The sequence below is a fragment of the Ranitomeya variabilis genome, chromosome 1, assembly GCF_051348905.1.
Source record: "Ranitomeya variabilis isolate aRanVar5 chromosome 1, aRanVar5.hap1, whole genome shotgun sequence".
In the NCBI taxonomy this organism is placed as follows: Eukaryota; Metazoa; Chordata; class Amphibia; order Anura; family Dendrobatidae; genus Ranitomeya; species Ranitomeya variabilis.
The window spans coordinates 42,468,521-42,598,985 of NC_135232.1; the positions used below are offsets into that span (position 1 = coordinate 42,468,521).

At 43.8% G+C, this 130,465-nt stretch overlaps 1 protein-coding gene across 2 annotated transcripts; it reads right to left on the reverse strand.

Annotated features, from left to right (window-relative positions):
* Positions 1–2,185: 2,185 nt before the first annotated feature.
* On the reverse strand, positions 2,186–66,871 carry LOC143804481 (phospholipid-transporting ATPase IC-like). Of its 2 annotated transcripts, none has more exons than XM_077282621.1 (28): positions 66,292–66,871; positions 40,677–40,856; positions 34,986–35,083; positions 33,510–33,623; positions 32,920–33,018; positions 31,377–31,438; positions 30,843–30,915; positions 30,677–30,747; positions 30,336–30,418; positions 23,900–24,058; positions 23,660–23,748; positions 22,893–23,089; positions 18,660–18,868; positions 17,601–17,644; positions 16,538–16,694; positions 16,254–16,445; positions 14,054–14,166; positions 13,629–13,793; positions 13,438–13,549; positions 12,365–12,440; positions 11,880–12,012; positions 8,002–8,290; positions 7,432–7,655; positions 5,258–5,341; positions 4,889–5,134; positions 4,067–4,205; positions 3,742–3,872; positions 2,186–2,865 (listed from the first exon to the last, which is right to left on the reverse strand). In XM_077282621.1, exons 2-28 carry the CDS (start codon positions 40,849–40,851, stop codon positions 2,653–2,655), a joined length of 3,747 nt encoding a protein of 1,248 aa, XP_077138736.1. In that variant the 5' UTR covers positions 40,852–40,856; positions 66,292–66,871; the 3' UTR covers positions 2,186–2,652. The 2 variants fall into 2 exon arrangements, with proteins under 2 accessions (XP_077138736.1, XP_077138728.1); XM_077282613.1 differs by having other exon boundaries at positions 66,503–66,631.
* Between the last annotated feature and the right edge of the window lie 63,594 nt (positions 66,872–130,465).

The following is a 130,465-nucleotide window of genomic DNA, read 5'->3' on the forward strand; positions in this document are numbered from 1 at the left end:
GTAGTATACAGCACAGAGCACAGCCCACAGAGAGCTATATACAGCCCACAGTAGTATACAGCACAGAGCACAGCCCACAGAGAACTATATACAGCCCACAGTAGTATACAGCACAGAGCACAGCCCACAGAGAACTATATACAGCCCACAGCAGTATACAGCACAGAGCACAGCCCACAGAGAACTATATACAGCCCACAGCAGTATACAGCACAGAGCACAGCCCACAGAGAACTATATACAGCCCACAGCAGTATACAGCACAGAGCACAGCCCACAGAGTACTATATACAGCCCACAGTAGTATACAGCACAGAGCACAGCCCACAGAGAACTATATACAGCCCACAGCAGTATACAGCACAGAGCACAGCCCACAGAGAACTATATACAGCCCACAGCAGTATACAGCACAGAGCACAGCCCACAGAGAACTATATACAGCCCACAGCAGTATACAGCACAGAGCACAGCCCACAGAGTACTATATACAGCCCACAGTAGTATACAGCACAGAGCACAGCCCACAGAGAACTATATACAGCCCACAGCAGTATACAGCACAGAGCACAGCCCACAGAGTACTATATACAGCCCACAGTAGTATACAGCACAGAGCACAGCCCACAGAGAACTATATACAGCCCACAGCAGTATACAGCACAGAGCACAGCCCACAGAGAACTATATACAGCCCACAGCAGTATACAGCACAGAGCACAGCCCACAGAGAACTATATACAGCCCACAGCAGTATACAGCACAGAGCACAGCCCACAGAGAACTATATACAGCCCACAGTAGTATACAGCACAGAGCACAGCCCAGAGAACTATATACAGCCCACAGCAGTATACAGCACAGAGCACAGCCCACAGAGAACTATATACAGCCCACAGCAGTATACAGCACAGAGCACAGCCCACAGAGAACTATATACAGCCCACAGTAGTATACAGCACAGAGCACAGCCCAGAGAACTATATACAGCCCACAGCAGTATACAGCACAGAGCACAGCCCACAGAGAACTATATACAGCCCACAGCAGTATACAGCACAGAGCACAGCCCACAGAGAACTATATACAGCCCACAGCAGTATACAGCACAGAGCACAGCCCACAGAGAACTATATACAGCCCACAGCAGTATACAGCACAGAGCACAGCCCACAGAGAACTATATACAGCCCACAGCAGTATACAGCACAGAGCACAGCCCACAGAGAACTATATACAGCCCACATCTCTTCTCTTCCTCCCCTCACCTCCTCCGAGAATGGCCCCACAGTCCAGAAAAAAAAAAAAACTCTCCTCACCTCTCCTCGTGCCCAGCGTTGCTTCCTGGTTCCTGCTCCTGTCTCAGCAGCTGCAGTCTGCCCGGGACACAGCAGGTGCGCGATGATATGACATCATCGCGCACCCGCAGTGTCAGAGGCAGAGCGGGGAATGATGGGAGAGGAGCGTCTGTAGACGCTCTCCTCCATCATTGCATTCAACTGTACCGGCGTCTATACGCCGGTATAGTTGAATGCGACGGCGGGGGCGGCGGATTGAGCGGCCCACCACTGGCACCGGCCCTTCTGGCATTTGCCAGAAGTGCCCTATGGCCAGTCCGGCCCTGGAGGCAGAGCGGGGAATGATGGGAGAGGAGCGTCTGTAGACGCTCTCCTCCATCATTGCATTCAACTGTACCGGCGTCTATACGCCGGTATAGTTGAATGCGACGGCGGGGGCGGCGGATTGAGCGGCCCACCACTGGCACCGGCCCTTCTGGCATTTGCCAGAAGTGCCCTATGGCCAGTCCGGCCCTGTTGTCAGTAACCATAGACAGACTATAAAAAGCAGCTTTTCATGACTAGGAGAAAGTGTCAGCCTTTAGAAAAAACAGCGCCCCCCTGTGGATTCATATTAGCACTGCAGTAAAAAAACAAAATTGTTTTTTTTGGGTTCCAAACAGAAGCATCAAATGTTTAGTTCAGCTATAGCGCCTCCGCAGGGAGAACGAAGCATTACATGTTTCCAAAATGAGAAGATACGAGCCATCTGTATAATGCACTTCTATCTACACCCAGAAATGTATCTTTTACTGCAAAAAATCATATATTTTTCTTGCTTAGGGAGATGAAGTTCATCCAAATGCATTTAAGAAAATCACGTATTAAAAAAAGAGAAAATAAAACAGTTTTCCTGCACTTTTATTACAATTTATTAACAATATTAAATAATGCGAAGGCTAAAACGTAAACAGTATTGTCACAGATTTCTGTGCTCGTAATAAAAGTCTCCCCCTCCCCCCGCGCCCCGGATGAGAGATACAAAGCTAGTCCTTTTCTTATTTACGTGCATTTAAAGGAATTGTCCGAATCTTCGTCGCCCTCTATAGGAGAAAGATTGCATTACTGTAAATCAGCGTTTGGCGCCTCCTAAAGGTGGACGAACTAATTGTAGAAAAATGGATACTGAAAAAAAAAATTGGTATCCAAAAGTTCACAAAGAGAATAATCTCCAGGTTACATGTACAGTCTGTATTTAAAAAAAAAAAAAAAAAAAAAGTCCTGAGCGTGAGGAATGTTTTTTTTTTTTTTATAAAAATATATACAAAAATCCTATGTGCAAGAATCTGCATAAAAAAGCAACGTGAAGTATTCATCACATAGTTCCTGCTGCATTGGCTGCAAATACGGCATTAATTGGAGTCCGTTTTCTCGGGATACTGCGTCCGGAGGCGATAAGGTCAGCATATCCCCTCTGGTGTGAGAAAGCGTAGGCCGAGCGTCTGCCAGAAGCGCCCCGTCTGATTGTGCTGATCCGCGGTCTCCACTGGGCTTCCTCGGTCTTAAATTTCTTACGATTTTTCTGAATCTATGAATAAAGGGGGGAAAAAAAAGTGTTTGTCAGCACTCTATTCAACATTTTAGACTAAAACAGATTACAGCAATGGAGTAAACAGGTCGCTTTCTCCCGTAAGATCAACACACTCTTCTCCATCTGCTGTCACTCATTAAGAGTTTTCACTTTCTATTCAAGCCATGACACTCGTATCAACTAAAAGAAGTCACTGCATGCTACAAAAGCAACACACTCCTCTCCTGCCATTTTCATCACTCACAATCAGAGTCTTTCCTTACTGCCCTCAGAGTCACTGCCTCCCAAAAGATCAACACAGTAGATTTCTTCTGCTGACAATTTTCTCATCATCCAAATTTCTACATTTTGTGTTTTATCCATATCTGTGCAATTTCTTTGCCCACATCAAATATTTTCACCCACAGTCACAAATTGATAGGTCACTGCCTGCTACAAGATCAGTACACTCCTCACCTACTGCGGTCATCATCTCCATTGGCTCCTGCACAAAGTGTGTTGTGTCCCCTCAGTCTAAACAACCCTATCCTTACTAACATAATAATACTGCATTATTAGACAGTGCCCGCACTGACTAAACAACAACTACCCTATCCCTAATAATATACAGTAAATATACTGTTTAATCGGACTGGTCACTGCCTTCTGCAAGGTCATCAGAATAATATAAATATACTGTTTGATTGGACTGGTCACTGCCTTCTGCAAGGTCATCAGAATAATATAAATATACTGTTTGATCGGACAGGTCACTGCCTTCTGCAAGGTCATAAGACTCCTACCCAGCTGCTGTCATCATCCCCATCTGTGTGTTAGTGTAGCACGTCACATTCCCCCATCCTTTAGGATTCTAGATGAAGGCTCAATACTTACTTTATCGCTTTCTGATGGTTGCAAGATCTTGCCAAAAAACGTTAAGGCAACGACAGGAAGCAAACACACTGCCACCGTAAGGATTATGGTCAGCCAGAGGTATGGCTGCCTGAGTGCATTGGGCGCTGCTCCTGTAATGGGAGAACAAGGGTCAATTAACGCATATCGAAATCTCACTATGTCCCTTGGAGAGTCTTTGAGATCTATTTGCAGATACCTCCTTCCACTCCCAAATCCCCGGCTGTTGGACCACTATATGGTTGTGTGCGACCATACGTCCTACATGAAATGGATACTCCGGTCTTACATGTAATGATGGACTCACCGGTGAATATGAACTTGGATGGGAACAGAACATGGATTCCGGCACTGTGCAGATCAAACATGATCCCAAAGTAGATGGCAATGCTCCCAAACACAGAGAAGGCGTTCACAAAGGTCCAGTACGAGGTGTCCAGACCGATCTGCAAAATAGAACGCATAACACTCACATTTTACTAAGGATTGCAGATTTTATCATATTATAGCAAATGAGTAACACCCTCCCCCCCACAAGGCCACAAAAAGTAGGTGCTACCCCACCTAAGGGGCACCAAAAAGAAGGTACTCCACCAACACCACCCCATCTCCTTGATGAAAAACAAAAACAAACAAAAAAAAGGCGTTTCCCCAAACGCTAGGAAAAAGCAGACAACCCTCCGACCACCCCAAGGCTCAAAAAAGCTGGCCCCCCTACTACAGTCCCTCAAAGCAGGTACTACCCCACTCAAAGGACACCAAAAAAAAAAAAAAATGGTACTCCTCCAACACCACCCCGTCCATTCGAGGAAAAAAAAAAAGTAGGCGCCTCCCCATCCCCCAAAGCTTGAAAAAAGCTCCAACCACCCAGAGCCCCAAAAAAGCAGGCCCCTCCCACAGTTTCCAAAAAATCAGTTTCCCCACCCACTAGACCCCAAAAAGCAGGTGATAAACCACTCACGGGGCACCAAAAAGAAGGTGCTCCTTTGCCACCCACTATCCCTCCACACAGATGAAAAAAAAAAAAAAAAGGACTACCACCAATCCAAGGCCAAAAAAAAGCAGGTGTCCTCCCCTGAGGACCAAAAAAAGCTTACAGGTACGTTTCCATTTATGTTCTCCCCTTTACCTGAAAATTGACAGTGATGATCAGAGCCGTGGAAGTCGTCACGGCGAATGACTGGTAATCTGATGGTGCCTCCCCATCCTGCCCCATGGTTAGCAAGAAGGCTCCGTATGGGATGAAGAAGATGATGAGGGAGGTCACCACGCCATGGAACAGGCTCAGGAAGAACTTCTTGTAGTTGAACAACAGATCTTTTTGGCCGGGGATATACAGACGTGGGAAGCGCAGACTGAGCTTATCACTGACGTCCTGGAAGGAGGAACCGATCAGACGGGTGGACACATCTTATAGATGGTTCATGAAGATGGAGATCCAAAGTCTACGGACATCCTATAGCTATAGCAGGCACCGGCGTAGACCAGTGCGACTCACCTGATCCAAGAGGCCAACAAGAAGGACTGGGAGGCTGGTGTACAGGACGTTGTAGAGCGCAATAAACCAATCTTCATACACCGTCTGGAGGAAGAAAGCACGAGGACATAGTAAGGCATACCTAAGCTTGTTTAGCAAGTGATTCCGAATACTTTCGTTTTTTTTTTTTGTTTTTTTTTCCTTAAATGCATGAATTTTGGACTTGCATTAAACCTTTTGCACAGTTTGGCTTTTACAGTTTTTTCTGAAAGTCTGTCAGGGAGCTCATTCTCATATACATTTATCTGTCTTTTCCTGAGCTCCACTTGGGCAGATTATGACCACAGAGAATGTGAAAAGTTGAACTCAATTTTGATGTGGTCATAAATCAGCATGAAGAGTTCAGAAAAAGACAGATAAGAGAGACCAAGAGTTTTATTTTTTAGGCTTTCAAAAATGAGTTTTTTTATTCTTTTAAGTAGAAACTGCTTCAGGAAAGTCTCCTTTTTTGGGGAATATTTTGTCTTTTCTACAGCAGAAGTTTCAAAAGAGTTTTTTTTTATTTTTTATTTTGTCAGAAGAGTTGCAGCCTTTTCATTGGACAATTCCTATTTTGGAGCAGATTACATCAGTAGCTGCTTCAAAGACATTACATGTATGAACTTTATTCCCACCAGATGTTTTTCTTAACCACATCAAGGACAAAAACAAACAAAAAAAAAACACTATGTATATGAAAAACGTCTCATATGGAGGACAGCATGGTGGATTTCCCATTCGAAATTAATAGTAAGAGCTTTCCGAACTCTATTAAACAGTTTTTGAAGGGGATTTTATAGCAAAAACTCCTCAAAAATTGGTGTGTGAATACATCTTAATTACCCAGTCGGAAAAAGCTCACCGACGGATTCTCAGTTAATTCATTCCGCAGCCAGCAAATATATAGAGAAATAAAGCCAAAATGGTGCAAAAGATTTAATGACACCAAATAGTGAAATTGTTTTGAACCCAAAACATAAATTTTAGAAAAAAAAAGTTGAGCAATTTAAAATCTAGAAAGAAAATAAAAATGTATTAATGGCTACATAAAAAAAAATACTGTAGGAAATAATCACAATTTTTTTGTATACATTTTTACCCAAATCTGTAACAGAAAACAAATACTAACATATTTATTCCAAAATGGAGATTCCAGGCTGAGCTTAGCCATATCTATGCAGAAATCAGAATATAGTGTGTGTGCGTATATTATATAATATATATATATATATATATATATATACACACATATATATATATATACACACACATATATACATACACATATATATATATTTTTGTATTTTATGCATATATGAAGATAACCTATATATAAAAAAAAATGTAAAGATAGGATAAGATTTCAGAAGAAGATAGGTGAAACGCGCGTCGGGTGATGGACGCAGCTGCTACCATCATCACATTTACCCAGGTAAACTGTTCATGGCATTATATGAATCTACACTAATGATACGGTAATTATATAGCGTATTGTATGTCTATATAGCGCTTCCAATGGTTTGAAGTCAGTGAGTGTATACATATATTGTATACTCACCAGAATTTGGGCTATGCACTTTTATCTATCGGACTCTAAACTTGGGCACTTTAATGGCACGATCTGTGTCTTAGTGTATTAATACATGCACACAGTCTTGTAGTAATTATTGAGACTAACTCTGTACTTTGTAGATTCAAAATTTTGACATCTGCGTATATATGCCATAATACTTGCATGTTCCTTTAGTGGCTATTTATTGTGCACTAGATGATTTGGACTGATAGGTTTGCAAATTTATGCAGAGGTGTAGAAAAACTATACCTCGGCTGCAGAATTTTTGCTTTCTTGGCCTTTTTACAGAGAATATGAATCATAACGCTTAAACGTTTTCTCCACTCATGGTTAGTGGTTGGGTGAAGCCATTTATTGTCAAACTACTGTGTTTTATTTTTTTTTGGTAATTTCTCTTTCACAAATAGCGCCACACTTGCTCTCAGGTTGCGTGCAGTACTGCAGCTCAGTTCTATGATGTCCATTCTGCTCCTATACAAGTTTCTTGAAGAAAACCATGTTTTGTTTTTCTTCTTCAATCCTGTACAAGCCCTTAAAGAAAATTGAGATTGAGAATGTACGCAGCGGAAATAAGGAACCGTACCTGAGCGGAGAATCCATTGAAGAACGAATACCAGAAATGAACCAATGTAAAGGCGAAGTTCTTGTAGAAGAAAAAGCTCAGGAACTTGCACATGCGGATGTACGACCAGCGGCCGTGGACCAGGATGAGTCTCTGGAGGTATCGGAACTGAGCGAAGGAGTAGTCGCTGGACATGACGGCCTGCATCCCCTCCTGCCCGCTTATACCCACTCCTATATGGGCAGCTGCCAGACAGAAAAACAAGACATGGGTGACGAGAAAGCCTCACACGGTCAGCTGCACATCCCCATCCCATAAGACGCTGCATGGGCCGCCCCCTCTGTTATTCTTCCTGGAAAGTTGTGAATAAATCTAACAACTCTGTCTGACAACTCCCCATGTCCTTACACAGTCTGGCAAGTGTCATTGTTTAAAATATGCAGAATCAAATCCCCAACTGATAACAGTCATACGTTTCCAGGAGGAACAATAGAGGAGCTGTAAGAAAAGACGATATGGAATGAGCTCCCGATAGTGACTGCTTTATCGGAAAAACGGACCTCCGATTACTCCCTCCTGATCACATCTTACTTTTAATCATGTTGACATCGTTTGCGCCGTCTCCGATAGCCAAGGTGACGGCCTTCTTGTACTTCTTCACCAGCTCCACCACCATGGCTTTCTGCTTCGGAGTCACCCTGCAGCAGATGACAGAGCTGCACTCGCACGCCAGGTCCACAAAGTTCTTCTGTCGCTGTTCCTTTAAGACATAGGTCTTCCTTTTCTCTTCCAAATCCTTTTGCTTTTCTTCGGCCGTTCTGGGAAATTTCAGCTTCAGCCGCTTCTTCCTTTTTTTCTTCTTTTCTAGAAGAATTTCATTCTGTTTGTAAAAGGAGACAGTCACGTTATAGACCTCATTGTCAGGACGTGAGATGTTATCAGTCATTGTACAGGAGGAGGAGGTGAGCTGTGACATCACCTATTGTGAATGGTGGATCCTGTGTTATCTACTGTATATAGAGGTGTTATCAGTCATTATACAGGAGGAGGAGGTGAGCTGTGATATCTCCTATTATGAATGGTGGATCCTGTGTTACCTACTGTATATAGAGGTGATATCAGTCATTGTACAGGAGGAGGAGGTGAGCTGTGACATCACCTATTGTGAATGGTGGATCTTGTGTTATCTACTGTATATAGAGGTGTTATTAGTCATTGTACAGGAGGAGGAGGTGAGCTGTGATATCACCTATTGTGAATGGTGGATCCTGTGTTATCTACTGTATATAAAAGGTGTTATCAGTCATTGTACAGGAGGAGGAGGTGAGCTGTGATATCACCTATTGTGAATGGTGGATCTTGTGTTATCTACTGTATATAGAGGTGTTATCAGTCATTGTACCGGAGGAGGAGGTGAGCTGTGACATCACCTATTGTGAATGGTGGATCCTGTGTTATCTACTGTATATAGAGATGTTATCAGTCATTGTACAGGAGGTGGGAGGACTTGAGGGCACTAGAGTTACTACTGCTTCTGCTCAAGATGGCTGGGGTGTGATGGTGTTGTAAGGATATCGACATGCTGCTTACATTTCCACCTTGAAGAGACAAGTTCATTGCTGAAATGTGTTATTGTGATGTAGTATGAAGTATAAATTGCATAAAGTGTAGCAGTGTTATAGGTAATGTTGGTAATATATAATGTAGGATGTGATAATGTCATTCATAGTGTAACATACCGTATACGTAATACAGGGAGGTAGGCAAATGACTGATGGGGACATTAGGGTAAGATAGAGTTAATGTTTGGGACTTGCCCATAAGGGGTGGGGTTGGTGTTAAGGAAAGTTACAGTGTTCATGTTCGTTGTCAGATAGGGTCTGGAATGTAAAGTGAGCAGAGCTTTGCAAGAGTCTCCCTGAGTGAGAGGAGACTAAAGATGAGGGCTATAGTGTGATCCTGAAGAAAAGTGCCAAAAAGGGACAAAGTGGCTTTCAGAAGAAGTCTTTAGAGATGACGCTGAGTCACAAACCTGAGTACATGGGACCAGTGAAGGACCCAAGTGTAAGGGTTCCAAGACACCAGTAGTGGAAGAAAAAGGATGCAGAACCGCTGAGCAAGGAGAGACCTGCTGATCAGGACTGTAGCCTCAAAGCTGGGTTGTGGCCAAGAAGGATGAGACAGTGTGCCTCACTAGCCCTGGATTAAAGTATGGAGGCAGGATACTGTGCGGAATAATGCGTCATATTGTGTAGGAAACGTCCATAAGACTTTGTACCTGCTATCCCTCGTATATAATCCTTACCAAGTTACCATACACCAAACACTATTTTTGATTTGTGGTCTACCTCATTGAGCTGTGAAACATCTGGTCCCCCAGCGTCGATCATGAGATTATTATCCATTGTTTTTATTATAATAATATTTCATATATCTAATATATAATTGCCTAGAATACTACTTCCTGCAATTTGTGCCAACTTCCGTGGCTTTGTCCGGAGCTAATGTCCGGAGATAAGTGACGTCACCAGTGTCCTACACCCAGGCAGAGCACAGGGGCCCCAGGCAGCATATGGGGCCCCAGGCAGAGCACAGTGGCCCCATGCAGAGCACAGGGGCCCCAGGCAGAACACAGGGGCCCCAGGCAGAGCACAGGGGCCCCAGGCAGAGCACAGGGGCCCCAGGCAGCATATGGGGCCCCAGGCAGAGCAGTGGCCCCAGGCAGCATATGGGGCCCCAGGCAGAGCACAGTGGCCCCAGGCAGAGCACAGGGGCCCCAGGCAGCATATGGGGCCCCAGGCAGAGCACAGTGGCCCCAGGCAGAGCACAGGGGCCCCAGGCAGCATATGGGGCCCCAGGCAGAGCACAGTGGTCCCAGGAAGAGCACAGGGGCCCCAGGCAGCTTATGGGGCCCCAGGCAGAGCACAGTGGCCCCAGGCAGAACATGGGGCCCCAGGCAGAGCACAGTGGCCCCAGGCAGAGCACAGGGGCCCCAGGCAGAGCACAGGGGCCCCAGGCAGAGCACAGGGGCCCCAGGCAGCATATGGGGCCCCAGGCAGAGCACAGTGGCCCCAGGCAGAGCACACACCAAATCAGAGGCCGAGGGGCCCCGCCAACCAAATCGGAGGCCGAGGGGCCCCGCCAACCAAATCGGAGGCCGAGGAGGCCCGCCCACCAAATCGAAGGCCGAGCGGCCCCGCCCACCAAAGCGGAGGCCGAGGGGCCCGGCCCCGCCCACCAAAGCGGAGGCCGAGGGGCCCCGCCCACCACATCGGAGGCCGAGGGTCCCCGCCCACCAAATCGGAGGCCGAGGGTCCCCGCCCACCAAATCGGAGGCCGAGGGTCCCCGCCCACCAAATCGGAGGCCGAGGGTCCCCGCCCACCAAATCGGAGGCCGAGGGGCCCCGCCCACCAAATCGAAGGCCGAGGGGCCCCGCCCACCAAAGCGGAGGCCGAGGGTCCCCGCACACCAAATCGGAGGCAGAGGGACCCCGCCCACCAAATCGGAGGCAGAGGGGCCCCGCCCACCAAAGCGGAGGCCGAGGGTCCCCGACCACCAAATCGGAGGCCGAGGGTCCCCGCCCACCAAATCGGAGGCCGAGGGTCCCCGCCCACCAAATCGGAGGCCGAGGGTCCCCGCCCACCAAATCGGAGGCAGAGAGTCCCCGCCCACCAAATCGGAGGCCGAGGGGCCCCGCCAACCAAATCGGAGGCCGAGGGGCCCCGCCAACCAAATCGGAGGCCGAGGAGCCCCGCCCACCACATCGGAGGCCGAGGGGCCCCGCCCACCACATCGGAGGCCGAGGGGCCCCGCCCACCACATCGGAGGCCGAGGGGCCCCGCCCACCAAATCGGAGGCCGAGGGTCCCCACCCACCAAATCGGAGGCCGAGGGTCCCCGCCCACCAAATTGGAGGCCGAGGGTCCCCGCCCACCAAATTGGAGGCCGAGGGTCCCCGCCCACCAAATCGGAGGACGAGGGTCCCCGCCCACCAAATCGGAGGACGAGGGGCCCCACCTGTGAAAATTTTACTGTGAAAATACCTGATGGGCACACAAGTATGCGCCAGTATAGGTACTAAGAGCTTTTCCACATAATAATGAAATATTTTAAAATGTCATAGAACATACCAATATACATAGTTATTGATACATATTATTTATTATTTACATTATTGTTCTTAAGCAAAGAACCGTTGTTGTGGCATTTGCCACAACACGCAAAGTTGTTGTCTGATGTCTTTCATCACTCCCCTCATAAGCATGTTCATGGATCCTGTGTAACTGTACCTTAAATAACAAGAATTGTCAAGAGCTGGTGAGTGCAGCCATTTTTTGTTCTTTCTTACTATTATTTATTAATTGTATTATTCTTACATTTGAATAAATAAAGTATATATGGATTCTAGACTCCCGATTCTTTAGAATCGGGCTGCCATCTAGTTTTATATAATATAATTGGTGACATACCAACCAAGAACCGGTCAGGATTAGAGAACGTTTCTCATCGGTTTGGAAGAAGGGATTGGGGTTAGCCGCACTTGCTCCTGGGTTGCCTCCTCGCCGGTTCTTCTGGTTTTCCATCCTCGTGTGCAGGAGTGCGCTGGGGGGAAACATTAGTAGCAGAGATTTGGCTTGTGGGATATTATTATATGGCAGTAAAGAGTATAACTCCCGAGATGTGGGAATAAGGTCTGTTAATGTAATATCAGGAGCTAGATAGTGTTGATCCTTATATAAAGTTACTTTTCGCGGTGTCTCCACTTATTCAAGGGGAAATCTAACTTTGATGCACAGATGCAAGTGAAGTCTGCTGGGATGACCTGATCGCAAGAATAAAAGGGCTTTTTAGAAGGATGAACCCCCTTTGGCACAGCTCAGTGGATACATGGAGAATTTCCAAATAAATCCAGTTCCTATCACATAGAATTCTATATTCTGGCGCTTCCACTTACTTAATGTCCTCTCCGTAGCAAATCTTTGTCTCATCCGTTAAAAGCTCACAGGCGAAGCCGATATTTTCTGCAGTTTCTAAAAAACAAAACAAAAGAATACAAATACTTAAAATAATTACTCGAAAATATAAGGCTGTGTGCACACGTTGCAGATTTGGGTGCAGAATTTTCTGCACAAAATCTGCATCTCCTGGCAGAAAACGCAGGTGCGTTTTTTGCGCGGTTTTGATACGTTTTTACCACTGCGGATTTCTATTAATGGAGGGGTGCAGAAACGCTGCAGAAACGCACAAAAGAAGTGACATGCACTTCTTTGAAATCTGCAGCCTTTCTGCGTGGATTTTTCTGCACCATGTGCACAGCTTTTTTTTTTCACATTGATTTACATTGTACTGTAAATCACAGTGCAGATCTGCAGCAGAAAAAAAATGCTGCAGATCTGCACTAAATCTGCATCGTGCGCCTCACACTGTAAGCTGTGCAATAACCAATTTCGCCTGTAGTGGCCGCTGTGGAGGAAATGCATCGCTGGCTGCAGCTTCTCTTGGAGGCAAGAGGTGATCGTTGGAGGTTTCTAAAAAAAAAAAACTTCTTCCAAATTCATAAAGGTTGCGTTTTTGCTCAGTTTATGCTCAAAACACTTAGTCTGAAGGGGGCTGATCCCTCAACGGGATACGTAGTAAATGTAGGATCTTTTGGACTCCCCCCTGAATCACAGAAATAGGGCACCCATGTCTGACATTTGGATATGAGCAACACTAGATATTGGTGACCACCATTCAAAGTCTGACCGAGACCCAAGTACAGAGCCAGTCTCTCCAGCAGTGTTATACTGCGTGTGCCCAACTACAAGAGAGGGATTTTGGCCCCCCATTCTCGTGTTTGTTGGGGGCTTCAGTGGTGGCATCCATGGTGATTATACATTCATCACATATTATATTTATAGAGGGGGTTGGCCAGGAATAGGATAATTGTCATTAAATGGGGCCGCCAAAATCAATTTTTAAAGTGACCTCCCAAATAAAATGTACCGTTAATGCATGGACACCTCATAGGAAGTACAAATTACTAACCTTTCTTATCCCCTGTAAGCACCCATATCTTTATATCTGCTTTGGCGAGTTTCGAGATGGTATGTGGTACCCCATCCTGCAGCTTGTCCTCAATAGCGGTGGCGCCCAGTAACTGTGACAATATGACGACGGGTCAGCAAATATACACACACAGATTGATCTGTACGTATATAGGTCCGTGGCGCACATACCACCAAGTTGGTCTCTATTTCTTCGTACACTTTATCCAGAGCCTCGTCCCGATCAGCGATGGACACACTGGCCTCCTGGTATTTTTTATTCCACCTCACGTACTCCTCGGGGCTGATGTCCTTGTAGCATAGACAAAGCGTCCTCAGGGTCTCGTTGGCAAATATCTGAAAAGAGTAGGAGAGCACAATTACAAGGACAGCCTATACATATTATTGAGAAGTCTGTAATTCCTCATTTCTCCTGCGGAGGCACTGCAGGGAAAGTGAATACTTGATATTGGGTCCGAGCCGATCATTTGGGGTCAAATCTCTTATCTAAGCCATTGGGATCTCACCAATAAAAGATCCTGAGGAAATTGAATAGATCCCCCAATTCCCTTTTACACATTCGTATATGGTAATTTCCAGCCACAATCAGAACTTACATCCAGAGCCTCCTGCGTAGAATCCTTAATGGGATTATTTGGATGCAGACGCTCATATATAACCGTATCTGCCCCTTTACAGTACAGTCTGATGTTCCCACTTGGCTCCCGTACTGTAACAAGAAGAAAAAAAAAATTATAAAACTGAATATATTGAAATGTATCACAAAAAAAACAAAACAGTAAATTTTATAATGGGCTTATTCATGTTTGACCAGTGGGCACCTTTGTGTATGGATAATTACCTTTATCCATGGGCCATGTCTGGTATTTACTTGCAGTACCCGACACAGCCAGGGACTAGAGGGGGCGCTTTAATTTTTATTTTTCATCCCCTTTATGTTTTACATGCTGCAGATTTTGCCACAGCCAATCAGCATTAAAACTACCAGATCTTCAGTCTTCACCCGAGCTTCTGGCGCTGACTATTCTCCAGTGACGCACGGTGTGACAGCACAACACGCAACGCCCAAGGTCTTAGGCTACGTTCACATTAGTGTTAAGCTAATGTGCGTCGGGTTTGCGTCGGCGACGCAGCGGCGACGCATGCGTCATGCGCCCCTATACTTAACATGGGGGACGCATGCGTTTTTTTTTGTTGCGTTGTGCGACACATGCGTCTTTTTTGCCGCAAGCGTCGGACCAAGAAAACGCAACAAGTTGCATTTTTCTTGCGTCCGATTTTCGGCAAAAACCGACGCATGCGTCGCAAAACGCAGCGTTTTTGCGTGCGTTTTGACGCGTTTTTGCGTGCGTTGTGCGTTGCGTCGCCGACGCAGCGGCGCACAACGCTAGTGTGAACGTAGACTTACCAGCGACTGTCAAGGCACAGCGTGATGTCCTGACTCCTGACGTCACGCTGTGAATCACAGATGCCCATTTACCGCTGGTGAAGACTGAAGATCTGAACACCAGCCACAGCGGAGGGACAGGTGAAGAGAGTATAAAAATATTAAAATATATATTTATTTTTTTTAATAATGTTTATTATGCTCTTGGTTCATAATAAGACACATTAGATGAAAATTGAATTTCCTGGCCCAATTCAAGTGAATTGCCGAATTTGGATTTCAGCTGATTCCGCTCATCACTAATATCCACACTTTGATCTAAAAGATACCTAAATTTTAAAGGTGATTATTTTCTTAATCATTTTAGTAGTTGGATGATAATTTCTCCAATTCAGAACTCAAAATATCCTCCATAAGCATAGTGATAACATTCTGCATGTCCACAGCCACCACTAAGGGGAGCTAACTGCTTTGTGTTGACAAAGTAAGTATGCAGTAAGCTCCATTGCTCCCTCTTGTGGTGACTGTAGGAAGCCAGAATTGGACCATTTAAAGGGAACCTGTCACCACGTTTTTGGAAGATGGGATAAAAATAGCGTTAAATAGGGGCAGAGGTGGGCGTTACATTAGTGTGTTTGTTATGCGTTTATTACCCACCTAAGTTGCCGAAATACCTTTGCAAAGTCTCCGTTTTCGCCTGTCAATCAGGCTGGTCTGGTCAAAAGGGCGTCTTGTCTTCCCCCAGATTTTGCGTAGTTTTCCGTTGGTGGCGTAGTGGTGTGCGCATGCCCAAAGTCCTGAATCCTCTGCCAGGGGATTTAAAAGAGCGCGCTGTTCGTTTTCATTGGTGATCGGTGGGCGCGGCCATCTTCCTTTGGCCGCGCGTGCGCAGAAGCGGCGCTCTGCTGGCCGCGGCTTCAGGAAAATGGCCGCGGGATGCCGCGCGTGCGCAGATGGATATCGCGGCGGCCATTTTCCTGAAGCCGCGGCCAGCAGAGCGCCGCTTCTGCGCACGCGCGGCCAAAGGAAGATGGCCGCGCCCACCGATCACAAATGAAAACGAACAGCGCGCTCTTTTAAATCCCCTGGCAGAGGATTCGGGACCTTGGGCATGCGCACACCACTACGCCACCAACGGAAAACTACGCAAAATCTGGGGGAAGACAACGCCCTTTTGACAAGACCAGCCTGATTGACAGGCGAAAACGGAGACTTTGCAAAGGTATTTCGGCAACTTAGGTGGGTAATAAACGCATAACAAACACACTAATGTAATGCCCACCTCTGCCCCTATTTAACGCTATTTTTATCCCATCTTCCAAAAACGTGGTGACAGGTTCCCTTTAACTTTATGGCTATGGAGGGAATTTGGAATAAGTCTACATGTGAGCGAAAAGCCAGAAGCTTACCTATAACAGACATGCGCTTTCGGTCACTGTTAAAATCCAGAATACCAAGAACTTCGTAGGTGACTTCTTTCTCAAGTTCACTAATAGTAATAGTACTCTGGGTTCTGGATAGAAACACAAAGCCAAAATTCCTGGCAGCAGTTACCAATGCCCCTTCATCCGGAGATGCCGCCTGGTAGACTAGTTCACCACCTAGAATCAAGATGGAAGAAATCAATGCACAAAATTTTTCTAAGAAAGATGAACAAAAGTCACATTTGCCAAAAACAAAGAGCGGAACCTACCCTCCGTCCTCTCCATCATTACTGTATGGCACAAGCCGAGTAGCTTGAAAAACAGGCGAACGTTGGGATCTTTCCCTGACCGGATTTGGTCAATCAGATAATGGTCTCCAAATGTAAATTTTGGGTCGGCCAAAGGATTCCAGCCAAAGTCTACATCCTGCAGGTCAAAAACCAAGACGATATGCCACATTTAAAAATACATTTTTCTTTTGTCCTTTACCTAAATGAATACATTTATGTCTAAAAAAAATTTTCAATATGGCCTTATAATATTTTTGCACTTTTTGGGCTCCACATCCTCCATCTGTACATAGATTGTGGTCAGGACGAGCTCACTGACAGATTCACTCATTTTATGAAGTCTGTAATCCTTATCTTGAATCTCCTGAACTATGATGAGGTCATGAATCACTTACAAAGTTCAACTGGTCAGAAATCGGCTTGGAAGATGGTTCAGGAGAAGAGAGATAGGAACCCATATCAGGTTCTTGCCATAAACCTCTGACCTGGGGAGGGGGGTGTGGACCTTATGAAGTTGCTGGAACACATAGAACTTTATAGAATTGCTAAAAAGTTTCTTCTAAAAGCAAAATGAGAAAACATATGATTAGTGATGAACGTGCTGGGATAGGGTGGTATCTCAGCATGCTCGGGTGCTATCTGAGCGTCTTCAACGTGCTTGAAAAATATGTCAGAGTCCCTGCGGCTGGATGTCTCGCGGTTGTTCGACAGCTGCAACACGTCGGGATTCCCTATTTTTAGGCTATCCCAGCATGTGTTGTGACTGTTGAACAGCCACGAGACATGCAGCCGCGGGGACTCGATATTTTTTGAGCACGTCGAAGACGCTCAGTTAGCACCTGAGCATGCTCAGATAACACCTTATCCAAGCACATTTGCTCATCATCACTACATATGATCAGTTTTCTACTTTCTACAATGTTTAGCTCCCTGTTATCAGCCATTTTAGGCTTAGGTGGGTTGACCTAAAGGTTCTTCAACAGAATAATTGGCAGGAAATTCACAAATATCTGTTAAAAATTGGAAAAAGGGGATGACGTACCTCGTTATAAGTAGACTTGTTTCCAGCTTCTTGTCTTTGTTCACCTAAAACCAAATTCTATAAAGTTATCATCCAAATTTTACGGATTTTCCTACTCTACTGTAAAGTGACAATAAAAAAGGCCACTGTGGAGGTTTTATATGGAGATTTAGATTTTTTTTTTTTTTAGATTTTTTTTATATTAGTTAAGGGAGAGGGGATCATTCAGATATCAGAGATTTTGCTCATGTGCACAAAAAAAACCTGACCATTGGTTTTGCCAATGCTTTGGGTTAGTTTCATCAGCAAGTCATTAAGCAAAAAAAAGAAAAAACGGAGGGTAAAAAAAATAAAAATAAAATAAAAAGATGGCAGTTTCTCAATCTTCTCCTATCAAAGGGTGGTTTTAACTACTTTTTTTTTTTTTTTTTTAAATTTTAACTTTACATATAATGGAAGAACGGTCAGGACACTTCTACGGCATCTTTTAGTTGTTGGTGTACCAGCATAGTTTTATTAAGCAGAAGACACTTTGGGAAAACGCCATCTGTTCTTTTCTTGGTGTTTTCTTGGTTGTCATTTTAGTGGTTTTAAATACATATATATATATATATATATATATATATATATATATATATATATATTTATTTATTTTACTTTACATATAAAGGAAGATCGGTCAGGTCACTTCTTTTAGCCGCTTTACGGCTTTCGAAGCTAGAAGTTACAAAAAGACGGAACAGATGAACAGCAGATTGTTTTTACATTGCCGTGAATATTTTCCTTCTTTTTAGCCCTTTGTTAGGTGTGTTTCAGGTGGAATCTGTATGAAAAAGACGCATAAACCTATACAGTGAAAAGTGGAAAGCACATGGACGGCATCAGAGTGCTAGCCGATTATTTCACGGACCCATAGATTTTAATTGACGACTTTGATCCGTTAGTGTGCACCACTTGGTCAGGAAAAATACACGGCCATGTGAACAGACTCCTAGACTAGGATAGGTACGAGCTCTATCTGTTAAATACAAAGAACCTGTACATAATCTGACATCCGGTTCAGCGCTCCTAGGAACTCACCGTAGGTTTCGCCGTTAATTGTGCATTTCTTGAAGGTCATGACGTTCTGGGTCAATGTCCCAGTTTTGTCGGAGAAGATATACTGGATTTGTCCCAGCTGCTCGTTCAGGGTTGTGGTCCTGGCTTTGGCCGGCGTGTCCTTCTCCCCGTGGTACATCTGCAGGTCCCAGTTTATGAAGTAGCTCTGGCCCAAACGAATCACTTCCACACTAAAAACATAAAATAGAGTTCGGGAAATATCAGCGCAAAGGTTTCCTAAATGTAATGAACAAAAAAACAAAAAACATCCCACGCATTTTGGAAATATATATATTTATAGAATCTTGATGTAAGCAAGTAAAAAGTTAATATATTTCACTATATGGGGTATGTTCTGGCGTAGTCACACAGGGCCCATCAGTTGCCCCTGAAAAAGGGACACAGATACAGTCATGCATTGTGCAGAATGGAGCTTTTTTGTGGATGGTGGTGGCAGTGCTGTACAGCATTATCATTTTGACAAATGTTAGACAGTGTTCACATCTGTGTTATTATTTCAATTATAATCAGAAGCCATGGACACACAATAGGCTGACACTCTCTGTAGCTCACTTGTCAGCTTTGCTGTACAGACTGGGACAGTTTCAGCAGAGTCATCTCATATTTAGACGGTAGTGAATTTACTACTGGCTCTGTTTTACAGCTGGAGACTGACAAAGAGGAAATTGTTGTGTGTGTCTATAACGTAATTAAGATTAGTATAGGCTTGCACATTTTTGTAACATGAAGTGTTCAGATTTGCAAAATATGTTTTTCCTAACCTATGGTATTAACTTTGTGCTATGAATATGATCCTTCACTTATTTTTCATCAAATTTTATCTGCGGGGCTAAAGCAGCCCTACAAGTAAGCTCTGAGAATCAACGTAATATACGTCTTTATTACATACAGCTCTGGCAAAAATTAAGAGACCACCTCATCAGAGAGATTCTGTGATGTGATTGACTGATGGTACAGGCCTACAGCCTGAGGCTGCACTACTGAGAGATTCTGTGAGGTAATTGACTGATGTTACAGGCCTAAAGCCTGAGGCTGCACCACTGAGAGATTCTGTGATGTGATTGACTGATGTTACAGGCCTAGAGCCAGAGACTGCACCACTGAGAGATTCTGTGATGTGATTGACTGATGCATACCTCCCAACTTTAGGGGAAGGGAAAGAGGGACAAAGTCAGCGGCGCGCGTAGCGTGCCGCGGCAAATTTTAGGCCACACCCATTTCACAACTAGCCACGCCCCAACCACACCCATTTAGCACTTCTGATCACAATGTTTCGTTAACAATAATTATGAACAAAAAAATATGGCCACACACGACGCTCCATACTGTACAATGGCCATTGGCCGCAACCTAATACGGAATTTTGAGCTAATAAATGGTAGTCAGTAATCCACTGGTATCAATAGGCACTGTGTAATGCTTCACTTCCCCTGTGGAGGCGCTGCAGGACAACAGAGCACACAGCAGTACAGCTAGTGGTCAGTTAGGGGCGTGACCACACAGTCCGACGTCCAATCAGAGCTGACTGTGTAGGGACACATCTTTCTGATAACGCCCAGTTGTCGATTTAGTCAGAGGAAGGGTACAGCACAGATATAAGTAAGAGGGTCTTCAGATCCAGAGGTTTTGCTATTTGAGTCCAGAGGTCAGATACCTTGGCCTCCTGGCCTTACTGGGGTCTTGTGGCCAATAGAAATGGTACCTTTCATGTAGAGATCCAGTGTAGGAGCCGTATGTAAATCAGGCTGGATGTGCACTGGGGGTGTGGATGAAGCAGGCCACTGACACACCCCAGTGCACTGCCAGCGTGATTTACATATGGTTCCTACACTGGGTTTCTCAGATCTCTACTAAAAAAAAATGTGGTCCCGATTGGCTGCAGCGCTCACACGTCCCTGGGATGAAACTCACGGCGTGACCACTGCAGCCCCCGATTATGTCGCATGAACACCCCAATACTGGAGCGGCGCCAATGAGGCTACAAGGGGGGTCTGTATCTTACATGGGTCTACAGCTTCTGAGAAGGGGTCTCCATATGGCGGGCAGCCCCTCTAAGTCCTGGAGTGCCAGGAGCTCCCCCATGTCACTGGGCAGGTGACAGCTACCACACAGGTGCCCGGATGGCCGGGGGTCGCCCTGCCCCCTGGGTTATTGGGGAATGGTCCTCTGCCCAGACTTTCCCGGACTTCCCATGTGTGGCCTCCGGCGGCGGACGTGTTAATCCGTTAACCCTTCCCATGCCCCCTCCGCAGACACAGACCCCTTCACCACAGACTGCGCCAATTACAGAGCCGGGTGCGATCCCCGGACACCACACAGAGCCGCGTTCACACGCCTCGTCCTGGCCACGCTCCATCCTCCCGGCAACCAGGCGGGGCCCTGTGCACCACCCGCCGGACATCTCTGCCCAGGACCGCACGGCACCCCAGTAATAAGTGACCCGGATTTAACCCATTCCTACATCCCCAGGCCCTCTCTCACCTCTTCCCGGCTGCGCCGCTCCCTTCAGTCTTGTTGCCGTGGTAACGCCCAGGGGGCGGGCTTTCCCAAGTCGTGTGCTCATTGATGCGATGAATCCGTCACTCAGAAGGTAAAGCTGGAGAGCGCCTGGCAGATGGGGCGTGGTCAGTCATGTTCCCAGAGCCTGATTGGCTGTCTTCGCTGTCACACACGAACGCGCTGTCCCGGACTCTGACTTTTACTAATCGGGCTCTCTCTACGTCCCGGAAGTGGGCGGGGCTTCACCGGCGGCCGCAAATTCGGGATTTTAAATGCCCGAAGCGGGACAGCGGGACCCCGCTGCCAAAGCGGGACTGTCCCGCTGAAATCGGGACGGTTGGGAGGTATGCTGATGTTACAGGCCTAGAGCCAGAGACTGCACCACTGAGAGATTCTGTGAGGTAATTGACTGATGTTACAGGCCTAAAGCCTGAGGCTGCACTACTGAGAGATTCTATGAGGTAATTGACTGATGTTACAGGCCTAGAGCCTGAGGCTGCACCACTGAAAGATTCTGTGATGTGATTGACTGATGTTACAGGCCTTCAGCCTGAGGCTGCAGCACTGATAGATTCTGAAAACATGACCTCTAGTCATTAAGGGAGATTATTGCAGTCCCATATGTAAAAATATTTTATGTCTCCTATATCTAACAGGAGCAGAACATTGTAGCCTAAGTGCTGTAGGGGAGGATATATTAAAGAATATATATTCATGTGATCAACAAAACATTCAGACATTTTGGTCCTCTTTGGGGCTTAATATGGGGGCACTGGACCATTTGGAGCCTATGGATTTGTGCAGGAGCTGCGTTGTCATGGAAACCTTGTATGGATTCAGACCATCATATACAGTAGTTGTCACTATCTGTATTATAGCTGGCAGCTATATACCTATATGTTGGGGGTGGCAATAAGCCAGGGTAGCTCACATGTACAGGTCCTTCAAGAAAGACTGGAGTAGACATAAACATACACTACTCACAGAAAGTTAGGGATATTTGGCTTTCAGACAAAATTTATGGAAAATGGAAAATGTTCCCGCTACAGTGATGTTTTGTCATGACAGTCGGGGCATTAAGTAGAAGCAGTAATGGTGATTTCCTCATCTTAAACAATTTATTGAAACAAAAGCCAACAACAGCGGTAGTATACCCCAGAAAAAATGTCTGTCTCAATCTGTCATGCGGCCTTCAGCATCCATTGCAGCTGACAATGACGTCTCCTGCTCCTCACAAGTGAAGCTACTGTCTACTGAGACATGGCGACCCGCTCTTTTAAAGGGTGCGTGTCCACGGTCCGTAATCACGGCACTTTGAGGACCCCCAGTCTCAAGCCGTCTTTCTCTATGAGGCCACCTCGATGAGATGGAGCATTGTCGTCCATGAAAATGAAATTAGACCTTTAGGCCAATTAAAGAGTCGGGGCCCAAAGTGTGGGTTTGGGGGTGGGGAAATATTAGTTTATGCCAAAAAAAACAGGGGTATGAAAATTACACATTTTTTGCAATTTTTGGAAAAAGTGTGCAATACATCACCGAAGAGAGGGAAGGCTTAGCGTGGACTGACAGATTCCCTATAGTTCATGCCAAAAAGTGGCATAGACTAGAGAGGACGTTCGCCTTTTCTACATTTTCTGACTCTGGCGCACGCCACATTCATGATCAAGGGTATAATGGTAGTAAGAAGGGTCTCACCTCACGTAAAGAGAAATGGGCACCATGGTGTTCAGAACAATGATGTAACCCCAAAAAGCCAGGAAGCCTCGGTATGACGGGGCGTAATCCTTCCCATCGTACAGATACCAAGACATATTAGCTTGACCCAGTTTCGCGTCCCAGAATGTTTGACCAATAGCAAGTCCGGCCGACGCCAGGATGAGGAGAACAAATATCTAATGGAGAGAAATCATTACAGTGTGCCATTTGTATCTTCCTATATACTGTAAGCATTACTATTGTGACTGTTATTAGTGATCACCACCACTAGAGGAAGCTCTCTAAACATGGTATTTAAAAGAATTGTCCATTTTTGGGGACTTATTATTATTTGTATTTTTTTTTCCCCAATAAGTGCATGTAATCAGGGTCCAAATGTTTGCAATTGGGCTTCAGTAAAGATTTGACACAGTTTGCGTTGCATCTATTGTTGACAGCAGAATGAGTAAACTGACTATCCATCAGTGAGCTCGCAGAGACAGTTTATAACAATTTTGTCTGTGCTAATTAATGGCCGCAAACCACATCGTAGTTGAATGTGCAACAAAAAAATTTGTAATAGCCAAAACGGTGCAAAATTTCTAGTTAAATCCAATTGCAAAAGTGATTTTCAGCCCTAATTATATGCATATAAGCAGGAATAAAAAAGAAAAAAAAAAAGTCCATAAAAAGTGGTCCCCACATGGAATAAACAGTAACATCACAAGATATAAAAGTGCTTTAATATTTGTACTTTTAAATCTTACCGTGTAGACCATATAGTTCATCAGATAATCAATTTTTGTTCTTTTCAGTCGGGTTTTCCCACTATTCCGCATTATTTTTGTGTCCGCGCCTTGGGGGGGGGGATACAAAAATAATTAAAACACAAAGATGTTTTATCAAAAACTTCATAAAAAAATATCCCAAGAGATACCAGTGCTAGATAATAAAAAATGAATTACTATGCCTTTATTATTGATCAGCGAGGTCATCAGGCATTTTACCTGCAAAAAGTACGAGGCCGTGGCAATACATTGTGTTGCGGATGGTACAACCTCGCAGGAGGATTTTATCTGCATCCAAGGGGTAACTCGATCCTCTCCAGCAAAGTGTCCCGACAAACTTGTCCAGGCGATTATTAGGCTCCTCGCATGTAACCATGCCTGAAAATAAATAAATATATATGATAAAAGACTTCTAAATCTTCATATATCAGATACGTAAAATTAATCATTGTTATTGTGTCTGTGATGATAACAAGACTGCTGGAACCTAAGACAGGTCTGAAACAGACACTGCAAAAAAGTGAGGAAGCTTGACACCAGCAGGTGAGGTACAGTCTGCTGGGGAGGAGCCAATGGTATTCAGATGCAATAATAGTGTTAGCCTCTAGGTGGCAGCAGCCTACCCCATGGTTCTTTGTCCCCAATGAGAGGAATGAGAAATATAAATGAGTGTTTATACTGGATGTCACTAGAATTATTGTGCGCGGGCCTTATATTAACCCCTTCCCGACCTTTAACGCCACATAGGCGTCATGAAAGTCGGTGCCAATCCGACCTGTGACGCCTATGTGGCGTCATGGAATGATCGCGTCCCTGCAGATCGGGTGAAAAGGATTTCACCTGATTTGCAGGGACAGGGGGAGTGGTACTTCAGCCCAGGGGGGGTTGCTTCACCCCCCCGTGGCTACGATTGCTCTGATTGGCTGTTTCACTTTCAACAGCCAATCAGAGCTATTTGTAATATTTCACCTATGAAAATGGTGAAATATTACAATCCCGCCATGGCCGATGCTGCAATATCATCGGCCATGGCTGGAGAACCTAATCTGCCCCCCACAGCCACGGATTGCCTCCCCAGTCCTCCTTTCTGCCCCGTACTGTGGTCCGCTCCCCTCCGTCTTCCTGTCCGCTCCCCCCGTGCTCCGATCCCCCCCGTGCTCCGATCTCCCCCCCCCTCATACTTACCGAGCCTCGCGGTGTCCGTCCGTCTTCTTCATGGGCGCCGCCATCTTCCAAAATGGCGGGCGCATGCGCAGTGCGCCCGCCGAATCTGCCAGCTGGCAGATTCGTTCCAGGTACATTTTGATCACTGTGATAAAACCTATCACAGTGATCAAAATAAAAAAAATAGTAAATGAACCTCCCCTTTATCACCCCCACAGGTAGGGACAATAATAAAAATAAAGAAAATATATATTTTTTTTTTCTGCCCCCACTAGTGTTAGGGTTAGGGCTAGGGTTAGGGTTAGAATTAGGGTTAGAACTAGAGTTAGGGTTAGATTAGACTATGTGCACACATGGTGCGGATTTGGCTGTGGATCCGCAGCGGATTGGCTGCTGCGGATTCATAGCAGTTTTCCATCAGGTACAGTACCATGTAAACCTACTGAAAACCAAATCCGCTGTGCCCATGGTGCGGAAAATACCGCGCGGAAACGCTGTGTTGTATTTTCCGCAGCATGTCACATCTTTGTGCGGATTCTGTTTTACACCTGCTCCTCAATAGGAATCCGCAGGTGAAATCCGCACAAAAAAACACTGGAAATCCGCGGTAAATGTGCAGGTAAAACGCAGTGCCTTTTACCTGCGGATTTTTCAAAAATGGTGCGGAAAAATCTCACACGAATCCGCAATGTGGGCACATAGCCTTAGGGTTAGGGTTGGAATTAGAGTTAGGGTTGGAATTAGGGCTAGGGTTGGAAATAGGGTTAAGATTAGGCTTGTGGTTAGGGTTAGGGGTGTGTTGGGTTAGGGTTGGGATTAGGGTTGTGTTGGGTTAGGGTTGTGGTTAGGGGTGTGTTGGGTTTAGGGTGATATCTAGAGTTGGGATTAGGGTTAGGGGTGTGTTGGGGTTAGTGTTGGAGTTAGAATTGAGGGGTTTCCACTGTTTAGGCACATCAGGGGTCTCCAAATGCAACATAGCGCCACCATTGATTCCAGCCAATCTTGCGTTCAAAAAGTCAAATGGTGCTCCCTCCCTTCCGAACCCCACCGTGCGCCCAAACAGTGGTTTACCCCCGCATATGGGATACCAGCATACTCAGGACAAACTGGGCAACAATTATTGGGGTCCAATTTCTCCTGTTACCCTTGCGAAAATATAAAATTGCTTGCTAAAACATAATTTTAGAGGAATGAAAAATTATTTTTTATTTTCACGGCTCTGCGTTATAAACTTCTGTGAAGCACTTGGGGGTTCAAAGTGCTCACCACACATCTAGATAAGTTCCTTGGGGGTCTAGTTTCCAAAATGGGGTCACTTGTGAGGAGTTTCTACTGTTTAGGCACATCAGGGGCTCTGCAAACGCAACGTGATGCCCGCAGAGCATTCCATCAAAGTCTGCATTTCAAAACGTCACTACTTCCCTTCCGAGCCCCGGCATGTGCCCAAACAGTGGTTTACCCCCACAAATGGGGTATCAGCGTACTCAGGAGAAACTGGACAACAACTTTTGCGGTCCAATTTCTCCTGTTACCCTTGGGAAAATAAAAAATTGTGGGCTAAAAAATCATTTTTCAGAAAAGAAAAATTATTTTTTATTTTCATGGCTCTGCGTTATAAACTTCTGTGAAGCACTTTGGGGTTCAAAGTGCTCACCACACATATAGATTAGTTCCTTGGGAAGTCTAATTTCCAAAATGGGGTCACTTGTGGGGGAGCTCCAATGTTTAGGCACACAGAGGCTCTCCAAACGCGACATGGTGTCCGCTAATGATTGGAGCTAATTTTCCATTCAAAAAGCCAAATGGCGTGCCTTCCCTTCCAAGCCCTGCCGTGCGCCCAAACAGTGGTTTACCCCCATATATGGGGTATCGTCGTACTCAGGACAAACTGGACAACAACATTTGGGGTCCAATTTCTCCTGTTACCCTTGGGAAAATAAAAAATTCCGGGCTAAAAATCATTTTTGAGGAAAGAAAAATTATTTTTTATTTTCACGGCTCTGCGTTATAAACTTCTGTGAAGCACCTGGGGGTTTAAAGTTCACTTGTAGGGGAGCTCCAATGTTTAGGCACACAGGGGCTCTTCAAACGCGACATGGTGTCCGCTAACGATTGGAGCTAATTTTCCATTCAAAAAGTCAAATGGCGCTCCTTCCCTTCCGAGCCTTACCATGTGCCCAAACAGTGGTTTACCCCCACATGTGAGGTATCAGTGTACTCAGGAGAAATTGACCAACAAATTTTAGGATCCATTTTATCCTGTTGCCCATGTGAAAATGAAAAAATTGAGGCTAAAATAATTTTTGTGAAAAAAAAGTACTTTTTCATTTTTAGGGATCAATTTGTGAAGCACATGGGGGTTTAAAGTGCTCACTATGCTTCTAGATAAGTTCCTTTGGGGGTCTAGTTTCCAAAATGGGGTCACTTGTGGGGGAGCCTGTTGTGAACTCTGTTTTCAGGCTCCCTCTTGTGGTCACTGGTGGTATGGTGTGACTTTTGCTTTGGGCTCCCCCTGGTGGCTTTGTTTGTTATCCTGCTGGTCTCTGGCTATCAGCTGGTTCGTTATCCTCTGGGAGGTTCCTATATAGCTCTGTTTTGCTTTCACTTGTTGCCGGCTGTCGATGTAATCAGTGCTACTCAGATTCCTTCTGACTACCTTGCTCCCAGTCCATCCAGGACAAGCTAAGTTTTGTTTGCTCATTTTTTGATCAGCAGTGTTTATCATGTTTTCTTGTCCAGCTTGCTAAAATGTGATTCCCTCGCTTGCTGGATGCTCTAGTGGACTGAGTTTCTCCCCACACACCATTAGTTGGTGCGTGGGTTCTTGAAATCTCAGGATGGATATTTTGTAAGGGTTTTTTATTGATCGCATAGACCCCTGCTCTATTTTCTGCTTTCTAGTACTAGTGGGCCTCTTTTGCTGAATCTGATTTCATCCCTACGTATGTGCCTTCTTCTTACTTCACCGTTAATATTTGTTGGGGGCTTCTATATCTTTGGGGATTATTTCTCTGGAGGCAAGCGATGACTTTCTTTCTCTTTAGGGGTAGCTAGTTCCTCAGGCTGGCTCGAGACGTCTAGGAATTTTTTAGGCACGTTCACCGGCTACCTCTATTTGTGTTGGATAGGTTCAGATTTGCGATCAGTCCAGTTACCATCTCCCTAGAGCTTGTCCTTAGTTTATTCACTTGCTGGTCTATTCGTGATCCTCAGCCACTAAGGATCATAACAGGAGCCCTGCCGTGCGCCCAAACAGTGGTTTACCCCCACATATGAGGTATCAGCGTACTCAGGACAAATTGGACAACAACGTTTGTGGTCCAGTTTCTCCTTTTACCCTTGTGGAAATAAAAAAATTGTTGCTAAAAGATCATTTTTGTGACTAAAAAGTTAAATGTTCATTTTTACCTTCCATGTTGCTTCTGCTGCAGTGAAGCACCTGAAGGGTTAATAAACTTCTTGAATGTGGTTTTGAGCACCTTGAGGGGTGCAGTTTTTAGAATGGTGTCACTTTTTGGGTATTTTCAGCCATATAGACCCCTCAAACTGACTTCAAATGTGAGGTGGTCCCTAAAACAAATGGTTTTGTAAATTTTGTTGTAAAAATGAGAAATCACTGGTCAAATTTTAACCCTTATAACTTCCTAGCAAAAAAAAAAATGTTGTTTCCAAAATTGTGCTGATGTAAAGTAGACATGTGGGAAATGTTATTTATTAACTATTTTGTGTCACATAACTCTCTGGTTTAACAGAATAAAAATTCAAAATGTGAAAACTGTAAAATTTTCGCCAAATTTCCGTTTTTTTCACAAATAAACGCAGAAATTATCGACCTAAATTTACCACTAACATGAAGCCCAATATGTCACGAAAAAACAATCTCAGAACCGCTAGGATCTGTTGAAGCATTCCTGAGTTATTACCTCATAAAGGGACACTGGTCAGAATTGCAAAAAACGGCCAGGTCATTAAGGTCAAAATAGGCTGGGTCATGAAGGGGTTAAAGGGAAAGGGTCATCAGAAATGTGATCTGTTTAATTCACTATTTAGTAACTGTTATAGATATATATATCTCAACAATAAAAAATTTAACAATTTTCACACTGGTGACTAGACTGAATATTAGACTCATACTTCCTGCTCTTGTATAGAAGCATAATTTGGACATGCTCTAATCAGTGTGAAGACCATTGTGAAGCAAGAAGGAGGAAGTGAGCTGTGACATTATTAATTTTGATCCTGTTTTATCAACTGTATGTAGAGGTATAATCAGTCATAGTACAGGAGGAGGAAGTGAGCTGTGATATCACCTATTGTGAATTGTGGATCCTGTGTTATCTACTGTATATAGAGGTGTTATCAGTCATTGTACAGGAGGAGGAGGTGAGCTGTGATATCACCTATTGTGAATTGTGGATCCTGTGTTATCTACTGTATATAGAGGTGTTATCAGTCATTGTACAGGAGGAGGAGGTGAGCTGTGACATCACCTATTGTGAATGGTGGATCCTGTGTTATCTGCTGTATATAGAGGTGATATCAGTCATTGTACAGGAGGAGGTGTGCTGTGACATCACCTATTGTGAATGGTGGATCCTGTGTATCTACTGTATATAGAGATGTGATCAGTCATTGTACAGGAGGGGGAGGAGGTGAGCTGTGATATCACCTATTGTGAATTGTGGATCCTGTGTTGTCTACTGTATATAGAGGTGTTATCAGTCATTGTACAGGAGGAGGAGGTGAGCTGTGACATCACCTATTGTGAATGGTGGATCCTGTGTTATCTACTGTATATAGAGGTGATATCAGTCATTGTACAGGAGGAGGTGTGCTGTGACATCACCTATTGTGAATGGTGGATCCTGTGTATCTACTGTATATAGAGATGTGATCAGTCATACAGGAGCAGGAGGGGAGCTGTGACATCACCTATTGTGAATGGTGGATCCTGTGTTATCTACTGTATATAGAGGTGTTATCAGTCATTGTACAGGAGGAAGTGAGCTGTGATATCACCAAGGAAGAGGAGGAGGAGAGCCATTTACACTAATCCTGTCTGTGATGATAATGAGCCTGTTCAATAGTCTTCTGTACATTACAGGAATTATGAGTCTAGTATAAGGCCTAGTGAACAAAATTAGAATTGCAAGATTTCAAATATTTTTTTTAAATTAAGATAGTACTATGGAAAATAGACCAAAAAATTATTTATTTAAACAATAGCTCATTTTCTGATGACACGTTCCCTTTAATAAATAGGTTCTGTGCTGGATAGTCCAAGGTACATTACATTTAGTAAGAGAGTATCCCTATAGGCAGACTTTACGCTCTTAGCTTTTTTGCATCACATGTAGTGTAATCATTATTCAGGGCCTACAGACCACGTCCTCCATAACTAGTCTTACATGGTCCTGAGTCTATGAGCAGAAAATGGGACTGAACGCCACAGTGAACAACTATTAGAAGAAAACAAAAGGTGAGAACTCGCCATCAAAGTCAGCCAGGGCCGTCTCCTCCTGCAGCAGCTTGTCCGTCTCCTCCAGGGACATTTTAAACTTCAAGTTCGTTTCCCTAGAATGATTAAAAAAAACAAAAACAACTTTTGTCTATATGGTATAATGAGAACGAGTGTCTAAGGTCTTGCTAAACAGATTCTTTATTTCAAAACCAGCGCCACCTCTGTCAACAGGTTGTGTCAGGTATTGCAGTTTAGCAAAAAATGTATGGAACTGAGAAGCAATACCAGACATAACCTTAATAATCGACGGACTAATTATTATTATTATTATTTTTTTTAAAGTGGGTGTCGTGGCTGTTAGCATATCTCACCCGTCAAGCTCGGCGGTCTCTACATAGCACAGGCTGTTTGGTTCAGAGCTGGATAGCAGTAGCACGTCTGCCTAGAAAAATGGAAAATATATGCGGTACATAATTAAAATAAATTCCCATACACTAACGAGTTATACATTTTATTTTCAACCATAATGACTCTCACCGGAACAAACTCATTCTTGTTAATTCGTATGATGTCCCCGACTTGGATGTTTTTCCATTTTGTTTTCTTAAATCTAAGATGCAAAAGATAAATGTTCAGCATTTTCATGAATGACAATAATTAATAGAGAATATAAAAAAAAAATATTATCATGAATTATGCACAGAAAAAGGTGTATATTAAAGAAATTTTGAACGGTGCCATGTAATACTTCATTTCCCCTGCGGAGGAGCTGCAGTGCATGACGGGAGGCAGTGAGAAAAGAAGGACCTGACCCAGTACTGTATGTCCGTGGCTTCTTCCTGCTAAGTCAGTGTGCACCAACCTCTTGGCCACACCAAGGGCGCACCAACACCCCCTCGTTAGCATAAGTTACATAAAGAGTTTTCAAAGTAATTATAACAGAGAAATGTATACTGCGAATAGGATTCTTAGAGGGGCCAAGTCCTCTACATAATTAATTAGATCACTTTACATTTTGGGGAGACAGACTCCCTTCATTTTCTGGTGATCGCTTCCCTTTAAAGCCCTTACCTTCCATCTTCTATAACTTCACTGGGTCGGTTGTTGATCTCGTTGTCCATTTTATGACGAGCCTGTGGCAGTGAACAGAGACAAATCACTTATTTGTGTATAGTTAGACGGGTAGGATAGACGGAAGCTTGAGAAAGATTCTGCCATTTTGAATTGAATCCGTATAGTGGCATGTGGAGGTACTCGTGTTACGCCCCGGCACGTTACATAATGGTGGGCAGGCCGCATGTAACCGATGTTGCTGGTTGGCCAGGACCAGATGTTTGACAGTTTTATGAGGGAGGCCACCAGTCAAAAATAAACTTTTTACTAAACGATAACTTGGGTGGAGAGGGGGATTATATACAGTAGACAGCGGGTACACCTCTTTATGAACGTTTCCTTCACAACACGGAGCATGTTCCACACACAATTTCACTTCCTTCCTCTTTACTTGCTTGTTCTCCATCTTCACAGTTCCTCTCTACTTCATCACAACCCGTGTACAGTGTAGTTAGCAAGACTCCTGTCCTCAACCCTTGTCTATGATGCCAGTATGGCCGGAACTTATCTTCTCTGTCCCTGATGCTCTGGAACTCTCCCCCTGGGCACTCTATTTGTCTAACGTACTCTGATCCGTTTAGGTCCGTTACCTATGTGAGTTACAAACTCTGGGACGCACTGCTGGGCGTCATTCTTCTGGACCCGTCTCCGATTGTTCACTCGATCTTTCAGACACTCCTATTCTGCTTTACCGCTAGGATCTCTCTCTCCTCGGTTTCCTCTCACTTTACAGACACCCAAATCAGGCGGCACTGAGACTGTGTAGACCTTAGGTCTACTCCAGACACACGCTGGCATTCTGACAGTAAACTGTCTCTATCCCTTCAGCTTAACCTTTCCCACTTTGGGCTAATCCCAAACGTAACCAACTGTCCCTCTACTTTCGGGCAACATACAACATTAACACCATTAACGCATGTTACAATTTACATTACACAACATAGCATAACATTTTCTCTTCAAGGGGGAACATGGTCAATGTGTACATCTCCTTACAAAGCACATCATGGGCTGATTAAAATCTGTTTTCACATTATCAACTTTGGAACGCTGCCCTCATTTTTTGAGGGACTTGTACACAACAGATTTTGGTGATAACCTTGGGTTAATAGAGATGATGGTGGCCAAATGGTGCCGGTGGCCAGACACGGTCTGACGCGTGGCCAAAAACCACTCATGGTTTAACGTTGTGGTTTTCGGTGATGGGGCAAGCACAGGTGTTAAACTTATATGCTTCATGGCTTTTAATGCATCACAGAAAAGCACCAACTTGTAACAGAAAGGCGTCCATTTCTGCCTGTATGCCACGTACAGGTGAAACTAAAGGTTTTTTATGCCTTCGAGCCTTTTTGTGCCACTAAATTGCCATAAAACCATATACAGTTCACCATCGCACAGCAAAAACTTCCGTGCGCTGATCGGGAGCAAGAAAGAACCAGATCCCTATTCGTAAAATAACCTGAATATTATGCTGCTGGGAATCCATAATTTATTTACTTACAATGTCGTCCACCAGATCTTTGATGGCCGTGATGCCGAGAACCAGCAGTAGTGGGATCAGCGTCGTCGACCAAGAGACAGTGGAGATTTCAGGAATGGACTATTAAAATGGGAAAAGAAAAATTATTCTACAAACGTGGGGTTTTGTAATAAGGCTAGGTGACCATGACTATGGCTATCACTCAGGTTTCCGAGAACCCTAGATCTATGGGGTTACTTGGGGGTGTACCAGAATCAGTTACACGTGCGTCCTGGTGCCCCATAAGAAGGCACCATGATAGGTCGGGCACGGTTACAAAATTTTGCATTCACAACAGGAAAAGCAGCAAATATCACATTGTTTCCCAATGTCCCATCACACAGCAGGAATGTACAGCGGCCTCCGCCCCGGTGATATTGGGTTACAGGTGTGATGATTCACCCTCCAGTGCACTGATTGTCTCTTCCCGTATTTTTCAGGTTGTGTTCTCACTATGTAAATTAGAAGTTCATTGTTCATCACCTTCCAGGACATCGGATAATGATGAGGAGGTGTCGTGTGTAGAAACAAACCAGAGAGTGTCAGGAGGGGTGACGTAAAGCCGTCATTACCTGGAGGATGAGGAGCACTAGGAAGTAAGCATTGGCCGCTCGCTTGAATTGCTCAAACAGGTTCAGAGGTAGGAAGGTGATGGGGTTATACTTGTAGGTCTTGATTTCATTTCCCTGTATAGAAAAATAACTTTTTTTGCATCAAGATCATGCGATTCCACAGAATAGAATGCTCACAAAACATCGATACATTGTAGCAATAATATACATACATATATATATATATGAATCTAGGATTCCAGTTTTTGGTCCTAATCAGTGACGGACGGCGGTGATTTCTGCATATACACCAGCCCATCAATCACTAATAAGACCTCCCACTGGACTCCTAAACCAGAATTACGGTTACAGTATTACCATTAACTCCTTACACAGGGGTATCAAGCAACCTAATCTTCGTTATAAAACCTTGATTCCAGCTCACCCAGTAGCTCATCCACCTGGGGCTCAGACTCCGGCCTCGCCCTGGCCTCACATTAAGGAAAATAGAAAAAAATTGGAGTCCTGCTCAACAGGACTGGACTTTCCTTTTCTTTTTCAAAAGAAAATATAGTGCATACAAAAGAAAAATTTACATGGTCGAAATGACCCAGTCGACGTATTTCGACTGCATTAAGCAGTCTTACTCATGACTCATCGACTGTCAAAATCCAGTCCTGTTGAGCCATACTCCAATTTTTTCTATTAACCTAATCTTAGAGCAACTATGCAAATTAACAGGGGCATAATAATCAAAGTTGCAAAGGGTGCGAGTTTGACAGTATCCATGCAGGAGACAACATTGTATCAGGATGTGGGGACATTATTACAGGAAGGAGCCTGGGAAGTGGGGACATAATTACAGCAAGGAGCCCGGGATGTGGGGACATTATTACAGGAAGGAGGCCGGGATGTGGGGACATTATTACAGGAAGGAGGCCGGGATGTGGGGACATTATTACAGGAAGGAGGCCGGGATGTGGGGACATTATTACAACAAGGAGCCCGGGATGTGGGGACATTATTACAGGAAGGAGCCCGGGATGTGGAGACATTATTACAAGAAGGAGCCCAGGATGGGGGGCATTATTACAGGCAGAAGCCCAGGATGAGGGGGCATTATTACAGGCAGAAGCCCAGGATGAGGGGGCACTATTACAGGAAGGAGCTCAGGATGTGGGGACATTATTACAGGAAGGAGCCCGGGATGGGGGGGGGCATTATTACAGGCAGAAGCCCAGGATGAGGGGGCACTACTACAGGAAGGAGCTCAGGATGTGGGGACATTATTAGAGTTAGGAGCCCGGGATGTGGGGACATTATTACAGGAAGGAGCCCGGGATGTGGGGACATTATTACAGGAAGGAGCCCGGGATGTGGGGACATTATTACAGGAAAGAGCTTAGGATGGGGGGGGCACTATTACGGGAAGGAGCCCAGGACGAGGGGGGAACATTATAACAGGAAGGAGCCCAGAACGGGGCATTTGCTACATACCGCATATTTGCTTTTCTTAAAACAAAGATAGGATTTCTTCTTGAATTCAGGTTGGTCGTAAAAATTGCGGTCGTTCGCTTTCACTTTCCAGTTACATTCTGAAATCAGAAAAAAAAGGCAAATAAAATTAGTCTTCAGAACCTCGGATCCATTTCCACCCCCGGCTGCGCTTTTGCTCCTTCATGCTTTACACTGAAGCGCTGATCGTTCAGGATGTCTGCTGTTTATCAACATAATCTCTGCAGAAAGGTGTGCTGTAGAGGCTATTCATCAGTGTAGAAAGTATGTATATGGCTGGGGTGCCATGGTGCCGTTGAACAAGACACAGGTGACGCCAGAAACGCTAATTGCTGCCGTGGCCTCATTATGTAATTGTAAGAGGGTGGTGCGGTTATGGACAGTAACACGCTGCCACTTTAAGAGACAGCACCCCCTTGTCTGGTGTGATGGAATGTCCTGCTTCCCCCTGCTATAGGCTGTGAAGATGAACTGCCCTAGAATGAGGGGAGGAGTTGACCCTGAACTGCCTGTGTGAGCTGAAGCTGCTAGAGAGAACTTTGTGCTGTTTGCTACAAGGAAGGTCCCACAGCCTGGGACATAGTGTACGTGTGAAATTTGCAAGACTTTTCCGGGTACAGCAAAGGTGGCTGTTCTGTGCTAGCTCGTGAAGCCACGAAGATACTGAGAAAGGAACTTACAGTTTCCAGGAGCATCCCTAGGATCCAGAAGCAAGGAGAAGACCACGCTTCACAGAGCTGACAGAAAGCCGTGCACACCACCATATTGGACTTCTGGGGGCCCCCTGGGACTGGACCTGAGTCCCCAACATCACTGAGTCTGTTCCTGTTTGGTGCACCTGTTAGGGCCTAGTGTAGGCTTCAGTAGTCAGTACACGGTAGCCGTGTGGCCTGCTTAGTAAGGGCCAGGGAGGTTATACGCAGAGTAGCATCGTTATTTGTGTATTGTTTAAAGTTGCTTGCGAGACATATTCTGAGTCTGTAATAGTTGGAGCTCCGTGCTATTTTACGGACAAGATAAAGTTTATAACTCTTGTAAAGTGTCTCTTGCCATTGCATACCCCTGTTTGCATCTTCCTCACCCACTTCATTCCTTGCCTCCCAATAAATCTACCCTTTGTTGTTTGCACCTCATCTTGTGTACAGTAGTGGTCCCCCGGCCATCGCTTCATAATGCCGAAAAATGAGGCCATATTGAGAGCCGCACAGTACCACAATCGAGACCAGCAACTTGCAAAAAAAAAAGAAAAAAAAAGGGCCTTGCTTTTTTGCAACTCGCTAACCACGGCCCCAAAGGAGTGGCAATGCGACCCCATTAACTTCATTACCCTGTGTGGTAGCGGCAAAACCCAGCAATCCGTGGCCATGTGACCCGTGTAACAAACTCAGCCTAAAATGGAAACCTCCGCTCGAAAGCAAAAGGCCTGATTCATTATTGCAATTTTTTTTCTAGTTTTAAAGTTGTTTTTCTTTTTTTAAAGCCTATTCCTACATGTACGCCTGTTTTTTTTAGGCCATGTGCACACGCTGCGGATTCCATTGCGGAATTTTCTGCAGCGGATTTGATAGATCCGCAGCGCAAAACCGCTGCGGGTTTACACCTGCAGATTTCTATTGGAGCAGGTGTAAACCCGCAGCGGAATCCGCACAAAGAATTGACATGCCTCGGAATGTAAACATCTGCGTTTCCGGACGGTATTTTCCGCAGCATGTGCACTGCGGATTTCGTTTCCCATAGGTTTACATTGCACTGTAAACGCATGGGAAACTGCTGCGGATCCGCAGCAAAATCTGCAGCGTGTGCACATAGCCTTAATGTTCATGTTGTGACTGAGGTTTGGGATATTCAGAGGCTTTTAGTTAATTCATCAAATGTGACTTTTTAAAATTGCCAAATTTTTGTGCAAACTTATTCCAGTTCATTCCACCCCACCCGAGTGATGTTTATGAATATCTGATTTTTTTTTTGCACAAACTTAACAACATTTTAGCAGAATGTGTTGTTTTTGCACCAGGAGGTTGTAAAAATCAGTTTAAAAGAGCATTTTTGATATTGTGTAAAATTCATGAACCATTTTGATGAATTTGGTGCAAAAAAAAAACAAAACACAAAACACAAATACCAAAATAAAAATAAAAAAAAGCAAACAAACACAAATTGGGTGAATTAGTCACCCTCTCCTCTGGCTGAAATAGGTGACAACAGAGCACAATAGTTGGATATGACCACACAGAATACTTATCCCTTTGTACGTAATGTTTTTAAGTGCGTGTACTAAACAACTGACAATTTTACAACAAAAAAAAATTCCAAAAGTGAGAGCATTCCTGGAATTGTTTTGGGGTATTCTAGAACAGATTGGGGTCTCGATAGGTCCCATGAATACAGACTAAAATGTTGGGATTTATGCAAAAACCAAGGAGAAAATAGATCACGTAAACCACAGGAAGTCTAATCTCCTCAACATCTACCATGAGAGGACAATACAGCACTTGGTGCCAAATGTCACATGAAAAACCCGAGTATTAGATTGTGATTTTCCTTGATTTACAAGGCTAATAAAGCCACATTGTTCTTGTGTAACTCAAGTTTTGTTGTTTACTACATGATGTAATACTAGATTGGCCCATAAATCTGTAGGATATCGCAGGTCAGGAGCTGAGAAGATGACCAACCCGTGAGGCTTCTGCAAAACTTAAAGAACTCCCATGTAGCCTGCATTAGGGGTACACCTTGGTGGAAGACTTGACTGGATGTCCTCTACTGGTCCACCAAAAATACACAGGAACCCAGGTGACCAAGACTGGCCACAACTGTTAGTCAGCGAGCCTTGCTAACCTCTCACGCACACATGTACGCTCGGAATAACAGAGCCTGCAGGTGTTCTATGTACGAAAGGGGAAGAAAGTTGCTGCCTTCTTCAATTACAGAAGATCTGAAGCTCACGAGATCTAACTGTCCAATCCTTATCTCCCCGACATCAACTTTTGGGGAAGATTTGGGAAGCCCCCCCATGTACATTAAATGGTGGTCTAGTTCTATTGAAAACTAGTCATAGTCCTAACAAAACAGAGTAACTGTGCCCAAGGCAGTAGTCGTAGGAGAGAGCCTCATCTTCTATTCCTGTACATGTCACAGAAAAATGGGATAACGCCATTAATGCAAGTTCTTTGCAGTTAAAGTATTTCTGACATTTCAAAATTAGCTGTGCATCTTTTAACTGTTTCAGGTTTCCAAAGAAGCCAGGGGACAGATCAGGGTTTGACAGGAGCACAGTAAGAGAGACTCAGGCCTTTCTACCTTGAAGAGTACCCCCAGGACAGGGACAATTAGGTTCCCAGTTCCAAGGACAAGTTGAAGCCGCATCCGTTCCTTACCGAAGACCGTCACAGCATGATACAAAGCGAGGAGCGGGTGAAGACGACATTTTAATAGTTTGTCACAATTAGGGTCAAAAGAGGATTCTCCACTCAGGATGCCCCCAACTCCTTACCAATAGGCATAGTGTAGATCTGCTATATAGAGGGTCTCCTACACTTGATATGTCAAGGGTCATCTATGGTCACATTTCTCCTGCAGGAACTATATGGTCCTCCAGTCGTAAAAGCAGATCACTAAATGGTTCCTACACCCAATATATGTAGTTATCCATCCCTTTAAATGAGATCCTCCCTACTCCTCCATATGCATGTCTGCACATATCTGGACTTAGTCCAAGAACTAAGTAAACCAACCTAGTCCCAGTCCAACCTCTGAGAAAGGCGCGGAGCAGTCTTATTTAAAGGTACAGAGCAGGACAATCTGATAGAATAAAGCCACTGGCGTGAATAATTCAGCAGCCGGCTGTCAGCACGCAGTTTACAGATAAAGACTGGCACGTGTAAGCCCATGTATCCCATAACTAAGCGTACAATCAAACATGGTCACCTACTAGAGGCAAATAACAGCAGCTCCTCATATGGCGACAGCTTGTAAATGCCAACAGAACGAGCTACATGACAAAAGGTTTTATTACTTAAAGGAGTTGTCCATTTTGGATTAAAAAAAAATGATTGGGTGATATTCCGGAAATCAACATACATGATCGATTGTTGGCTGGCCATGCTCAAATGGGTAGATTTGGCCAGTTCTTATATGAAACAAGGCCTATAAGTCTCCTTACACAGCATGTCACTCTCCACAAGGAGAAATGTTAACCCTTAGACAGTCAAATCAGATCTCATCCTTGGCACAGAGGAGCAGCAAGCACCCCTAAACACAAGTCTGTAAATTAAGATTCTGGTTTGGCTTTTATTCTAAGTCATTTGGCGGGGCTCGTTAAAAGGGTTGATATTGACTTTTGGAATCCTTACTTCCCATAGGTGACAATAGAGTTCTATTCCACGGGCAGCATAGTGGCTCAGTTCTTAGCATTATTGCTTTGCAGCTCTGGAGTCCTGTGTTCAAATCCCATCAAAGACAACATCTGCAAGGACTTTGTATGTTCTCCTCATATTTGCATGGATTTCCTCCGGGTTCTCCGGTTTCCTCCCACACTCCAAAACACAAACTGATTGTGACTCACAAATTACATCCCCTATCGGGACAGTGATGATGTCTGTAAAGCGCTGCAGAATAGGATGGCGCTATACAAGCAATAATAAATTCATTTCCTCTCTGAAAAGGCATTTTGAAGCAAGAAATTGACCTGTTTTTTATTATTAAATTATACAAAAAACCTCATGGAAATGGAAAAAAGTCCTTGAGAAGGGAAGAGAAAAAACAAAACAAAGGACCCTATAGGAAATAAGAAAAAAAACCTCTTTTAGTGGCATGGGAAAGTAAACAGCTATAGGACTTTTAAACATGGAACATATTGTTTAAGAGTTATCCAATATTAGAAAAAAAAATTCCAGAAATAGCGCCACTCCTGTCCATAGGCTTTGTCTGGTATTGCAGCCAATTGTAATGATAGACTTGAGCTGTAAAGCCAGATACAACCTAATGTGACAAGACTACTCACTTTGGAGCAATGTGAGGTATCGAAGGAACCATTTCTATGAAGTCCAGCTGGTTAATTTCAGTAATTATGAATCACATAGCAGAAAAAAAATTAAATAGAGCCTTTGTCCGGCACAAAGTGAAACAAAGTAAGAAGTCCATATAATAGTGCTGGTTAGCCTGCTCGGCTTAGAGTCCAGCTTATTAGTTTTTTTGCAAAGCCACACAATCCAGGAGGTCTGCACACCTCCATACACAGCACCATGTGTCAGATAAACAAGTCCCATTTTACAATGTGTACCACACCCAGGGGTGGAGATATGGTGGACAGCATATTTGCTTTAACTCTTCAGCTGCTCACAATTAGAGCCGGCCCTAACATGGCCGATTAACCACTCTTCATACTATGTGTACTAGAGCATTACTCCAGGTTTATATCACAGAGGACATGCACCTCTGTGATACGCATCTCTCATCCACCGTGTCCGGCAGCCACCAACATGCAGTTTCTAAACATCATGTAATGACAGGAGGTTATCACTTAGAGCAGAGGATGGCATTACACAGGAAAATTACCACAATCATGTGGCATGCTGTATCTGTTACGCAAGTATGCTAATATTCTGTTTAGTCATGCACATAAGCTTTAATGATACCAGTGTGGGGAAATTTAGGGATTTGACGGGCATTCACCTTTCGAGGCTTGCGCTCGGCTGAGCTCTGCTTGCTTGTTGATCCGGTTTTGCTCTGGTTCAGGCGGGTCAGGTGTTTCTAGTTCATCGTCCGTCTCGTCGTCACTGTATGGAACCTCATCATCATTTGGCATCTGCGAATCCTCCTCAAAGGTTGTGTCATAATCTGTATCCATGATATCTAAAAAGGGATAAAAACAAAACCCATCAACTTGACGTGACCTAAATTGTGGATAGCAAAATTCCCCTTTTTTGTCCTCAATTACGTCCCCTTTATAAACTTTGTACTACATCCTGGATTTTAAGATTTGGCAGGTTGTATACACTCCACCAATCAACATAGAAAATCCCAGAAAAAAAGCTTTATTATGAAAAATGGGTTTGTTCGACCAAGTTTTAATGGCTCTTTTGTAAATTTTCTTTTTTTTTTTTTCCCCTTTTGCCAAAGTGGAAAAAAACCCCTCAGGAGGAGCAATAGACGAAAAAAAACAAACTCTTCAACCATTGTTCCAAAAGACTATTCAGAAGATGAATAGAGCGGAGCCTTAGGTAAATAATTCAGCAAATTAAATATTAAACTTTGGAGTCTTATAATCAATTGTGCGGGGTCCTCTAAAGCGGCAATCAAGGAAACACAATCAGTGCAAAATGAAAAAATAATAAGACCTTACAGGCGGCACAATGGTGCGAGCACAAAGGCCGTCATACAGGAGCTTCACGGCCATTATCTATAGCACAAAAATAATTAAAATAAAAAATAAAATACAAAAAATCCTATTCAGAAGGCAAGGGCCCGTCAAACCCCCAATGACATTTCCATCCATAAAGAAAAGTAATTTAAGACCCGCTGCTCACAAAAGAGATTACATCGTATTCTGAGCAACAATCGAGGGCGATCACAAGTCTCCACGGATCAAGTTTCAAACCTGAAATCTGTGTACACCACGTAAAATGGAAAAATAAAAAATAAGGAAACTTATTGGAATACAATGCTGGCAAGACATCAGATGGTCTGGAAACAATGGATGTGTCATACAATCATCTCTTGGGTCCGTATGTTTGAAATATAACAACTCATATAATGACAAATACATGGCTGACCTCGTACTAGGAGGACCATACATACTGGATTTCTGATGCCAAATTCTAGCAATTTTGATTGGTGCTACTAACAATCTAAAGGTGGCTATAGAACTTCAATGGCCGACCCAGGAGGCACTGCGGCCATCTTCCCCATAAATGATCGGTTCAGTAGATCGTACATACGGTATATTCTCAACAGCAGAATAAAGTGATCTGCTGCCGTACAATTACGGCTGCATATCTCACATGAGACCAAATGAATGGGCATGTTTAATTCAATATGCCCCATCCTTTTCTCCCCTGACATCATTTAGGGAACAGTTAGTACACCCTTATACAGATAGGAGACTTTGTTCTTACATTAACTATAGAGTACACGTAGCAAAGACATCCCACCCATAGAAGATATAGACTATGCTCGCCTGCAGCAACCCAACAAGTACTTCATATGCAGAAATCCTAGGCTGTCATGGATTTGTGTGTGTGCGCATCAAATCTGCACAAGGATAATTACTATTGTCACTGAATGAGTGCTGAGTGATAATACATGGAATTAATAAAGAAAGCAGAAAACTGGATACACAGAGAGGTCTCTCATCCGGCCTATATTACTGAGAGCGACACCCAGACCTCACATCCAACCTATATTACTGGGAGAGACACACAGACCTCACATCCAGCCTATATTGCTGGGAGAGACACCCAGACCTCACATCCAGCCTATATTACTGGGAGAGACACACAGACCTCACATCCAGCCTATATTGCTGGGAGAGGCACACAGACCTCACATCCAGCCTATATTACTAGGAGAGACACAACAACCTCACATCCAGCCTATATTACTGGTAGACACACAGACCTCACATCCAACCTATATTACTGGGAGAGACACACAGACCTCACATCCAGCCTATATTGCTGGGAGAGACACCCAGACCTCACATCCAGCCTATATTACTGGGAGAGACACACAGACCTCACATCCAGCCTATATTGCTGGGAGAGACATCCATGGCTCACATCCAGTCTAGATTACTGGGAGAGACACCCAGACCTCACATCCAGCCTACATTACTGGGAGAGACACCCAGAGCTCACATCCAGCCTATATTACTGGGAAGACACCCAGACCTCACATCCAGCCTATATTACTGGGAGAGACACCCAGACCTCACATCCAGCCTATATTACTGGGAGACACACAGACCTCACATCCAGCCTATATTACTGGGAGAGACATCCATGGCTCACATGCAGCCTATATTACTGGGAGAGACACACAGACCTCACATCCAGCCCATATTACTGGGAGAGACATCCATGGATCACATCCAGCCTATATTACTGGGAGAGACACCCAGACCTCACATCCAGCCTATATTATTGGGAGAGACACACAAGCCTCACATCCAGCCTATATTACTGGGAGAGACACAAGGACCTCACATCCAGCCTATATTACTGGGAGAGACACCCAGACCTCACATCTAGCCTATATTACTGGGAGAGACACAGAGCTCACATCCAGCCTATATTACTGGGAGAGACATCCATGGCTCACATCCAGCCTATATTACTGGGAGAGACACCCAGACCTCACATCCAGCCTATATTACTGGGAGAGACACCCAGACCTTACATCCAGCCTATATTACTGGGAGAAACACCCAGACCTCACATCCAGTCTATATTACTGGGAGAGACACCCAGTATAATACAGGATGTAACTCAGGATCAGTTATGTAATGTATGTACACAGTGACTGCACCAGCAGAATAGTGAGTGCAGCTCTGGAGTATAATACAGGATGTATTACAGGTTGTGATCGGTCTGGGTAGCAGGCATTATAACCGTATTATCCATAGATGGTTTTCAGTAGGGAGTGTTACGCTGTATTATGCATAGTTTCTCTATATACACTTACATAGTAAATTATAAAAATGTGACACAAGAAAGCAAACAAAATGACTCACATTTATAACGCTATGACTACATCACCAAGAATACAACAAAAAACAAGGTAAAAAAAACGAACAATTGTCACCATTTTGTATCATAAATATTTCAGATTGTTATTGTTCTGTAAGCTAAACAAACATTAAGAAAAGAGGCGCGCAGCCATTTTCGGGTTTGTGAACATCAGGACTTCCACTACCGAGGACGGAGTTTTGTAATATAATGCAACCAACAATTATTTCTCCTCCTTGAGATAATCTGTCAGTCTGACAATTAGTTACATAAAGGCCACTTAAAGGTTTATTGGAGTATAAGTGACAAAACAAAATTGTTCAAGAAAAAAAAAAGAAATCCCTCTTACTTAGCAAAGACCAATTTGCCACATAGCAGAAAAAAAAAACCAAAAAGTTTATCTCCCCGATCCCTACTAGCCAGCTGACCCCTATAGCAATGTTCTACAATGCAACCAGTAACTTTGTATATTTTTTTATTAAGGAAGATATGTCACCAGCTCACAAATATCCGCTTTTTAGTCTTATGTTATCTCCTCTACTCCCCCATGCATTAGTCGTAGTATAGATCTACTACATAGAGGGTCTCCCACACTTGGTGGTCTCTGTGCTTCCAAGGTCATCTATGTACTCTGCAAACTCTGTGCCACCACTTGCAATTGTTAAGTCTCACCTCTGTGTAAAGCAGAGGATTAAGTTACACCTTGTATCAGTTCCAACAGTAAAGGATGTTTCCTGTTAACGGTTAGTGGAGCAAGATCTTCCTTGTGTTCTGCGCAAACCAAGGAGTTCATAGATCATCATACAGAATGTGACAGGAGTGAGGAATACAAGAGTCAAACCATAACTTACATACCCCCAAAGAACAGCTTCACTGATGCCTGGTGTGGCAGCGCCACACCTTGACTCTTAAACCCAGAGTTTGACATTTGTTTTTTTTTTATTTTTGTTTTAAAAATCCGCTACACAATTCCGGAGATTCCGGCCTTTTTTTATTGTGCTGGATCCTCAGGGGCGTGTCTTTAGCCTCATTTGCATAATTACTGTTAGCCAAGCCTCCTTTGTAAAGAACCATAAACATTTGCACCAGATAAAGAGGCCCATATCTCTGTAACCATATTGAGCATTTACAAAAAAAAGGAATAACGACACACTTGGGGGAGCAATGAGGACAAAATAAAAGAAAAAAAAAAAAAAAAAAAATAGTCCACTTTTTACCACCCTGTAAGTATATACACATTTCCATCACCAAATCCTGTGCAGCAGCTTCTATAACTTTACAGTTCTTCTCCTAAATGGGGTTGTCCCTCAAGTAAAAAGAATGGAATCAAGGATTTCCTTCACCTCGGACATAGATGCTGTCCCTAGCCCTAAATACCCCAGCCAATGCCGGGCAATGTGACCTCCTAGATCTCCTCCTCTCTTTCCAGGGGGCTATGCTCTTTAGTAAGCCCTGACATAGCGATGAACTAGGACATAAATGATTTATAAACTCCAGTAGATTAATTATTGAGTAGAGCAGACGAGCCCAGAGGGTAACACATTGTTACAAGGATCTAATGAAACATTCACACCGGCAGCGAGAGATACAGTAAATATTTTACGATCACTTATACTCCCACGGCAAACCACTGCTGGGCGTCACACCGGGAAAATTGGACCAAGATTTTTCTATTTGTCTCCCTTCTCCAATAACCCAAAAGGAAGTTTGTTCCAATAATCTTAAAATAAACTAACAAGGGTGGTACAGGTCCTGGGAATGGGAAACCACATAACGAGAGACATCATGTTTATACACGTTGTAGAATTATTGGGCGAGTATTTAGTGAGTATTGGTGAGTATTTTGACCAGATTCTTATTTTTCGGCAGATTTTCCCCCTCCGGGGTATATAAATGTGAATGCTGATTGGATGAAGTCAATTAGGTGATGTGTGATGAGGGGGGTGAGACCTAAGGATACAACATCCTTTATCAGGCGGCTTATTTTCCTTGGGCAAAACAGGCCAAAAAGAGATTAAACCGACTGTAAAAAGTCAAAAATTGCTACTAGTCGTACGGAGGAGACAGGATTTCTGAAACTGCTCAGGTATTGGGCCGATCACAGAACCAACAAAAGTTTTGTTACAAATGGTGAACAGGAAGCAAAAAAATGTCTTGAGAATAAAAGGTGCCCATTTACTGCCAAAGATGTGAGAAGAATCAGAAGTGAAGCTGTAACGTGACGTGTAGTGGTAGGCGTGGGCACGTTACAAGAAAATGGGGCTCCTGGCTGGGTGTGTGGACTTTTTCTAAGGGGGTGCTAGTGTGGCGCCCCTTTGGTCCCGTCGCCACAGAGATGCTGCACCTCACCCAGTGGTGTGGTATCCCACTCTCAGGTAAGGAGAGAGCACTACACGGACTCTAACACTCACATCCAACACACACCAGTTCAGTCGGGGCATCTGGGTGTACCCTTAGGGAGGAAGGCCTCATCCCAGGCTGGATAGGAAAGGGTGTTGGGGAGTGGGTGGGGTATGTAGAGTAGGGGGAGGAGCCAATTAGGAGGGAAAGTTTGTCAGGTTGTGAGAGGAGGAGAAGCAGGAAGATGTGCTAAGAAGGAGCTCCCTGTCAGAGGGGGCTAGAGAGAGATTGTGAGAGAAGTGGAGCTGAGCAGACGTGAGGGTCTGCAGCTTCAGACAGATAGAACAGAGAATTGAGAGACAGAAAGAAGCTCCCAGAAGGGGTCTTAGGGGCATGGGTATTGCAGAAGCCACCCGTGGGGCCCGTATCCAGACGTGGAGGGACCAGGTCGCAGTCAAGGGGACCGGCCCCAACTTAGTGGAATACTTCAAGTTCAGCTAAGAAACCAGAGCCTGTGGCTTTTGCAAGAAGCACAGCCACATCCACCCATACTTTGCAGAAAAAGCAGCCGTATAGAATCCAGTGGACTCAGAGAACGTTGCCCGACCAGGTTCGTGGCTGCTGGCTTGGGACACTGTGGTTAAGGCACTGGGCAGAAGAGGAAAGCCAGTGTAGTGAGACGGCCACCACTGACCCGGAGAACACAGCATCAGGCTTGCATTTGTGGACTGGAGAACTGTGAGTTAAGCATTGGAAACTGCACCTGGCTGTGCCTTTCTACGACAACCACCATCATCTCATCACTTACACATACAGTTGCCCTGGGGTGTAGCTCTACCTGTGGAGAGCTGTACCAACTCTGCTGCATCACCACCAGCCCCAGTGGACTCAGAAGCAGCGTCGGCTAACATCTTTGTTGCCGAGTACCACAGGTGGCATCACGAACAATTCCGCATAAACTTTATTTCCCCTTGATTTCCCCTTTAATTGGACGCCCATGCCCACGGACCAGTTCACTGCTGCCGTGACCACATCCCCTTTAAGAACTGTCCGGGACTATACGTTGTAGACCCTAGGTCCCGTCTCGGGAGAAACAATCCTATGACTTCACCTCAACTCTACCCTGGATCATGCTATCCATTGCCTAGGTCTCTGCTCACTTCAGAAACACCCACTTCATGCGGGTCAATGCGCTGGACAGATCATAGGGCCCAGCGTGCAGCAGAAGCAGACCTATCTCTCTCCTGAGAAGAAACACCCTCGGTCCCTTCACTTTAATACCTCCCACTCCGGGCTAGTCCCAAACATTAACCCTGGCTCTCCCTCTGTTGGCCAGAACACAACACTTTCACTAATAACATGTTACTGAACACTTCACGCATTTAAATACATTGCAGCAACACGTGTCTTCAAAGGGGAACGTGGGCAGAACTTCCATTTTATTACAAAGCGACCAGAAAGCCATGATCCTCCAGTGTTATATTCCAGAACTGCAACCTCCCCGAAGGCCCAGAAGTACAAGGTGTTCAGTACTCAGAGACGGCTGGGGTGAGGAGGCTGAGCCTGACCACCACTGAGCAAGACACAGAAGTACAAGGTGTTTAGTGCTCAGACACGGCCGAGATGAGGAGGCTGAGCCTGACCACCACTGAGCAAGACACAGAAGTACCAGGTGTTCAGTGCTCAGAGACACGGCCGAGGTGAGGATGCTGAGCCCGACCACCACTAAGTAAAACATAGAAGGGGAAACATCAAGACTGGACCAAGAAATATTGGAAGACCTTTTTCAAAGGTTTTATGGACTAATAATCGGAGAGCGACTTTTGATGGACCCGATGGATTGCCTGTGGCTGGATCAGTGATGGACACAAGCCTTCACTTCTACTTAGACACCAAGTGGGGTAGAGATGAGTTCTGCTATGGGCTAGGATTATTAAAGATGAGCTTGTTGGACCTTTATTAGGCTGAAGATGGACTGAAATTCAACTCCCAAACCAACTGCCAGTGTAGAAGACACATTCTTCAAGCATTGGTGCAGGAAAACATCTGCATCTTTCAAGAAAGCCAGAATATTTCTGTAGGACAATTCTCGCAGCATTGAAGTCTCCATCACTTGGTGCCAATAAAGGCCTTAAAGATGAAGAATAATGACCCGGCCTCTTCATCACGTGACCTAAAGACCCACTGGGAACTTGTGGGTTCTTCGTACATGGGAGATTTATGGTGAAGGAGAACAGTCGCCTCTCTGATCAGTGTCTGGGGCTTTGGTTGGTGCTGCCCAAAACGCTGATTGTCAACAGATTAAGGAACTGACAGACTCCATGGATGGAGCTTATGACTTATTGAGAAGGGCGGCCATATTATTATATTACTCTCTTGGTGACAGATTTTTTATGGAACTGTCAGATGTATTTTGTGTATTTTAAGCTGATCGGTTCTTATTCTCACTGTAACAGATGGAAACAATTGGGATGGAACATTTACGATTTTCATTTAGTTGTATAAGAATTCTGCTCACACAGATATTTTCTTAAGAAAGACAAAACCGCACTTTTACTTTCTTAAATATTCAGGTTGATTAACCTTTTGACTGACAAACAGCTCTGGAGATGTTCAATAATAATAAAATTAATCATCTAAAATACAAATTGCCTAATAATTGTGCACACATTGTAGTTGCCATTTCTTAGTTTTCTACATTTCTGAGACAGCTGGGAGCGCAGCTCTGGAGCCACTTCATTCTGCGGATCTGTGGGGAAATCACAGAGGGCCGGACCCCAGAGATCTTTAAGATGGCACACGATGGGAACAGAATGGTCTGTGAACGGAACAGCGAAGAATATCACTGCAGGTTAAAATGTAGCAAACCCTCAGCACAGGAGAAGAACTGTTAGAGACACTTAAGGTGGATACAACTAACAAACCCTCAGCTGTGAAAAGTACCAAGTATTTACAGAGATTTTCAGCTTCTGAATATAAACCACAATTTTATATTTCACCAATAGCAATCAAAGCCGAAAAACATATGGTAAAAATGCAGAACCTTTAATTTTACAAATAATAGGTTTCACTTACGTAATAACTACTTTTGGAGTTTTAGAATTAACACGAAAAGCTTACACTTTCTGTAAATACATATATTTTACACTCACTCTCTGAAAAGGTTATCTGGCAAATAAATGAGAGTTCTTTTGTTGTTTAGTTATCTCTGAGCTAGTGGGCTGAGAGTTGTTATGATGTCTCGCATACAAAGCACACACAGACATGAAGGATTCCTTCTCTCCTGTCTCTATGTAGCAGATGTTCAGAAGCAGCAGTGCTGAGAAGTGAAGATGTGAATCCAGCACTAGTGAGATCAGCACTAAATATAAAGCACTAAATATTAGGCAGCTTACATCTGCCTAATAAAGTCTGTGAAGTTGGAAGTGTAGGACCATAGTGCTAAAGACGTAAACATGCTGCGCTGCAGCTTTATATTTACTGCTTATCTCACTAGTGTTGGATTCACATCTACACTGCTCAGTAAGCTTCTAGTCCATCTTTCTTTAAGCAAGACACATTTTAGCAGTTTTTAGAGGATGAGTTAAGAAGACAGTGGGAATGAGAAAAAATGGCTCCAAAGTGCTGGAAAAAAAGCACATCTCTCTAATATGATATTGTATATTAAAAGTTTCTTAGATTTGCTTATAGCATTGAATCATGTAAAGTTTGTTAAAAGAAAAGGGAAAATTAAAAGGTAGAATATTCTCTGAGCCAAGTGGACTGTGGTCTAATAACTGTGATACAATGATAATATTAGCACATGGATCACTTCTTACCCCAATGTTTGGTGCTTGGAGGTGCATTACCTAGCTCCCCTATCCCGGAAGCAGAGGATCGCATGCATACTGAAGCTTCCACTTGTAAAAAGGCGACTTCAAGAAAGAAAGAAAAAAAAAAAAAACTAAGAAACCAGCCATATTGCCAATGCCTAGATGAAGGGGCAGTGCAAGGCTATGTGCACACGGCATCTTTCTGACCATGAGTTGTCCTAGGTGAAGATGGTTCAGGAAAACGCCAGTGGTCCTTATCTTGAAGCAGCTTCACTTGTGGATTCCCCATAGCTCTTGCAGCAGCTTTGCCGCAGGCGTCTTTTATTCTGTGCCTTCATGTACTGAGAGAGAGCTCAACTACACATCGGCAGCCATCCAAAAAATGAACTGTCACTTCTTTCCTCCGCTTCAAGGTTTCCACTTCTATGTGCAAACATAGTAAGAATCTGCAACAGACATTTCTGCATCAGAAAGCTACTTATCTTTTCTTTGCAGATTTGAAGCAGTTTCCAATCTGCAGCAAGTCAATTCTTTCAGTGTTTTTTTCCAGCATTTTTAAATGACTGGGGAAAACACTAAAGCAAAACAAGCATCAAAAACATTATTTTCCTGCTGAGAGTTGTTTTTTTTTTTTTATACAGAAATTGCTGCTGCAAATACTAAGGGTATGTGCACACGTCAATGGAACCTCTGCGGATTTTTCCGCACCTGTTTTTGTAAATCCGCAGGTAAACCGCACTGTGGATTACCGCGGATTTACCACGTTTTCTTTGTGGATTTTGTGCGGGTTTCACATGCGGTTTTACACCTGCGGATTCCTATTATGGAGCAGGTGTAAACAGCTGCGGAATCCGCACAAAGAATGGACATGCTGCGGAATAAATAACGCAACGTTTCCGAGTGTTTTTTTCCACAGCATGGGCACAGCGGATTTTGTTTTCTATAGGATTACATTGTACTGTAAACGCATGGAAAACTGCTGCGAATCTGCAGCGGCCAATCCGCTGCGGATCCGCAGCGTGTGCACATAGCCTACGGGTCTGCGCATATTTTGCAGTTTCGTTGCATTTTCAGATTTAGCCCTCCAAAAAAAAACAAAAAAACCTGAAGGGTTTCCTGATGCCAGTAAAGTTAAAGATTCCTGATGTCCCATGTACACAATTATTTTTTCCTTGCAAATTTAAATTCTTTCAGCATTTTGCTGCAGATTTCATGTTTACTACTGAGTGGAGAAAACGCATCATGTGAATATAAAAAAAACCTACATGTTCGGCTATGCGTTTTCTCCACTCAGTAGTAAACATGAAATCTGCAGCAAAATGCTGAAAGAATTTAAATTTGCAAGGAAAAAATAATTGTGTACATGGGACATCAGGAATCTTTAACTTTACTGGCATCAGGAAACCCTTCAGGTTTTTTTTTTTTTTTTTGGAGGGCTAAATCTGAAAATGCAACGAAACTGCAAAATATGCGCAGACCCGTAGGCTATGTGCACACGCTGCGGATCCGCAGCGGATTGGCCGCTGCAGATTCGCAGCAGTTTTCCATGCGTTTACAGTACAATGTAATCCTATAGAAAACAAAATCCGCAGTGCCCATGCTGTGGAAAAAAACACTCAGAAACGTTGCGTTATTTATTCCGCAGCATGTCAATTTTTTGTGCAGATTCCGCAGCGGTTTACACCTGCTCCATAATAGGAATCCGCAGGTGTAAAACCGCACAATGAGTTTTTGCAGCGCAATTTCAAGCAACATTTCACAGTACCAGCAAATCCTGCTTTTTTTTGGGGGGGGGGTCACTAAACTTTATGAACATGGACAAGAGACAACAAAAAAAATGCAGCAATAAAACTGCAGCAAAAAGACGCAGTAAAACCTGCGTTACTTCTTTCCTACCAAGAGAACCTAGAAAACACAAAAATGCCTGTATTTTATGCTACATTTTTCCTGCTAACGCATCAGTAGTTGGAGAAGATTTGCTGCAAATTTTTCTGCTGCGGATACTGAACATGTGAACATCACCGAAGACTTTAATTACATTTATTCCTGTCAGCCTCATGGTTTGTGGGTTGATTTTGTGGAACAGGTTGCAGTTTTAGGGTATGTGTCCACGATCAGGATGGCCGGCGGTATCGTCGGAGCGGCAAACCCGCTCGGCGCTAAGCCCCACCCCCTTCTGGGACTCGATGATGTCGTTTTCATTGCACACATCCGGCATCATCGCACCCCTCGCATAGGGCCCTGTGTTATTCCTTGCGGCGGCGCAGCGTCGCCGCAAGGAACACGGACATGCTGCAATCTTAACCCCTTCAAGTCGCGGCCCTTTTTCGTTTTTGCATTTTCGCTTTTCACTCCCCTCCTTCCCAGAGCCATAACTTTTCTATTTTTCCATCAATATGGCCATGTGAGGGCTTATTTTTTGCGGGATGAGTTGTACTTTTGAAATACACCATTTGTTTTACCATGTCTTTTACTAGAAAACGGTAAAAAAATTCCAAGTGCGGTGATATTGCAAAAAAAGTGCAATCCCACACTTGTTTTTTGTTTGGCTTTTTTGCTAGGTTCACTAAATGCTAAAACTGACCTGCCATTGTGATTCTCCAGGTCATTACGAGTTCATAGACACCTAATATGTCTAGGTTATTTTTTATCCAAGTGGTGAAAAAAAACTCAAAACTTTGCTTTAAAAAAAAAAAAAAAAAAAAGTGCCATTTTCTGATACCCGTAGCGTCTCCATTTTTCGTGATCTGGGGTCGGGTGAGGGCTTATTTTTTGCGTGCCAAGCTGACGTTTTTAATAATATCACTTTTGTGCAGATACATTCTTTTGATCGCCCGTTATTGCATTTTAATGCAATGTTGTGGCTACCAAAAAAAACGTAATTCTGGCATTTTGAATTTTTTTCTCGCTACGCTGTTTAGCGATCAGGTTAATGCTTTTTTTTTTTATTGATAGATCGGGCGATTCTGAACGCGGCAATACCAAATACGTGTAGGTTTGATTTTTTTTTATTGCTTTATTTAGGATGGGGCGAAAGGGGGGTGATTTAAACTTGTTTTTTACATTTTTTTGATATTTTTAAAAACATTTTTTTTAACCTGTGCCATGCTTCAATAGCCTCCATAGGAGGCTAGAAGCTGGCACAACTCGATCGGCTCAGCTACATAGCAGCGATCATCAGATCGCTGCTATGTAGCTGAAATGCAGGTGTGCTGTGACCACAGGGGGGCGCTCACAGCAGGCCGGCATCAGTAACCATAGAGGTCTCAAGGACCTCTATGGTTACTGTCCTGACACATCGCCGACCCCCGTACATGTACGGCGCATGTCGTGAAAGGGTTAAAAGACGCGCAGCATGTCCGGAGTCGCAGGGCCGACGGATGCGTGTTTCCACGCATAGTGGACACGGGATTTCATAAAATCCCCTCCACTATGCTGGAACATCTGGACGCTGCGTGTTTGACGCTGTGGCCCCACGCAGCGTCAAACACGCAGCGTTTCCTGAACGTGGACACGTACCCTCAGGCCCTGTGCATACTTTCAGTTTTTGGTGATTTTTTTTTACCTCAGTATTTGTAAGAAAACCACGAGTGGGTGATGAATACAGAAGTGGTCATGTGTTTCTATTACACTTTTCCTCTGATTTTTACCTCAGTATTTGTAAGCCAAAACCAGGAGTGGACCAATCAGAGGAAAAGTATAATAGAAACACATGACCACTTCTGTATTCATCACCCACTCGTGGTTTTCTTACAAATACTGAGGTAAAAAAACTCACCAAATACTCAACGTGTGAACATGGCCTTATTGGTATTATTTTGGCACCCAGCTAACTAAGCCTATGTTCACACCTGCATTCAGAGACTCCACTGGGGGAGAAGTCACTATTTATGACCAGTAAAGCACAGAACGCAGCACTATCTGTGCCACCAGTCAGGGACAGTACGGGCTAGTGTACGCTCCGTTGTCATTATTGATAATGGTAGCCCCCCCCTACGTTAAGTAGGGAATATAGGGGGGGGGGGGGTCACATGGCCACACAGACTATTCAGAGCATTGTTCAATAATATATGGTTCATTAAGGGTTAAGTTTAACTGGTGTTTACAGTTGCTGGGCAGAAATTAAATCTGGCTTCAGCCAGATGTGTTGGCGCCCTTTTAACGACTGTCAATTGGTTGTCGCCGGGGATATATATGGACAGGTGCTGGCAGATTTCAGTCAGCTGTGGTACCACCTGAAGAAAAGAAGATCCCACCCTCCCTCTCCTAATTAATTCTTTGTCGTGATGTTTGTATTGTGGGTGGATGGATTTTTGGATTTTGGAGTGTTTGGTCATATTTTGATTAAGTTATTTGGTAATGGACTGTTATTTATTAATGAGTTACCCAAAAATAAACATCACGGCCTTATTTTTCCGCCAAAAGCTTTGTCGTGTTTTCTTATTTAAGTATGAATGAGGCTTGTGTTGCCATGGGCGAAACCTCTTTGGTTCTGGATGTTTCGCACATGTGACATGTATTCCTGACGCAGCGCCTGATCTCCGTTACCCTCATTTTCATGTTCGCGTTTGGTTTTCCTGCAGGAAAGACAATATTGTATTTGACTACACTTTGGGAACGGAATCTAAACCAAATCCAGAAATTTCAGACCACGTCCCCGAGATTCAGTAAAATCCCTTGCTAATTTTACACTTTTTTAATTTTTTTCCTGGCTTTAAAAAAAAAAAAAAAAAAAATTAGAACACCATTCACTTTACCATATAATGTACTAAAAACGGGGAGAAAAAAAATCCAAGTGTGTGAAATGGTAAAAACAAATTAAAAAAAAAATAAAAAAAATGGAGCCATTGCAATTTTTTTTTTAAATTTATTTTATCTTGTTTTTACCGTCTCTGGTAAAATTAACCCGGTGCCACGATTTGCCAAGTCAGTCCGATTATGGCGATATTAGGCTTGTATTAGTTTAAATCTTTGTGTTTTTTTTTTTTTTTTTAATGCAAATATCTCCCAAATCACCACACTATCTGGATGACACCACAGAGAGAGCGACAGTGGCAATTAAGTGGTTAAACTGCAGCAATCAAATCCAGCTCTTATCACTGCTGCTGGAGGCAGGATCCAGCGGTGTAAGGCTACTTTCACACTAGCGTCGTGCACTGCACGTCGCTATGCGTCGTTTTGGAGAAAAAACGCATCCTGCAAAAGTGCTTGCAGGATGCGTTTTTTCTCCATTGACTTGCATTAGCGACGCAGTGCCACACGTGCGACGGCTGCGTCGTGTTGTCGCCACCAAAAAATGTTGCTTGTAACGTTTTTGGTGCGTCGTTCCAGTCTTTTCCGACCGCGCATGCGTGGCCGGAACTCCGCCCCCTCCTCCCCGCACCTCATAATGGGGCAGCGGATGCGTTGAAAAACAGCATCCGCTGCCCCCGTTGTGCGGCGCTTGCACAGTACGCGTCGGTGCTTACACAGCCGGCACCTGACATTAATGGCGCGGGCTCAGCTGCTGTGCCCGCTCCTTACATCTGCACCCAAGTGTCAGGAAGGACTTGTATACGGACTAACAAACATTACAATGTCAAAGCCAAACCTGTCCATGGGATCGCAGCTCTATAGCTGCAGTACCACACACAACCAGGGAACAGGTGTGGTGGTGTTTTTTTTGTTTTAAACAAAACAGCTGTTTTCTACTGTTACACAATCCCTGTACGACTAGTTTCCCAATTAACTCGCTGCATGTTCTCGCTCTGCAGGGAGTAGCTGGTTTGAACAAGAAAGCAAAGTTAAGAAAACAGATGTGTAGAGGTTTTTTTTTTTTTCAGCCAGCGGCAGTCCGGTTCTTATGCCTTACTGTAAACATGAATGTTCTCATTCGCTGACAGCAAGCAGAACTCACGATAAAGTTGAGGAATCTCAGAACAAAAGTAGATTGGACATGTACACAATCTGATCGGGATTCTCGGGGGGGGGGGGGGGGGGGGAAAAAGTTTCCTCTACAGGAAACTCAAAAAGAAGAGGTTATATAATCCCACAGAAGAAAATGTCCAGCTTCACCGAATCCGTGAAATAAAGTTTTCTTTATTCACAAACTTAAACATGGAGGATACAAACTTCAGCAAAAACCATAATTCTTACCCATATGGTTTGTGCTGAAGTTTGTATCCTCCATGTTTAAGTTTGTGAATAAAGAAAACTTTTTTTCACGGATTCGGTGAAGCTGGACATTTTCTTCTCTTGGATCCTACACGCCAGGACACAGCGGGTCCGTGCAGGTATGGACTGGGGATGAAATTCAGCCCTGGCATTTGAAATCACACAGGCCCATGGTGTCCCCGTCCCCAATAACCAGATGGGATATATTACTAACTAGCTGAAGAGCCCGGCGTTGCATGGGCATAGTAAATATCTGTGGTTAGTTATAGCACTTCACTTCTCTTATTTTCCCATCACGCTTCTCATTTTCCCCATCACATCTCTCATTTTCTCCCTCACACCTCTCATTTTCCCCCTCACTCCTTTCATTCCCCCCTAACACTTGTCATTTCGACCTCACATCTGTCATTTTCCGATCACTCCACTATTTTCCCTCACTCCTCATTTTGTACTCACACCTTTTCATTTTCACCTCACACCTCTCATTTTCACCTCAGTATATACATGTTTGTCATCTCCCTTATATATAGTATACACCTGTATGTCATCTCCTGTATATAGTATATACCTGTATGTTATCTCCCCTGTATATAGTATATACCTGCTGTGTGTCATGTCCCCTGTATATAGTATATACCTGTATGTCATCTCCTCCTATATATAGTATATACCTGTATGTAATCTCCTCCTGTCTATAGTATATACCTGTGTGTCATCTCACCTATATATAGTATATATCTGTGTGTCATCTCCTCCTGTATATAGTATATACCTGTATGTCATCTCCTCCTATACATAGCATATACCTGTATGTCATCTCCTCCTGTATATACTATATACCTGTAGGTAATCTGCTCCTGTATATAGTATATACCTGTGTGTCATCTCCTCCTGTATATAGTATATACCTGTATGTCATCTCCTGCTGTATTTAGTATGTACCTGTATGTCATCTCCTCCTCTATATAGTATATACAGTTATATGAAAAAGTTTGGGCACCCCTATTAATCTTAAGCTTAATGTTTTATAAAAATTGTTTTTTTTGCAACAGCTATTTCAGTTTCATATATCTAATAACTGTTGGACACAGTAATGTTTCTGCCTTGAAATGAGGTTTATTGTACTAACAGAAAATGTGCAATCTGCATTCAAACAAAATTTGACAGGTGCATAAGTATGGGCACCCTTATCATTTTCTTGTTTTAAATACTCCTACCTACTTTTTATTGACTAAAGCAGTTTGTTTGGTTTTGTAACCTCATTGAGCTTTGAACTTCATAGCCAGGTGTATGCAATCATGAGAAAAGCTACTTAAAGTGGCCATTTGCAAGTTGTTCTCCTGTTTGAATCTCCTCTGAAGAGTGGCATCATGGGCTCCTCAAAACAACTGTCAAATGATCTGAAAACAAAGATTATTCAACATAGTTGTTCAGGGGAAGGATACAAAAAGCTGTCTCAGAGATTTAACCTGTCAATTTCCACTGTGAGGAACATAGTAAGGAAATGGAAGAACACAGGTACAGTTCTTGTTAAGGCCAGAAGTGGCAGGCCAAGAAAAACATCAGAAAGGCAGAGAAAAAGAATGGTGAGATCAGTAAAGGACAATCCTCAGACCGCCTCCAGAGAGCTGCAGCATCAACTTGCTGCAGATGGTGTCACTGTGCATCGGTCAACTATACAACGCACTTTGTTTTTTTGCCACCATGCATAACGCCTTTTTGTATGACCAAACAACTCAATCTTGGTTTCATCAGTCCACAGGACCTTCTTCCAAAAAGAAATTGGCTTCTCCAAATGTGCTTTTGCATACCTTAGCCGACTGTTTGTGGCGTGCTTGCAGAAACGGCTTCTTTCGCATCACTCCCATACAGCTTCTCCTTGTGCAAAGTGCGTTGTATAGTTGACCTATGCACAGTGACACCATCTGCAGCAAGTTGATGCTGCAGCTCTCTGGAGGTGATCTGAGGATTGTCCTTGACTGATCTCACCATTCTTCTTCTCTGCCTTTCTGATGTTTTTCTTGGCCTGCCACTTCTGGCCTTAACAAGAACTGTACCTGTGTTCTTCCATTTCCTTACTATGTTCCTCACAGTGGAAATTGACAGGTTAAATCTCTGAGACAGCTTTTTGTATCATTCCCCTGAACAACTATGTTGAATAATCTTTGTTTTCAGATCATTTGACAGTTGTTTTGAGGAGCCCAACATCGCCATACACTGCAGAAAGAGATAAAAAAAAAACGCAACATATCAATACTCGATACTTTGCAACGGAAAAGGTGAAATCTGAAACAAAATCAGCAGCCAACACCTGTGGATTCTGTTACAGAAAAACTTCCAAAATCTGCATCAAATGCGCAGCGTGTGAACAATACTGAGCTGGTAAATACTCCCCACTGCTAGAAATGAGTTATAGCTCATCCCTGCAGATCAGCGCGGTCCATAACATATAGAATGACAACCAAGGAGTCGCAAATGGCTGAATTTTGTACAAACTTGCAAAAAAAGAAAACAAATATTCTGGGCCTTTTGTTTTCCTTTTGGTGAGCTCCGCCGCTGACAGTGCTCCCCGCAGGAATGATCTCTGCATCCGCCCTGCTTGCTGGCACATGTTGGGCCACGTCCCTGAGAAATCACCTCTGCACATAGCTATGCAAAAACTTGGGACTGAAAACTCCGGGAGCATTAGAATATAGCAGAGCCGGGTGTGCGGAGCATGGACAGCCGCACACAAGCTCCCCGCATATAGATATGGGCCCCGCAATCCGGAGCCTTACAAATCCCTTCCTATTAACGAACGGATGAAAAAAAAAATAAAAAAAAATCCACTTCTATTACCATCACTAAGCAGGTTCTCTTATTAACATATCCAAAAATATCTGCACAATCTTATGGAAACCATCATCAAGCAGATTCTTTCACCATTGTGTATCCAAATATATTTATATTATTTCTGTGTACAGTGTGTAATTGTTTGTTGGGCAATCCCAATGTGTTACGACTGTCGAACAGCCGCAGTGACTCGAGCTTTTTTTTTTTTTTTGAGCACATTGAAAATATTCAATTAGGACATCTTATCTGAGCACACCTGCTCATCACTAATCATCAGCACCATAGTAAAAAAAATGGAAACCATCATCAAGCAGGTTCTCATTACTGCATCTAATTATATTTCTATTTGTATGTTTCAATAATATTATGGAAACCATCATCAAGCAGGTTCTCTCATCACGGTATCTATTTAGATTTCCATTTGTCTTTTTAAATAATATGGAAACCATCATCAACCAGGTTATTTTATAAAATTGTATCCAACTATATTTCTGTTTGTATTTTTTCTGTGCACAATATAGAAAAGAATAATCATAGATCCTGCCTGCTGATGGTTTCCATGATATTCTTTTTCATATTGTGCACAGAAAAAATACAAATAGAAATATAGTTGGATAAAATTTTATAAAAATAACCTTGTTGATGGTTTTCATCACTACTGTATCCAAATATATATTTTATATTTCTTTGCAGTGTGTGAAAAAATAATCTCGCTGGTTCTTTTACTATAATAAAAATAATTGTATTTATATTTTTTCTTTGCAGTGTGAAAAAGCATACTCATGGAAACAATCAATCAGGTTCTTTTATTATTATATATTTGTATGTTTTTTTTCTTTCCGCAGTGAGAAAAAGAGTCTGAAGAAAACAATCAACAAGCCAATTATTGTAGTTATCAGCTTGCTGATGTTTCCAGGTAACAATTGTATTTTTTTTTTCTGTATGTTGCAAATTTAAAAAACTTTAACTGGAAAGCAATAAACATGTTGCCTATGTGGATACAGGGCTGCATCAGCAGTTTGTTTTGGGTGTGCGTTTTTTTGTTGTTTTTTTACAGGTTTTTATAAAATCTGTATACACATTTGCTTTTAATGTTTCCCGCTTCCTCCTCGCCTGTATCAAAGGTTTTTTGTTTTTTTACTTTAGGAGTTGTACATTTTTATCACTACTATTTTGCGATTCTCACGACTTTCTAATATTTTATTCCTTTTTTTTTTTTAGGGTGCAAGGTGGAGGTTAAAATGACCAAAAAAAACAGCAATTTTTTTTTTACATTCACTTTAAAGGATAAATATTAGGATACTTTATCAGTGCAGACTATTGTTCGCATGGCGATATTAAATGTGATGATCCCCCCACATTTTTTAGATTTAAAAAAAAAAAAAAAAAAATGGAAATAAACAGAAAAGTAAATGTAAACTTTTATAAATGCTTTTGTAACGTTTTTTCTATTAGTCTTTCTAGGTGATTTGAACCTGTGACCACTTGATCCCTTGTACAATTACTGCAACATTGCCTGTGGTACCTAGTCCTAGTCTGTGCTTTACGGGTGTACCACCATGGTAAGGTTAGACAGCTGTGATCGGATCTAGCTCTGATAGCAGTCGATAGCAGCCACTACAGCTGATTGATGAGCCACGCAGGAGCTTCCACAGTGGTCATAGCTGTCGTGACTTATCACCCAGCTTTCCTAGGTTCCTGAATGTTTGTTGCACTGTCTGGAACATCGATTGTCTACTCTTTGGCCACTTGAATGGGATGAGCTGCAGTACAAGGTGCTACAATGGGTGGGCTGCCGTACCTGTGCAAATAATGAAGATGCCGAAAGATGAGGGTGCGGGAGATTGGAGCGCAATTATGCTACCAAAAAAAGAAAAATTCAAAAAATGGATTACAAAAACAAAAAAGGAATGCACAGACATAGTATGTGCACACGCTAAGTATTTGGTGCAGAAATGTATGCACCATATCTGCATCTCTTGGCAGGTTTAGTGAAAAATCTGCCCAGAAAAAACAAAACAAAATAAAATATAAATATATATTAATAATATATAGTAATATCTTTGCAGATTTTCCACCCACACACAATCATGAGAAACCTGAGATGAACATTAGTCAGAACGGTCTTGGAGAAATCCTCCCAGGATTAATGCTGCCGAGCTACTAGGCCCTAATGCCCACATGGTCGGTCCGAGACGTTACAGCACATGTCCGTGGCCATCATTGGCCCCAGTGCAGACAGAGGTGACTGTTCGAGGCCACATTCCCAGTGTATGTTGTGTGTAAATACCATTATTGTGTGTGGAATAAATGTCAACCATGATAAAATCGCCCTGACAAAAAGTAAACAAAAAAAAACAAACAACTAGATTCTTAATCGACCGTCCCCAGGTAACGGGGTGGCCATAGCCTCACTAATCCCCTATTAATGACACAGGTAATGATCTCTCTTCAGGGACAACATCCACCATCACATCCTCAGTTATTAGATCACAGGTTCCAACTTCATGTATCTCATACAGTCATTAAAACCGATCCCAAAATAGCAGAATTCACTTATAAATGTGTAACAGCTCAGGCCAAAATGTCTCTATTCCAATAGATCCAGGATGTGCGGAGAACTAGTAAATTGAATTTTTGGGTTGTTTTCTCCAAAATTAGGATTTTCTTCCTTTTGCACAACCCCTACTTCCCGCACGCCCTGACAATCAGAGGCTACCGTACATACCGGGAGTTGTAGTTTCACAACATCTAGAGATCCCTGGTTTATAGACTTGTGTCTAATCCGCCCCACACACGAGCTCCACGTTTATCAGAGGAGTCTCCGTCATCAGACATCGGTGAACAGGTCAGACCGCTCTGACTCAAAGGCCACATCACCGCTGAATAACCACATTATGAAGTGTCCTAGGTGAACGGTCTATAAATCAGTCTCCTCAGATGGATAAATACATAACAGGAACTGAGACTCCAGACCCAGAAACATCCATCCCAAAGAAAGAAACACATCACCAAGCCATGGAGCCTCCATAGTGAGGAGCGGTCACCTATGTAATATGCGAAAATCATTTCTACAATTTACAGGTTATTTAGATAATGTTACAGATCTACACAATTTAGCAACCCATCTCCCCTCCTCCCCCACACGTCTGTAGTGCATCTTCTTATCCCCCCCTTTCCCCAACCACCCATCTATCATCCGTTTTCACTGTACCCCCCCATTCTTCATCACATTGTCATTTTTCCTCGACCTATCTCTAAGGCATATCGTCCATTCCTCCCGCTTCCCCATCTCTACGGCATATTGTTAATGCCTCCCACTTCCCCATCTCTACGGCATATCGTCCATTCCTCCCACTTCCCCATCTCTATGGCATATCGTCCATTCCTCCCGCTTCCCCATGTCTACGGCATATCGTCCATTCCTCCCACTTCCCCATCTCTACGGCATATCGTCCATTCCTCCCACTTCCCCATGTCTACGGCATATCGTCCATTCCTCCCACTTCCCCATCTCTACGGCATATCGTCCATTCCTCCCTCTTCACCCACTCCACGGCATATCGTCCATTGCTCCCGCTTCCCCATCTCTACGGCATATCGTCCATTCTTCCCGCTTCCCCATCTCTACGGCATATCGTCCATTCTTCCCGCTTCCCCATCTCTACGGCATATCGTCCATTCTTCCCGCTTCCCCATCTCTACGGCATATCGTCCATTCTTCCCGCTTCCCTATCTCTACGGCATATCGTCCATTCCTCCCGCTTCCCCATCTCTACGGCATATCATCCATTCCTCCCTCTTCCCCATCTCTACAGCAAATCGTCCATTCCTCTCGCTTCCCCATCTCTTCGGCATATCGTCCATTCCTCCCGCTTCCCCATCTCTACGGCATATTGTCCATTCCTCCCTCTTCCGATCTCTAAGGCATATCGTCCATTCCTCCCTCTTCCCCATCTCTACAGTGCATCATCCTATTCCCCTGCCCCATTGTTATGAAGAGTGATAGGATGAATTGCAGTCATTCCTTACCATAAAAAATAAGGTTAATCACGAAAGAAAACATTTCCACTGATTTTCAACCCTTGACACAAAATGACCTGCTTACATTATTTGGATATGCACATACAGTGTCTTTTAGATAATGGCATACCCACAATTTTTGAAGCATAAGACGCTTCAGAAAAATCCAGCGGTGTTTTACCTGCAGCAACTTTTCTGATGTCTTTTGAAGCGGCTTAGGCTTTCACACTAGCGACGCTTGCTGTATGTCGCAATGCGTCGTTTTGGAGAAAAAATGCATCCTGCAGAGTTGCCCGCAGCATGCGTTTTTTCTCCATAGGCTTGCATTGCGACGTATGGCCACACGTCACATCCGTCGTTTTTGGCGGACCGTTGGCACAAAAAAAAGTTACATGTAACTTTTTTTGCGTGTCGTGTTCGCCATTTCCAACCGCGCATGCGCTGCCGGAACTCCGCCCCCTCCTCTGCAGACATTACAATGGGGCAGCGGATGCATTGAAAAACTGCATCCGCTGCTCACATTGTGCTACTTTAACACACTGTCCGTCGGGCCTACGGTATGCGACGGCCCGTACCGACGGACTAGTGTGAAAGTAGCCTTAGCCACTTGTAGTTTGTTTGTTTTCTTTTTCTAACTCCATATAAAACCTAGTGGTAGATTCCAAGCAGAGACAGCCAGAAGAATGGACAGGTCACTTTTTTTTCAAAGATAGCGTGTGTACTTAAGGTACCATTACACTTAACGACTTACCAACGATCACGACCAGCGATACGACCTGGCCGTGATCGTTGGTAAGTCGTTGTGTGGTCGCTGGGGAGCTGTCACACAGACAGCTCTCTCCAGCGACCAACGATCAGGGGAACGACTTCGGCATCGTTGAAACTGTCTTCAACGATGCCGAAGTCCCCGGGCAACCAGGGTAAACATCGGGTTACTAAGTGCAGGGCCGCGCTTAGTAACCCGATATTTATCCTGGTTACCATTGTAAAAGTTAAAAACAAAACCCGTACATACTCACCTTCCGATGTCTGTCACGTCCCCCGCCGTCAGCTTCCCGCACTGACTGTGAGCGCCGGCCGTAAAGCAGAGTACAGAGGTGACATCACCGCTGTGCTCTGCTTTACGGCCGGCGCTCACAGTCAGTGCGGGAAGCTGACGGCGGGGGACGTGACAGACATCGGAAGGTGAGTATGTACTGGGGTTTTTTTAACTTTTACAATGGTAACCAGGGTAAATATCGGGTTACTAAGCGCGGCCCTGCGCTTAGTAACCCGATATTTACCCTGGTTACAAGTGAACACATCGCTGGATCGGCGTCACACACGCTGATCCAGCGATGACAGCGGGTGATCAGCGACCAAATAAAGGTCCTGATCATTCCCTACGACCAACGATCTCCCAGCAGGGGCCTGATCGTTGGTCGCTGTCACACATAACGAGATCGTTAGCGGGATCGTTGCTACGTCACAAAAAGCGTGACGTTGCAACGATATCGTTAACGAAATCGTTATGTGTGAAGGTACCTTTAGTTCAGTGATTTTCTTGTTAGCTTAGCAGAAAGTGTTTACAAGGACAAGGCAGCTGATATAGTTCAATCAGCATGATAAAATGCTGAGATCAGATTCTAGAACAAAGATCTAGAAATTGTGATAAACTCCAAACACTAAGTAGACACAAATGGACGATCTCAGAATTTGAGGCACAAACAGATTTCCAGCTGCCAGGGCAAAGAACAATTCAGCAGAGCTATACAATGTATGCACATAATAAAAGTGATCAAATGCCTCCTGATCTATACATTATATATGTCTATCCCCAAAGGGAGGCACACCAGAGCTGCACAATGTATCCATCTACAATCGAGTCACATATCTCACAATGTATATGGGATCTATACAGTATACAGACACTGGCTGTGTTATTGCAGCTTTGTTTTTTGTTTTTTTACGCTGCATAATTTAAAAGAAAACATACCTCGAAAAGTCGACAGAGGACATTGGCCCCGATTCATTAAGACCGGAATTTCATACTCCGTACTTAATGATGGGCGGATAATATGCACAGAAATCACTCGATGAAGTTGGTGGATCTCATCAGCTTTGCCGGAAATGTTACTCCAGTCATCGTGGCATACCTCTTGCCTATCTTTATGGACCTGCTCAGAACTGGCCTGAAAATGGCAAAAGTCGCTGAGCTTGTGCTCCACTTCACCGTGCGCAAAACTTTTACAACTTTTTAGGCTATGTTCACACGCTGTGGATTTTGCTGCAGATCTGCAGCTGCTGGTCCGCAGCAGTTTCCTATGCGCTTACAGTACAATGTAAACCTATGGGAAACGCAATCCGCAGTGCACATGCTGCAGAAAAAGACGCGCGGAAATGCAGCTGTTTACATTCCGCAGCATGTCAATTCTTTGCGCGGAATCCGCAGTGGTTTTACACCTGCTACATAATAGAAAACCGCAGGTGTAAAACCACAGTGGAATCTGCACAAAAACCGCGGTAAATCCGCAGGAAAAACGCAGTGCCTTTTACCTGCGGTTTTCACAAATCCGCTGCGGAAAAATCCGCAGACCTCAAGAATACGTGTGCACATAGCCTTAAAGTGTTTAACAAAACTTTTCTATGCAAACACTGATAGATCACGGCCTGTGTGTCTCAGAATGAGGTGCAAATAAAAAAAAAAAAAGTGTACATTATTTTAAAAGAACAGGAGCAAATGTAACTGAATAGGCCCCAATGGGTCTTTAAGTCACTTTTTTGGTCAATGTTTATGCGCCAAATTTTTCATAATAACACACAATTTATTATTTTTGTGCAAAAGTAAGACTTTATTTTTACACCTTATTAAGTCTGGTAATCTGTGAATAAGCAAAAAAAGACAAAAACAAAGAGGCACAAAAGCAATATTCATTCGGTTCCGAAGTGTGCACATAACTCCTGATCATTGCAATGTATACACAAAAGTCACGATCATTACATTTTTGCCATAATCTTGTCAAAAAAATGCCACAGTTGCAAACAGCAAATCTACACCTGAGCTCCATCCAAGTCATCCACGTATTGCCCCCCGGATCAGCACAACCACATATTGCCCCCGATCAGCACAACAACACATCCAGGTATTCCCCCCCCCCCCGATCAGCACAGCATATCCTCATAGCCCCAGCTATTACAATGTATCCACACATCTCTTGCTCGTTACAATGTATCAGCCTAGCCTGCCAGTGTAAGACCTGAGCTCCACCTAAACCTCCATCCACAATGTATCCTCAGATCTCCCGATCATAACAATGTATCCACATCTTCTCCCACTTCCAGACTTTCTGTGGATAGCAGAGCCCCCCAGGGGTCAGCTAAGCCTCAGCCTCCAGTGGTCTCCTCCACCGGGGACCTACTCACCAGTTCCTGCGCCCTCTCCCTGCTGTCTTCTCCTGCTGTTTAGCAGGGCTCCTCCAGAGCACAATCCCAGGCTGCTGTGTGCACCTGGAGCTCAGTCCATCCTCAGTAATGGCTTCCAGCCTCTTGTGTCACACACCTGACAAACAAGTTTGACAACTCTGTAGCTGCTGCCTGTTCAGTCCATGGAAATGTTCACACAGAGGGTGCTCACCTGCAGCAGAGGGGAGGGGTGGGCAAGTGATGGATGGAGGGTCCTGGGAGTGTCTGACACAGATCATGTGACCTCAGGTAAGGGGCAGCCGGGGGTACCTGGTATGGAGCCCTCCTCCATCTTCAGTGACCTCCTTACCTCCTCCAGTCTCTGCCATTTGAATGTGATCAGGTTACAAAGTTACTCAGTCAAATAAAAGGGAGACAAATAAGAAAAGCAGGCAAATCCTGAGCGCCCGAGAATAGCAGTGACACGCCATAGGTATTATGTACTGATGGATGGCTCAGCCTCGTGGGAGCTCCAGTCTAGGGGGGCACACAGACTCAGAACCCAGATGCGTCACATAGATTCAGAACCGAGATGGGTCACATAGATTCAGAACCGAGATGGGTCACACAGATTCAGAACCGAGATGGGTAAAATAGATTCAGGACTGAGATGGGTCACACAGATTCAGAACCGAGATGGGTCACACAGATTCAGAACCGAGATGGGTAAAATAGATTCAGGACTGAGATGGGTCACACAGATTCAGAACCGAGATGGGTCACACGGATTCAGCACCAAGATGGGCCAATTAGATAGAGCCATGTAATCAGTAATATCTGGATTGTAGGGGGTATAACCAGGGTCGGACATACCACTGATGGTACCCGTGCAGCCACGCAGGGGCCCGGACGCTCCTGTGTTCTTTATCAGAAAGCGGCTGCCGGACATCTCTGGCTCAGACTTATCTTTTAATGAACAAAATCGATCGGCAGTCTGAATGTCCCCCAATATTCAATTACACAAGGGTCCCTATTAGCATCAGTCTAATCTGTAGGGGCAAGTTACCACAATGTCTTTTTTTTAGCGGTGGATTTTGTGCACCAAGTATTTATTTTTTAACATGCATTTTTTTTTTTTTCTAGTGCAATTTTCATCCCTTTTTGGATTGTTGTGATAAAAAAAAAAAAAAAAAAAAAGCTTTATTTTAAAAAACGTCTTAGCTTTGATAAAACTTACACTTATTAGTCATGTGAGGGTTACACGTGGTTTTAGTGCATTTTTAAGCTGTGTTCACACTAGGCATTTTTTCAGTGATTTTTTTTATGCAAAATTTCACCTGCGTATTACAGTACCAGTAAAGTCAATGAGATTTCAGAAATCTCATGCACACAGCTTGTTTTTTTTGTCCTCAGTATTTTTTGCCTTTGCATGGTTTTTGCAGAATAGAGCATGAGGAAAAAAAACAAAATGTGCGTCTGCAGCATTAAAAAATAGCACAAAGGCCATGAGGTGTTCTTTATGAATGAAAATACGCAGCTGAAAAAAACTGCACCAAATACTCATAGTGGAAACTTAGCTTAAAGGGAACCTATCACCCCGTTTTTTAAAAATTAGATAAAAATAGTGTGAAATAGGGGCAGAGCTGGGCTTTACATTACTGCCTTTTTGGTGCCTTTACACCCCCGTTAGGCTGCCGAAATACCTTTGTGAAGTGGCCGTTTTGTCCTGTCACTCAAGTTGGTCAGGTCGGATGGGCGTGGTCACAGCGCTGTTTGTCCCCCAGGATCCTGCTCATCATTACGTTGGTGGCGTAGTGGTGTGCGCATGTCCAAAGAGAAGATCCACTGCCCAGGAGATTCAAAACAGCGCGGTCTTCGCTATTCGCCGTTTACCGGTGGGCGCGGCCATCTTTCCTGTGGCCGCGCGTGCGCAGATGGAGCGCTCTGCTGCCCGGGGCTTCAGGAAAATGGCCGCCGCGATCTCCATCTGCGCACGTGCGGAATCCCGCGGCCATTTTCCTGAAGCCCCGGGCAGCAGAGCGCTCCATCTGCGCACGCGCGGCCACAGGAAAGATGGCCGCGCCCACCGGTAAACGGCGAATAGCGAAGACCGCGTTGTTTTGAATCTCCTGGGCAGTGGATCTTCTCTTTGGACATGCGCACACCACTACGCCACCAACGTAATGATGAGCCTGATCTGGGGGAGAAACAGCGCTGTGACCACGCCCATCCGACCTGACCAACTTGAGTGACAGGACAAAACGGCCACTTCACAAAGGTATTTCGGCAGCCTAACGGGGGTGTAAAGGCACCAAAAAGGCAGTAATGTAAAGCCCAGCTCTGCCCCTATTTCACACTATTTTTATCTAATCTTTAAAAAACGGGGTGATAGGTTCCCTTTAAGGGCTTAGTTACATGTAATATATTTGATATGGTTTTCCTCCAAACATATTGTCATGCATGAAAAACACAACATTTTACAGTAACGGTAAAATTAATCCGATTTCTAAAATGTCATGCACATGTTGCATATTTTTCTTTGTATTTTTTTTTTTTACCTGCTAGGGTCTTATTAAAGGTAATCTGTCAGCAGGTTTTTGCTGTGTAGTCTGAGAGCAGCATAATATAGGGGCATAGATCCTGATTCCAGCAATGTGTCTTAGGCTGTGTGTTTCAATACAATCAGTGTTTTATCAGCAGGAGATTATCAGTGCTGGACTAGGTGTCATGTGCAGATCAGTCAGGCTAATCCATGTAACCCTGCCCACACCACTGATTGGTAGCTTGCTGACAATGTACAGCGGAAGCTGCCAATCAGTGGTGTGGGCAGGGTTATATGTTGGAGCCATAAAGACCATTGTGTGGGATATCTTCTGTTGGACATATAATAATAGCAAGAAAATAAATAGCAAATTTTAAGCATTGGAGGCCCAGTACATCACCATGCAACTACTTTAAGGCATGGGGGTGAAAGAAAGGCACAGCTGATATACCTATCGATAGATCTAGGTCCTTTCTGTTTTGGAAGGTGAGAATTCATATATATTTTTTTTTTTTCATTTTGTTTCGAACAATTCTTCTTTCCCGGCCTCGATTATAGAGCCTTCATTTTGACTCAATTAAAGGACAGGATTAGGCATTAACTCAATTATTAACCAGGAAAAGGCTCATAAATGACCCCGGAGCCCAGAGAGGCTGCTGGTAATACAGAAAACTCCGTCCTGGCTTGTATCAGATGTGGGCAGGCAGGACATGCTGGGACCTGTAGTTTCATAACAGCTGCGGGCCATTGGTAAAGAACAGACTCTGTGGTTTTCTTATCTGCTGCAATCCCCATAACATTAGAAGAGATTAACTTGTCCCTGCCTGTAAGCTACTGTACAGGGACATTTCCACCGTTTAACCCTTTTTATGCACCCTAATGAAGCACCCTGGGGTGGTCTTCGAGGGTATGTCCACATGGGACACAAAATGCTGTGTGGAACTCTACAGCGCCAGATGAGATATGAAAATATCAGAAATTGCAGAAATTTCATACACACGCCTGAACCCTGACCAAAGAAGGGAAGGAGAGAGGGGACGCATGACCAGCCCCTACGTGGCCAGACTGGCAAAGTCAAGAGCCCCCCGGCATATACACCAAGTTGGCACAAAAGTTGGGTAGGGCCGAAGTTCAGGCTCTGTGAACCCACTTGACATCTTTCTCTTGAAACTCATCCCTCCCTGTCTTTATGGAGGCATGTGTACAGGTAGCGCAGTCATGTGAACCGAAACTGTTTCCTCAAAGTTGGAAGCGACAATTGTGTAAAATGTATTTTAATGCCGTAGTAATAATATTACTCTTTAGGGCTCGTTCACACATCAGATTTTTCGACGTACATGAAAAATAAGACTGATTTTTACATAGTTACATAGGTTGAAAAAAGACCTAGGTCCATCAATTCTGATCGGAGATCGATACGAGTGTCATTAGTTTTCTCGTATGTGGAGCAATTAAAAAAAAAAAGTTTCTCCACCTTCTCCATTCTGTCAGCCGGTGAAAATCAGTCTGATTGTTTTTCACAGACCCATTGACTTGCATGGTCAAGTTTGATACAACCCACGGGGAAAAAAAAAATGGACACGTCTCTGATATTTTCCGCAGACTCAGTCCGAGGAAAAAAAAATTGGACGTGCACAGCCCCATAGACTATTATAGGTACGAGTGCTATCCATGAAAACCCCGAATAGTACTCATGTGCAAAAATTGGATGTATGAATAAGCACTTACTGGAAATAAAGCCGGCCATACACGAGATAGCTGTCGGCAAACCGTGTGCTCTTCAGACAGACATGTATCCTAACTCGCTTCTCGGCTCGGCTGAGGATTCGTATACTTTCCATAGGAACAAATGAGGGATCCGCTGCAAGACAGCCCTGGAAAAAAAGGATGGGGCGTCGAAATTCCAACTGATGGATCCTTCTCTCGTCAGGCATCAGCTGTCAGCACAGATTCGGGAAGCTCACATTCACATTCAGATGACTTCCACCTAATGTGAATGGGGGCTTTGGTGACGTGTTCAATACATTCAGTCATGGCTGAAAGTCTTGGCACCCCTGAAATTGTTCCATAAAATGAAGTATTTCTCCCAGAAAATTATTGCAATTATCCATGTTTTGTTGTATATGTTTATTTCCTTTGTGTGTACCGGAACACAAAAAAACAGAGAAAAAAAAGGGAAATTGGGCATAATGTCACACAAAACAACAAAGAAGTGGATTTCTCTGATAAAATATGTAACAAAATGTTTTATTTTCATATGTACAATTGAATTATGAAATAAAAATGAAAACATTTTAACTTTAAGACAAATTTGATATCTCCGAACCAATATTTTGTACCAGATTTGAAACTTATCTTCTATCAGTAGACACAGAGGACAACAGCACGATCGCAGATGATCCAACCGCTGGGACCCCCAGTGATTGGGAAGCTCTAAACTTGATATGACCTCTAAAATGAATGAAAAATAAATAAATGTAACCAAGTAATTAACATACAGAAAATAACATAATGGGTTACTAAGATAGTAGATGATCAGTCTCAGCCTACAGAAGACAGTCGTTTTAAGTCAGATTCCTGGGGTTAGATGAGGATACTGATCTATCCAGTCTGAGTCGTTACTTGATTTACAAGTTTAGACACGTCATCCCGTATAAGAACAGCACCCGGGACCACAAAAAAGGGAGAGCTCCGTGATGCAAACACTTAAAGGGACCCATCCAATGCTAAAAACCTTAATTCTTAAAGGGGTTGTACAGGATTGGAAAAAAATGGCTTCTTTTTTTTTGCAGATACAATGCCCCCCTCTTGTTCACAGGTTGTGTGTGGTATTGCAGCTCAGCCCTATTTACTTTAGTGGAGTAGAGCTGCAATACCAGACAAAACCTCTGTACAGTGGCACCGTTCGTTGCAGTCACCTATTATTTAGCCTTTTCTTATTTCTTTACAATTGCCTCTCATTCACCCATTCCCCTTCTCTGCACTGACAAGGGGCACAAAAAAAGCCATCAGCCGTGGTGTCTATTTCTTCTTGTGGACACCCTGGTTTAGTTAAATATATTTAATCATGTGCCAAAACTTATTAAAGGGCCAGACAATGACTTATAGCTGCGTCCACTAGGTGGCACTAGAGATCCAGAATTTTTTTGCATGCAGGATGGCTAATTTGCATACCTTTTACCCAGGAAGCATTGCGGCTGCCACAAGGAGAAGCATTACACCTTGCAAGGTTGGATAATATGTATTATTATCAGTTCAACCCCGAAAAGAGATTGATCCTCAAAGTGGTAAATTTCACACTTCGTTATCCTACACCGCAACTGGAAAGATGAGTGGCGCAGAATCTAGGAAAGCCGGGGGACATCCACAGGTGCATGTGTAACAGTAACATGAAATGAACGTCAACCCTTGAACATAATGGGGGCGATTTATCATTAGTCTATATTCACGTGAGACATTGATCACATGGTCGAAGTTCAGAAAGAAAACCACATGTGATTTTACCATGGATTGGCCCGGATTTTTGACGTAGTTGTCAACCGAGCAAGTGTAAAATAAATGGTCTTAGATGATTCTGCCATCTAGTTATGAAAAGTACACAATATGGTTAAAAGTATGTGCCCCCTCCACATTCCCCAACAGGAGCTTTTCTGACCTCCCATTCTCCATCCATAGACATTAATATGGAGTCGTCCCCTCTGCAGATATAAAGGCTGCCACTCTCCTGAGAAGACTTTCTACAAGTTTTGGAGAGGTATGTGGGAATTTTTGCCCTTTGATCCAGAAGAGCATTAGTGAGGTCAGGCCCTGATGTTGGGGGGAGGCCGGAATCACAATTTCTATTATTGGTGTTGGATGGGGCTGAGGTCTGGGCTCTGTGCGGCCGCTCATGTTCACCCCTCCATGTCTGTATGGGGAACAGAAAAGGGTCTTCCTCAAACTGTTCCCACAAAACTGGAGGCTGCAATTATCCACAGTGTCTTGTATAAAGGATTAAGATTTCCCTTCACTGGAACAAAGGAGTTGAGGCTGATCCCTGATAACAGCCCATAGTATTATCCTTCTCCACCATCTGTACAGCAGCACAATGCAGTCAGGGGGTAATGTTCTCCTGGAGTTATCAATCCCAGACTCTTCCATCAGACGCAGATAAGGATGTGTGATCGGTCACTGCACAGAACACGTCTCCTCCAGAATCCAGCTTTACACCACTCCATCCGACACTCGGCATTGTGCTTGGTGATGTACGGCTGCATGCAGCTGCTCGGCCATAAGGCTCTCGGTGGGGGCGCAGTGTTTGTGCTGATGTTATACCAAAGGAGGTCTGGACTCTTCAGATATGGGGTCAGCAGAATGTTGGTGACTTTTCTGCCCTCTGCTCTTCATCACTCACCTCCCCAATCTGTAACGTTACGGCCCGGGTCTCCACTCCATGGCGGAGTTGCTGTGGTTCCTTCCACATCTCAATAATATCAGTCGCAGGGATAGGTGAAAAATAAGGAGGAAGAGTTGTCATGAACGGACTTGTTACCCTGGTGGCTCCTATTACAGAACCATGCTGGTATCAGTGAGCTCTGCACCACTGGCTGATCTGTCATATGTTAGTAAAGGCAGACAGCATGGCGGGGGACCGGAGGTTATACACTGAGGGCAGGGCTGCCACCAGGAATTTTGTGGCCCCATACTGGCAAAATGTTCGGGCCCTCTTGAGACTGCGCCCAGACTCCACCCCAGCTCCTCCTCCAACCCTCGAACCTTCCACAGTCCCAACTCCCACTCATAGAAAAACTCCACATCTGCACCACTTCCTCACCAATCACACATTATCAGTTCTCATCTAACACCATATCACATACATAGCCAGCAGCTTTTGTTTTGGCTCAAAGACTTTTTTTTAATTCCAAGGCCACGGCAAGACAGACTCTTTTGGCCGGACCCTATTCTACTCTAACCTATTAAATACCACATACAAGGGACAAATACCGTTACACCATGGCCTGACCACATAGTGACCGAATAATACCACATACAGGGGAGAAATACCACCACACCATGGCCAGGCCACATATTATCACCACATAGTGACCGAATAATACCACATACAAGGGACAAATACGGCGACACCATGGCCGGACCACATATTACCACCACATAGTGACTGAATACTACAATACTGATCATTAATAAAAAAAAATACTAATTTTACCATAAGTGCCATTATACACAGGAGCTTTGCATATAGTACACAGTGTTTAGTGTCAGTGTACACGTAATACAGTGATCACCAGTGGCTTACACCGGGGCACTGTATATAGTGTCAGTGTACAGATAATACAGTGATCATCAGTGACATTATACACAGGAGCTCTGTATATAGTGTCAGTGAGCGGGTAACACAGGGATCACCAGTGACATACTCAGGAGCTCTGTATATAGCATATAGTGTACAGGTAATGCTGTGATCACTGGTGACATTATACACAGGAGCTCTGTATATAGTGTCATTGTACAGGTAATACAGAGATCACCAGTGACATTATACACAGGAGCTCTGTATATAGTGTCAGTGTACAGATAATGCAGTGTGTTGTGATTTTGCTTTTTGCTCCCTCTAGTGGTCATTAGTGATTTGACTCTGGAGCTTCTGTCTTTTCCTATATCCTCACCTGGGCCGTTAGTTCAGGGGCGTTGCTATATAAGCTCCCTGGACCTTCAGTTCAATGCCTGGCATCGTTGAAATCAGAGCTAATCTGTTGTGCTCTTGTCCTATGATCCTGGTTCCTGTATTTCAAGCTAAGTCTGCTTCCTTGCTTTTTGCTTTTGTTTTGTTTGGTATTTTTGTCCAGCTTGTTCCTATCTGTATCCTGACCTTTGCTGGAAGCTCTAGGGGGCTGGTGTTCTCCCCCCGGACCGTTAGACGGTTCGGGGGTTCTTGAATCTCCAGCGTGGATTTTTATAGGGTTTTTGTTGACCAGATAAGTTATCTTGCTATATTCTGCTATTAGTAAGCTGGCCTCTCTTTGCTGAACCTGGTTCATTTCTGTGTTTGTCATTTCCTCTTACCTCACCGTTATTATTTGTGGGGGGCTTGTATCTTGCTTTGGGGTCCCTTTCTCTGGAGGCAAGAGAGGTCTTTGTTTTCTTCTCCTAGGGGTAGTTAGATTCTCCGGCTGGCGCGAGTCATCTAGCGATCACCGTAGGCATGATCCCCGGCTACTTCTAGTGTTGGCGTTAGGAGTAGCTATTTGGTCAACCCAGTTACCACAGCCCTATGAGCTGGATTTTTGAATATCGCAGACTTACACGTTCCTCTGAGACCCTGTCCACTGGGGTCATAACAGTATGCCAGGCCAGTATTAAATGTTTAATGCATTGCAGAAGTGGGATTATAAGAAAGAAAATTTTGAGGTTTTTTTTTCCCTCTCTCATTTTTTTTTTTTCCCCTTTTCCCCTTTACCTCAGAGTGGCTTAAGCTTGCTGCAGACATGAATGTCCAGACCTTGATTACAAGTGTGGACCAGCTTGCCGCTCGTGTGCAGGGTATACAAGATTATGTTACCAGAAATCCTAGGTCTGAACCCAAGATTCCGATTCCTGAACTGTTTTCAGGAGACCGATTTAAGTTTAGGAATTTCAGGAATAATTGTAAATTGTTTTTGTCCCTGAAACCTTGTTCGTCTGGAGACTCTGCTCAACAAGTAAAAATTGTTATTTCATTCTTACGGGGTGACCCTCAAGATTGGGCTTTTTCGTTGGCGCCAGGAGATCCGGCATTGGCTGATATTGATGCGTTTTTTCTGGCGCTCGGTTTACTTTATGAGGAACCCAATCTTGAGATTCAGGCAGAGAAAGCCTTGCTGGCTATGTCTCAGGGCCAGGACGAGGCTGAGGTGTATTGCCAAAAATTTCGGAAATGGTCCGTGCTGACACATTGGAACGAGTGTGCACTGGCCGCTAATTTTAGAAATGGCCTTTCTGAGGCCATTAAGAATGTTATGGTGGGTTTTCCCATTCCCACAGGTCTGAATGATACCATGTCCCTGGCTATTCAAATTGACCGGCGGTTGCGGGAGCGCAAAACCGCAAATTCCCTCATGTTGTTGTCTGAACAGACACCTGATGTGATGCAATGTGATAGAAAAACCGCAAATTCCCTCATGGTGTTGTCTGAACGGACACCTGATTTGATGCAATGTGATAGAATCCTGACTAGAAATGAGAGGAAAATTCATAGACGCCGGAATGGCTTGTGCTACTACTGTGGTGATTCTACACATGTTATCTCAGCATGCTCTAAACGTATATCTAAGGTTGTTAGTCCTGTCACCGTTGGTAATTTGCATCCTAAGTTTATTCTGTCTGTAACTTTGATTTGCTCACTGTCATCTTATCCTGTCATGGCGTTTGTAGATTCAGGTGCTGCCCTGAGTCTTATGGATCTCTCATTTGCTAAGCGCTGTGGTTTTATTCTTGAACCATTAGAAAATCCTATCCCTCTTAGGGGTATTGATGCTACGCCATTAGCAGAAAATAAACCGCAGTATTGGACACAGGTTACCATGTGCATGACTCCTGAACACCGCGAGGTGATACGTTTTCTCGTTCTACATAAAATGCATGATTTGGTTGTTTTGGGGCTGCCATGGTTACAGACCCATAATCCAGTCCTTGACTGGAAGGCTATGTCAGTGTCTAGTTGGGGCTGTCGTGGTATTCATGAGGATTCCCTGCCTGTGTCTATTGCTTCTTATACGCCTTCGGAAGTTCCGGAGTATTTGTCTGATTATCAGGATGTCTTTAGCGAGTCCAGGTCCAGTGCATTGCCTCCTCATAGGGAATGTGACTGTGCAATAGATTTGATTCCAGGCAGTAAATTTCCTAAGGGAAGACTGTTTAATCTGTCGATACCTGAACATACCGCTATGCGTTCATATATCAAGGAGTCTCTGGAGAAAGGACACATCCGTCCGTCTTCTTCCCCTTTTGGTGCGGGATTCTTTTTTGTGGCTAAAAAGGACGGATCTTTGAGGCCTTGTATTGACTATCGGCTTTTAAATAAGATCACTGTCAAATTTCAGTATCCTTTGCCGCTGTTGTCTGACTTGTTTGCCCGGATTAAAGGTGCCAAGTGGTTTACCAAGATAGACCTTCGTGGTGCGTACAACCTTGTGCGCATTAAGCAAGGGGATGAATGGAAAACCGCATTCAATACGCCCGAAGGTCATTTTGAGTACTTGGTGATGCCTTTTGGGCTCTCTAATGCCCCTTCAGTTTTTCAGTCCTTTATGCATGACATTTTCCGGAACTATCTGGATAAATTTTTGATCGTTTATCTGGATGATATTCTGTTTTTTTCTGATAATTGGGACTCGCATGTGGAGCAGGTCAGGATGGTCTTTAAAATTTTGCGTGAAAATTCTTTGTTTGTCAAGGGCTCAAAGTGTCTTTTTGGTGTACAGAAGGTTCCCTTTTTGGGGTTCATTTTTTCCCCTTCTGCTGTGGAGATGGACCCAGTCAAGGTCCGAGCTATTCTTGATTGGACTCAGCCCTCGTCAGTTAAGAGTCTTCAGAAGTTCTTGGGTTTCGCTAACTTCTACCGTCGTTTTATCGCTAACTTTTCTAGCATTGTGAAACCTTTGACGGATATGACCAAGAAGGGCTCCGATGTGGTTAATTGGGCTCCTGCTGCCGTGGAGGCTTTCCAGGAGTTGAAACGTCGGTTTACTTCGGCGCCTGTTTTGTACCAGCCTGATGTCTCGCTTCCCTTTCAGGTTGAGGTGGATGCTTCAGAGATTGGAGCAGGGGCCGTTTTGTCGCAGAGAGGCCCTGGTTGCTCTGTTATGAGACCTTGCGCCTTTTTCTCTAGGAAGTTTTCGCCTGCGGAGCGAAATTATGATGTGGGCAATCGGGAGTTGTTGGCCATGAAATGGGCATTTGAGGAGTGGCGTCATTGGCTCGAGGGTGCTAAGCATCGTGTGGTGGTCTTGACTGATCACAAAAATCTGATGTATCTCGAGTCTGCTAAACGCCTGAATCCTAGACAGGCCCGCTGGTCATTGTTTTTCTCCCGTTTTGACTTTGTTGTCTCGTATTTACCAGGTTCAAAAAATGTGAAGGCCGATGCTCTTTCCAGGAGCTTTGTGCCTGATGCTCCTGGAGTCGCTGAACCTGTTGGTATTCTTAAGGATGGTATTATCTTGTCAGCTATTTCTCCAGATCTGCGACGTGTGTTGCAGAGATTTCAGGCTGATAGGCCTGATTCTTGTCCACCTGACAGACTGTTTGTGCCTGATAAGTGGACCAGCAGAGTCATTTCCGAGGTTCATTCCTCGGTGTTGGCAGGTCACCCAGGAATTTTTGGCACCAGAGATCTGGTGGCCAGATCCTTTTGGTGGCCTTCCTTGTCTAGGGATGTGCGGTCATTTGTACAGTCCTGTGGGACTTGTGCTCGAGCTAAGCCTTGCTGTTCTCGTGCCAGCGGGTTGCTCTTGCCCTTGCCTGTCCCTAAGAGACCTTGGACACATATCTCCATGGATTTCATTTCTGATCTTCCGGTGTCTCAAGGCATGTCTGTTATCTGGGTGATATGTGATCGCTTCTCCAAGATGGTCCATTTGGTTCCTTTGCCTAAGCTGCCTTCCTCTTCCGATCTGGTTCCTGTGTTTTTCCAGAACGTGGTTCGTTTGCACGGCATCCCTGAGAATATTGTGTCAGACAGAGGATCCCAGTTCGTTTCCAGATTCTGGCGATCCTTTTGTAGTAGGATGGGCATTGACTTGTCGTTTTCGTCTGCTTTCCATCCTCAGACTAATGGACAGACGGAGCGAACTAATCAGACTTTGGAGGCATATTTGAGGTGTTTTGTCTCTGCTGATCAGGACGATTGGGTGACCTTCTTGCCGTTGGCTGAGTTTGCCCTTAATAATCGGGCTAGTTCCGCCACCTTGGTTTCGCCGTTTTTCTGCAACTCTGGTTTCCACCCTCGTTTTTCTTCGGGTCATGTGGAACCTTCTGACTGCCCTGGGGTGGATTCTGTGGTGGATAGGTTGCAGCGGATCTGGAATCTTGTGGTGGACAACTTGAAGTTGTCACAGGAGAGGGCTCAGCGCTTTGCCAACCGCCGCCGCGGTGTGGGTCCCCGACTACGTGTTGGGGATTTGGTGTGGCTTTCTTCCCGCTTTGTTCCTATGAAGGTTTCCTCTCCCAAATTTAAACCTCGTTTTATTGGTCCTTACAGGATATTGGAAGTCCTTAATCCTGTGTCCTTTCGCCTGGATCTTCCTGTGTCGTTTGCTATCCACAACGTGTTTCATAGGTCCTTGTTGCGGCGGTACGTTGTGCCTGTGGTTCCTTCTGCTGAGCCTCCTGCTCCGGTGTTGGTTGAGGGCGAGTTGGAGTACGTGGTGGAGAAGATCTTGGATTCTCGTCTCTCCAGGCGGAGGCTTCAGTACCTGGTCAAGTGGAAGGGCTATGGTCAGGAAGATAATTCCTGGGTGGTCGCCTCTGATGTTCATGCGGCCGATTTAGTTCGTGCCTTTCACGCCGCTCGTCCTGATCGCCCTGGTGGTCGTGGTGAGGGTTCGGTGACCCCTCACTAAGGGGGGGGTACTGTTGTGATTTTGCTTTTTGCTCCCTCTAGTGGTCATTAGTGATTTGACTCTGGAGCTTCTGTCTTTTCCTATATCCTCACCTGGGCCGTTAGTTCAGGGGCGTTGCTATATAAGCTCCCTGGACCTTCAGTTCAATGCCTGGCATCGTTGAAATCAGAGCTAATCTGTTGTGCTCTTGTCCTATGATCCTGGTTCCTGTATTTCAAGCTAAGTCTGCTTCCTTGCTTTTTGCTTTTGTTTTGTTAGGTATTTTTGTCCAGCTTGTTCCTACCTGTATCCTGACCTTTGCTGGAAGCTCTAGGGGGCTGATGTTCTCCCCCCGGACCGTTAGACGGTTCGGGGGTTCTTGAATCTCCAGCGTGGATTTTTATAGGGTTTTTGTTGACCAGATAAGTTATCTTGCTATATTCTGCTATTAGTAAGCTGGCCTCTCTTTGCTGAACCTGGTTCATTTCTGTGTTTGTCATTTCCTCTTACCTCACCGTTATTATTTGTGGGGGGCTTGTATCTTGCTTTGGGGTCCCTTTCTCTGGAGGCAAGAGAGGTCTTTGTTTTCTTCTCCTAGGGGTAGTTAGATTCTCCGGCTGGCGCGAGTCATCTAGCGATCACCGTAGGCATGATCCCCGGCTACTTCTAGTGTTGGCGTTAGGAGTAGCTATTTGGTCAACCCAGTTACCACAGCCCTATGAGCTGGATTTTTGAATATCGCAGACTTACACGTTCCTCTGAGACCCTGTCCACTGGGGTCATAACAGCAGTGATCACCAGTGACATTATACATAGGAGCTCTGTATATAGTGTATAGTGTCATTGTACAGGTAAAACAGTGATTACCAGTGACATTATACACAGGAGCTCTGTGTATAGTGTCAGTGTACAGGTATTACAGTGATCACCAGTGACATCATACACGGAAGCTCTATATATAGTGTCATTGTACAGGTAATACAGTGATCACTTGTGACATTATACAAAGGAGCTCTGTATATAGCATATAGTGTACAGGTAATGCTGTGATCACTGGTGACATTATACACAGGAGCTCTGTATATAGTGTCATTGTACAGGTAAAACTGATCACCAGTGACATTATACATAGGAGCTTTGTATATAGTGTGAGTGCACAGGTAATAGAGGTATCACCAGTGACATTATAAAAAGGAGCTCTGTATATAGTGTACAGGTAATTCAGTAAACACCAGTGACATTATACACAGGAGTTCTGTATATAGTGTCAGTGTACAGGTAATACAGTGATCACCAGTGACATTATACAAAGGAGCTCTGTATACAGTGTATAGTGTCAGTGTACAGGTAACACAATGACTCACCGGTGATGTCTATAATTGAAGTTCTTCATCGCTTTTCATCTGCATCCAGTGCACACTGCCATCACTTCTTCAAGCCAGAACTCATCTCTGCAGAAAATAAGTTACCTTATATACTCGAGTATAAGCCGAGATTTTCAGCCCAAAAAAATGGGCTGAAAGTGCCCCTCTCTGCTTATACTCGAGTCATGGAAAGTGGGGGGGTCGGCGGGTGAGGGGGAGCGACGCCTGTCAAATACTCACCTGCTCCCGGTGCTCCTGACGCGGTCCCGGCATGTCCCATGGTCTTTGGGTGCTGCAGCTTCTTCCCCTGTTCAGCGGTCACTGGTACCGCTCATTAAAGTTATGAATATGGACTCCACTCCCATAGGGGTGGAGCCGCATATTCACTACTGTAATGATGCAGCTCCATAGTAGTATAATGCAGCCCCATAGCAGTATAATCCTAGCATTCACATGGTATGTTCATGCACCCAGCTCTCCAGCCTGCTCTCCTGCCTATGAAGTGCACATAGTACATCACCCAACTTTCCACACAGACTTTCCTCTGCTCCTAGCATTTACATGGTATGCCTTTCAGCTAACCCCAGCCTACCCCAGTGTTATTTATGACCTTGCTTACTCTGGCTTGATTGTATGCATCTGGTCCACTCTTAATTCTCTGACCAAGATGAGCAGAGACCACTCCTCTCTGCTTCACACCTGAACGCACTTAGTTGTACAGATATTGCATAGAACAAGTCTGCATTGACTTTAGTCTGCAGTGTGATTCCTATAAGTGTGTCCTAGAAGTGTGAAGATTAATTTAGAATTAAAACCAGAATTGAACCAGAAGGGAACTGAAGGTAACTGGACAGTCACTGTAAACAATGTTTCTGTTTGTTTTCACTTTCACCCCTATAATTCTTCACTTTCTGCAAACTCCCCTAATCCCTTCTCCTAGTAAAGAACGGTTCATCTCTTCTTCAATCCTCCCCATCCATCTCACCTCCTGCTCACAACTGTTCCTTAACATACAATCCTCTGTCTCCAAGCAGACAGCCACCTCATGCCCTCTCCTGCTCCCGGGGTGGGCTGGAGCCGTTTCCTCTCCTCAGTGACATCTTGGGTATGTTCCCCTCTTTATTAGCTATGTATCTACACGCTGCACATGCATATTTATGTTTACATCTTTTTACCTATATGGTGCGGTAGATCCAATTACCATACATTGGTTTTGGACATATATGGGGTAACTCTTGTCCTTGCATATTTTGCATTGTGATATATGAGGAGCGCTTTCGTGTCTCCATTTGGTCCATGGTGTCTGTAGACTGTTTTACCCTTCACTGTCAGTATTCCTTGTTATACTTGTTTTCTATTTAATAAAGTTTATACCTTTTTATTATATGGATTTTTTGCACCATTCTTTTCTTATTGGTTATTTCTTGCTGTTTCAGCATGGGTGTTTTCCTGTTATTTCCATAGTAGCAAGTTTTTACTTATCTTTTGTTGATCTGTTTATTATCATTATGGTCATACGGTTACAACAATTTTGCTTGCTCTGTATTCCTTGTGTTTATATCCCACCTGCTAACACTTTCTCTGTGATATCTCTCCAAATCCTGGTCCTCCTCACCACATCTTCACGGTCAGTTCTACCTCCCATCCACGCTCTATCACAAATTTCCGTAACCTCTCTAACCTTATACCCATTCGCCCAGCCCCCACTTCCCCTGTCCCACTAGCAGGAGCTCTGTGGAACGCTCGCTCTGTCTGCAACAAACTTTCCTACATCCACGATCTTTTTGTTACTACCAAACTTTCCTTCCTCGCCTTCACCGAAACCTGGCTTACCCCTTCTGACACAGCCTCTCCTGCTGCACTCTCGTATGGTGGCTTCCACCTTTCTCACACACCCCGCCCCAGCAGCAAGCATGGCAGAGGAGTTGGTTTTCTCTTTTCAGATAACTGCTCCTTCACCCCAATTCCACTGCCAACCTCTGTTACCCTCCCTTTCTTTGAGGTGCACTCTGTGCGCATCTATGGCCCCACCAACCTCCAACTGGCTGTCATTTACCGCCCCCCAGGGCCGTCCACCACCTTCTTTGACCACTTCACCACCTGGCTACTTCATTTCCTTTCTGCAGACATCCCCACTATCATCATGGGCGACTTCAACATACCCACTGACACTTCCCTCTCAGCTGCCACTAAACTTCTATCTCTCACTTCCTCCTTTGGCCTCACTCAATGGTCTTCTGCAGCCACTCACAAAGATGGTCACACATTGGACCTCATCTTCACACGCCTCTGCTCCCTATCTAACCTCTCTAATTCACCTCTTCCTTTTTCTGACCACAATCTACTTACATTCTCTTCCCTCTCCACTCCTTGTCTACAATCCCTACCCCACAAACTTGCACACCCTTGCAGAAATCTTAAACACCTTGATCTACATTCATTCTCTGAATCCCTCCTCCCTCTCAGACATAAGTTCCCTACACAATGGGGATGACGCTGCCGCTCTATATAACACCACAATAGCTGCTGCTTTGGAATCTCTTGCCCCTCTCACACATACCAAAGCTCGCAAAAGCGACAGACAGCCCTGGAACATCAGCCTGACCAAAGAACTGAGGCGAGCTTCCAGGGTTGCAGAGCGGAGATGGAAAATATCCCACTCCAACGAGCACTTTATCGCATTCAAACAGTCCCTCACTTTTTTCAAGACCACACTCGCCACAGCAAAACAAACCTACTTATCTCTCATATCCTCCCTGTCTCACAACCCTAAACAGTTATTCAACACATTCAACTCTCTCCTCTGTCCCCCAGCACCTCCTCCCTCCCCACTCATCTCAGCTGAAGACTTTGCCTCATTTTTCAAGCAGAAGATTGAGAACATCAGAGACAGTTTTAGTCGACAACCCCCAGAGCCCTTCCTCCCAACTACCCAGCCCTCCACCTCCAAAACCAACTTCTCCACCATTACAGAAGATCGACTCTCCACTCTACTCTCAAGATCGCATCTCACCACCTGTGCACTTGACCCGATCCCTTCCCACTTCATCCCAAACCTCGCCACAGTCCTCATCCCAACCCTAACCCATCTCTTCAACCTATCACTAACAAATTGTGTTTTCCCCTCAAGCTTTAAACATGCCTCAATCACACCTATCCTCAAAAAGCCCTCTCTTGACCCATCCTATGTATCTAGCTATCGCCCTATATCACTTCTCCCCTATGCCTCAAGACTAATGGAACAACACGTCCATCTTGAACTGTCCTCCCATCTATCTTCCTGCTCCCTCTTCGACCGCTTACAATCAGGCTTCCGGTCACACCACTCCACTGAAACTGCCCTAACTAAGGTCACCAATGACCTATTAACCGCCAAGAGCAAGCGACACTACTCTATCCTCCTCCTCCTGGACCTGTCCTCTGCCTTTGACACAGTGGACCATTCCCTATTACTACAGACCCTCTCATCTCTTGGCATCACAGACTTGGCCCTATCCTGGATCTTGCCATACCTAACTGACCAAACATTCAGCATCTCCCATTCACACACCACCTCCTCACCTCGCCCCCTATCTGTCGGAGTCCCGCAAGGTTCAGTTCTAGGGACCCTGCTCCTGTCCATTTACACTTTTGGCCTGGGACAGCTCATAGAATCTCATGGTTTTCAGTATCATCTCTATGCTGTTGATACACAGATCTACATCTCTGGACCAGATATCACCACCCTACTAACTAGAATCCCTCAATGTCTATCCGCTATTTAATCCTTCTCTGCTAGATTTCTAAAATTTAACATGGACAAAACAGAATTCATTGTCTTTCCCCATCTCACGCGACCCCCCCAACGAACCTATCCATTACAGTAAAAGGCTGCCCACTCTTCCCTGTCCCACAAGCTCGCTGTAATACTCGACACTGATCTCTCCTTCAAACCGCATTTCCAAGCCCTTTCCACTTCCTGCTGCCTTCAACTCAAAAATATTTCACGGATCTGTACATTTCTAAACCAAGAATTTGCAAAAACCCTAGTCCATGCCCACATCATCTCCCGCCTCGACTACTGTAACCTCCTGCTCTGTGGCCTCCCCTCTAACACTCTCGCACCCCTCCAATCTATTCTAAACTCAGCTGCCCGACTAATCCACCTGTCCCCCCGCTAATCCCCGGCCTCTCCCCTTTGTCAATCCTTTCACTGGCTTCCCATTACCCAGAGACTCCAGTACAAAAGCCTAACCATGACATACAAAGCCATCCACAAGCTGTCTCCTCCATACATCTGTGACCTCGTCTCCCGGTACTTTCCTGCACACAACCTCCGATCCTCACAAGATCTCCTTCTCTACTCCCCTCTGATCTCCTCTTCCCACAATCGCATACAAGATTTCTCTCGCGCAGCACCCCTACTCTGGAACTCTCTACCACAACATATTAGACTCTCACCTACCATCGAAACCTTTAAAAAGAACCTGAAGACCTACCTCTTCCGGCAAGCCTACAACCTGCAGTAACCACCGATCGACCAAACCACTGCACGACCAGCTCTATCCTTACCTACTGTATCCTCACCCGTCCCTTGTAGATTGTGAGCCCTCGCGGGCAGGGTCCTCTCCTCCTGTACCAGTTGCGACTTTAATTGTTCAAGATTATTGTACCTGTTTTTATTATGTTTACCCCTCCTCACATGTAAAGCGCCATGGAATAAATGGCGCTAAAATAAATAATAATAATAATGCACCTCCATAGCAGTATAATGCACCACTATAGTAGTATAATGCAGCCCCATAGCAGTATAATGCAGCCTCATAGTAGCATAATGCAGCCTCATAGTAGTATAATGCAGCCCCATAGTAGTATAATGCACCCCTATAGCAGTATAATGCATCCCCATAGTAGTGTAATGCAGCTTCATAGTAGTATAATGCACCCCAATACCAGTATAATGCACCCCCATAGCAGTATAATGCACCCCATTGCAGTATAATGCATCCCCATAGCAGTATAATGCATCCCCATAGCAGTATAATACAGCCCCATACCAGTATAATGCACCATCATAGTAGTATAATGCACCCACTTAGTAGTATAATGCACCCCATAGTAGTATAGCAGCTTCACAGTAGTATAATGCACCCCCATAATAGTATAATGTACCACATAGCAGTATAATGCAGCACCATAGTAGTATAATTCAGCCTCATAGTAGTATAATGCACCCCCATAGCAGTTTAATGCACCCCCATACCAGTATAATGCACCCCCATAGTTTTAGGTGTCGAGTTCCCGCCGCTGCACAGGGGGAATCTCAAACCATCTCTACTGCGGTCTCTCATTCTCCTCCAGCTGCAGTGGAGCCTGCTCAGCAGAGACGACGGTCCCAGCGCCTGGCTCAGGCAGATACTGTGCGTTTGGTTACTGCTACCCTTCCAGGTTCAGCCAATTTAACCAGCACTGTTCAGCGGCGAGCAGGCGCTCCTGGGACTAAGTCCTGCTTTTCTTCTTCTGAGCATGCCCAAGGGAAGACCTCTCATTGGAGGTCGGGGGTCACATGCTCAGGTCCTGTGGCAGCTCCTATTGGACCATTAGGAAAGTCCTGGAGAGCTACAGCTATAAAAGGTTTGCATGGCCGCACGGCCATGCGCTAGTATAAACCTGTTATCGTGTGTGTGGATGAATACCTGTTCTGGTGAATGTTCCTTAATCATTCCTATTCCTAGTGATGTTGAATGCCCGCAAATGTTGGAGCTATCTAGCGCCTTACAGTACTATCTTAAACACTAGAGCACAATCCTTACTGTGTCAAGCCAGTGGTGTCCGCCAGAGCGGCGCTGTACGCACTCTGTGCGGTAAATCTTTAATTAGTCCTGACAACCGGTCAGTGTAGGGTGGGAACTCCCGCTTGATCTCAGCATCTGACTCGGGGCGTCCTCAGGCACGGGCTTAAAAGCCACAGAGGGTCAGAGCGAGATCAATCACCAGCATAGAGGGGGTGAATTTCAGGGATCCCACTAGCGTCCATCTGCTGAACCCTGTGACTGATAACAGGGCACTGCGTTTCCTTTGTTTCCTGGTGACTCTGTGAAGCAACAGAGCTTGCATCAGTTCATACCGGGTGACTGTGGCCATGTTTATTCTGGCATTGTACCATATAGTGCCGCCATTACCTAGCAGCAGATACCACCTCTGCACGGTGGACCCCGGGCTGCGAACGCTCCTTATTACAATCTCTATATTTATTTATTATACTGAAAGGGCACCAGAAAATAATAGACCCATGTAAGTACCACTACTCATATATATATCAGTATTATAAGGAGAAAAATTGAGTAAATACTGTACCAGATTCAAAGTATAACAATAGTCTTTATTTGATAGTAAAAAGTTTTTTAACAAATTCAATCAATACATAGGTCACAAATTATAATTATGTGAGTCACACCAAAGTGTTAAAAACATGACACACAGACAGAGCATATTGGACCGTTCGGTCTCTTGACCGGAACGACTTCCTATTTAACCTGAACTGAACCACCACTTAAACCACGCCCCCTGAGGAAGCGACACTACGGCACACGCGAAACGCGCGTTGGGGTCTGTGACACACGTCAGAGGCAGGACCGGAGACCTTATTATGGGTAAATACTATTTATGAGTCAGGCATTTGGGGGAACGGTCTGGGTGTGTTATGTATATATGACATGAGTGCGATCCCACTAGCGGTATAATAAACAACCATTGCACTCTTAATTAGAGACAGTCTTGGTCCATATGGACATATTATCACCCAGTACTAAATAGCACCCTCTTGAAATGCGGATATACTTCGGTCCAATATGCTCTGTCTGTGTGTCATGTTTTTAACACTTTGGTGTGACTCACATAATTATAATTTGTGACCTATGTATTGATTGAATTTGTTAAAAAACTTTTTACTATCAAATAAAGACTATTGTTATACTTTGAATCTGGTACAGTATTTACTCAATTTTTCTCCTTATAATACCTATTTATTTATTATAGTAGTATAATGTACCCCATAGCAGTATAATGCAGACCCATAGCAGTATAATGCACCCCATAGCAGTATAATGCACCCCATAGCAGTATAATACATCCCCATAACAGTATAATACATCCCCATAACAGTATAATGTACCCCATAGCAGTATAATGCAGCCCCGTAGCAGTATAATGCAGCCTCATAGTAGTATAATGCAGCCTCATAGTAGTATAATGCAGCCCCATAGCAGTATAATTCACCCCATAGAAGTACAATGCAGCCCCATAGCAGTATAAGCAGTGCCATAGCAGTATAATGCACCTTCATAGCAGTATAAAGCAGCCTCACAGTACAATGCACCCCCATAGTAGTATAATGCACCCCCATAGTAGTATAGCAACTTCATAGTAGTGTTGAGGGAGGATCTAAAGTGATCCTTCACGGTTGACTCAGTGATTTTCAAATTGATCTACAGAGCGTTGCCGGCAACTGAAAATGACCAGACGGAGACGTGTCTCTCTGTTTGGGGGGATCGAGCAGATCTCTGGCCCCCGTTTATTGAGTCGCACTTTTCATAATCTAAACAAGTTACAATTCAACCAATCAACATAAGAACACGCTCAGTTCTTAACCTATAAGAATGCAGGAACAGTCTGTACATCAAAGTCTCGTAGAACAATATACCCTCAGTCTTATGTCCTGTCCAGGTTGAAACAATCAAGGTCTCATAACAGCTGTGAACTTTACCTAGAAACAAAAATGTATCTCAAAAGAGCAAGATGGAGTGGAAAATCACAAAATGAAGCCTGCTTTAATTTTGATCTTAGTTTAACCCTTCACAGTAGTATAATACACCCCTATAGCAGTATAATGCACCCCCATAGTAGTATAATGTACCACATAGCAGTATAATGCAGCTTCATAGTAGTATAGTGCAGCCCCATAGTAGCATAATGCAGGCTCACTGTAGTATAATGCAGCCCCAGAGTAGTATAATGCAGGCCCATAGCAGTATAATGCACTTCCATAGCAGTATAATGCACCCCCATAGTAGTATAATGTACCACATAGCAGTAAAATGCATCCCGATAGCAGTATAATGCGGCGAAGGGCTGGTTGAAAAATCTGAATTAAACAATAAAGACGTATCCCAATACTTCCTCCATGTAATATATCTGACTGTATGACATGACGCTTGTGTTCAGTGACAGATAACACAACCAAGGTTCATAGAAACTGATTTATAAATTCCCTTTAGCAGTTTTTTTTTTAGCAACAAAAACAGTAGATAGACGGGTTAAATACTGGCAGAACCGGATGAACATAGTAGGAATAGAACATGAGGAGACATAGATGGACTCACCCTCCTGCCCGACCTTCTGGCATCCGCACTGTAAACACACACATGAAAAGGGAAACTACAATTGTAATTACTACAAATATTGCAAAATCTCGCTCATCGAGTCCTCAGTCACATCTGATACAACAGAAACGTTGTTTGTAAAATTTACATTGAAAATGAATTTATTCACTATTTAAACTTGAATCTACTTATAGGATCACAAGAATACCGGCTTCAGTTTACAAACATTGACGCAGTTAAGAAAAAAAAGTAACACAAAGCTGAGCGTGTGCACCGCGATGTCGTTTTAACATTGCTGTGCATTAAGTTCATTTTTTGATGCGCTGCACACATAACCTAAAAGTTGGATTTCAGGAATTCTTATTTCTGTGCCAAATTTATAACGCCTTTTGCGCCGCTTTCAGCTCGTTTTTATCAGTTCTCATGTTTTTTTTTTTATATTTTCTCAACAATATAGTTATAATTTTTATTATCCCAATGTTGTATCCAAAGGCGCAAATAAAACTAAAGATCAAAAAAGCCACTTGGAATTCATGCCAAATTCATTTAATATTATGCATCATTTTTGATTTGATACCAAATTCACCGGTACAAAAAGAAAAACAAGACAAAAAAATACTTATAAAAAAATGCAAATGATGATCTGTGGAGCTATGTGTACATTTAACCGAAGGGAAACGTTAATTGAATACTTTTCCTTACAGTAAAAATTCATTACGCAGTGATATTTGAAACTCTATCCCAGAACCAACCCTAAGGGAATGGCAGAGATCACCTCCAAGTGTGCAATGTTCTCTAACTAGGTGCTGTCTGTAGCAAGGGTGTGCCAGGATCCTTCCTCCCGCAGTATACTTTTCTAAAAAAAATTAAAAAATCCAAAATCGGTCCTTAATGTGCCTATTGACCTTTAGGAATAAAACTGGGTGAAGAGCAGTGTCACGATCGCCGGTGGAGTATGTAGATCTTGGACCCACTGTGTCACGGGGCCAGGCTTACCTAGGAGGTGAGCAGCTAAGTGGCTACCTGATTTTCACCGGAGATCCTGATGGTGGAGTCAGGTTTGAGCCTCTGGTACCCCACAGATACTACACCTAGGCAGTCCCTTGTACTGCAAATGCCGACCCCAAGGGTCAGGTTCGCTGACACGGACTGGACTCAGAGTCATATACAAGGCTGGATTCGGAACCTGTTCAGACAGATGCGGCCTCAGGGTTCAGATACCACCAGAGCGGCTTTAGGTTCAGGGTCTGCAGGTGCAGCTACAGAGTTTAGGAACCCCCAGATCGGTTTCAGGGTTCAGATATTGCCAGAACTAAATAAAAGTTCAGATACCGCCGGAGTGGCTTCAGGTTGAGGCTCCACCGGTTCAGCTAAAAAGTTCAGGTACCACTGGAGTGGCTTCAGGTTCAGGGTCCACCGATGCAACTACAGAGGTTCAGATACCACCTGAGCGGCTTCAGGTTCAGGGTCTACCGGTGCAGCTAGAGAGTTCAGGTAACACTGAAACGGCTTCAGGTTCAGGGTCCACTGGTGCAGCTTCAGAGTTCAGATACCGCCGGAGTGGCTTCAGGTTCAGGGTCCTCTGGTGAAGCTACAGAGTTCAGATACCGCCTGAGCGGCTTCATGTTCAGGGTCCACCAATGCAGCTACAGAGTTCAGATACCGCTGGAATGACTTCAGGTTCAGGGTCCGCCGGTAAAGCTACAGAGTTGAGATAACCACGGAATGGCTTCAGGTTCCACTGCTGCAGCTACAGAGTTCAGGTACCGCTGGAACGGCTTCAGGTTCAGGATTCACCAGTTAAGCTACAGAGTTCAGGTACCACTGCAGTAGCTTCAGGTTCAGGGTCCACTGGTGCAGCTTCAGAGTTCAGATACTGACGGAATGGCTTCAGGTTCAGGGTCCACCTATGCAGCTACAGAGTTCAGGTACCACTGGAGAGGCTTCAGGTTCAGGGTCCACCGGTGCAGATACAGAGCTCAGGTACCACCGGAGAGGCTTCAGGGTTCAGATACTGCCGGAACAACTTCAAGGTTGAGGTACCGCTGGAGCGCCATCAGGGTAATGTACACGCTATATCAGAATACGAAACAGAAACAGAAAAGCAAACTAACTTGAATGGAATAGGACAGGTGAACTGGCAACGTACAGTTGCACACACAAGAGTTGTAGGGAAACTACAGGGGTTGCTCATGCATCTCCCAACTAGGGAGGGTGCCTTTTATACTAGATGCCTCCGAGCTAATAATGGCATTTTCAAGAACAGGGGAGCACACACTTGCACTAGGCTCACCTCCGAGAAACCTGTGTGGCGTGCACAGGAAGCAGTAGACAGGGAGCTCAACCCGTGGCTGGGGCTCTGAGTATGTCTGTGTCCCTGCATGAAGGGGGAAGAGGGACCATGTAGGGATGCTGGCATTAGTGTTATACGCAGACATGAATCAGTAAGCTGTAACATAAAAGAAGTGTGATACTCTGTGTCGACTCAGAACCAAGCACCCAGGCCTTTTTTTTGGGAGTTTTACGCCTCTTGATCCCAAGATAGGTGTTTGTCTTATCAACCATAACTGGCATCATTGCCCATGCTAAGGGTAATATACAGACATGACTACTTGTTATAATTAGTAGCCAACTTGTACATCAGGTTTAACAGCCACACTGAAGTATCTCCAGACACTGAATGCTTTCAGCTCCCTGATAATCATTCTTCAGGTCGTAGGTAATGGGAGACACTCATTGCTCAACAATCCTTTGCGAACTATGCCGCCTGTTGTGAACTATAGTTCTTGGCTCCCTCTTGTGGTCATTAGCGGTATGGCACTTGGAGTGTCTTTCCCCAGGTTGGCACTCACCTGCTTCGTTTGGCCTGGGTGTGCCTATATAAACTTCCTGGAGACTCTGTATTGTGCCTGGATTCGTTGTTATCAGACCTTGTCTGTTTTCTCCTGTCTCCTGGTCTCCTGATTTTGCAAGATAAGCTAAGTCCTGCTTTCTTATTTTTATGCATTTGAATTTCCCTTATTTTGTTCCAGCTTTGTTTAAAATGCGATTCCTGATTTTTGCTGGAAGCTCAAGGGGGGCTGTTATCCTCCCCCCACACCGTTAGTCGGTGCGGGGGTTCTTGGATATTCAGCGTGGATATTTTGTAGGGTTTTTTGCTGACCGTATAAGTCATCTTTCTATTTTCTGCTATTAGTCAGTGGGCCTCTCTTTGCTAAATCTAGTTCATTCTTACGTTTGTCATTTCTTCTTACCTCACCGTTATTATTTGTTGGGGGCTTGTATTATAACTTTGGGGTCCTTTCTCTTGAGGCAAGAGAGGTCTTATTTTCTCTGAAAGGGTTAGTTAGTTCTCCGGCTGGCGCGAGACGTCTAGAACCAACGTAGGTACGTTCCCCGGCTGCTGCTAGTTGTTTGTGCTAGGATCAGGTATACGGTCAGTCAAGTTACCACTTCCCTATGAGCTGGTTTTTTGTGTTTGCAGACTTAGCTGGTACTCCTGAGATCCTCTGCCATTAGGATCATAACAGTAATCCAGGCCAACTAAAGTGCATTGCTGAAGTGGGACTATAAGAAAAGAAGTCTGAGTTTTTTTGTTTTTTTTTCTTCCTCCCCTTTATCTCTGAGTGGCTTGAAGCTCTGCTGCAGACATGAATGTTCAGACTCTGATTACTAGTGTGGATCAGCTTGCTGCACGTGTGCAGGGCATTCAGGATTTTGTTATTAGCAGTCCTATGTCAGAACCTAAGATACCTATTCCTGAGCTGTTCTCTGGAGATCGATTTAAATTTGGGAATTTTAGGAATAATTGTAAATTGTTTCTATCTTTGAGACCTCGTTCGTCTGGAGACTCAGCTCAACAAGTTAAAATTGTTATCTCCTTCTTGCGTGGCGACCCTCAGGATTGGGCTTTCTCATTGGCGCCAGGAGATCCGGCATTGGCAAATATTGATGCGTTTTTTCTGGCGCTCGGATTGCTTTATGAGGAGCCCAATCTTGAAATACAGGCAGAAAAAGCATTGCTGGCTATCTCTCAGGGCCAGGATGAAGCTGAGGTGTACTGCCAAAAATTTCGGAAATGGTCCGTGCTTACTCAATGGAATGAGTGTGCTCTGGCCGCAAATTTCAGAAATGGCCTTTCTGAAGCCATTAAGAATGTGATGGTGGGTTTTCCCATTCCTACAAGTCTGAATGATTCTATGGCTCTGGCCATCCAGGTTGATCGGCGTTTGCGGGAGCGCAAAACTGCTAATCCTCTGGCAGTGTTGTCTGAACGGACACCTGACTCAATGCAATGTGATAGAATCCTGACTAGAACCGAACGGCAAAATCATAGGCATCAGAATGGGTTGTGTTTTTACTGTGGTGATTCTACACATGTTATCTCGGCATGCTCTAAACGGCCATCAAAGGTTGTTAGTCCTGTCGCCATTGGTAATTTGCAGCCTAAGTTTATTTTGTCTGTGACCTTGATTTGCTCATTATCTTCCTACCCTGTTATGGCATTTGTGGATTCAGGTGCTGCCCTGAGTCTTATGGATTTATCATTTGCCAAGCGCTGTGGTTTTCTCCTAGAGCCTTTAGAAAATCCTATTCCTCTTAGAGGAATTGATGCTACGCCATTGGCGGAGAATAAACCGCAGTATTGGACACAAGTGACCATGTGCATGTCTCCTGAACATCGGGAGGTGATTCGTTTTCTTGTTTTGCATAAAATGCAGGATTTAGTCGTTCTGGGTCTGCCATGGTTACAGACCCATAATCCAGTTTTGGATTGGAAGGCAATGTCCGTGTCAAGTTGGGGTTGTCAGGGAATTCATTGCGATTCCTCGTCGGTGTCTATTGCTTCTTCTACTCCTTCTGAAGTCCCTGAGTATTTGTTGGACTATCAGGATGTATTCAGTGAGTCCAGGTCCAGTGCCCTTCCTCCTCATAGGGACTGTGACTGCGCTATAGATTTGATTCCTGGTAATCTGTCTGTACCTGAGCATGCCGCGATGCGTGCTTATATTAAGGAGTCTTTGGAGAAGGGACATATTCGTCCATCCTCTTCCCCTCTTGGTGCGGGATTTTTTTTTGTGGCCAAGAAAGACGGCTCTTTGAGACCGTGTATAGACTATCGGCTTTTGAATAAAATCACTGTCAAATTTCAGTATCCTTTGCCACTATTGTCGGACTTGTTTGCCCGGATTAAGGGTGCCAAGTGGTTCACCAAGATAGATCTTCGCGGTGCGTACAACCTTGTGTGCATTAAGCAGGGAGATGAATGGAAAACTGCGTTCAATACGCCCGAAGGTCATTTTGAGTACTTGGTGATGCCTTTTGGACTTTCTAATGCCCCCTCAGTGTTTCAGTCCTTTATGCATGACATTTTCCGGAAGTATCTGGATAAATTTATGATTGTTTATCTGGATGATATTCTGGTTTTCTCTGATGATTGGGATTCTCATGTAAAGCAGGTCAGGATGGTGTTTCAGGTTTTGCGTGATAATGCTTTGTTTGTGAAGGGCTCAAAGTGTCTCTTTGGAGTGCAGAAGGTTTCCTTTTTGGGTTTTATTTTCGCCCCTTCTACTGTGGAGATGGACCCAGTCAAGGTCCGAGCTATTCATGATTGGACTCAACCCACGTCCGTTAAGAGTCTTCAGAAGTTCTTGGGTTTTGCTAATTTCTACCGTCGTTTTATTGCTAATTTTTCTAGCATTGTAAAACCTTTGACGGATATGACCAAGAAAGGTTCTGATGTTGCTAATTGGGCTCCTGCAGCCGTGGAGGCTTTCCGGGAGCTGAAGCGCCGGTTTACTTCGGCGCCTGTTTTGTGCCAGCCTGATGTCTCACTTCCCTTTCAGGTTGAAGTAGACGCTTCTGAGTTCGGTGCAGGGGCTGTTTTGTCGCAGAAAGGCTCTGGTTGCTCTGTGATGAGACCATGTGCTTTTTTTTCTAGGAAGTTTTCGCCTGCTGAGCGGAACTATGATGTTGGTAATCGGGAGTTGTTGGCTATGAAGTGGGCATTTGAGGATTGGCGTCATTGGCTCGAGGGAGCTAAGCATCGTGTGGTGGTCTTGACTGATCATAAAAATCTGATGTACCTCGAGTCCGCTAAACGCCTGAATCCTAGACAGGCTCGTTGGTCGTTGTTTTTCTCCCGTTTTGACTTTGTGGTCCCATACCTGCCTGGTTCAAAGAATGTGAAGGCTGATGCTCTTTCTAGGAGTTTTGTGCCTGACTCTCCTGGAGTCGCAGAGCCAGCGGGTATTCTTAAAGAGGGAGTAATCTTGTCGGCCATTTCTCCTGATTTGCGACGTGTGTTGCAGAGATTTCAGGCTGGTAGACCTGACTCTTGCCCACCTGACAGACTGTTTGTTCCTGATAAATGGACCAGTAGAGTTATTTCCGAGGTTCATTCCTCAGTGTTGGCAGGGCATCCTGGGATTTTTGGTACCAGAGATTTGGTGGCTAGGTCCTTTTGGTGGCCGTCCCTGTCGCGGGATGTGCGATCTTTTGTGCAGTCCTGTGGGATTTGTGCTCGGGCTAAGCCTTGCTGTTCTCGTGCCAGCGGGTTACTTTTGCCCTTGCCCGTCCCGAAGAGGCCTTGGACGCACATTTCCATGGATTTCATTTCAGATCTTCTGGTGTCTCAAGGAATGTCTGTCATCTGGGTGGTCTGTGATCGTTTTTCCAAGATGGTCCATTTGGTGCCCTTGCCTAAGTTGCCTTCCTTTTCCGATTTGGTTCCTTTGTTCTTTCAGAATGTGGTTCGTTTGCACGGCATTCCTGAGAATATCGTGTCTGACAGAGGATCCCAGTTTGTGTCCAGATTCTGGCGATCCTTTTGTGCTAGGATGGGCATCGATTTGTCATTTTCATCTGCCTTTCATCCTCAGACTAATGGCCAAACGGAGCGAACTAATCAGACGCTGGAGGCTTATTTGAGATGTTTTGTTTCTGCGGATCAGGATGATTGGGTGACTTTTTTGCCACTGGCTGAGTTTGCCCTTAATAATCGGGCAAGTTCCGCTACTTTGGTTTCGCCATTTTTCTGCAACTCTGGTTTTCATCCGCGGTTTTCCTCGGGTCATGTTGAACCTTCTGACTGTCCTGGGGTGGATTCCGTGGTGGATAGGTTGCAGCGGATTTGGAATCTTGTGGTGGACAACTTGAAGTTGTCACAGGAGAAGGCTCAGCGCTTTGCCAACCGCCGCCGCGGTGTGGGTCCCCGACTTCGTGTTGGGGATTTGGTTTGGTTGTCTTCTCGGTATGTCCCTCTGAAGGTTTCCTCTCCTAAGTTTAAGCCTCGCTTTATTGGTCCTTATAAAATTTTGGAAGTCCTTAATCCGGTGTCGTTTCGTTTGGATCTTCCGGTGTCGTTTGCCATTCACAATGTGTTCCATAGGTCTTTGTTACGGCGGTACGTGGTGCCTATGGTTCCTGCTGTTGAGCCTCCTGCTCCGGTGTTGGTTGAGGGCGAGTTGGAGTATGTGGTGGAGAAGATCTTGGACTCTCGTGTCTCTAGACGGAGGCTTCAGTATCTGGTCAAATGGAAGGGCTATGGTCAGGAGGACAATTCCTGGGTGGTCGCCCCTGATGTTCATGCGGCCGATTTGGTTCGTGCCTTTCACGCTGCTCATCCTGATCGCCCTGGTGGTCTTGGTGAGGGTTCGGTGACCCCTCCTTAAAGGGGGGGTACTGTTGTGAACTATAGTTCTTGGCTCCCTCTTGTGGTCATTAGCGGTATGGCACTTGGAGTGTCTTTCCCCAGGTTGGCACTCACCTGCTTCGTTTGGCCTGGGTGTGCCTATATAAACTTCCTGGAGACTCTGTATTGTGCCTGGATTCGTTGTTATCAGACCTTGTCTGTTTTCTCCTGTCTCCTGGTCTCCTGATTTTGCAAGATAAGCTAAGTCCTGCTTTCTTATTTTTATGCATTTGAATTTCCCTTATTTTGTTCCAGCTTTGTTTAAAATGTGATTCCTGATTTTTGCTGGAAGCTCAAGGGGGGCTGTTATCCTCCCCCCACACCGTTAGTCGGTGCGGGGGTTCTTGGATATTCAGCGTGGATATTTTGTAGGGTTTTTTGCTGACCGTATAAGTCATCTTTCTATTTTCTGCTATTAGTCAGTGGGCCTCTCTTTGCTAAATCTAGTTCATTCTTACGTTTGTCATTTCTTCTTACCTCACCGTTATTATTTGTTGGGGGCTTGTATTATAACTTTGGGGTCCTTTCTCTTGAGGCAAGAGAGGTCTTATTTTCTCTGAAAGGGTTAGTTAGTTCTCCGGCTGGCGCGAGACGTCTAGAACCAACGTAGGTACGTTCCCCGGCTGCTGCTAGTTGTTTGTGCTAGGATCAGGTATACGGTCAGTCAAGTTACTACTTCCCTATGAGCTGTTTTTTTGTGTTTGCAGACTTAGCTGGTACTCCTGAGATCCTCTGCCATTAGGATCATAACAGCCGCCCATCCCTTGCTATAGAGCGCAGAAACAAGGAGAGACGTGTCTGTGTCTGATCATTTACTAATGGACGGTCTGAAATGCGTGGTTACACAATCACAGCTTGGGTTGAACATGTGACATATAGGATACAAATTCCAGTTATTTGGCATGTTCAGACTGTCAGATTGTTATCTTTTTTTTGAAGGAGCGGCACTGACACTTTCAGGTCAATATCACATTGTTTTTTGGGTTTCGCTTTTACTGTATTCATTGTATAGTAAGAATGACCTGAGAGCATGATTTTGCAGGCAAGTGAGATTACTGCAGCACCAAAGTTTAATTGAATTTTTTTTTATGTTTTTGTAAAAAAAAAAAAATTAAGAAGTTTTTGGTTTTTCTTGCCATTGTTTGAGAGCCTTTTTTAATAGTTTTTTTTGCATAGTGAGCTGACGATTTTATTGATACCAATTTGTGGTACGTCTGTAACCTGCGAATCCCGAGAGCAGGGAACCATCAATATACCTGTTATCCAACCCGACTGAATCCCACTCCTAAGAGATACCTTGGACCAGCACCTGAGGAGCGACACTCATCTGACCTCACAGCAGAAATGGCACTGGCCTCTAGGTTGTATTTTGCAAGTCTCCAATCATTCACATCAATGGCATGTCCTGTGCTTTTTGGCATATCAAAAAGAAAAAAAAACATCAAATGGTATTGCTTTTTAAAGTAAAAAAAAAATGCTCAAAAAGATAAAAAGCCATAAATCAAATAACAAAAAATGATACTCAAAAAGAATTCAAATGAACAAGTAACTAAATAATAACATTCATCAGAAAAAAGAAGAAAAAAGCTATTGCCTTAAAATTTCAACATTTTATTGAGATCAAATTTAAAATACGTATCTAAAAAAATGTTTAAACTAACAACAAAATATGGTAAAACTATGGAGACAGGTGGTGCAAAATGAAATAGGCCTGACCAATATGGACTATTTCCATACCCCTCGAAAAAGCTGTACGCGAAACGCGCGTCGGGGATTCGGTCTGTACCTCACAGGTAATGTGCCATCGCCACTAGTGCTATATACATCTATCTGGGTTATCTACAGCTACATTTTCTCTCTTGTTTGCTCTTCACAGCTGCTAGTCAGCCTCTCTATCTATTTTACACTTGCACCAAGACACTTTATCCGTATGTATGATGCAACATTTCTTTGCTCTCATTACGTACGCTGTATCTACTAGTCATTAGACTTATCACTTGTAAACTTAATCCATTCTATAGGTCACTTTGACCATTTAAAGAGGTTTTCTGCCCTTTTTGGATATAAGTTCTTTTGATTTACTATCTGCTATTCATTGCTGTAGCTATTTTATATCTTTATAACCCCTGGCACCTTTCCATATTGGTCAGGCCTATTTCATTTTGTTGTTAGTTGAAAAATTTTTTTAGATACGTATTTTAAATTTGATCTCAATAAAATGTTGAAATTTTAAGGCAATAGCTTTTCTCTACTTTTTTTTCTGATGAATTTGTTTCTTGAAAGCTGCCTAGCCTAGGCATGTTTTGAAGGTTGGTAAATAATAACATTATAAAATTTTATTATAATTTATTGTATTACTTTTATTACAATTTTATTAACATTTTTCAAAAAACGTTTTCCAGATTAAAATATATTTAATAGAAAACATAAAATAAAAAAATAACATATATATTTATTTAATAAGCATAAAAATGTACTATTATAAAGTATTATTATATTTAACATTAATTTAGGACAATAACTGTTGGTGTTAAAAAAATATGTTTTACTGCTTGTCCCTATAAAGTACACAATCTCCAACTTTCATCGAAGCTTTATAGGCAATAGGAAACCACTGGAATGTGATAAAAATGTGATAACACAGTTCATCTTAGCATGATAGGATGATCGTCCTCTGAAATTCTGGTTGTCAGTTTAGATACTGCAATCATGGTTGTCAGTGGTGGATACTGCAGTTGTAGTTGTCAGTGATGAAATGAATTGCAATTAACACAGTCTATTATTACTCAGAAATCATATAGCATTGTTACCTTCTGGGATTTCTGGATAGTGGCTTTTTCTTCTTGCAGCTTTTAGGAATCACTTGAATTTAGAATAGCGAAAAGTCTTTATTAACGTAATTTCAGCATCTTGCTTGAAGTCTTCATTCCCTAATTCTATACCAAATCTGGTAATTTTCCTAACCTATAATATCACAGCGTACCATAGTAATCAATATTATTCATATAATTATTATCAGAATATTAATATGGAATTTATGTTTGTAATAATAAAACAATAATAAATGACAATACATCATTAACCATATTCTTCATGTTTGGAACATTTTTATATCATAGGTGTAAATTACCTTTTCAACCCATAGATGTCAGTGTGTTTTTTATGTAGCAAGTGTTTCCATCTTTATTACTCAAACTTTATTAATTTTGATATATTTAATATGTAAGAATGTATAGCCATAAACCAAAATAAGAATATATGAGTGAGTAAAAGAATTAATTGTTGTATTTACTCAGAATTGAAACATTTTTCCCTTATAATGAAACCATATCATTACTATATTTAATGTAGCAATATTCTTGTACTAGACATTACCTTATTAAATATTGATGTTTTTTCTTGATTGTTATAAAAAAATAAAAATTAAGAATTAAAAATGAAAATAAAGTAAGAATAAAAATTGAAAATTAAAAATAAGGCCTTTATATGATGACCAATGCAGAGTAATTATGTTCTCAGTAACACAGACCCTTAATATTTCCATTATCTGATTGATTTCATGTTTATCATAACCTTGGATTACCAAAATATTTAAATTGTGCAACTTTGCATGTAATACCCTTCATTAGTGTAAAGAAATTACCTTTTTATAACACTTCATGTTATTATACCCAATAATTATGCCATTGTACCTTATTAATATTTCTTCTTTCTTAAAATGTGTGAAGAAGAGGTATTGATGAAATGTGATGATGTAATCAGGATCAAAAACACATTCCCCCCTTAATATAAAAAATATTATTTTATGAAATAATTTATGAAAACCAAAATTTAAAATAATTCATTTTTATAAAAAATCTGTATAAATTCTATATCAGTTTTATACCATAAATTGTCTGCAAATGTGTACCCATCTATGTAACCATTAAAAAAAACCTGAAGACCATAAAATTATCATTTGGAAAAAATAATTCTAAGTGTTAACTTTCTTGATAAACCATTTTGACGTGTGATTACACTTATCCACTATTAACTAAATCAAGAAATAATAATTACTAAAGAAACATATGTTGAGTAGATAATATTTCATTATCCTTATATATTATTTCTAAACACTCTTTTTCGGTGATTATTTTGTATTGCCGTTCATACTGCACCCACACACACAAATGATACACCATTTGAAAGGTAAACTTGCCCCCTTCAGCAAGAAAATAGCACAAACAAACCACCCAAACAAACCACACATCCACGATGTGATCACAAAATACAGTTTAAACATTAATTTTAATAAGCCTGCAGTAAGGAAAAATGACCTGCAGGTGGCACCACACTACCCCAAAGCACACTACCACTAAGCTGCTTACAGACATCACAAACAAATCCTAACATTTGCTTTGGCGGCTTTCCAGCTTGCCGAACTCCTTGTCCATCAAATTTCAGGCACATTGATTTTCCATATTGGGACTCACCCAGGTATGGAGATGGGGGGAAGATGAACAGCTGAGGTGCGTCCATAATCAGGCATGCGCAGGAGCGGGTCCCTGGCTCGGACGGTGAGTAGCCCAAGAAACAAAAAGAGGGGGATATACAGCACTGGAGGGGACAGGCATTGCCGGGCAGACACATAGATCACCGGGTGGGGCTCATAGATCACCAGGGGGACACAGAAATCACCGGGGGTGGCACAAAGATCACAGAGGGAGAACATAAAGATCACAGGGGGAACAGAGATCACTGGGGGTGGCACGAAGATCACAGGGGGCACAGAAATCACAGGAGGGCACGTAGCTGGAGGGCACAGAGATCATGGAGGGGCACATAGCTGGGAGCATATAGCTGGAGAGGGCAGAGATCACATGGGGCACAGAGATCACATGGGGGCACAAATATCACAGGGGTACATAGCAGGGGGCCACAGGGATCACAGGGGGCAGAAAGCTGGGAGCCACAGAGATCACAGGGGTGCATAAAGTTGGAGGGTACAGAAATCACTGGGGGCATATAGCTGGGAGCAGAGAAATCATAGGGGGCACATAGCTGGGGGGCGCAGTGATCACAGGAGGACATATAGCTATGGGGCACAGAGATCACAGGGGCACAAAGCTGGAGCCACAGAGATCACAGGGTGGCACAGAGATCACAGGGGGGTCACATAGCTAGGGCCACAGAGATCACATGGGGGCACATATCTGGGAGCCGCAGAGATCACAGGATGGCATATAGTTGTGGGGCACAGAGATCACATGAGGGGCACAGAGATTATATTGGGGCACATAGGTGAGGGGAACAGATCACCTGCAGACAGGCACTGTGCTCAACTGCCAGCACAGAGATCGCTCTGGACTCTCTGGCAGCAGCTTCTCTTCTGGCACAGGAGGACGGGAGAGCATTGGGTGCTAACCCTGCCCACCCTTGTGCTAACCCCGCCCACCCATTGCTAACCCCACCCACCTGAAGACATCATCATTCATGTGCACGCAGCATTCTGTAATAAACGCTGTGTGCACTTGGGGGTGAAACGGCCGTCAGCTGGCAGGTCAGGGCAGCCACAGAGCATTGCGGACTCCGGGGACCGGGCCCCATGTGGCCTGTGGGCCGGAGATTCCCCACCCCTGATTGAAAGGGCCGGCGGTGGCCCATTTTGTATTACAGAGTCACCAGCCCACCGGGCATCTGCCTGGCTGGGCAGATTAGCAATCGGGGCATGCTTGTAGGATTGCTAGAGAGGCAAATCAGAACCCCCGCTTGTCTGCACAAGACCTTTAGAAAAAGTGGCTCTAATGTTCCGAGACATCTGCACAAATATGGTCTTCATGGAAGAGTCTTCAGAAGAAAACCTTTCCTGCATCCTCACCATAACATACAGCTTCAGAAGTATGCAAACGAACATCTAAACAAGCCTGATGCATTTTGGAAACAAGTCCTGTGGACCGATGAGGTTGAAATACAAATCTTTGGCCACAATGATCAAAGGTATGTGTGGAGAAAAAAGGGCACAGAATTTCAAGAAACAAACATCTCGCCATCTATTAAGCATGGAGGTAATTCAATCATGCTTTCAGGTTGTGTTGCAGCCAATGAAACGGGGAACATTTCGCGGGAAATGAGAAGAAAGGATTCAACGATATTTCAACAAATTCTTGATGCAAACATAACACCATCTGTAAAAAAGGATGAAGGTGAAAATGATCCTAAACATGGAAAATCCACACTATTAGGGTGCATTAATAATAATAATAATCTTTATTTATATAGGGCCAACATATTCCGCAGCGCTTTACAGTTTAAATTATAATTTATGTATGACTGTGGGGTGCATTATACTTTATGGATGACTATGGGTGCATATTACTTTATGGATAACAATGGGGGTGCATTATACTTTATGTATGACTATGGGGTGCACTGTACTTCATATATGACTTTGGGGTGCATTATACTTTATGGATGACTATGGGTGCATATTACTTTATGGATAACAATGGGGGTGCATTATACTTTATGTATGACTATGGGGTGCACTGTACTTCATATGTGACTTTGGGGTGCATCATACTTTATGGATGACTATGGGTGCATATTACTTTATGGATAACAATGGGGGTGCATTGTACTTTATGTATGACTATGGGGTGCACTCAACTTCATATATGACTTTGGGGTGCATTATACTTTATGGATGACTATGGGTGCATATTACTTTATGGATAACAATGTGGGTGCATTATACTTTATGGAAGATTATTTGATGCACTACTGTATACTTTATGGATGACTATAGAGGTGCATTATACTTTATGGATGACTATGGGATGCATTATACTTTATGGATGACTATGGGATGCATTACACTTTATGAATGACTAGGGTGCATTATACTTTATATTTGACTATGGGGTGCATTTTACTTTAAGGTCAGTTCAGTAGACGGTGAGCCTCAAACACTTCCTCACTTTCAAAATCCACCACCAGGCTTCAATCTGCCAAGGAAAACCTGGGTCACTTTCAATCGTATCAGAACAAACTTTGGTGTCTGTGCAGATCTTATGCATAAGGGGGAAAATCTGTCTCTCCTGCCTGTGACTGTGGAGCTGACCGTCAAACAATTCAGCACATTGTCGAGGAATGTCCCCTCAGAGCTTATACTGGTGACAAGAATGATTTCTATACTGGAAATGACAATGTTATTGCATACATAGAAAATCTCTATATCGCACTCTGATTTCTGTTCCTTTGTTCTTTTCAATCACTGTTTATCATTTATTTATTCTTATATGATGTTTAAATATATGTTCATACGATTAAATAAATACATTTACTTTAAGGATGACTATGGGGGTGCATAATATTTTATGGATGATTATGGGGTTCATTATCCTTTATGGATGACTATGGGATGCATTATACTTTATGAGTAACTATGGGATGCAATTTAATTTATATATAACTATGGGGTGCATTATACTTCATGCATGACTATGGGGTTCTTTATCCCCCCATGAGCGCAGCTGATCGGTAATGACGTACTATCCCGTCGGTGGTCATACGGGCCCACCCCACCTTGACGGGATAGTACATCAGATGTCAGAAAGGGGTTAAATGGAGTGTTATGTGAGTCCCCCCAAAAAACTAATGGAGTGCTATGTGGGGCCTATTATAATATTAGGAGGGCTATATGGTGCTCAGTATAATAAATAGAGAGCTATGTGGGGCCCATAATATTAAATAAAGGGATGTATGGTTCCCATTATATTAAATGAAGAATTATATGGGGACCATTATATTAAAAGGAAGGATATGTGGGGTCCATTATATTAAAAGGATGGATATGTGGGGCCCATTATATTAAATCAAGAATTATGTTGGCCCATTATTTTAAAAGGAAGGATATGTGGAGCCCATTATACTAAAAGGACAGTTATGTGGGGCCCATTATATTAAATGGAAGGATATGTCTGGCCCGTTATATTAAATGGAGAGTTATGTGGGTCCCATTATATTAAAAAAAAGAGCTATGTGGGGTCAAATATGTTTAAGGAATAGGCTATGTTTGGCCCATTATATTAAATAGAGGGATATGTTGGCCCCACTAAATTCAATGAAAGGCTATGTGGGTCCAATTACATTAAATGGAAGGCTATGTTGGGCCCATTGTAGCAAATTAAGAATTATGTGGGGTCCATTATACTAATTGGAAGCTATGTGAGGCCATTATATTAAATGGAAGGCTATGTGGGGCCCATGTTATTAAATAGAATGCTATGTGCTGCCCAAAATGTTAAATGGAAAACTTTGTAGCACCAATTATATTAAATTGAGAAGGCTATGGTCTGGCCCATCAAATTAACCCCTTCATGACCTTGGGATTTTCCGTTTTCGTTTTTCACTCCCCTCCTTCCCAGAGCCATAACCTTTTTTATTTTTCTGGCAATTTGGCCATGTGAGGGCTTATTTTTTTGGCGACGAGTTGTACTTTTGAACGACATCATTGGTTTTAGCATGTCATGTACTAGAAAACGAGAAAAAAATTCCAAGTGCGGTAAAATTGCAAAAAAGGTGCAGTCCCACACTTGGCTTTTTTGCTAGGTTCGCTAAATGCTAAAACTGACCTGCCATTATGATTTTCCAGATCATTACGAGTTCATAAGACACCAAACAAGTTTAGGTTATTTTTTACCTAAGTGGTGAAAAAAAATTCCAAACTTTGCTAAAAAAAAAAAAAAAAAATTGCGACATTTTCCGATACTCGTAGCGTTTCCATTTTCGCAGAACGCAGATACGTTCTTTTGATCGTCCCCGTTATTGCATTTTAATGCAATGTCACGGCGACCAAAAAAACGTAATTCTGGCGTTTCGAATTTTTTTTCTCATGTTAATGCTTTTTTTTATTGATAGATCGGGCGATTCTGAACGCGGCGATACCAAATATGTGTAGGTGTGATTTTTTTTTAATTGATTTATTTTGATTGGAGCGAAAGGGGGGTGATTTAAACTTTTATATTATTTTTATTTTTTTCACATTTCTTTTTACTTTTGCCATGCTTTTATAGCCTCCATAGGAAGCTAGAAGCAGGCACAGCGCGATCGCCTCTGCTACATAGCAGCGATCTGCTCTTCGCTGCTATGTAGCAGAAAATCAGGTGTGCTATGAGCGCCGACCACAGGTCTCAAGGACCTCTATGGTTACTATTCTGAAGCATCGCCAACCTCCGATCATGTGACGGGGGTCGGCGATGCCATCATTTCCGGCCGCCCGGCCGGATGCGGTAGTTAAATGCCGCTGTCTGCGTTTGACAGCGACATTTAACTAGTTAATAGGCGCGGGCAGATCGCGATTCTGCCCGCGCCTATTACGGGCACATGTCAGCTGTTCAAAACAGCTGACATGTCCCGGCTTTGATGCGGGCCCACCGCTGGAGCCCGCATCAAAGAGGGGCTTCTGACCTCGGACGTACTATCCCGTCCGAGGTCAGAAAGGGGTTAAATAAAAGGCTATGTGGGGCCCAATAGATTAAATGGAAGGCTATGTAGGGCCTATTAAAATACATTAAATGGGACCCATTTAAATGGGGCCCATTTTCTTAAATGGATGGATATATCTCAGAAGAAGATGACTAACTAAGGAACTAAGGAACAGGGCATATGCCAGCCAGAGGGGGGCAAGCACACGCTTTCTGGGGGCTGCCCAGCAACTAAATCGTGGACCTGTGGAACGCTGAGCCCCCCGGCTTCCACAAGCGACCTTCAACCTGATCTGCTTGTTCTTCTCTTGGAAGATCTTTTAGTTCTGCTTCAGAAACAAGATGAGAAGCTGGTGCTTAAGTGTCACAGCAAGACCTCAGTGGTGTCTTCCGATACCAAGCAAACATTCAGTCCTGTTATCAGGCTGAACTCTGTTCTGGTCCGATCAGTAGCCACAGATAAGAGAGCCTTCTTCATTATTTGCACATCTGAACTTGGGCCCCAGATCTATAAGTTGGTGGCACTGACATCTTCTGAGAAAAACACGTGGAAAGACCTACTTGAAGAAGCTGCCAAAAGTGCCACAAGATATCCACCTACCTTTATAAAACTGAGCACTCAGAGCGTAGTCCATTCCGGGACACCTTCTAAGAGTTCGGTGTTACAGGATGCAGGCATCCCAAATTTATTGTCTGAAGCAAGTATGAGAACCAACGGTGAAGACCTCACAATTGATGAGAATCAAGGAGAGTTCCTGGGACACTCTCATAAGACTGATGTTCTTCTAGAAGAATCAGAAAGCCTAGAAGAAGATGAAGCACAGACTCCTACACAATTGCCATTTCCATATCAAGTGGAAGATACAGGAGAGGGTTTGGAGGACCGGTCTGATCCCACTTACCTCGCCTACCAATGACCTTCAGTGAGTGATGGTTTGGCAGAATCTGCACTGGAAGATGTCCAGAATCTCCGTCAGCTGGTTCTACGGAGGCTTCTCCCCATGAGACATTCGGATCATTCAGAGGATGACCACACGCCTACGCCTTCAGTGTCTGATGGGGCAGGGTACCCATGTGAGATGGTGACAGAATCTGTAACAGATACTCTAGATGATGGTCTGGGAGAAGTGTCATCGCAACACTCTAGTATTGCAGAAAGCAGTAGGACTGTGGAGGACTTTGCTTATCGGCACAAGAAGCAAGCTGAGGTGGTGGGCAGTAATGATGTCATACCGTTGCCAGACAGCAGCCAATCAGAAAGAGTGTTGCAGGAAGCTGGCGGCGGGACGGTTTTAGATGGAAATATGTTTTATGTGGCAATGCCAACTGTACCGCCATTACCAGAACCCGAGGAAGAGCCCCAGCGACCTTCAGAATTGAGTCGGTACAGAGAACCAGAAGGAAGCCCAAATTTGACAAAATTGGCCAACAATGTGTAAAATGGCAACCTACCAGCTCAAAGTATAGAAAGCAAAGCGTCTGGCTCTGACTTGCCACCTAGTTTGGTTATTCAAGATGTTGATACGATCTTCAGAACAATTGAGCAGCTAACAGCCAAATTACACAGGTTGCAGGAGGTGGAGTCGGCACATCATGAGCTCTTAAGGTCTCTGAAGGATAAAACCACTGAAGATGCATCTCAGGAGCCTGAAACGGCAATGGTTGAGGACAACAACTGACCCCTCTGCCTCCTCATCACCACCGAAGCTACCGCCTCACCAACACCGGAGCTCCTGCAACCCCCGACCTACTGTCTCCTTCCCCATAATCCTGCAGAATGTAAGCCCGCAAGGGCAGGGTCCTCGCCCCTCTGTATCAGTCTGTCATTGTAAGTTTGTTTACTGTAAGTGATATCTGTAACTTGTATGTAACCCCTTCTCATGTACAGCACCATGGAATCAATGGTGCTTTATAAATAAATAATAATAATAATAATAGTTCCCATTATATTAAATGAAGAACTATGTGAGGACCAGAATATTAAACTGACGGTTATGTAGGGCCTACTGTATTAAATGGAAGGCTACATGGGATCTATTATATTAATTGGAAGGCTATGTGGGGCCAAATATATTAAAATAAGAATTATATGGGTCCCATTATATTAATTGGAAGGCTACGTGGTGCCCAATTTACTAAAAGGACGGTTATGGGGGAGCCATTATATTAAATAGAAGACTACTTTGGACCCGATATGTTAATTGGAAGTCTATGTGGGACCAATTATCTTAATTGGAGAGTTATGTTGGGTCCAATAAAATAAATGCAAGGCTATGTGGGGGCCAATAAATTTAATAAAAGGCTATGTGAGACTTATTGTAATATTTGGAAGGTTATATGGGGCCCAATAAATTAAATGTAGGGCTATGTGGGACCCATTATTAAATAGAAAGCTTTGTGAGGCCCAGCAAATTAAATGGAAGGCTATGTGTGTTACGGTGGCGCACAAACGGGAAACAATGTGCTCTGGTGGCACCCCAACGGTAAAGGGTGTGCTCTGGTGGCACCCCAACGGTAAAAGATGTGCTCCGGGGGCACCCCAACGGTAAAAGATGTGCACCGGTGGCACCCCAACGGTAAAGGATGTGCTCCGATGGCACCCCAACAGTAAAGGGTGTGCTCCGGTGGCACCACAATGGTAAAAGGTGTGCTCTATTGGCACCCCAACAGTAAAGGGTGTGCTCCGGTGGCACCCCAATTGTATAGGGTGTGCTCCGGGGGCACCCCAACGGTAAATGGTGTGCTTCGGTCACACCCCAATGGTAAAGGGTGTGCTCCGCTGGCACCCCAACAGTAAATGTTGTGCTCTGATAGCACCCCAGAGGCCATGGTGGTGCTCCGGTGGCACACCAACGTCAAAGGGTGTACTCCAGTGGCAGGCCAATGACAAAGGGTGTGCTTCGGTGGCAGAACAACGGCAAAGGGTGTGCTCCGGTGGCAGACCAACGGCAAAGGGTGTGCTCCGGTGGCAGGCCAACAGCAAAGAGTGTGCTCCGGTGGCACACCAAGGGAAAAGAGGTGTGCTGTGATGGCACACCAACGGTAAAAGGTGTGTTTTGGTGGCACATCAATGGCAAAAAAGCCAGAACGCACCCCGGTGGCAAAATAGCCTAAGATGGGCGCCCCAGTTGTAAGCAATAAGGCCAGAGTGCACCCCGGTGGCAAAATAGCCTGATGGATGCCCTGGTAGTAAGCAATAAAGCCAAACAGTGCACCCCGGTGGCAAAATAGCCTAAGACGGGCACCCTGGTGGTAAGCATTAAGGCCAAAGAATGCACCCCGATGGAAAAATAGCCTAAGATGGGCGCCCTGATGGTAAGAAATAAGGGCAAAGAGTGCACCCCGGAGGCAAAGTAGCCTAAGATGAGCGCCCCGGTGGTAAGCAATAAGGCCAAAGAGTGCACCCCGGTGGCAAAATAGCCTATGATGGGCATCCCGATAGTAAGCAATATGTCCAAAGAGTGCACCCCGGTGGCAAAATAGCCTAAGATGGGCGCCCCAGTTAAGCAATAAGGCAAAAGAGTGCACCCCGGTTGCAAAATAGCCTAAGATGGGCGCTCCGGAGGTAAGCAATAAAGCCAAAGAGTGCACCCGGGTTGCATAATAGCCTAAGATGGGCGCTCCGGTGGTAAGCAGTAAGACCAAAAAGTGCACCCCGGTGGGAAAATAGCATATGATGGGCGCCCCGGTGGTAAGCAATAAGGTCAAAGAGTGCACCCCGGTGGCAAAATAGCCTAAGATGGGCACCCCGGTGGTAAGCAAGAAGGCCAAAGAGTGCACCCTGGTGGCAGCTAAGAGCCCAAGATGGGCGCCCCGGTGGTAAGCAAAATGGCCATTGAATGCACCCCGTGACAGTTAAAAAGCCCAAGATGGTTGCATCGGTGGTAAGGAAAGTGGTCAGAGTGTGTATCCCGGTGGCAACTGGAAAAACAAAGATGGGTTCCCCGGTGAAAAACGAAAAGGCCAAGGAGTGCACCCCGGTGGCAAAATAGCCTAAGATGGGCACCCCAGTGGTAAGCAATAAGGCCAAATTGTGCACCCCGGTGACAAAATAGCCTAAGATAGGCCAAAGAGTTGTTATGGAGTGACCTGGGTTGGAGTAGTGGTATTGCAACCACTAGGGGCAGCGGTGGCAGGTAGCATAGTCAGTGATAGCCATTGGTTGGTACACAGGAGCAGCAATGTAGCAGGAACAGCATGTAGTGTAGTCAGGGTTAGCCAGGGAGTCGGTACGGTACGCAGGAGCAGGAATGTACTTTTAAGGAGCTGCATTTAGCAAAGTCAGGAATAGCTAGGAAGTCGATACACAGGAGCAGCATTGTTGTTTGTGAGGAGCAGCCCGTAATGTAGTCAGGGATAGCCAGGGGTCGGTACGTGGAGCAGCAGTAGAATCTTGAGGCTAAGCAACAGGTAAAAGGAAGCTTCACTAGAGTCTGGTAGCTCAATAATCTCGCAAGGAAGGGACTGCTGTGTCAGGTTTAAATAGGATGTTCAATCAGGGTGGAGACAATCAGAAACGACACAGGTACAAGTACTTGGGTTAGGAAGGAACTTTCCAGCGAGCTGAATAGCTCAGAGGGAAGAGCTGCCGCCTGGTGCACAAGAGCTGCTGGCTTCGATTCCTGACAGTACTCCCCTCCTTCCAGAATGGCCTCTGGACATCTCAGGCACTGGCTTCTCTGGATGTCTCTGATGAAAAGCTCTTGTAAGCCTGGATGCATGGACGTTGCCCTCCGGCTCCCATGAATTATCTTCTGGTCTGTAACCACTCCATTGCACCAAATATTGTAGTCTTCCTCTAAATCTTCTAGAGTCCAGAATTTCATCCACAATATACTGTTCTTTACCATGGACTTTTTGTGTTGAAGGAAATGGCTGAGTTCTTCCTGTTTTTTTTTTTTTTAGAAAGCCAAACCTTGTCACCAACCTGAAGGATAGAAGGGGCTTTGCAATATTTATCTGCTTTGTAATCTTCTTGAGCCTTTTGTACCATCGCAGCTAATTCTTTATGAGCTTTATGCAACTCTGTCTGTTTGTAACAGCAGGAACCAAAGTATTAAATGGAAGATTAGGAATATATACCGGATGCAAGCCATAGTTAGCAAAAAATGGACTTTGGGATATAGAACTGTGTTTGAAGTTATTATAGGCTAATTCTGCTTTTGGTAAATGGTCCACCCAGTCATCCTGGAGGTAAAAAATAAAACAGAGCAGCTAATTGTTTGAGGATTTGGTTATTTCTTTCAGTCTGGCCATTGGATGGTGGAAGGCAGTAAACAAATTGACAGTAACTCCTAAAGCTGTTCCAAAATCTTGATGTAAACTGAACACATCAGAAATGACATTGTCAGGAATTCCATGCCATCTAAATATCTCTTTGACTATTAATTCTGTGGTTTATTCAGGGGTAGGAATCCTTTTAAATGGAATAAAATGGGCCATCTTTGTGAGCATATCCACCACAACAAGGATACAAAGCAGTAGTTCCTGCGTTTCATAACTCCAGGGTGTCCTACAAGTTTAGAATCATGGACACATTTGAGGACTTCGATTTCAAGTCGCGCCGATTCGGGGACATATATTTGGTAGTTCTGCATCCAAAATTCCAGAAAGATCAATTAGAAGGATGGCTAAGAAAAAAAAAGTTTAATATCCATCTTTAATTTTTGTCAAAAATTATTTGGAGTTCAGTGATCCCAAACACATTTTGGGAGGTAGAATGGTACCGTCAGTGTTAGACCACCTGAGGTCTAGGTTCAGTAAATATCCTGGACAAACCATCAGCCTTGCCATTTCTTGAACCATACCGATAAGAAATTATAAAATTAAACCTGTAGAAAAATAAGGTCCAATGTGCTTGTCTTGCAGAAAACTGCTTAGATGTACTGATAAATTCTAAATTTTTGTGGTCAGTAAGAACAGTTACCGGATGATTGGCCCCTTCCAAAAGATGTCTCCATTCAGAAAAGACGACTTTAATAGCTAAAAGTTCTTTATTTCCAATTTCATAGTTCTTTTCTGCAGATGACATGGTGTGAGAAAGGAATGCACATGGCTGCATTTTGTCTCCAACTCGCTGTGATAAAACGGCTCCCACGACAGATTCTGAGGGGTCTACTTTGACAACAAACGGCAGTTCAGGGATTTGGATGCACTAGTAATGGTGCGGAAGTAAAAAGTGTCTTTAGCTTGTCGAAAGCCACTTGTGCCTCTGGAGACCAGAAAAAACATTTTGGTTTTCTTTGTGAGTGAAGTTATTGGTAAAATGATTTTTGAAAAGTTTTTTTTTTACAATTTGGATAGTTTCAGGCACACCTTCCATTTCCTGTTGGTCTTTTAATGCGGATTGAGTGAAGGAGTAGTTAGGATTGTTTCCAAATACTCGCAGTCTTTTCTTTCATAGTTCAGTGAGTCTCTGATCAATTTGGATGCACAATTCAATAAAGTTCTCTAAATTATCAGGGGTCTCGACCCTTGTAAGTTCATCTTTTATTAGCTCTGATAATCCTCAGCGAAATTGACTCCTCTGGGCAGCTGAATTCCATGTGGTGTCTGCCACCCAGCGGCGGAATTTTTAGGTATATTCAGCTACAGAGCACTTGACGTAGGTTATACAATTTGGTTTCAGCTGTAACACAACGATTCGGGTCATCAAACACTTGATCCATAGCTGTGATGAAGGAAACAAAGTTGTTAATGAGGTCAGTATTCTTCTCCACATAAGGTGAGGCCAATGTAAGAGCTTCATCAGTCAAGACATTAATGATGAATAGAACCTTTTTCTTGTCACTTGTAATGGAGAAGGTTACTTCTGAAAATAGATACGGAATTGATTTAGGAATTCACGGTAATGATAACGATCCCCATTGAACTTTGCGAGCAGCGGCATGCGTGCACTTGATTCAAGGCCAGAGTTGCACAAATCCAGAAGTTGCCGCTGTAACTCAATAATTTCTTTTTGCTGACTGAACACCTAAGTTTGCATCTTAGAAAATGTTTCTTGGTATGTGGCCCCAGAAATCTGTAGTTCAGCTACTTGGTGCCTTAGTTGGGCTTCAACAGACTCTATTTTATGTGCGCGATTATTCTGTTCTGGACTGACCTGGGTTGGAGTAGTTGTATTGCAACTATTATGGGCAGCATCGTCAGATAGTGTAGGCAGGGATAGTGTCACGAAGTGACTGACCCGGTATAACACAACCCAACAGTAGGCCTGTCACGAACAGCACAACACACAAGGGAACACAATTACAATGGTGGGCCCTGTCGTTAGGGACTGGGGGAATGGGCACCTCCTGCACTGGCCTGCAGATGTGCCCTGATCTTGCTACCGTCCCTATACGGGTTCTTTCAACCCGTCGCCGACCAGGATACCTAGTCCCTCACTTGCCCTGCACTTATCCCTAAGTAGGGAACTGGCAGGTGAGAGCACTGGTCCCACCACTGCACTAATACATCACGGGGTAAGGAAATACAGACAAGGTAAAAGTAAACAACACTTAGCTTAATGCTGCAAGGCACAGCACAGCAGGAAGAAACACCAAATTCACCGGACTTAGCAGAACAACAGTTCCCAGCAAGCTCCTTCTCCCAGCTTGGTCGCCTTAGAATGAACTAACACCGACAGTCAGCTGATGAACCAGGTGACTAGTTAAAGGATGGAGGGAGTGGTCACCACAAGCATCAGCTGACCCAGCAGCAATGCAATAACACCAGCGGCCACCGGGGGGGGGGGGGGAACTGCGTTAACCCTTGATGACCAGAAAGGAAAAAAGGTTTTAAACTGAGGCAAACCAGATCTGACACAAATCCAAAATTGGATCGTGACAGATAGCCAGGGGTTGGTAAACAGGAGCAGCAATATAGTTTTAAGCAGCAGAATGTAGCAAAGTCAGGGTTAGCCAGGGAGTCAGTACACAGGAGCAGCAGTAGAGTTTCAAGGATAAGCAGCAGGTTAAAGAAAGCTTGACTAGAGGCTGGTAGCTCAATAATCTTGCAAGGAAGGGAGCGCTATGCCAGGTTTAAATAGGGTGTTCAATCAAGGTGGAGACAAACAGGAACTCACAGTGGAGACACTCAGAAACAACAAAGGTACAAGCTATTTGGGTTAACACGGAACTGTCCAGCGAGCTGAATGGTTCAAATGGAAGAGCAGTCACCAGGTGCACAAGAGCTGCTGTGTTCAAATCCTGACAGGTGTGTTTCAGTGGCACGCCAACGTCAAAGGATATGCTTTGCTGGAATGCTAACGACAAAGGATGTGCTCCTATGGCACTCCAACGGTAAATTGTGTGCTTCCGAGGCATGCCAGCGGCTAAAGGCATGCTCCGGTAGCATGCCCGTGGCAAATGTGCTCGGGTGGCATGCCAGCGGCAAACTGTGTGCTCCAGTGGCAACTCATCGATGAAGGGTAAGCTCCGTGGCAAACCAACAGAAATCGGTGTGCTGTGATGGCAGGCCAACAGCCAAAAGGGTGGTCCGGTGGCATACCAATAGCACAAAGTCAAAGAGTTCACTCCTTATATATGGAATGGAAAGCCTTGTGTTGCCCACTACGTTAAAAAGAAGGCTATATTGGGGCCCATTATAATAAATGGAAGCTTTTGTGGGACCTATTATGTCTTTTCTCCTTCTGTACCAGTCATGACTTTTATTGTTTAAGATTATTGTACTTGTTTTTTTATTATGTATACCCCTCCTCACATGTAAATCACATGGAATAAATGGCACTATGATAATAAAGACTAATAATAACATTAAATGGAGGCTTATGTTGAGCACATTATATTAAATAAAGGACTATGTGGGATCCATTATAAAAAATGAAAGGCTATGTTTGGCCCATTATATTAAACGGAAGGCTATGTGGGACCATTATATTAAATGGAAGGCTAAGTGGGATCATTATATTGTATGGAAAGCTTTGTTGTGCCCATTACATTAAATAGTGGTGTATGTGGGGTTCATTTTAGTAAATGAAGAATTATGTGGGGTGCTTTATATTAAATGGAAAGATACGTGGGACCCATTATATTAAATTAAGAATTATGCTGACCCATTTTATTAAATAAAAGGCTATGTGGTGCCCATTTTATCAAATGGAAGGTTACTTTGGCCCCAATATGTTAATTTAAAGTCTATATGTGGCACAATATATTAAACAAAATTATGTGGGGCTCATTATATAAATTGGAAGGCTATGTGGGACCTATTAAAATACATTAAATGGAAGGCTATCTGGTGCCCATTTTATTAAATGGATGGATATATAGTTCCCATTATATTAAATGAAGAACTATGTGAGGACCAGAATATTAAACTGAAGGTTATGTAGGGCCTAATGTGTTAAATGGAAGGCTATGTGGGATCTATTATATTAATTGGAAGGTTATGTGGAACCAAATATATTAAAATAAGAATTATATGGGTCCCATCATATTAATTGAAAGGCTACGTGGTGCCCAATTTATTAAAAGAACGGTTATGTGGGAGCCATTATATTAAATAGAAGACTACTTTGGCCCAATATGTTAATTGGAAGTCTATGTGGGACCAATTATATTAATTGGAGAGTTATGTGGGGTCCAATAAATTTAATAAAAGGCTATATGGGACTTATTGTATTACTTGGAAGGTTATGTGGGGGCCAATAAATTATATGGCGGGCTAAGTGGGACCAAATAGAAAGCTATGTGAGGCCCAGTATACTAAATGGAACTGAGCAATGTACAGAGAATGTGACCCAGTCCGCCCTTCCTACATTGGCTTCTGCCACAGAATGGCATCCTCTGTCACCAGAAATTCCAACTTGCAACCAAGTCCTACATGAAGTGCAGGAATTACAGACTTTTCCTATGGTCAAACAAGATCCTGTTCCCGGAGCTAATGTGCCGTACATAGGCCTAGCCGGAAGCGGAGCCCCATATTTCATACCGGGCAGTGGATCATTCTTCTCAGCTGCCAATAGACAGATGCCACCGCACCAGATACACACACGGGGCTCAGGATTTCCTCAGGGAATTAGTGTGGCAGCTTCATCGACAGACTTGCATATCCCTAAGCGACTCTTCAGCCGGTACAAACAGATACCGTTTTTTACCGAAAGGCCGCAGGGGAGGACTACAACACGCAGACCTACCAGACGATCGAGAAAGGATGATCACGACCACGCGCTCCCAAGTAAGCCGTCAAACCTGGTGATCAACATATCAAGTTACCTTCTCTCCCCTGCTGAACTATCACTACTCCAAAAGGGGTTATCTTTTTGCCCAACCCCTAGTTGGGACGGTTTTCAACTCAAACAGGATCTTCAGCGTTTCTTTCGCGCCATTACACTTAAGACTTGTTTTGATTTGTTATCTGGGACTCATAATGGCATTACTGCTCCACAGAAAGGAGCGACTGTTCCGGAGATTTCAATTTCATCACTTGGCTTAACGTAACCCCAGCACCTTTCACCCATCATGCCACAGATACCTTCATTGAATTAGTGGATCGTGAGGTTAAACAACTCTCACATCAACAAAAACTATTCTCTCACCTCTCTCTATTTTCCTGGAGAAGATCTTAACACCACTGGTTAGGATAACCAAATCATTCCTACTGGACACGGCGCATTTCTTTGGAATTATTAAACAAGTGGGGACAGTATTTCCCAACAGTCTATTAGTCACATTAGACATCAACAGTCTATACACATCTATCTCACACGAAAAGGGTATTGAAGCCACAAAATTTCTTTTAGATTCATCAAACATGCCAGTGAATTCTATTTAATTGTGTCTGGATCTACTTAAATTGGTTCTCCATGAGAACTTTTTCTCTATGAGGATACCTTCTACAACCAGAAGCGTGGGACCTCTATGGGATCAAACGTAGCGCTGGCTTATGCGAATGCTTTTATGAATTATTTTGAGATTAAACATGTTTTTTCTAATCCCATGATCCAACAACATGCTATCTGGTACCATCGCTTCATTGATGACATATTTCTTTTCTGGCTAGGGGCTTCCGATTCTCTGGACACCTTTCATCTGTATCTCAACTCCTTTCTCCCTGAATTGCAATTCACTATACATTATAGTGACAAATGTGTACCCTTTCTGGATACCTTGGTGCTCAAAAACTCAGAAGGAAATCTCTCGACTGATTTGTTTTGTAAACCGACTGATTGCAACAGTTTATTACATTACTCCAGTTGTCACCCGAGGACCATGAAGGACAGCATACCACGCTCACAATTCAATAGGGTCTCACGCATTGTCTCTGATCCTGATACACTAACAATCAGGCTGAATACCATGGCACAAATGTTCAGTGAGAGACACTATCCATATAGATTCCTTGATAAGGAAAAGGATCGGATTCTTACCCTGCCATCTCCCTCACCACCTGTTCAGCCCAAGGAAAGAGTACCTTTTGTGCACACACACCACCCTCTAAAGGTACCGTCTCACAATGGCACTTTGGTCGCTACGACGGCACGATCCGTGATGCTCCAGCGTCGCTCCAGCGTCGTAGACTGCGGTCACACTTTGCAATGCATGGCGCTGGAGCGATAATTTCATGACATATTTGCGATGTAGAAGTCGTACGGGACAGTCGTACGGGCATGTCATATTGTGCACACCTTTGTTACACGATGCGATCATGCCACCACAGCGGGACACTTGACGCAGTAGCGTGTCAGACACAGCGAGATCGTAAGTATATCGCTGGAACGTCACGGATCGTGCCGCCATAGCAACCAAAGTGCCACTGTGAGACGGTACCCTAAGGCCGAAAGTCCATTCCATCATTAAAAAACATTGGCCACTCTTGGCCAGGGCCTATCCCAACATTGAATCATTCAATAATTCCGCTTTGATGTGTACCAGGAGAGCCACCAACCTAAATGACAAATTGGTACGGGCAGACATAGGCAGTGCACGCGCCGCCACTACACAGAGGCTACTAAGTACAAGACGACATGGCACATTCCCCTGCCTTAATTGTGCCTCCTGTTCCAATGTCATTAGATCCGATACTATTACTCACCCAAGAACAGGTAAATCCTACCCAATACGGGGATACTATACCTGTGACACAAACTTTGTCATTTACGTGGTTAAATGTCCCTGTGGTCTCCTGTATGTTGGAGAAACCACACAACATGTAAAGGATAGGATAGCCAGTCATAAATCGACTATCAGGTGTGATAAGACCTGGCTTCCTCTCCCTGACCATTTTCTTAAAAATAGGAATTCAGTGGCAAAATTGAAATTTCAAGTAGTGGAACAGGTTGATCGTCCGAATCGAGGAGGTGACCGCACTAAATTTCTGAAACAGAGAGAATCATATTGGATCCACACTTTAGAGCCCAAGAGTCAATAGAGAAATTAACTGGCTTCTATAATGACTATCCATTTATATTTTTATTTTTTTTCCCCTTATTTCACAGGCATGCTGATGCCACTCATTTATAGGTTATTGTCCTACTCCTAACTCCCTGGCTTCCCATACTCCCGCCTTTATTTGATTAGTTCTGGTCCTGGACCTCTGTAATTGCCCCCATAGGTTACCAACTATAGGACTTTGGCTAATAGCATTATCAGAAAGGCATCAGACATCCGTTTGGTGATATATTAATATGTCCGTTCTTATATGGCCACTATGGACCCTATTGTTGCTCAACCTGTCCTGTTATTATCCTCACACTACAATGCAGACAAGTTTTAGCTGTAGCCAAGCACGGCCCACATGTCCTATTATCCCTCACAGGCTTTAGCTGCTGTTAGGCTACGTTCACATTTGCGTTACGTCGGGCGCAGCCGCGGCGACGTATGCTTCATGCGCCTCTGTATTTAACATGGGGGGCGCATGGACATGCGTTGTGTTGCGTTTTGTGACGCATGCGTTTTTTTGGCGCAAGCGTCAGGGCGCAGAGGACGCAGCATGTTGCATTTTTTTTGCGCTATAAAAATGAACGCATGCGTCACAAAATGCTGCGTTTTGCATGCGTTTTTGCGTGTGTTGTGCGTTGCGTCGCCGACGCAGCACACAACAATGCAAATGTGAACGTAGCCTTATTCAGGCTCCTGCAATCACTTACACACTGCAGTGCAGACAGGCTCTAATTGCTGCCAAGCAAGCCCCTGCTATCATACACACACTGCAGTGCAGACTAACTTTAGCTGTTGCCAGGCATACAGCTTTCCCTAATGACGGCCGGGCATGCCCAGTAGCAGTAGTATGGTAACATGACCTCACTTCCTGTCTAAAAGGGTGGAGCTATTTATATCTGCCTCATAGCAGACATGGTGCACAGCACAGCAAGGTGCACAGCACAGCACAGCAAGGTGCACAGCACAGCACAGCAAGGTGCACAGCACAGCACAGCAAGGTGCACAGCACAGCAATGTGCACAGCACAGCACGGTGCACAGCACAGCACAGCAAGGTGCACAGCACAGCACGGTGCACAGCACAGCACAGCAAGGTGCATAGCACAGCACGGTGCACAGCACAGCACGGTGCACAGCACAGCACAGGAAGGTGCACAGCACAGCAAGGTGCAGGAGCACTGCTGATTCACACTGCAAACAAGGTAGTTAGGCTACCTATGCTTTATTCAGCACTTGCAACATACTTTGGCCCACATATATTTTGACATCACACCTGTGATCCTACAGGTCCACAGCCACAATAGGCACCCTGCACCATTACAACTAAATTTCTGGGATTATTAGGTAAATCAGGCTCTCTTTAACCATTCTAGTCTATGGATGGGAACTAGTTTTAATAACATGATTGTCTCTTACAGCCCCTGGATACTACAGGGACATCCCTTCCCTTTTCTTGAGTTCTCCCATACTACACCTGGATTCAGGTAAAACTCACACTACACACAACCCCATGGGATCTCATTGGACACCATGTCCCTCTATTTGACCTGTTTGGCCACATGCTGTATTATTTCATTTGTTTTGCTATTCTATCTTATTGCTATTTGGGAGCACACTTGTAATTTTGCTATGCTTTATCTAAAAAGTATAAGCCCGTATTAATTTCATTAATTTTTATTTTTTATGTTTTTCTTTGTTGTTTGTTTACAGCGACCTATGAGTAAGACCCGGGAGGGGCCGAAACGTCAGTAATCTGTGTCGCATATCATTTTTCCGGTGTACATATGCTATCTGATTGATTTTGTGCATATTGAATAAATGGTTAATTTCTGAAAGATATTCCACTAAGGGTGTGGTTGAATCTTAGTCTATCCCTAAGCCATTGACGGATGAGGAAACACGGAAGCGAGAGCTGCGATTAATGAAAAACAGAGAAGCAGCGAAAGCGTTTCGACTCAGGAGGAAAGTGTACGTTAGATGTCTAGAGAAGCCCAACGTCATTCTGGAAGGACATATCAAGGAGCTGACGCAAGAGCTGGAAATTTATAGAAATATGGATTCTATCAACGCAAATCCAACAACCTCATGAAGCTACTCTGACATTCCTAAAATATTAAAATATAGCTATAGATTGTCATAAATCGGCCTCTTGTATATCTTTTATACCAATAGGAAAAATCGCCAAAAAAAATTCAAAAACCTGTATGTATGCATATATTGTGTTATAACATATAAAAATCTAACTAATTACGACATATATCATTTAGATTGATAAAGGTATTACGATAGAGCCAGGCTGTGAGGGCGCTGCGGGGAGACAGGCTGTCCCTGTCCGGTGGGGGGAGCTCAGATCAGTGTATGGGGTCAGGTGTGGGGGCGCTGCGGGGGTACAGGCTGTCCCAGTGGGGGGAAGGGGAGCTGACATGCAGCAGGGGGAGGGTTCAGGGGGCCGTCTTGTCACTCTGCTATGAACACTAATTATAAAATACAATATTTCCCTTATTAATTTTTTTTTCTTTCCCTGTCTCTTAATAGGTAACAGAGCGTTACCCACAGGGAATACTTGGGGCAGTCGCCCGGCTCGCTGTGTGTCTCCTGGGAATATACGCTCATGGAAGAAGGGCTATTTAATGTACCAATAGAAATAATAGGACTTAGAATAAAAATATATCAAGATTCAGTAATTTCCTTTTTTTACTTTTTTTTCCAATAGGCAACTCGGCATCGTGGACACTAAACTGGCTCAGTGGGGCAAGGACTACAAGTTTCCCTAATAGGTGACATCACTATGGAGGAATGCTGCTCTCCGGCCTCCATCATCATGTGCAGCAGCTAAGCCTTTTCATCCTTGGTTTGGGTAAGTGACAATCCATGTATGTATAGTCTAAGGAGCTGTCATGGCACATGTACATACATACATACATACTGTGTAGGGGCGCCAAAGAGCCCCCTCTACAGCGCCACACAGCCTCCACAGCCCTCTCTACAGCGCCACACAGCCTCCCGCAGCCCCCGACCAGGCCCACGGACTCCATCAGCCCCCCTTTACTGGCCTCTCCAGCCCACCACAGGTTCTGACAGGAGCAGCAGTAGAGTTTAAAGGATAAGCAGCAGGTGAAAGAAAGCTTGACTAGAGGCTGGTAGCTCAATAATCTTACAAGGAAGGGAGTGCTATGCCAGGTTTAAATAGGGTGTTCAATCAAGGTGGAGACAATCAGGAACTCACAGTGGAGACACTCAGAAACAACAAAGGTACAAGTTATTTGGGTTAACATGGAACTGTCCAGAGAGCTGAATGGCTCAAAGGGAAGAGCTGTCGCCAGGTGCACAAGAGCTGCTGGGTTCAAATCCTGACAGGTGTGTTTCAGGGGCACGCCAACGGCAAAGGATATGCTTCGCTGGAATGCTAATGGCAAAGGATGTGCTCCTATGGCACTCCAATGGTAAATTGTGTGCTCCCGAGGCAAGCCAGCGGCTAACAGCATGCTCCGGTGGCATGCCGTGGCAACTCATCAATGAAGGGTACGCTCAGGTGGCGAACCAACAGAAAACAGTGTGCTGCGATGGCAGGCGAACAGCCAAAAGGGTGGTCTGGTGGCATACCAATGGCACAAAATCAAAGAGATCACTCCTTATATATAGAATGGAGAGCCTTGTGTTGCCCACTACGTTTAAAAGAAGGCTATATTGGGACCCATTATAATAAATGGAAGCTTTTGCGGGACCCATTATGCCCTTTCTCCTTCTGTACCAGTCATGACTTTTATTGTTTAAGATTATTGTACTTGTTTTTTATTATGTATACCCCTCTTCACATGTAAATCACATGGAATAAATGGCGCTATAATAATAAAGACTATTAATAAAATTAAATGGAGGCTTATGTTGAGCACATTATATTAAATAAAGGACTATGTGGGATCCATTATAAAAAATGAAAGGCTATGTTTGACCCATTATATTAAATGGAAGGCTATGTTGGACCATTACATTAAACTAGATTGTGGCCCGATTCTAACGCATCGGGTATTCTAGAATATGCATGTCCCCGTAGTATATGGACAATGATGATTCCAGAATTCGCGGCAGACTGTGCCCGTCGCTGATTGGTCGAGGCAACCTTTATGACATCATCGTCGCCATGGCAACCATTATGACATCTACGTCGATACTGTGCCCGTCGCTGATTGGTCGAGGCGAATTCGCGGCAGACTGTGCCCGTCGCTGATTGGTCGAGGCAACCTTTATGACATCATCGTCGCCATGCTGTGCCCGTCGCTGATTGGTCGAGGCCGCCAGACCAATCAGAGACGCAGGATTTCCAGGACAGACAGACAGACAGAAAAACCCTTAGACAATTATATATATAGATGGAAGGCTATGTGGGATCATTACTGTATATTGTTTGGAAAGCTTTGTTGTGCCCATTACATTAAATAGTGGTGTATGTGGGGTTCATTTTAGTAAATTAAGAATTATGTGGGGCCCTTTATATTAAATGGAAAGATAAGTGGGGCCCATTATATTAAGAATTATGCAGACCCATTATATTAAATGAAAGGCTATGTGGTGCCCATTTTATCAAATGGAACGTTACTTTGGCCCCAATATGTTAACTTAAAGTCTATATGTGGCACAATATATTAAAAGAAATTATGTGGGGCTCATTATATAAATTGGAAGGCTATGTGGGACCTATTAAAATACATTAAATGGAAGGCTATCTGGTGCTTATAAAATGGATGGAATTATAGTTCCCATTATATTAAACTGAAGGTTATGTAGGGCCTAATGTATTAAATGGAAGGCTATGTGGGATCTATTATATTAATTGGAAGGTTATGTGGAACCAAATATATTAAAATAAGAATTATATGGGTCCCATTAGATTAATTGAAAGGCTACGTGGTGCCCAATTTATTAAAAGAACGGTTATGTGGGAGCCATTATATTAAATAGAAGACTACTTTGGCCCAATATGTTAATTGGAAGTCTATGTGGGACCAATTATATTAATTGGAGAGTTATGTGGGGTCCAATAAATTTAATAAAAGGCTATATGGGACTTATTGTATTACTTGGAAGGTTATGTTGGGCCCAATAAATTAAATGACGGGCTAAGAGGGACCATTATTAAATAGAAAACTATGTGAGGCCCAGTATACTAAATGGAACTGAGCAATGTAGAGAACGTGACCCAGTCCGCCCTTCCTACATTGGCTTCTCCCACAGAATGGCATCCTCTGTCACCAGAAATTCCAATGTGCAACCAAGTCCAACATGAAGTGCAGGAATTACAGACTTTCCCTATGGTCAAACAAGATCCTGATCCCGGGGTTAATGTGCCGTACGTAGGCCTAGCGGGAAGCGGAGCCCCATATTTCATACCAGGCAGTGGATCATTCTTCTCAGCTGCCAATAGAGAGATGCCACCGCACCAGATACACACATCAGGCTCTGGATTTCCTCAGGGAATTAGTGTGGCAGCTTCATCGACAGACTTGCATATCCCTAAGCGACTCTTCAGCCGGTACAAACACATACCGTTTTTTACCGAAAGGTCGCAGAGGAGGACTACAACACGCAGACCTACCAGACGATCGGGGAAAAAGGATGACCACGCGCTCCCAGGTAAGCCGTCAAACCTCGTGATCAACATATCAAGTTACCTTCTCTCCCCTGCTGAACTATCACTACTCCAAAAGGGGTTATCTTTTTGCCCAACCCCTAGTTGGGACGGTTTTCAACTCGAAAAGAATCTTCAGCGTTTCTTTCGTGCCATTAGACTTAAGACTCATTTTGGTTTGTTATCTGGGACTCATAATGGCATTACTGCTCCACAGGAAGGAGCGACTGTTCCAGAGATTTCAATTTCATCACTTGGTTTATGTAACCCCAGCACTTTTCACCCACCACCAAGGTTAAGGTTGCATTCACACTTAGTCTGTGCATAATTTAGTCCTTGTGCTCAGACTACCAACAGTTTTCTGTTACTCTGTGGAGTGATCTGAGATCTCATCTCATGATCTATGACTTGCGAAAGTGCAGTTCTACAATCTGTATTGGCCTTTGCCTAGTTCACCTAGTGCTAATGTGAATGCATTAACACTGGGACTTATGTAATTTTGGCATCCAGATGATTTAGGCAGTACTTGAGACGGCCTGTCCTAGCCATTCAATCACTATCAGGTACTGTCCATGCAATGAGTGACTGCGGTGTGTACATGAATGTTGGATAGGAAGTTTACACTGTAGGACCAGCAGGGACCAGAGTGATGGCATCAGAGCTTCAGGGGACTGTTATTTCTTTATTTTATGCCCCACTCCTGACTTTAGTAACTTTTCAAAAATCCCAGAAAACCCCTTCAACTGCATAAAGAATAACATGCAAAGGCAAGCAGATGTATTATTGTAATACAGGAACTCATTTTAATTAAAATTAAATAAACCAGACATATCTGCAAAGAAGTGTTCCGTAAAATCATTCCAACATTAACAGACCTAGAATTGACAATAGACAGGATTCACAGACTCCCAAAGCCCCCAAATATCGCTAAAGATCTTCCAAGAGACACCATATTACGGATACATTTTTTCCATATTAAAGAGAGACTCCAAACCAGTGTCAAAGAAATGGGAGGATTTCCAGATATTCCATATAAATGGGGATTCCCCCTGAAACTCCTTGTTTTTTACAAAGGAAAAACACACGTTTTACATTTACCCCTGAAGATGGTATTGCTTTTTTTAAATCCATCAAAATTCCTCTCCGCAAACCCACCTCGGAATCAATGGATCTCAGTAGTCCTGCCTGACACATACACCTTACTGACACATATACCTTACTGGTATGAACTCACTTGTTTTTTGATCAGGCTTATTTTTTGAATGGCTTTCTCAGCTTGGGCCAATTCTCTTTATAAAACGGTTATCTTCACTGACTTATTACCTGTTAAAAGATAGTATCACTCGGTAGAGGTCCCTGTGGAGCTTCTTTTCCACTGACTTGGTTCCCCCCATCTAGCGAAGTGGATTCTTCTGGAGAAGACTCCTGCTGAAGGACCTCTTGGTTCCTTACGATTACTACTTTTTCTTAAAGATAAAACAGTACATTTATTGTTGTTGCATTGTTCTGTATTTTACTTTCAGGACCATATTGATTGTCTGGAGTAGACTCCTGCGGAAAAACCTCTTGGTTCCTTACAATTACTACTTTTTCTTAAAGATAAAACAGTACATTTGTTGTATTGTTCTGTGTTTTATTTTCAGGGCCAGATTGATTGTCTGAAGAAGATTCCTGCGGAGGGACCTCTTGGTTCCTTATTATCATTATTTTTTCTTAAAGATAAAACAGTACATTTATTGTTGTTGTATTGTTCGGTATTTTACTTTCAGGACCAGATTGATTGCCTAGAGAAGTCTCTGACTGAATGACCGCTTGGTCCCTTATTATCACTATTTTTCTTAAGGACAAAACAGAACATTTATTGTTGTTGTCTTAAGTTGTTTTTAGGACCATGTTGTATGTATGATCTTGACATAATGAAAATCAAATTGTTAACATATAACGTCAGAGGGCTTAATAGTCCTAGAAAACGCATTGCGATTCGCAATGACGTTAAAAAATCTCTCTCTGATGTTGTATGTTTACAAGAGACCAGATTCAGGGCTACTGACCACCCTATTTTCACTGAAAGAAATTTCCCGAACATTTTTGAATCTTCTGGCCCCCCCAAAAAGCAGGCGTCATAACCATGATCAAAAATTATGTCTCTTTTGAATTACTGGAGGAGGTGAGGGATGAGAGGGGTCATTTCCACATTCTAATATGTAAACTCAATAACTCTACCTATACCGTAGTCAACACCTATGTCCCAAACAAGGGGCAAATTCAATTTCTTAATAAACTCATTAAATAAAATAAACAATGTGAAAAAAAGGTTCTCTTTTAATTGCTGGCGACTTCAACATGGTCCCAGACGCTTCAATGGACTCTTCCACCCTGTCCAGGAATAAATCGGCAACCTTAAATAGTTGGATCTTTGAACGAGAACTTTTTGATGTTTTCCGCTGTTTGAACTCTACTTCTAAAGAGTTCAGTCACTTTTCTGATGCCCACCAATCTGCCTCAAGGATAGATTTGAGCTTGACTGATGTCTTCACCCTTACCAGATTTTCCTCTGCCTCCATACTTAATAAAAGTGTCTCGGATCATGCTCCAGTTGTGGGAGAGTTTGAGGAGGGCACCCCCTCTAATTTCCAAAACCTTTGGAGAAATAATGCCTCTTTATTTAATTACCCATCTCTAAAAGAAGAAATATCATTGGCTATTTTAAGGAGCAAGGCAATCTTCACTTGCGCAGGCGTGTACTACGGAGGACACAGCATGAACTGCAATCCAATATTGCGGCCAGCATGCAGCCAGCGTGTAAGGAAAGGGTGAATCAAACACCGAAAACCCCGCCCATATGACGGCAAACCTGTCCAGCCAAATTCAGGTGACAGGTTCCCTTTAATTCCCAAAACAAATTCTGATCCTAATAAAGTCCCTAACTACAGACCCATATCCCTTATTAACTCGTACCTGAAAATATACGCCAAATTTATGCTAACAGACTGAGCCAGTTCCTTCCCCATTTGATTTCAAATGACCAAATTGGTTTTATACAAAATAGACAATCAACAGATGGAACAAGAAAACTTATTAACCTGATTAAATTGATCAAATCTAAAAATATTGAATCAACAATAATCTTACTCGATGCAGAAAAGGCGTTAGATCGCCTAAATTGGACCTACTTGGAAGCGACATTACTTAAATTTGGTCCTCACTCACAATTTCTAACTAATGTGATGGCACGTTACTCCAGTCCCAATGCAAGAGTATATGTGAATAATCACCTCCGTTCATAATTTCAAATGGTACCAGACAGGGCTGTCCACTTTCCCCCTTACTGTTTGTCCTGGCCATTGAGCCTTTGGCACAATCTATAAGAGAAGACCCTGATATTTCTGGCATTAAAACAAACCAACGGGAACATAAAATCGGCCTTTTTGCGGACGATATAATTCTATCAATCTCTAATCCTTACAACTCTATTCATAAAATTTTATCCCTGCTTCGGACTTTCTCAAAAATTTCCTACCTTAAAATTAACGACTCTAAATCTAACATTTTACAATTCAACCTAGATGCTAACCAAATCGCTGATATTAAGAAGTTAACGACTTGGCATTGGTCTGAAGACACTTTGACATACCTAGGTCTAAAATTCGGCAGACATATAAATGCTCTGATTCAAAACAATTTTGAATCACTTTTCAAATCAATTGATACGGATCTCAAAATCTATGGGGGCAGAGGAATCTCTTGGTGGGGTAAGGTAATGACCGTTAAAGCATACATATTGCCAAAGATCTTATATTTCTTTAGTTCCCTTCCCCTAAAGATTTCTCCCTCATTATTGACTAGTCTACAATCTCGCCTCCATCACTTTATTTGGAGAGACAAAAGGGCAAGAGTAGCAACACATACTCTTTATGAAAGTAAGACTTTAGGAGGTGCAGGCCTCCCAAATATCTCTGCTTACTGCTATGCCTTTTTGATGAAAAATAGTTTACATTGGTGGCCACATTCAGAAATTCCGGCTTGGTATGATCTCGAACTATATTTTAATAATAAGTCACCAAATGGGTTAATTCTAGACTCCCTTCTTCTAAAAAAGAAACAATCAACTCTCCATCCCATTTTTCAACCAATTCTGGAAGCATGGAAAAATTTGGCATCTCCAAAAAGAGGCACCAATAAATTTGACTCTTTGAGGAATGTCTCCCTACCACTTATATGCTCTTTGTTTGGGCTCGATATTGATCCCTTTTGGGCTACAAAAGGTATAAAGAAGTTAAAGGACCTCCTCAGTGATTCAAAATGCCGACCATTCAGTTATTTAAAAAACAAATACGATTTTCCCTCCTCTATTTTTTGTCAATATTTGATTCTAAAAGAGAATGCTAATAAATTTCTGAAAACCGCCCCGCGCATTTCTGAATCAGCTATCAATCTAATTAATAATATTGACCATGGTGTTTTTTGGAGTGTGAAATATATATACAGTTGGATTAATAACTGCTCAGACTTTATCAAAACCCAAAATTTTATTAAGTGGGAATCATCCCAATACCATAGATTGGGAGATGGCATTTTCTACATCCCTTGCCTCCACCATTGCTATATTCCTCCAAGAGACCAATTATAAAATTCTGACTCGTTGGTACTATACCCCTGCCAGACTGGCAAAAATTAATAAGTCTTATTCACCAGATTGTTGGAGGGGAAGTGGTCATCGTGGCAGTTTAGTTCATATTTTGTGGCAGTTTAGTTCATATTTTGTGGCATTGCCCTTATATTAGACCCCTATGGACGAATATATCGAACTTAATTAATAAAATTCATTCCACGGATATCACACTATCTCCACAACTGGCTCTATTGTCTTTGGACACCCAATCAATCTCACCATCCTTGGTGGCTATTATTACTCACATCCTGCTTATTACCAAAAATTCTATTGTTTGTCACTGGAAGAGATCAGACCCCCCCTTATTTCAGGATATTGTGGACAAAATCCACACTCATAATTGTTATGAACATAAGTTGGCCCTGATTGACAAAAAATTTGAAAAATATTATAGTAAATGGTCCAGATGGATAGAATTGTTCTCCCAAACTTAATAAAATTCTGTTTATATATACACAACATTGTGCTTGTTCACAAGGACTTGCAGGTCCTTCATGTTCCCTTCTTTTCCCTTTTGTCCTTTTACCCTTTCCTTTCCCTCCCTCCCCTTCTACAAATGTTTAAAATGTTCAATAAAAAGATTGAGAAAGAAATTTCAAGTAGTGGAATAGGTTGATCGTCCGAATCGAGGAGGTGACCGCACTAAATTTCTGAAACAGAGAGAATCATATTGGATCCACACTCTGGACTCTTTAGAGCCCAAGGGTCTCAACGGAGAAATTAACTGGCTTCTATAATGACTCTAACCATTTATTTATTTCCCCTTATTTCACAGACATGCTGATGCCACTCATTTGTAGGTGAGTGTCCTACTCCTAACTCCCTGGCTTCCCATACTCCTGCCTTTATTTGATTAGTTCTGGTCCCGGACCCTGTAATTGCCCCCATAGGTTACCAACTATAGGACTTTGGCCAATAGCATTATCAGAAAGGCATCAGACATCCGTTTGGTGATTTATTAATATGTCCGTTCTTATATGGCCACTATGGACCCTATTGTTGCTCAACCTGTCCTGCTATTACCCGCACACTACAATGCAGACAAGTTTTAGCTGTAGCCAAGCACGGCCCACATGTCCTATTATCCCTCACAGGCTTTAGCTGCTGTCATTCACGTTCCTGCAATCACTTACACACTGCAGTGCAGACAGGCTCTAATTGCTGCCAAGCAAGCCCCTGCTATCATACACACACTGCAGTGCAGACTAACTTTAGCTGTTGCCAAGCATACAGCTTCCTTAACGACGGCCGGGCATGCCCAGTAGCAGTAGTATGGTAACATGACCTCACTTCCTGTCTGAGAGGGTGGAGCTATTTATATCTGCCTCATAGCAGACATGGTGCACAGCACAGCAAGGTGCACAGCAAGGTGCACAGCACAGCACAGGACAGCAAGGTGCACAGCACAGCACAGCAAGGTGCACAGCACAGCACAGCACAGGACAGCAAGGTGCACAGCACAGCACGGTGCACAGCACAGCATGGTGCACAGCACAGCGCACAGCACAGCAAGGT

Excerpts from the sequence above, each read along its gene's own strand:
- LOC143804481 (XM_077282613.1), bottom strand. The coding sequence starts at position 66,569 with ATGATCTGTGTCAGACACTCCCAGGACCCTCCATCCATCACTTGCCCA. Across the intron at positions 13,794-14,053 it reads CTACGCAGGAGGCTCTGGAT|ATATTTGCCAACGAGACCCT; the intron begins GTAAGTTCTGAT and ends TACTCTTTTCAG. Across the intron at positions 7,656-8,001 it reads CGATGTCAACATGATTAAAA|CTGCCCATATAGGAGTGGGT; the intron begins GTAAGATGTGAT and ends TCTGTCTGGCAG.